The sequence below is a fragment of the Arvicanthis niloticus genome, chromosome 1, assembly GCF_011762505.2.
Source record: "Arvicanthis niloticus isolate mArvNil1 chromosome 1, mArvNil1.pat.X, whole genome shotgun sequence".
In the NCBI taxonomy this organism is placed as follows: Eukaryota; Metazoa; Chordata; class Mammalia; order Rodentia; family Muridae; genus Arvicanthis; species Arvicanthis niloticus.
This window is the reverse complement of record NC_047658.1, coordinates 57,680,338-57,824,516: the sequence shown is the minus strand read 5'-3', so window position 1 is coordinate 57,824,516 and position 144,179 is coordinate 57,680,338. Positions and strand designations below refer to the sequence as shown.

At 35.6% G+C, this 144,179-nt stretch overlaps 1 protein-coding gene and 1 non-coding gene across 2 annotated transcripts; both read left to right on the top strand.

Annotated features, from left to right (window-relative positions):
* Nucleotides 1-33,940: 33,940 nt before the first annotated feature.
* LOC117702066 (U6 spliceosomal RNA) lies at nucleotides 33,941-34,047 on the top strand. The gene has a single exon (XR_004605961.1). It is a non-coding gene; the product is annotated as a U6 spliceosomal RNA (small nuclear RNA).
* A 33,201-nt stretch (nucleotides 34,048-67,248) lies between these two features.
* On the top strand, nucleotides 67,249-132,741 carry Tyr (tyrosinase). The gene is made up of 5 exons (XM_034507907.2): nucleotides 67,249-68,160; nucleotides 76,806-77,022; nucleotides 86,791-86,938; nucleotides 129,081-129,262; nucleotides 132,434-132,741. Exons 1-5 carry the CDS (start codon nucleotides 67,342-67,344, stop codon nucleotides 132,658-132,660), a joined length of 1,593 nt encoding a protein of 530 aa, XP_034363798.1. The 5' UTR covers nucleotides 67,249-67,341; the 3' UTR covers nucleotides 132,661-132,741.
* Nucleotides 132,742-144,179: the final 11,438 nt, after the last annotated feature.

Below are 144,179 nucleotides of genomic sequence, written 5' to 3'. Positions count from 1 at the left end.
CAGATTATACAACAGAAACTATGTCTAGGATGTTACTGTTTTTCGGTTTTCATCTCTCAGTTCCTCCAGCTCTATGCCTGCCTGGACACTGCCATACTTCCCACCATGATGATAATAGACTGAACCTCAGAACCAGTAAACCAGTCCCAATCAAATGTCCTTTATATGAGTTGCCTTGGTCATGGTGCCTCTTCACAGCAGTAAAACCCCAACTAAGACAGAAGTTGGTACCAGGGGAATTGCTGTGATAGATCTGACCATCCTTCTGTTTGGATGAATATGGATTTGAAACTTTGGATTTAAAATAGTATAAAAGCAAAAAGGAGGAGGGGGATGGGATAGGGGAGCTCTAGGAAGAAGAAATAGGGAAAGGGGTAGCATTTGAAGTGTAAATAAATAAAATATCTAATAAATTTTTTAAAAATACAGTAGAATGTTTTAAGTGGGGCTTTATGGACTGTCCTAGTAGAAATATAGAAAACATTGAAGTTGAGGGTAATTTGAACTGAGGAAGTCTGGCTCTGGAGTTTTCAAAGGAGAAGAATATAAGTATGCAGCTTAGAGATAATTGTTGTGATGTTTTGGTGAAAAATGTTGCTGCTTTTTGCCCTTGTCTGAAATGTCTGCCTACGGCTAAGATAAAGAGCCTCTGATTAATTGCATTGACAAAAGAAGTCTCAGAAATGACCAGCATAGACTTTGTCCTCTGGTTTACTCTCATGAAGAGTAGTCTGATCATTCATAGCAAGCTTCAAGAGAAAAAATGCAAAATATATGGTTCAAGAAATAAAAGCACACTAGGAAGTGAAATGGAGATGAGAGCTCTACATCTTGTTCCAAAGACAAACAGAAGACTCTCTTCCTGGCAGCTAAGAGGAGGGTCTCTCAAATCACACTGCCACATTGACATACTTCCTCTAACAAGGCCACATTTGTGCCACTCCCTGGGCCAAGCATATTCAAACCAGCACACTCTCTCCACCTTTAATTATTATGAGGTGAGACATTATGGCAGTGTAATCGTTTAGCCAGACATGCCACACACCATTTTCCTGAACTTATTTACTTTGGGGCTAGTAAGCCACCTCAAAGTTTTTCAGTTGAAATCAATTCAATACTGAATTAATTCAAAATAACGCATGGAAAGTGAGTATAAATAATTCAAATAACAACAGCAGCATGAGGTATTTAACAGAATTCCTTCCAGGATTCATACAGAGTATAAAGGATTTGATCACAAATACAAATACAAGAATTCATGCATTAAATTTCTTTTACATTTTTAGATCAGTGTGATGGAGAGAAGATTCAACAGTTAAAAGTATCTCTTGCTCTCCTAAAGGACTGAAATTCAGTTCCCAGCACACATATCATGTGGATTATAATCATCTGAAATTCCTGTTCTAGGAGATATGACACCCTCTTTTGATATCCTCAAGAATACACACACACACACATACACACACACACACACACACACACTATATATATATATATATATATATATGTATGTGTATATATATATACATATATATATATATATATATATTCATACAGACACATATGCTTACCCACAAAAAAAAACCAAATATTATTTTCTTCAGTTGTTCATATGTCAAGTAACACTGCATATAAACTGATAATCATTTAAGCCATAACATATTCTCTGGTGAGCTATAAAGAAGATAACTGAGTAACTGAGTAAACAACATGCATTATTTGTGGCATACAGAATATGCACATTTATCTGACACAATCTTTCTAAGTCATCATATAGCAGTGTGTCAGAGAAGAAAATTTCTAAGAGGAGTCCAAGGAAAGTAAAACAAGCCAAATTCATTCTCACACAAAAAGGTTGAACATACCTAAGAGAGAACATACCTATAACAACTACATATTTTTCTCCTAGTTTTTAAGTCACTAAAATAATAACTCACAATTTGAAATGACAACTATGTGAAGCCTGTTGTCTTGAACTCCACCATACTCTGACATTAATTCTGAAACTGCTGAATGCAGTATCAAGATAAGTGACAGGACTTGAGATGAAATGACTGATGATATGGACATACTACTTTAGAACTAGACATGTTTCTGGAGAATTAAAATGTCACTGAAGTCAGAAGGACTTATAAGCTTGTGTAATGAAATCGTTGATCTGATAACTTTTTGTTCCTTTGTAAATAGTGCCTTCAAATGACATATTTTTGCCACAAAGATGAAATTTTGTGCTAACATGCACAACTTGCCAACTTTTCAGACATGACATGATGGATCAAATCTTTTCGCACCCCATGAAATTTATTTTGATTTCATCAACTGTGGTTCATCTTTCTATTTCAGGTTATTTCTCAACATACATTTATTCTATTACTAATATTTTTTGTTTACTTTATCTCTTGATAGCATGATAATTTTAAATTTCTAACCATGTTCAAAAGAAAGAGTTCCACTCATGTTTCACCTCTATTATGAGTGTAGCATCTTGTTTGATAAACAAGCCAATCAAGTAATGATTTCATTTCCTAGGCAGAGGAGATGGGGGTAAAAGCAATTGTAATTAGATTTAATTATCTGTCCGTACTCAGCACATCAAATGGCCAAACCACCACAGTCCACAAGGAGAAATAATGCTGGAAATGTTAATCATTTGGTTGACAATGGCTTTAGTTAATGAGGAAAGTTATAATTCTGTTCATGAGTAAAAATTCTTGAATGCAGAAAATAATTTAAGACTGGGGTCAGAATGTTTTTGTTTGTTTGTTTGTTTGTTGCTTGGATATTTGTAGGTTTGCAGTTTTTTTCACCTCTACTAGTAAACTTCCAGTCCACTTATTGAATACTCAGAAGCTTTTACATTATCTTCCTTTGCATCCACACTTCTAGCAAGCTGCCTTAATTTAGCACTTATGAGGGCTATGACTTCCAAATATCCTTGTTGTTCTGCTTGGTCACCACTTTCATAATAATCTTTTAGATCTTTAATTACAATAAATGTTCCATGTAGTCTTCCTCCTCTTCTGTTACAGTGTTTTTTAATCCTCTTCAAAACTACACCATAGAATTCTTTTCTACACCACTGAAACTTAGTACTTTCTAACGTTTTTCCTTCCTTTCTTTCTTCCTTCCTCCCTCCCTCCCTCCCTTCCTTCCTTCCTTCTTTTCTTCCTTCCTTCCTTCTTTCTTTAAAATCTGACATTAATTTTTATTTTATTTTATTTTATTTTTGGATTTCCATTCTGTGTAAAAGATTTCATTATGATGCTTGATCCAAGTATGTCATACTTAATCCTTATCTATTCCTTCTCCAGTGGTTCCCTTCCATTTCTCTACCTCTTTTTGCTGGTCTATTTCCTCCTCAGAAGCAATTGGTCATCTTCTTTCATGTCATTAGAATGTGAAACTATCATTTTTACACAGAACTAACAAAAAGAAAATTTTAATTTATGGTTTGTACAGTGTAGATTTTTATGGAAAAGTGAGACCCAAAACAGTTAGAGATTATATTTGTTTCTATAGCTGTTGTTCATGCAAAACTAGAAATTAAGATCATGCTTTTGAAATCCTAATTTATAATTCTGTCTATTATGATTCAAGTGCAAATTAAATTCTTAGAGTTTTAATTTGGGGTTGGTATATAATGGAAGAGAAGAGAGTATGTAGAAAATAGAAAGAATATAACAGGATGCCATAAGACTTATAGAAAGACTTGAAGCATCATCACGAATAAGACCAATTATTAGGTGTATTATTTATTTGATAAAATATGTAGGTGCCATGTATTTTGAATGATTAGACTTATTGGGCTATAACAGACATGGCTCTAAGCAGGAGCTTCCAGGAGACCAAACAACTATACAGTTGATATGATCAGTAGACAAAGAGTAGAGAAACAAGATTTATTTATATTTTTAATTATTATATTTTTAATTATCACTAGACACTGAGAAAGCATTTGACAAAATTCAACATCCCTTCATGTTAAAAGTCTTGGAAAGATCAGGAATTCAAGGCCCATATCTAAACATAGTAAAAGCAATATACAGCAAGCCAGTAGCCAACATCAAACTAAATGGAGAGAAACTTCAAGCAATCCCACTAAGATCAGGGACTAGGCAAGGCTGCCCACTCTCACCTAACCTATTCAATATAGTACTGGAAGTTTTAGCTAGAGCAATTAGACAACAAAAGGAAGTCAAAGGGATACAGATAAAAAAGGAAGAAGTTAAAATTTCACTATTTGCAGATGATATGATAGTATACTTAAGTGAACCTAAAACTTCTACCAGAGAACTCCTAAACCTGATAAACAACTTTAGCAATGTGGCTGGATATAAAATCAACTCAAACAAATCAGTAGCCTTCCTCTATTCAAAGGATAAACAGGCAGAGAAAGAAATTAGGGAAATGACACCCTTCACAATAGCCACAAATAATATAAATTATCTTGGAGTGAATCTAACCAAGCAAGTGAAAGATCTGTATGACAAGAACTTCAAGTCTCTGAAGAAAGAAATTGAAGAAGATCTCAGAAGATGGAAAGATCTCCCATGCTCCTGGATTGGCAGGATTAACTTAGTAAAAATGGCTATCCTGCCAAAAGCAATCTACAGATTCAATGCAATACCCATCAAAATTCCAAATCAATTCTTCATAGAGATAGAAAGAGCAATTTACAAATTCACTTGGAATAACAAAAAACCTAGGATAGCGAGAACTATTCTCAATAATAAAGGAACCTTTGGGGGAATCACCATTCCGGACCTCAAACGATACTACAGAGCAGTAGTGATAAAAAACTGCATGGTATTGGTACAGAGACAGACAGGATGATTAATGGAATAGAATTGAAGACCCAGAAATGAACCCGCACATCTATGGTCACTTGATCTTTGACAAGGGAGCTAAATCCATCCAGTGGAAAAAGGACAGCATTTTCAACAAGTGGTGCTGGCTCAACTGGAGGTCAACATGTAGAAGAATGCAAATTAATCCATTCTTATCCCCTTGCACAAAGCTCAACTCCAAGTGGATAAAGGACCTTCACATAAAGCCAGATACACTGAAACTAATAGAAGAGAAGTTGGGAAAGACCCTCGAATACCTAGGCACAGGGGAAAAGTTCCTGAACAGAACACCAATGGCTTATGCTCTAAGATCAAGAATCAACAAATGGGACCTCATCAAATTGCAAAGCTTCTGTAAGGCAAAGGACACTGTCAACATGACAAAACGGCAACCAACAGATTGGGAAAAGATCATTACCAATCCTACATCAGATAGGGGGCTAATATCAAATATTTACAAAGAACTCAAGAAATTAGACGCCAAACAACAAAATAACTCTATTAAAAAATGGGGTACAGAGCCAAACAAAGAATTCTCAACTGAGGAAGCTCGAATAGCTGAGAATAGCTGAGAAGCACCTTAAGAAATGCTCAACATCCTTAGTCATCAGGGAAATGCAAATCAAAACAACACTGAGATACCACCTCACACCAGTCAGAATGGCTAAGATCAAAAACTCAGGTGATAGTAGATGCTGGCAAGGATGTGAAGAAAGAGGAACACTCCTGCATTGTTGGTGGGGTTGCAAACTGGTACAACCACTTTGGAAGTCAGTCTGGCAGTTCCTCAGAAAATTGGATATAGCACTACCTGAGGACCCAGCTATACCACTCCTGGGCATATACCCAGAAAATGCCCCAACAAATAACAAAGATATATGCTCCACTATGTTCATAGCAGCCTTATTTATAATAGCCAGAAGCTGGAAAGAACCCAGATGCCCTTCAACAGAGGAATGGATACAAAAAATGTGGTACATTTACACAATGGAATATTACTCAGCTATTAAAAATAATGAATTTGGAAAATTCTTAGGTAAATGGATGGAACTAGAAAATATCATCCTGAGTGAGGTAACCCAATCACAAAAGAACACACATGGTATTTACTCACTGATAAGCGGAGATTAGCCCAAAAAGCTGAAACAACAAAGATTCAACTACCAGACGACATGAAGCTCATGAAGAAGAAAGAACAAGTGAGGATGCCTAGGTCTTTCTTAGAAGGAGTAACTAAATACCCAAGGGAGCAAATATGGAGACAAAGTGTGGGACAGAATCTGAAGGGGGGGGTTGTAGGGAGACCATTCCATCTGGGTATTCATTCCATGGGCAGTCACCAAAAATAGACGCTGATAGGGATGTCAGGATGGGAAAGCTGACAGCAGCCTGATAAGGCTGTCTCCTTAGAGGTCCCCCAGAGTCGGACATACCCAGAGATAGATACCCACAGCTATCCATTAATCTGATCAAAGGTTCCCAATGGAGGAGTTAGAGAGTAAATTGAAGGAACCGTAAGGGCTGGTGGTCCCGTGAGGAGAGCAGCAATACCAACCAGCCAGAGCTCCCCAGGGTCTAAACCACCAGCCTAGGAGCACATAGGGAGAGTCACATGACTCCAGCTGTATATGTAGGGGAGGATGGCCTTGTTGGGCATAGGTGGGAGACAAGATCATTGGTACCCTGAAGGCTGAGCACTGAGGGGGGGGGGGAATCTGAGGGCAGGGAGGGGAGCTGGGGGTAGGTGGGTAAACACCTTCATAGAGGCAGGAGGAGGGGGGATGGGATAAGGGGTTCCTGGGTGGTGGGGGAAATATGGTAAGGGGATAAAATTTGAAATGTAAATATTATATCCAATAAAAGAGGGGAAAAAATAGAAAAGCAGTTAGAACCAACATTCTTAATAAAATGTCAGCCCTCTTTAAAAAAAAATCTATCTTGATACTAAAATTTGTTTTGAGAATTGTATATTGCAGAATGATCAGCCTTGGTGTATCTACTCAACAAGCAAGCTGGGCAGACTTGCTCAAACCTCTGAGGTCCTGGAATTCCATCTGGAGGCAGCGAAGACACAGCATCAGAGGATTATCAATTTGCTTTTCCCCCCACTCCTCTTCTAATATCTCAACGCCCATAATTAGCTTGAAGAAGCTAATGAAGAGTCAGCGCCCCTATTCCCTGGGCTTGGGGACTAAGGTGGTAAATGTTGGGCTGTCTCTCTAGGGAAAAGTAGTGGTTTTGTCAGAATAGAGAGGATTAGCTAGGGTTTATTGCATAGCCATAACCTATTAGTAGAAATCTGTATAATTAATATCAAGATGAAGATATAAATTCTTAAATGGCACCAATTTACTTTGTTTACAAATTTTAAGGTTTTCATTGGCATGAGCTTCTTAGTGATATAAGAGTGAGATGAATATTGTTACTCTCATAGGCATTGTACCAGTATAACACAGTTAAGAATACAAAGCTTAGACCCAGTCCTTCTTTAACTTTTTTAACTGATTTGAGATGGTCAGCCTGTGAGTTAAGGGACTATAGCAAATTCATGACTTGGAGTTTATTATAAGGGTGTTCTCTATGTTTTATTTAGAAATAGCTGAGTGGAGTTAACAGGCAACAGTCCAGATTACCTTACATGGATAGCTGGTTTTCAAAACATCATAAATCCTTAGAATTGACATGACAAACATTTCAGTATTAATGTTCATTTTCATTAGAGACCTGTCTGCTCCGGACAGCTTCCTATATTGAATTCTAAGAAGAAATTGAGCATCCTTGGAGTTACTCCAGTTGTGGTGAGACAGCCACTAGGCAAGAATTGCCACTTCCCTTCTACAGACAAATTACTGTCCAGAAAAGGACACACTTGCAGAATAGTCGACTGATTATATCTGCCTAGACAGAGTAATCAGCCCTTAATAATTCTGCAGCACTAAGGTCTGTCAGATGATCCTGGGCCAGAAGGCAGAAGAACAGATGCTCCAACGTTTTGAAGTAGAGCGAGTGTCCAGGTGTTCAGAGGTCTCTATAAATTGGCTAAGTTTTAGAAACTATGATTTGTGCTTCCCACAATTATAGTTAACTCAGTCATTCTGGATTTCTGATGGGGTTGAAAACATATAGCTATTGACCTTAAGAGAAAAGATTTGAGTGGATGGTCATCAGCTGACATTCATCCTAAAACCAGGTTCAGAACTAAATGTTTTAGTTAGAATAAATGACAGAGGAGCTGGTTAGTTAACAAAAGGATGAACTGGGTATTAGGACTATCCTGTACCTCACTGGTACAAATTGGCATAATTATGCTCTAATTGTATTTTGAGAGAAAAGTTTCATTTTAACAGGAAGGGTGATGTGTAGGAGGAGCTAAGGTAGGAGGAGTACTGAGAGGAAGAAAAGGAGTAAGAAGAGGAGAAGAAAGAGAGGAGAAGCTAGGTCATGAAAGAGAGAAAGAGGGGGGAGACAGGGAGTCAGATGTTCAAGTATCTCCACCAGTCAAAGATAGTTGTTATATCTAGGTTGGTCAGTGGGTTACACCTCTGATTGAACAATTCCAAACTTATAAAGCCTATGATTAACATTATTTTTTAAATATGTATAAATGCAAAAAGGAAAAGGGGGCATGGGATAGGGGTTTCCTAAGGAGGGTGGGGGGGGAATGGGGAAAGGGGATGCCATCTGAAGTGTAAATAAAATATCTAATTAAAAAACGTTATTAAAAAATATTAAAATTAATAAGATTTATTTATATTTTATTATGATATTATGATTATGATGATTTGTAATATGATTATGATGATTATGGTGAATTATGATTCAGTTAGTTGCTACAGTTTTGGCATTTAAGTGTAATATGAAAAAACTATGGACTTAGCAAACATGAATTCCTGAGAAGGTTACCTGTATTAGTAGCGGTCATTAGTATAACACTGTACCCAGGAAACTCAACCTAAAAGAAAGAAAATCTCATTTTGGCTCACAGTTTCAGAAGATTCAGTTTATGGCCTATTAACTTCATTATACTGTGCCTATGGCAGAATACTGCCTCAGCACAGGCAGAATGCAGAGGGTTAAAGCTGCTTATTCATGGTATCTGGAAGGCAAAGCACAAAAAACAAGCAGGGTCCAGGGTAGCAGTGTCCTTAGTAAGGGATGTTTGCTATTACCTGACATCCATGTACTAGGCTCAGCCTCTGAAAGTACTACTAACCTCCAGCAGAACTTGACACCTCCTTAGGGGACAGAAAATATCCAGACTATTGTACTGTCATGTAACTGGAAGAAAGCAGTGCAATTGTACCTGTATAGCTATGCACATCCTTATTTGAAGATTTTTTTTTCCTTTATGAAATGCTCAGGAGAGCCTCTGAGCTACATAGAATTAGGTTATGGGGAAAAATAGAAACATTCACTCCTATTCATTACAGACAGACAAAAGTGATTCACTCTTTGTATCTTTACACTTAAACATTGCCTACCACAGGATTTTGCTCTTAACTTACTTTTTATGTCATTATTTTCATAGCTTTTTAGATTTTGGAAGACAATAACAACTGGACCTTTGATTCCAAACAATTTATGAAAGGGTTAGATGATTATACTCTAGTCATGAAAGAGGAAGAGGGTAGAACAGCTTTTCTTAGGTTGTTTTGTTTTGTTTATCTAATAAGCTTTGACACAAATATCACTGTTCAGTCAAGCAAATTTAGGATATCTCTGCTCTTATAAGTACACTGACAAAAAATCAGAAGTTTTGGAACAGTTATAACTAGCATAATTGGCAATTAGTTAAATTGGTTAAAGTGAAGAATGGTTTTGGGAGCAGCTTTTATACCACACAGGTGATTACAAGATACACTAAATTTCAATGATCACCATAGTAAGATAATGCAGCCCATTCTTCCATTAAAGTCACATTTCCAGTGACATAGAACAAAATATGTATAATATTGTTTAATGAGGATATGTTTCTAACAATGCAAAGGAAAGGTTGTCTACATATTTTTATTTAATAGGCAATATTTTTTACTTTGTTTTGTAGCCTTTATGCTTAAGTTGTTATTGTTGCATACACACATATAAGTATATAAATAAATCCTGCTGAATCAATTTGATGCTACATATATATGTGTGTGTGTGTGTGTGTGCATGTGTGTGTTGTGTGTGTGTGTTTATTGCTGACAGCCAAATGAGAGGGGACTATCAAACATTTTGATTGATGTTCTGTTACATTGTACATTCTAAAATGCATCATTTCAATAATGCTAATGTTTATATACTAATCCTCCTAGCCCTTTTAGATTTACAGCACACAAAGCTAAACCATTTCAACATCATATGAATTCCAATCCACAGTTTTCTGAAAATTAAGTATATTTAATAGAAATAGAACAATATCACTTACCCCTTTCCTTTCTTTCCTCCAGCTCCTCCCACATACCTTGCCTCTAAAACCATAGCATGACTCCTCCCTTCAAACTGGTAGCCATTTTGTCTTTAATTATTTCTGTTATATACATGTATGTGTGTATCTGTCTGCAGAAATATATAAATATAATCTGCAGAGCCCATGTTTTGTTGCATGTGTGTATACAGTTTCAGAATTAGCCATGTTGTGTTGGCTAACCAATAAGAGAAATCATCATTGGTCAACGCCAATTCTCTTTCTCCCAAAAGTCATTGGTTGCTTATAGTTCTTTGTCTTTTCATGGAACCTTGAGAAATTTCCACCCTTCTACATGTCCATTGAAATTGGCATTGTTCAGTGTTTGTCTGTGCAGTCATTTACAAAAAAGATTGTTTCAGAACAGACTTTTGGATACTTTGACTTTTACAATCTTTCTTTGTACTGTACCCCCTTTTTTTCTGTGATATTTCTTGAGCCGTAGATGCAGTAGCTGTGAAACAAATGTATCTAGCGGGCTGAGCTATGATTGGTTTATCTCTGTTTTATAAGCAGTTGTTTTTCTGATGATCTCCATTTGCTGTCAGGAGACATTTATTTGATAGAATGATGATAGCTACACTTATCTGTGAATATAAATAAAAGATTTAGTATGTAGTAAGGAATTATTCTGGTATAGTGATTCTTTTCTAATGCCCATGTCCTCACTAGTCCCAGGAAGCTGGCTAGATTTTCAGTATCAGGCATGATTTTCTTCCTGTTAAAGTTGGCCTTAAGCCCACTTAGACAGCTATTGGTTAGCACCAAAAAATGAGTGACACTTATTGGACTTCTATGCATATCTCATCATGTTTAAAATGTGTTGCTTCTGGTTGGGACTGTTAATTGTTTCTGTCCCATGGCAGCTTGCATTGTATTTTCAATAACATGGAAGCTAGAAAACAGGAAAGAGAATTTCTGGTCAGATTCATCTGGGAGCATCCAATTTGTATGTTATAAGAATATGCCTGAGCCACTACAGGTAACAAAAGTCTACATCAATATTTTTTGTGGTTTTAAGAATCAATTCAACTACCATGATCAACCATTTGAAAGGAGGATTCTAATACCAGGTACTAGGGGTTTTGTCAGGTTTCAATTCTTATAGGTCTGTGAGAAGTGTTGTCTGCCTTAACTTCAAGAAACACACACACACACACAAACCATGCATAATTTTGAGTAAATATAAAATAATATGATTCTTTAAGACTTTCTCAAACAACCTTAGTGTTATTTATCTCTTGTCTCCCTTCCATGACACCTTTTCCTTTTCCGATCCTTCATACTTTCTTTGGTTCTCTAGTTACTCCATATTGTATACTCATATCTGAGAATTTGGAGCAACAAGATTCAAATGAACTAACACATGTAGCATCTGGGTCTTGATTTCCTCACTCCTATAATTTTTTCCAGTTCCATCTATTTGCCTGTGAATTGAATTTTTTATTTGTTTTTACAACTGTATTGTTGTATAGTGTATGTTTATCATGATCCACTCATCCATTGAAAAATGTTTCGGCTATTGTGAAAAGGGCAGTAATAAAACTGATGAGCCTGGGGAGGCAGATGTTGAATGCTTTAGCATATGCCAATGGCTGATATAGCTGTGTCATATAATGGGGTTTGTGCTTTTGTTTTTTAGTATTTTGAGAATTTTCTATACTGGTTTCCAAAGCAACTATATCAGTTTGCATCCCTATCAACAGTATATGAGGTTTTCCCTACCCCACATCTTCTCCAGCATTTGTTGTTAATTATTTTGTTAATCTTTGCTATTGTAATTGTGGTATTATCATCCACATTTTTTAATTGATAAGGTTGAGACACACTTTTTTAGTATCTCCTAACCATTTTTATTACTCTATGTTCAGACTCTTAATCCATTTATTTAATTGAGTCACTGGTGTCCTTCACTATTCGTTTCATGAATTTGTTGCTTGTATGATCTGGATATTAGTCCTCTCAGATGTATAGCTAACAAAGAGTCTTTCCCATCCTGTGGATGACTTCTCCACTTGATTGATTGCTTCCTTATCTGTACAGAAGCTCTTTTACATACACTATTCAAAAGCACATGGAAATGTCTCTAAAATAGATTATATTTTGCCATACAAATACAGAAAAACAAAATAATACCCTTTATTCAATATTCAATAAAACTTAAAATTAACAGCAAACAAAAACTCAAATAACTGTATAAGATTATGAGAGTAAACAACTCATCACTGAATGATGAATAGATCAAAAAAGAAATCAAGAAACAAGTCAAAATAGTCCTATAATCAAATAAAATGAAAACATAGCACAAGAAAATCTCTAGGAAATATTTAAAACAGTTAAAAAGGAAGTTTTCAGAAATCAAAATGAGAAAAAAAAAAAACACAGCAAACTAAATCAATCCCAGTAGATAACAAGAAATAATATAAATCAAAATAGAAATTAATGAAATAGAAGCAAACAGTTCACAGATTCAATTAACCTAAGAGTTGTTTCTTTGAAAAGATAAAACATCAAAAAAATCATCAGTCCAACTAACAAAAAGAAAGAAATATATGACTCAAGCAAACACAATCAAGAATGAACAGGGAAACATTATAACAAACACCAAAGAAGTACAAAATAAGAAATGTTTAAATTGTAAAAATTGAAAAAGCTAAAATCTTTGCTAAGTTAGGAATTCTAAAATAAATGCATCAAATGCTTGTTTCATCCAAACTACCAACTACTCTTCTATACAAGGAGAGACCAACAATAAAGACACATCCATAACAAAAAAGAGATTGAAACAGTAACAAGAACATTTTATATTTTAAAATTCCAGGCCCAGATGGATTCATAACATAATTATATTATACCAGTTGTTCAAAAAACTACAGCCAATCCTTAAAGTCTTCAAAAAATAGAAAGAAAATATCACTTCCAAATTCATTTTATGAAGCCAGTAATACGCTAATACATAAACCAATAAACACACACACGTACATATGCACACACACACACTCATGCACACAAGCATGCAAGCACACAAGCACATGCACAAACACAAGCAGACCAATATTCCTGAAGAAGAAAACCTCAACTAATCTGAACCCTTGAGATCTCTCAGACAGTTTAAGCCAGCAACCAGGCAGCCTACATGAGCTTGTTCAAAGCCCTTACCACATATACAGCAGAGGACTGCCTGGTCTGGCAACATTGAGTGAAGAGGTACCTAGCCCTCAAGAGACTTGAGGCCCCCAAAAGTGGGGGACTTAGTGAGGGAAGTGGGGGGGGGAATATCCTCTTGAAGACAAGAGGGAAGAAGGTGGAATGAAGAACTATGGGTGGGCAGACCAGGAGGCTGGCAAGACTGAACTGTTAAAAGAAATAAAAGTAATAAAAACACTTACATATCAAATAGAAACTTATATCGGGAACATCATCCACTACAATCAAGTTGCCTTTATCCCAGAAATACACGTTGGGTCAACAACTTATGTAACTAATAAATATAATTCAATGTGCTCTCATGATAAAATTTTAGAAAAAGAATAACTGAAATAGCATACCCCAATATAATAAAAGTTATGTAGAATACACCTACTGTAAACATTAACCTAGATGGATAAACACTTGAAGTAATCCAATGAAAATTGAAAATGAGGGCCGCCATTTATCCATACTCCTTTTTCTGGCAATGCTAACTGGTACAATAAAATAAGAGAATGGAAGTAAATGGATACAATTAGAAAAAGAAGAAATCCAAATACCTTTTTTGCAGATGGTATGATATTATACTTAAGAGATCTCAAAAATCCTAATATAAAATTTTTAGAAATAATTAACAATTTCAGCAGAGAGACAATGATCAAACCAACTTAGAAGAGTCAGTAGCTTTTCTATATACCAATAACAAACAGATTAAGAGATCATGGGCACACTTAAACAACAGCATTAAAGACAATAAAACACCTTGGAATAAACACAAGGAAGGAGGCGAAAGAACTCTACAATGAAAATTTCAAATCTTTGAAGAAAAAGATTGAAAATGACATTAGAAGATTAAAAGACATCAATGTTCATGGATTTGTAGAATTAATATAGTGAAAGTTACTATCCTGCCAAACACAACTTACAGATTCAGTGCAATCTCAACCAAAATAACCACACATTGTTTATAAGACTGGAAGAAAAAAATCATACAATTCATGTTACACGAGAAACGACTCTAAATAGAAAAAAAAAAAAAAAAAAAAAAAAAAAAAAACCCTCAGCAAAATAACTGGAAAAATCGCTTTTCCAAATTTCAATTTATAACATAGAGCTATAGTAATAAAAACCAATATGGCACTGGCACCACAAGAGACATGCATACCAATAGAATAAAATAGAAGACCTAAATATGATTATTCACAATGGCTGTTTAATAAAAGACAAATAATTTACAATGAAGGAAAAATAGCATCTTCAGTAAATCGTTCTGGGAAAACTGGATCTCCCAATGAAAAATAACAAAATCAAACCCTTAACAAAAATTAGATATAATTGGATTAAAGAACTCAATTTGAACCTGAAACACTGTATCTGCTAGAAGAAAACACAGGCAGTACCCTACAAAATACAGATGGAAGATGGGATTTTCTGAGTAGGACTCCATTTACCCAGAAAGTTAAAATCAACAATTGACAATTGGGACTTAAAACAATCCCCCCCCCCCACAAAGAAGCCATCAATATAAAGGAAAATGACAAAAGGTATATGAGAACATTTGAGAACAATCTCAAAAATTAAAACCAAGCAAATAGATTTGTTTCAGGTATAACAATGTTCACTGGTAGATACAAGTATTTAAAATCAGGGCATTAACATGAGTTGATAATCTAAATAGACTTAATTTCAATACTATACTAAAAGAGACAAATTCAATTTCTCAACATTTGTTTCATACCCACAAAACTAAATTAAAAGAACATTGATGATCTCAAAAAACTAATTTATTTTGTGCAATGAAACCACGTTTCTTTTAAAAAGATGAACACTTTCCCAGGATATAGGGAATGACTGCAATAAACATCTATTACAGTTGAAGATTTTTCCTGAAACAACCAAATGGATAGTCAAATACAGCAACAACTCAAGTATTACTGAGAAAAATGCATGTCTACAGTATGTAGTGTTGCTATTTATTTTTGTTTTATATGTATGTATGCTGTCTCTGCATTCACATGTATGTACAATATGAGTATCTGGTGCCAAGGGTTCAGAAGAGGGCATCAGATCTCGTGATGCTGGAGTTATGGATGGCGGTAAGATGACTGAACTCATGTCTTCTGGGAGAGTAGCACATATTCTTATCCACTGAAACTTTTCTCCATTGATGAAATATGCTTTTTTGGTTTTGTGAGTTTTTTTCTGACTGACTCAAAATGACTATGTCCATTTTGAAAAGTCATGTCATCATGTCACAGCAAACTTTTCTTTTCTAACACCCTCCAGAGTCTGCCAATCAAATGAAAGCATATTTTTTAATTGTTTCCCCTTCCTCATACCAGCTATTCCCAGATTTTTTTTGCTGTTGTCTGGTTTCTTTTGACCTTTCATTTTATAAACTGAACTTATTTTAAGCAAAAAAAAAAAAAACTGTATAAAGCCCTAATTTCTTTTTTACCAAGCATGCCCATATTATCTTTTGTTAAGATGTACTTTTTACATTTAAGATTGTTACAGTGGAATAGTTTTCTCTCCGCCCTCATAGAATCCATCACTACTTTTCATAGTATATGACACTGTGGCCTTCCTCATGTAGTTGGACATTCCGTCATTATTAGATTCACCTACTCTTTCATATTCAATTATTTACAGAACAAAATGTACATCGATTCTTAAAGTCTTTTCTACACAATTTATTTGGAAAACAAAATGTTACTGAAAAGTGACAAATTAGAGTCAAAATATAAGGACTGTGGCAGGTTATATATTTACAGTATGACATGAAAGCTTTTATAAGAAGAGGTAGTGGTAATATACTGGACAAAATTAAGATGAAAGGGGCTTTGTGAAAATCATTGAAATTTTATTTAATCTATAGTAAACATTAATGGTTGCTGTTTATAAAATACCATTTTCTGAACAATGTGTTTGCACATATAATCTAACTAAATTATTGAATACATCAAGTATGAAAATTTAGTGCCATGCATATTAAGAACAATTCTACCCTTTAATGGAGAGTCATTGACAGTAATTTCAATGATTCTGCTCTGCTTACAACTGTTTGTCCTCTACCATTGACTCCATAATGAGTGCAGCAAAGATTAAAGCTCAAAGGGCCTTTGGGATTACCAGTTCAATGACTTTGACTTAACACAATAAGGACCTGGATTAGAGAGAGGCACATTAACAAGTCAGGTAATGAAGAGAGGGGCAGGAGGAAAATGTGATTATAGTATGGGACTCTAGACTCGTTCTACATTATTGTTCCATATTTCTTCTGTGATAACTCACTTCCTTTTACCTCTTTTTATTGCTCAGACTCTTACCTTGATTTTAGGAAAATCTCCTCTTTTTTCCCACGTATAAAACAGAATTGTTTTCTGCTATAGAAGATTAAGATAGTTGGCATTCCTTTATGCTTATTTAGTCATTTCAAGCAATTATCTTCTTCCTAAGAGACCTTGAGATTAAGCTGCCAGTAGTGACCTCATTAAAGTCCACAGTTCTAATAAGCTTCTCTGCAAATTGTTGAGAAGGCATTCTTGAGGTGGTATAGGGAAAAAAATATGGACTCAGAAGCAAACATAGCAAAGCTCATTTGTTCCAGTCCATGGTTTAGAGGTCAAGTGATTCGGGAAGAATTGCCAAAATACATTGGTGAAGAGAGGCCATACCAAGTTGTTATGCTTATTAAACTCTACCATGATACAGAGTTATTCAATGTTATAGTATGTTTATTGAATGTTTTATACAAATCAATTGTTTATTTTTTATTTAACTCCAGAAACCTACAGAAAGGGGAAATGGCTATATAAGTGGATGAAGTTTAAACATTTATTACTCATAATAATTGGCAGAGATGTTACTAAAAATATGACTGATTTTACTTGAAAAGTTGCCATTTTAAAGACATTTATCATCTAATGCTATAATATATTTACTACATATCTCTAGAATACTTAAGACAAAAATAACCAAAATATGAAAATAAGACTTAAGTCCTATTTCATGTTTTTTCCATATCAAACTCAGAAATTAATACTCAGATCTTATACTTTAAATAGTATTTTAAAATAAAGAAACATAAAGTCAGGAATATATGCTAAATAAGTTTTCCAAATTGGATAACTTTCAGGGTTGCCTTACTTTCTACAAGAATATGCCTGTATTTGATTACTGATTTATAACTTTGTTTATAGACTACAAAAGGTAAGGTTGCAAACATATTAAATATTTTGAGACATACTTATTTAAACAATAAAAAAACATTTTAAAATTTACTTACTATTTGTATCTGAAGATTTTTGTTTGTTTGTTTGTTTCTAAGGAACTTTAGTAAATGAGGTTTTAAGGTTGTTCCTAAGGTTCATTGAACAAGTTTTCAGGTTAATAAGGTCTCTAAAAATAAGTTGAAAGGGATCTAAGGAATTTTTTTATTTGGTTTGTTTTTGGTTTGGGATTTGGTTTTTGAACAGGGTTTCTTTGTCTAGCCCTGTGTGTACTAGAACTAGCACTGTATACAAGGTTGACTTCAAACTCAAAGAGATCTGCATACCTCTGCCTCCCCAGTGGTAGGATTAAAGATGTGAACCACCTCTTCCACAACTACCAGACAGGAATTCTTATTTTATATAATTTATTATGAAGTAAATTATGTGTTTACTGTAAACTTGATTAACCAATTGGTTTGCAGATTGTCTCTGAAAATGGATGAAAATTCTTCAGAGAGAGTTTGCTTCTGGATAATAAAAGACTTATATACAGTCATGAAGAAATGGTTGTCTTTCTAGACTCCTGTTCCTTTTAATGACCCTGAATCAATCTCCTGCCACGAGACTTGCATACTTAAGTATTATTGATTGCTAAAGTTACTTTTCTAAGGATTCTTTATGCATTACATGTTAAAAAATTTTTTAAACCTAAGGTATTTTGGGATATAATTTAGTAAAACATCTTTAATGGTATAAGTGATAACACTTAGTTTGGTGGCAAAAAAAACTTGTGTTAGTGAATTAAAGTCTGCTCAATACTGGGAAGCACATGCTCAACACACTTGACAATAGAAACTTAGCTAGCTACCTATGACTGGTAAGGCCATGGACTCTAAAGGAAAAACTAGTATTACCATTTTCCTAACCCAATATAGCTTTTAACTATTCTAAAAATTGATCATTATATCCTTAGATAAGTTTAGATTAACCCTTTTCAAAGAAGATTTTGTTTGTAGTAGATGAGGCTTACCAAAAAGATCCACAACTGGTCCAAATCCAGAGACTAGGTGAGCCTGTGGTGTTTAAGTACACTGCTTAGCCCACCTACACAACCTATATACTTGAATACTAATGAACAGGATGCAAAAAGTGGTATTGGGAAGATTGTAAGAGCCAGAGGGTATGAATACATATATGTGTATATTTATGTAAGAGTAATAATTAAAGAACAGTGTGTATGTATTTGTGTATAAAAATCTCAGAAAAAATATTTAAAATTATTTTGCCTTTGGAAATAATAATAATGAGTATTGTTCAAGAAAAAGATAATTCTAGGATACTAGCTAATTTTGCTATTAACTTAGAAATATAATTATATATTTTTCTTCTTTTTGACTGGATAAACATGTACAAATGTTCTTTAAATATTTACAGTCTATTTGACTCCCTAAAACAGTTATGATTTTAAACGTGTTTAACATATCCTCTTGTGAAAGTCACATTTTAGTATCACACTCAATTACATTTTAACCATGTAGACATTGATGGTGTTATTGCTGTTCTAGAAACAAACCCTTAAATTTCTGTTCCAACTTGGATCATATAACGGAAGATGAATCAGTTATTCTACAGAAAAAATATACATGTAACCATTTTGATGACATTTGTGTTTATTAGTAGTGTTTCCCTGCTACATATCATTGGGGAAGGGAAACGGTGTACTTATAAAATAAATCCCAAGCAGCCTCATAAAGAAATAGATAGATTCTGGAGACCAAATTCTCTCCATTTAATCTTCAGTTTTATCTTTGTGATTCTGTGGCATGAATTCAGCCAGGCTGAGTAATGCTGGCAAGCAGGGAGGGGATCAAGGTCATCCAAGGGATACTGACTTGGAAGGGTTTCAGCATGTGACCAAGTCCTTCCAGAGTGAATAATTATTAATAAAAAGAATGTTGACAAAAAATAAGTGAAAAAGACCTATAGCTATCTATTCTCTTGGATACCTGGGTCTTGAGGGAGATCTCTGGAAAAAGTCACTCAGCACATTTGGTCAAATGAATACCCTTATTCAAAAAAAATCAAAGGAATACAGATTTCTGGACACCTCCCAAGGAATCATGCATGAGAAGTAATGCAGATTGTCTGCCAAAATTGTCTCTGACTTCCAAACTTAAGCCATTTAGTTTTCCTAAATCCCATATCTTGAGAAGACACTGTCTGATTAGAAGATGTGCAAGTCGTGAATAGTAAGACAAAAGAGCCAATGAACCTACAAAGTTCATTGCAAAACAAACTCATGTCTTGTAACAAAGAAAACAAACAAACACACAAAATCATTTATTTCAGTGAGAAGGAAAGGCCACAGATGGACAGATTATATTTCTCTTACTTGAAAGCAGATTGGACCCTCAAAACTAGTTCAGTAGTAGAATGCACAATGTATGCTTCAAGAAAAGAAGCTATGCAAAACAGGTAGTGTGTTTTATTTCATCCTAGCAACAGTGGGGAAAGGATGAGCTAGCAAGGAGATACATAGAGTGAAGTGTCCACTGTGGATTTACTCTAGTTCTTTCAAGTGGATTTGTTTCCATTTAAAATAAATAAAATAAACTTTGAATGCACAGTAATTCACAATGTCACACTTTGTAACACAGGATATTAAATTTTCAGGACATAAGGTCTCATCACAGAGGTAGTTAATTAAAATGGGATGATTTGAGTGAACTTAAATACAAAGCATTTGTAGATGTTGCAGAAAGAAGACACGAGAATAGACACACATATGGGAAAATGGCATGTAAATATGAAGGTAGTGCTTGTAAACCTTAAGCAAATCCTTAGTTACAAGCTTCAGGTGGAATCAGCCCTGCCTGATTCACAGTTTTCATATCTAATACTCTGAGAAAACTTTCAGTTATTGGTGTTTGGTACTTTACTATGAAATTGTTAGAAAAATAATACTATGATTTGAGTTAGTTGGTAATCTATACATATGAAGAGACATAGATATATAAGGGATTTCCATAATAAAATGTATAAATAATATAGATAACATTATAAATAAGTGGTATATCTACAAATGTTAACTGAAATTCCTAGATTATTGGTTGAGAACATAAACTCATAATGCAATCATTAATCAAAAAACATTTAAAAATTAGTTTTAGTATTATTGTTAAGATTTATCCAATAGTCTTTCTTTCAGTTTTTATCAGTAGAGATGAGTGTTTTGATACTTAGCTTCAAATAGCAGGGTAAGCATATATCAAAGTCTGACCAATCTATTATTTTATGCACCTAGTATCTATGATTTGTGGGAATAAAATTGGTTCAAAGAATAAGCCTCCAGCACCTTCCAAGTATTTCTCTCTCATTAATTTGATTTAATTTGTTTGAGACACAGTCTCACTATGCTTCAAAGGATAATCTTAACCTCCTCGGCTAAAATGGGCTTCTGCCCCATCCACCCAAACAGCTGGGACTGCAGGCATATATTACACTTGTCTTGAAATTTATTTTAAATTATGTTTGCAACTTACTATCACATTGAAATAGACTTGACAAATACATTGTTTAAAATTGTTTTAATCCCAATGATTAAAAATGAATATACAGGAATACTAGATTTTTAAATTGAAATGTCTAGCTTTAAAAGACTCTTGACAAACAAGGAGACAAAATTGCATAAAGGCTTGATACCTGCCCAGCTCTAGTGCTTTTCACTTTACTCTAAATGTAAAGGTTTCTATGTCTTTTATTTTGGAACTATATGGTCTGCAGTGTGGGTAGAAACCCCTAATATATATTTAAAGTCAACAATGTGTTGTCTTTATTATTAGCCAGAGGATAATATTAACTACACCAGAGAAGATAAACTCATCTTTCAGACTTCCTAACTGGCTTCTCTTAACAACTTCTCTGATAAAATAATGTCCTAATGAGTTACATTTACTATAAGACATAGCTTTCCATTATAATAGGTCAACAAATGTTAGTTACTTGTAAAATTAGAAAACTTAACGCTATTTCATTGCACCTGTATAATGTGTCCCCCAGAGTAATTGATCTATTTTTCATCTAGCTTATAAATAGGTATATAGATGGATGTTAGGTATACTTCATTTTCTTAATTGGAAGCTGGATACCAAATTACTTATGAAAAATAACAAAGCATCAATACTAGCAGTAAAAGTACATGTATTATACGTTTTTTATCAAAACCATTCCAAAACTCTGAATAAACTATCCAGATAGGTGTCTTTGGATATAAAAATATCCGTTTTATAAAAATAATCACAATTCTTGTTTTTATATTAAAAAGAATACTGTGAGGAGTGCATGTAAAATTATTGCCCTTCACTTTAAATCTAGAATGTGAATACTCACATAGGGAAAGTAATATCTAACGTGCAAGCATCTTACTAGACTAATTGCTCCTTCAGGAACTGTATAAGATACTTAAGCATCATTTTTGTTTTGTTTTGTTTTTATATCACAGAACTCTTTAAAACAACAGTTCTCAACCTGTGGGTCATGACTATTTGGGGGTTACATATTAGATATCCTATATACCAGATATCTATATTACAATTTATGACAATAGCAAAGTTACAGGTATGAAGTAGCAGTGAAGCAATTTTATAGTTGGCCATCACCACAACATGAGGAACTGTAATAAAGAATTGTAGCAGTATGAAGGTTGAGAATCATTGCATTAAAAAAGGGTTAGTCAGAGTAGTACTAAGGGAATAGAAGATCTCCTCTTTGCATATCTCATACATGGTCATTAGGAATGAGAATTTCTTTCTAAGTTATAATTAATGAGATAGTCACAGAAAGCATAGAGTAATCTCCAGGTTTGACTTTAAAGGTAAGGCACCTCTACTTCGGCAGAAATAACAAATAGTAATGTGGGAAATATCAGTGAATGTCATAGAATGGTTGAAACAAATGATCAAAATAACCTTGCATTGTGAGCTCTTTCAGAAAGCATATGTACCATATAAGCTCAGAATTTTACTTAAAAAAGAAATGCTTATTATGTTATCATGCCTGAAGTACATTTTACTTGAATAAGGTTATCTACATCTCTTGTGTGGTGTTACAGGCCTTTTCTGTTAAAAAAGTAATGTCCGTGTGGTTTCCTTAAATCATAGGATATTCCTTTGTTAATTTATGCCCTTTGTCTAGTTGGGATTATGATTTCTGTGATGAAACACCATGAGGAAAAGGAAACAGAGGATGAAAGGATTTATTTTACTTATGATTCTATATCACTGTTCATCACTGAAACAAGGAGCAGGAATTCAAGCAAGGTAGGAACCTGGAAGCAAGAGTTACTGCAAAGGCCATGGAGGAGTCCTCCTCACTGGTTTGCTCTTTATGACTTGTTTAGCTCGCTTTCTTACAAAACCCAGGACCACCATCCCAAGTGACACCCTGTACAGTGTGTTGGATCCTCCTATATCAATCACTAATTAAGATGTCCTGCAGGCTAACAGCCCAATTGTCTAGGGACACTTTCTCAACTGAGATTCCCTCCTTGCAAATGGTTTGTATCAAGTTGACATAAAGCTAGCCATCACACACTTTGCAACCAATGTTAAGAATCATCGATATGGTGACTTCCTGACAAAGAGACACCTTGTTCATGGTTGTGTTTTTATATCAGTCAGGGGCAGAGCAGATGGCAGTTGTTAGTTCATCATAGCTTGATAACTGGCTTGGTGGCCAAAGTGCATTTATGCCTAAAAATTGTAAAAATAAAATTAAATAGAAACCAGGAAGAACAATATGAGACAAGGAAAACAAACAGAGATCTAAGGACCATTTTGCCACCCACAGATCTACCCTCCAGCTCCAGTGCACAGCACACGGAGGTGGGAATTAGACACCTGTTTGCTGACACACTATGTAGTATGGTTGGATAGATGATGTCACCACAGGAGCTGGCAGCTGCATGGCCAGCCTGCAGTGAGAGCCTCCACAAAGTGCAAGTATGTGGTGGTCATATGGGAAAGAAAGACAAGTGGAGCAGCTTGAGCATTATAGAGATGTAACTTGAGACTAGAGGACAGGTAGGAGTAGCCTGTTGTCAGTAGCCAGCCCTGTCACTTAAGGCCATGGTGAAGTCTCAATCCCAGCTATCACTGAGGGCCAAGTCTGGGTTTATGGATATGCGGTAGCAGGGGTCAATGTTGAGTCCAAAGATCATATTTCCACTAGAGAACATAGGGATGTCTCTTGTGGTGGCAGCTACCAGAGACCACATAAATGTCCAGGGGATGTGCATAACTGGCTCTGCCCCTCACAAGATGTGGTTCTCTGGAGAGCTGTCCCAATTTCTCACAAGTGGTATCATTCAAAGAAGTTGTCCTGTATCATACCCAGGCAGCACAGTTAACTGCCCCTGGTGGCAAGGACATGGTTGTGCTGGCCCCTAGTGCATGAGTCTGGGAGAGCTGACACTACCATTCATCTTCCATGGTGTGGCACAGGTTCAGAGATAATTCCTTGTCCCTCTCCCTCACCACCTGTTAGTCAGTAGAAGAGTCCCTGAAGTCATGAGCTCCTGAGAGTTAACACTGCCCATTACCTTGCCTGGGCAGCACAGCAGAGCTATGGAGTTAGATATGAATTAGTCCAGAGAGTGAGAGCAGGGGAGAGCTGGTCCTGCCACTCAGCTGCTATAAGGTAACATTTGGGAGAGAGAGATGCCCTCTTTCCCCTCACCCTTGGTCATCTGAGGCATCCAGAGAACTGACCCTAGGATCATGAGAGTGAATGAACTGGCCCTGTCCATTTTGGCTGCGACATTTGGGAGAGGGAGCCCTGGATCCTGCCTGGGAAACACAGTTATGCTGACCCTGGTTAAGGTGGACTGGGAGAATTGGCACTAAGGACAGAGCTTGAGAGCTGGCCTCTCCATTCTTCTGCCATGATTACCTTACTCTCTCACCCCTAAACACACTGCGGCAGTAGGTAGAACTGGCCTAGGAGTGCATGAGCTAGCTCTCCCTCTTGCTTGTAACTCATTGTGGTAGCACAGTATACCTGGCCCTAATGTAGCAGGGGATGATGGGGTGGAAAGAGGAGGGGCAGGGTGCCAGTGATCTGGCCCCGGTACTCCTCTGGACTTAGGTGCTGTTGAGTGCAGGGGATAATGCCCTTCCTCTTCTTGGCTCACCAACTGAAGTAGTAGGAGAGCTGTCTCTGCCTCCTCCCTAGCCATAGCACTTGAGAGAGTGGGACTCTGCACCTTGACTGGGCAGCACAGTGGTGTTGTTTCTTGATGTGTGGGTAGTGATGAGTCAGCCCAAGGGCATGAGAGCAGGAGAGTTGACTTTGCTTCTGGATGATGGTGACATTGGGTGGCCTACCTAGAGCACAGTTGAAGAGCTCTCTCTGGTGGTGTGGACAGGGGAGAGCCAGCAGGCTGACCACCAGGCCCAGATCCAGGGCTCTGCGTTGGCCCACCCCCAAAATCTACATTATTTTTTTCCCTTTTTTTTTAATTAGATATTTTATTTACACTTCAGATGCCATCCCCTTTCCCCATCCCCCCCCCCTTAGAAAACCCCTATCCCATGCCCCCTTTTCCTTTTTGCATTTATACATTTTTTTAAATAATGTTAATCATAAGCATTATAAGTTTGGAATTGTTCAATCAGAGGTGTAACCCACTGACCGACCTAGATATAACAACTATCTTTGACTGGTGGAGATACATGAATATCTGCCTCCCTGTCTCCCCCCTCTTTCTCTCTTTCATCACCTAGCTTCTTCCATCCTTCTTCTCCTCCTCTTCTTACTCCTTTTCTTCCTTTCAGTACTCCTCCTACCTTAGCTCCTCCTACACATCACCCTTCCTGTTAAAATGAAACTTTTCTCTCAAAATACAATTAGAGCATAATTAGGCCAATTTGTACCAGTGAGGTACAAGATAGTCCTAATACCCAGTCCATCATTTTGTTGACTAACCAGCACCTCTGTCATCTATCCTAACTAAAACATTTAGTTCTGAACCTGGCTTTAGGATGAATGTCAGCTGCTGACCATCCACTCAAATCTTTTCTCTTATGGTAAATAGCTCTAAGTTTTCAACCCCGTCAGAAATCCAGAATGATGAGTTAACTATAATTGTGGGAAGCACAAAGCATAGCTTTTAAAACTTAGCCAATTTATAGAGACCTCTGAACACCTGAAAAGCCCCTATACTACCAAATGTTGGAGCATCAAATCTTCAGCCTTCTGGCCCAGAATCATCTGACAGACCTTGGTGATGCAGGATTATTAAGGACTGATTACTCTGTCTAGGCAGATATAATCAGTCGACTATTCTGCATGTGTGTCCTTTTCTGGACAGTAATTTGTCTGTAGATGGAGAGAGGCAATTCTTGCCTAGTGGCTGTTACCACACAACTGGAGTAACTCCAAGGATGCTCAATTTCTTCTTAGAATCCATGATAGGAAGCTGTCAGGAGCAGACAGGTCTCTAATCAATATGAACATTAATATATAAATATTTGTAGCATCAGTTCTATGGACTTCTGATGTTTTGAAAACCAACTATCCATGTAAGGTAACCTGGGCTGTTTTCTGTTAACTCCTCTCAGCTATTTCTAAGTAAAATATGGAAAGCACCCTAACAATAAACTCAAAAATATGAATTTGCTATAGTCCCTTAACTCATAGGTTAAGCGTCCCAAATCAGTTAAAAAAGTTAAAAAAGGACTGGGTCTAGGCATTGTATTCCTAAATGTGTTATACAGGCACAATGCCCATGAGTGTATCAATATTCATCTAATTTTTATATTAATAAGAGGCTCGTACCAATGAAAACCTTAAATTTGAGATCAGAGTAAATTTTGTACCATTTAAGAATTTATAACTTCATCTTGATAATAATTATACAGATTTCTACCAGTAGGTTATGGCTATGCAGTAAGTCCTAGCTAATCCCCCCTGTTCCAACAAAACCACTACTTTTCCCTAGAAAGACAGACCATTATTAACCACATTAGTCCCCAAGCTCAGGGAATAGGGGCGCTGACTCTTCTTTAACTTCTTCAAGCTGATTAAGGGCCTTGAGATTTTAGAAGAGGGGTGGGGGGGAGAGTAAGTTGATAAGCCTCTGATGCTATGTCTTCACTGAATCCAGATGGAATTCCAGGACATCAGAAGTTTGGGCAGGTCTGCTCAGTATGCTTGATGAGTAGATACACCAAGGCTGTGTATTCTGCAATATACAATTCTCAGAACAAGTTTTAGTATCCAGAAAAAAAAAAATTCCCACCCCCAGGGGGCTGACATTTTTTTTAAAGATGTTGGTTCTGAAGACTTTTTTTTTTCCCTCTTCGTAAAATTGGTTGTAGTATTTACGTTTCAGATTTTATCCCCTTAGCCTACTTCCTCCCACCACCCAGAAACCTATCCCATCCCCCTCCTCATGCTTCTATGAGGTAGTGACCACACCTACCCCCCTCACTATCCCCTTCCCGCCCTCCCATCCCCCCCACTGTGTGTTCATTCATTCATTTTTCATTCATTTTTTTTATGGGACCAAGAAACTCCTCTCCCACCTATGTCTGACAGGGCCATCCTCCCCTACATATACCTCTGGAGTCTTGGGTCCCTCCCTATGTGTTCCCAGGCTGGTGGTTTAGACCCTGGGGGGCTCTGGTTGTTTGGTATTGTTGCTTTCTACCTGGGGTCAATAACCCTTTCTGCTCCTTCAGTCCTCTCACTAAGTTCTCCATTGGGAAACCCCTGATCATATCAGTGGTTAATTGTGAACATTGTCCTCTGAGTGTTTTAGTCTTTGGCTGACCTCTAAGGAGACAGCTATATCATGTTCCTCACATTATGCACTTCCAGCCATCCACAACAGTGTTTAGATTAGGTGGCTGTACATGGGGTGAATACCCAGGTGGAAAGGTCTCCTGATGGCCCCTCCTTCAGTTTCTGTTCCATGTTTTGTTTCCCTATTTGCTCCCTTGAGCATTTTTATTTCTCGTTCTAAGTAGAACTGAGGCATCCCCTCTTGGTCGTCCTTCTTCATGAGCTTCATGTGGTCTGTGGGTTGAGTCTTCGCTAATCCAAGCTTTTGGGCTAACATCCGTGGAGATATGTTTGTGTAACTATCTTCTTTTGGGGTTTTTGGAAGATTACTTTCTTGCTTTTTCTAGGTTGTAGTTTCCCTCCTTGTGTTGGAGTTTTCCACCAATTATTCTTTGAAGTGCTGGATTTGTGTTGAGGTACTGTGTAAATTTGGATTTGTCGTGGAATATTTTGGTTTCTCCATCAATAATGATTGACAGTTTTGCTGGGTATAGTAGTCTGGGCTGGCATTTGTGTTCTCTTAGGGTCTGTATGATATCGGTCCAGGATCTTCTGGCTTTTATGGTCTCTGGTGAGAAGTCTGGTGTAATTCTTATAGGTCTGCCTATATATGTTACTTTGCCTTTTTCCCTTACTGCTTTTAGTATTTTTTCTTTGTTTTGTACATTTGATGTTTTGACTATTATATGGCGGGAAGTATTTCTTTTCTGGTCTAAACTATTTGGAGTTCTGTAGGCTTCTTGTATATTTATGGACATCTCTTTCTTTAGGTTAGGGAAGTTTTCCTCTATAATTTTGTTGAGGATATTTACTGGTCCTTTTAGTTGGGAGTCTTCCCCCTCATCTATACCTATTTTCCTTAGGTTTGGCCTTCTCATTGTGTCTTGGATTTCTTGTATATTTTGGGTTAGTAGCTTTTTGTATTTTGCATTTTCTTTGACAGTTGTGTCAATGTTTTCCATGGTATCTTCTGCACATGAAATTCTCTCTTCCATCTCTTGAATTCTGTTGGTGATACTTGTGTCTATGACTCCTGATCTTTTTTTTAGGTTTTCTATCTCCAGGGTATTGTCCCTTTGTGATTTCTTTATTGTTTCTACTTCCATTTTTAGATCCTGCATAGTTCTGTTTAATTCCTTTTCCCGTTTGGTTGCATTTTCTTGAAATTCCTTAAGGGATTTTTGTGTTTCCTCTTTAAGGGTTTCTATCTGTCTACCAGTGCTCTCCTTAAGTTCTTTGAGAGTGTTATTTATGTCTTTCTTAAAGCCCTCTATCATCATCATGAGAAGTGATTTTAATTCTGATTCCTGCTTTTCTGGTGTGATGGGGTGTTCAGGGCTTGCTCTGATGGGGGAACTGGGTTCTGATGATGCCATGTAACTTTGGTTTCTGTTGATTACACTCTTGCTCTTGCCTTTTGCCATCTGGTTAACTCTAGTGCTGCCTGTACTTGCTGTCTCTGACTGAAGCCTGTCTTTCTAGTTATCTAGCTTGTGTCTGATCTCCTAGGGTTCCAGATGTCTCTGTGATCTTTTCCAGCTGCACTGATTACAGTGGTACCTCTAGGATGCCTCAGGATATGGTGCCTCCAAGGTAGTAGTCCAGCTAGGTGTCTGCTGTTCTGGGTGCAGTGTCTCCTCTAGAATATCTCAGGATATGTTGTCTGAAGCTCTGAGTTCATTTGTTCCTCTGTGGATCTGGATTGAGTGGACCTTCCAGTATGTCTCAGGTGGAATCCAGGGTCCACACAACAGCAGACCTGGCAGAGGTCTGATCTAGGCCTCAGATGTGAGAACTAGTTTCTAAGACACTGTCCAAGTTAGAGCACCTGGGATCCCAAGATCTGCTCAGTGCTCTGGCCCAGACCGGAAGGAACCAGTGTTCCAGGCCGGGAGTGACTTCCTGGGTCCTTTTGGTTCCCAGTTACTCCCTGTTGAGGGCGGGCCCTGCTGTCTGCTTACCTAGGATACTTCCTGAGTTCGAGCACCTGGGATCCCTGCTTCCTCTGGGTTCTTGGATGTTAAGGGCAGAGCTGCCAACCAAGGTCTGCTCAGTGCTCTGGCCCAGACTGGAAGGAACCCCAAAATCTACATTATTTACAAATGGTTGGGATGTGTGAAAGGATTTGTGAATAAGAATAATTTCTTGTGAAAAAAGATGAGTAAAATTCTGAAACATCTGGTCGAGGCTCAGGTGTTTTATCTTATAGTTGTCTACAATGATTTCCTTTAATTATACCACATTGGGAATCTAGAAGATAAAAAAATTGATGTAGTTGACTGGAGGGGAGGGAGGCAAAAACAACATGAAAGGAGCAAAAATAATTCTCCCTATTATTAAAAGACAAAAATAAAAGAATCAATTACTTTAATATTCCCCACTCCATCTTATTTATGAACAAGAACAGAAAAAAATAAGCACTTGATTAGAATGGGGCCATGAATGCAGTAACCCATCTAAAGGTACTTTAAGTATGAAAACTTGTTAAGGGAAGAAAGAAAAACATCTCTGTCAGTCATTCATTTATATCAAGAATAATTTTGACACCTCCTCAAACACAAAGGTTTCACGTGGTTCATTCCTTGACGTAACAGATTCAGGTTAGAACTTTGAGTACACTTCCATCAGTGTCAGTTGGTCACTGGAACTCCTGAAGTATTTTGAACAGGTTTGGAAAAAAAATGGAAAGGTTAACTGTAAACATGGGAATTTGTATTTATTTTTCGTGTTTGGAGTTATAGGACGTTTAAGTAGATGCTTCAAGGAGACAAATATTAGCAAAGAACTCATCAGCAGCACAAAGAGATTGCTCCTTTTCAGGGCATCTTTTAATAATCCAATTATTTCATCTATAAAGATAGAACCTTGCCTCTTCCTGTAAACCGTCAGAGGTGACCTGTGAAGATGGTTCACTACTCTCTTGATCCAGAAAATTGCACAAAATCATGCAAATCAAGTGGTTCAAAACTTCCTGTTCACTTTAAGAACACCTGGGGAAACTGCCCAGGCCATCAAAGGTATGCATATCCGCAAAGCTACCAAGTTTCTGAAGGATGTCACTTTAAAGAAGCAGTGTGTGCCATTCCATTGGTATAATGGTAGAGTCAGTAGGTGCGCCCAGGCCAAGCAGTGGGGCTAGAAAAAGCAGTGGTGGCCAAAAAAGAGTGCTGAAGTTTCGCTACACATACTTAAAAACGCAGAGCATAATGCTGAACTTAAGGGTTTAGACATAGATTCTCTAGTCATTGAACACATCCAGGTAAACAAGGCACCTATGATGCGCCTACGAACCTATAGAGTTCCTACGAACCTACGGCCAGATTAACCCACACATGAGCTCCCCCTGCTACATTGACATGATCTTCACTGAGAAGTAACAATTGTTCCAAAGCCAGAAGAGGAGGTTGCACAGAAGAAAAAAATATCCCAGAAGAAACTGAAGAAACAAAAACTCATGGTATGGAAATAAATTCAGCATAAAATAAATGCAGATAAAGTTAAAAAAAAAAAAAACACGTAGAACCTTAGTGGTTTAATCACCTAAATCACCAAAATCACCTTTTAATAGTACTGTATCAGAGGTTAAGATTCAACCCAGGAATTTGTGGAACATGTGAATTCAGGTCATGGGGCAAGCTGTTTTAGTGTTGTTCTTTATAGTAACATAAAGAAGCAGTAAGTTGTTAAGAAATGAGTCAAAATCCTTGATTAGCATGATTATAAGGCACGACTGAGAAAACTGTAATAAGAATAAATGCAATAAGATTTCATTTTCTGGTTTCCTCTTTTAAAGAGACCCATCAACATGGGCCACATTCACACTAAGTCTGAAGAAGGCAGTCAGGGTCATCATTGAGAAGTACTACACACACCTGGGTAATGACTTCCACGCCAACAAGCGCGTGTGCGAAGTGATCGCCATTATCACCAGCAAGAAACTTCGGAACAAGATAGCAGGCTAAGTCACACATCTGATGAAGTAGATTCAGAGAAGTCCTGTGACAGGTATCTCTATAAAGTTGTAGGAAGAAGAGAGAGAGGGGAGAGATAATTATGATCTTGAGGTGTCAGGAGATCATTGAGGTAGATCCTGACACCAAGGATATGCTGAAGCTTCTGGACTTTGGCAGTCTCTCTAACCTTCAGGTCACTCAGCCCACAGTTGGGATGAATTTCAAAACACCACGTGGAGCTGTTTAGTCTGTTATGCCATGTTTTCAATAAACCTGAAAACAAGAAAAAAAGTTTTCTCATTTTGTTTGTATAAAAATACTGGAAATTATATTGTTTTAGTTTCAATTAATCTAATTTCAAATAATCCCTATGAATCTACTAACTTTTGTAGAAAATAAACAAATATTTCTAAACCTTATATGAAAGAAAGTGGAAAATGATGAGAGTGGCTAGCAAATACTTGAAAAGAACACTAAAAATGTCAGGAAGTCAAAACTTCCTTTTACAGAGATAAAGTGATACAATATGACACTAGCATAGAAACACTGATACACTAAAGGTGACTCTTAAAGAATCTGATAAATGACTCACTTGACACTTTATTAGAACTCTGCAGAACATTAAAGAAAGTATTATTTTTAAAAGACTTTTAAAATGGTTGATAAATTATTTGAGAGTTTTTCACAATGCATTTTTACCTTTTCCTCCTCCTCCTCTCTTCCTCCTAGATACTCCTAACTCCAGAAACCCTCCTCAACTTTGTATTCTCATTTTTTAAGAATATATCAAGTTTAATTAGTGTTGCCTAAATACTATAAGGTGCATACATGGCCATACTACAGCATTTTGGATTTATAAGTGCCTAGCATGTTGTATCTACACTTAAAGGAAAATACCTTATCTTGGATTTATAAGTGCCTAGCATGTTGTATCTACACTTAAAGGAAAATACCTTTCTCTCTGCAAGGAGCTATCACTTACCAATAGCTACCCAGCTAGGGGTGGGATTTTATAATTCCCTAACATTTTCTTGCTTAGATTCTGTTTGTATTTTCCTTTTATAACAGTTTCCAGTTGCTGTGAATTCACATGTACAATACTAGGAAACAGTAATAGTTTTGTGGTCATCTACCATCTCTGAATTTTACAGTCTTTCTGATACCTCTACTACAATGGGCCTCAGAAACAGTAGAGGGTATATAGATGTGTATTTAAGGCTGAGTGACTCCACAGTCACTGTTTTGTGTACCTTGGCCATTTTTTGTTTCCATGTCAAATATCATCTATTGAAAAAGAATGCTTCATTTGGGCTATTGTTTAACCAGATAAGAGAAGAAAAATCATCCCCAATCCAAATTGTAAAGATGAAATACAAAACACTGAAACACCTACAAAATACTACAAAAGAGAAATGCTGTTGTTCTTATATAATTTTTATATAGCTACAGATATAAATTGTTGATATCATAATTCACAAATTGTAGTCCATTAATATTCATCCAGAAAATTATTCCATTTTGAGACAAAAAAAAGAACAGTGAAAAGATAATGATTTTTATATATGTATCAGGCAAATAAGATGCTTAGATGTTCAATGGAATCCATAAATCAAAAAAGTAAAACAGAAAACCCAGCAAGAAAAATTAGGCAAATTAATTCATTTTGAAGAAAAAATATCAAAATTATCAATAAACACAAAATGAAGTTTGAGTTCATAAATAAATAGTTTAAAGGCTGACAAGTTGAAGAGCACGTTGAGTCCCAGAACTCAGGAGTCAGAGGCAGTGTGGGCTAAATTGTGAAGCTGTAAGAATTCTCATGTGTTCCTTGTGCAGGCATAAGTGGGACTCTTATATAAGTGGGACTTATATAGACTCTTGATGGAGAAAATCTACTCTTATACAAACTTAGAGAAGAATTGAGACTTGTGATCAACACATTTTCATAATAACCAAATTAAGATTAAGAAAGACTCATTCATTTTCTAGGAAGGAGTTGATGTCAAGACTTCATGATAGAGATGGAGGAATAGCACTTGCTGCTCTTATAGAAGATTGTTGTTTGATTCCCAGAAGCCTTGTCAGTCAGTTCACAACAAGCTCTACTTCCAGCTTGAGCAAATCTGATGCCCTCTGCTTGCCTTGTGGGCATCCAAATTCATATGCTCACCCACATAGACACACAAATAAATAAAAATAAAGCAAAATGCATATTTGATTAAAAACAAAACTTTAAGAATATAATAATGAAAAAAGAAAACTTTGGTGTGTGTATGTTTAATTTATATACACTATAAAACTGTAATAACTAAAGGCATGAACATAAGAAAGACACCCAGAATCCTTAATGGTGATAGGATAGTAGTTTGATGGAATGAGGCATACCTTCCAACACTGTACTTGGTTGTTCTCAGTGGTGAATCTAATGTGTTGAAAACTCATCTATTCGTGCTCGCTTCGGCAGCACATATACTAAAATTGGAATGATACAGAAAAGATTAGCATGGCCCCTGCACAAGGATGACACGCAAATTTGTGGAGCGTTCCATATTTTTAAGCCAGAAGATCCTGGACCGACATCATACAGACCCTAAGAGAACACAAATGCCAGCCCAGACTACTATACCCAGCAAAACTGTTAATCATTATTGATGGAGAAACCAAAGTATTCCATGACAAATCCAAATTTACACAGTATCTCAACACAAATCTGGCACTTCAAAGGATAATGGATGGAAAACTCCAACACAAAGAGGGAAACTACAACCTAGAAAAAGCAAGAAAGTAATCTTTCAAAAACCGTAAAAGAAGGTAGCTACACAAACATATCTCCACTGCCAATAACAAAAATAACAGGAAACAACATTCATTTCTCCTTAATATCTCTTAATATCAATGGACTCAATTCTCCAATAAAAAGACATAGACTATCAGACTGGATATATAAGCAGGACCCAACATTTTGCTGCATTAAGGAAACGCACCTTTGTGAAAAAGACAGACACTACCTCAGAGTAAAAGGTTGGAAAACAATCTTCCAAGCAAATGGCCCCAAGAAACAAGCTGGAGTAGCAATTCTAGTATCAAATAAAATCGTTTTTCAACCAAAAGTAATCAAAAAAGATAAAGAAGGACACTTCATATTCATCAAAGGAAAAATGTACCAAGAGGAATTTGCAATTCTGAACATCTATGCTTCAAATGCAAGGGCACCCACATACATAAAAGAAGCTTTACTAAAGCTTAAAGCATACATTGCACCTCACACAATAATAGTGGGAGATTTCAACACCCCACTCTCAGCTATGGACAAATCATGGAAACAGAAACTAAATCGAGACACAACAAAACTAACAGAAGTTATGAACCAATTGGACTTAACTGACATCTATAAAACATTCCATCCTAAAACAAAAGAATACACCTTTTTCTCAGCAACTCATGATACCCTCTCCAAAATAGACCATATAATTGGTCACAAAACAGGCCTCAACAGATACAAAAAGATTGAAATAATCCCTTGTACCCTATCAGACCACCATGGAATAAGACTTGTCTTTGACTTGGACAAAAACAACAGAAAGCCCACATACACGTGGAAACTGAACAATGCTCTGCTCAATGATAACGTGGTCAAGGAGGAAATAAAGAAAGAAATTAAAGACTTTTTAAATTTAAATGAAAATGAGGACACATCATATCAAAATTTGTGGGACTCCATGAAAGCAGTACTAAGAGGAAAAATCATAGCTTTAAGTGCCCACAAAAAAGAAAATGGAAAGAACGTACATTAATAAATTGACAGCACACCTGAAAGCTTTAGAACAAAATGAAGCTAATATACCCAAGAGGAGTAGATGACAGGAAATAATCAAAATCAGGGCTGAAATCAACCAAGTTGAAACAAAAAGAACTATACAAAATATCAACAAAACCAGGAGCTGGTTCTTTGAGAAAACCAACAAGATAAACAAACCCTTAGCCAGACTAACCAAAGGACGCAGAGACAGTATCCAAATTAATAAAATCAGAACTGAAAAAGGAGACATAACAACAGAAACAGAGGAAATTAAAAAAAAAATCGTCAGATCCTACTACAAAGGCCTATACTCAACAAAATTGGAAAATCTGGATGAAATGGACATTTTTCTAGATAGATACCAAGTACCAAAATTAAACGAGGAGCAGATAAATCATCTAAACAGTTGCATAACCCGTAAAGAAATAGAAGCAATCATTAAAAACCTCCCCACCAAAAAATGTCCGGGACCAGATGGTTTTAGTGCAGAATTCTATCAGACCTTCCAGGAAGACTTAATACCAATTCTCTTCAAACTATTCCACAGAATAGAAACAGAAGGAACAATACCCAATTTGTTCTATGAAGCTACAGTTACGCTCATACCTAAGCCTCACAAAGACCCAACAAAGAAGGAGAACTACAGACCAATCTCTCTTTTTTTTAATTTTTTTGTTAGATATTTTATTTACACTTCAGATGCCATCCCCTTTCCCCACTCCCCCTTTAGAAAACCCTTATCCCATGCCCCCTTTTCCTTTTTGCACTTATACATTTTTTTTAAAAATGTTAATCATAGGCATTATAAGTTTGGTATTGCTCAATCACAGGTATAACCTACTACCCAACCTAGATATGTCAACTATCTTTGACTGGTGGAGATACATTAACATCTGCCTCCCTGTCTCCCCCCCCCTTTCTCTCTTTCATCACCTAGCTTCTCCTCTCCTTCTTCTCCTCCTCTTCTTACTTTCTCTTCCTCTCAGTACTCCTCCCACCTTAGCTCCTCCTACATATCACCCTTCCTGTTAAAATGAAACTTTTCTCTCAAAATACAATTAGAGCATAGTTATGCCAATTTGTACCCGTGAGGTACAAGATAGTCCTCATACCCAGTCCATCATTTTGTTGACTAACCAGAACCTCTGTCGTCTCTCCTAACTAAAACACTTAGTTCTGGACCTGGCTTTTTCCTTGGCTTTAGGATGAATGTCAGCTGAAGATCATCTACTAAAATCTTTTCTCTCAAGGTAAATAGCCAGAATTGGCTATGAGGCTATAAGTTTTCAACCCCGTCAGAAATCCAGAATGACTGAGTTAACTATAATTGTGGGAAGCACAAAGCATAGCTTCTAAAACTTATCCAATTTATAGAGACCTCTGAACACCTGGACACGCCCTCTACTACAAAACTTTGGAGCATCTGTTCTTCTGCCTTCTGGCCCAGGATCATCTGACAGACCTTAGTGCTGCAGAATTATTAAGGGCTGATTACTCTGTCTAGGCAGATATAATCAGTCGACTATTCTGCGAGTATGTCAATTTCTGGACAGTAATTTCAGACCAATCTCTCTTATGAATATCGATGCAAACCGAGTCCAACAACACATCAAAGCAATCATCCATCATGATCAAGTAGGCTTTATCTCAGGAATGCAGGGATGATTCAATATTCGGAAATCCATCAATGTAATCTACTACATAAATAAACTCAAAGAAAAAAACCACATGATCATCTCACTAGATGCTGAGAAAGCATTTGACAAAATACAACATCCCTCCATGTTAAAAGTCTTGGAAAGATTAGGAATTCAAGGTCCATACCTAAACATAGTAAAAGCAATATACAGCAAGCCAGTAGCCAACATCAAACTAAATGGAGAGAAACTTGAAGCAATCCCACTAAGATCAGGGACTAGAGAAGGCTGCCCACTCTCACACTACCTATTCAATATAATACTGGAAGTCCTAGCTAGAGTGATTAGACAACAACAGGAAGTCAAAGGGATACAAATAGGAAAGGAAGATGTCAAAATTTCACTATTTGCGGATGATATGATAGTATACTTAAGTGACCTTAAAACTTCCACCAGAGAACTCCTAAACCTGATAAACAACTTCAGTAAAGTGGCTGGATACAAAATCAACTCAAACAAATCAGTAGCCTTCCTATACTCAAAAGATAAACAGGCTGAGAAAGAAATTATGGAAATGACACCCTTCACAATAGTTACAAATAATATAAAATATCTTGGAGTGAATCTAACTAAGCAAGTGAAAAATCTGTATGACAAGAACTTCAAGTCTCTGAAGAAAGAAATCGAAGAAGATCTCAGAAGATGGAAAGATCTCCCATGCTCCTGAATTGGCAGGATTAATATAGTAAAAAATGGCTATCCTGCCAAAAGCAATCTATAGATTCAATGCAATCCCCATCAAAATTCCAAATCAATTCTTCATAGAGATAGAAAGAGCAATTTGCAAATTTATTTGGAACAACAAAAAAACCCAGGATAGCGAGAACTATTCTCAACAACAAAAGAACTTCTGGGGGAATCACCATCCCTGACCTCAACCTATACTATATATATATATATATATATATATATATATATATATATATATATATATATATAGTATATTGCCCTATATAGTATATTATAATATATATATAATATATATATATTATATTATACTATATAGGGCAATAGTAATAAAAACTGCACGGTATTGGTACAGAGACAGGCATGAAGATCAATGGAATAGAACTGAAGATCCAGAAATGAGCCCACATACCTATGGTCACTTGATCTTTGACAAAGGAGCTAAAACCATCCAGTGGAAAACGTACAGCATTTTTACCAAATGGTGCTCGTTCAACTGGAGGTCAACATGTAGAAGGATGCAAATCAATCCATTCATATCTCCTTGTACAAAGCTCAAATCCAAGTGGATAAAAGACCTTAACTTAAAACCAGATACACTGAAACTAATAGAAGAGGTGGGAAAGACCCTTGAATACCTAGGCACAGGGGAAAAGTTCCTGAACAGAACACCAGTGGCTTATGCTCTAAGATCAAGAATTGACAAATGAGACCTCATCAAATTGCAAAGCTTCTGTAAGGCAAAGGACATTGTTAATAAGACAAATCAGCAACCAACAGATTTGGAAAAGATCCTAACCAATCCTACATCCAATAGAGGGCTAATATCCAAGATATACAAAGAACTCAAGAAATTATACTCCAGACAACCATATAACCCTATCAAAAAATGGGGTACAGAGCTAAACAAAGAATTCTCAACAGAGGAAACTCGAATGGCTGAGAATCACCTTAAGAAATGCTCCACATCGTTAGTCATCAGGGAAATGCAAATCAAAACAACCCTGAGATACCACCTCACACTAATCAGAATGGCTAAGATCAAAAACTCAGATGATAGTAGAAAGAGGAACACTCCTCCATTGTTGGTGGCATTGCAAGCTGGTACAACCACTCTGGAAATCAGTTTGGCTGTTCCTCAGAAAACTGGACATAGCATTATCTGAGGACCCAGCTATAGCACTCCTGGGCATATACCCAGAAGATACTCCAACGTATAATAAAGACATATGTTCCACTATGTTCATAGCAGCCTTATTTATAATAGCCAGAAGCTGGAAAGAACCAAGATGTCCCTCAACAGAGGAATGGATACAAAAAATGTGGTACATCTACACAATGGAGTATTACTCAGCTATTAAAAATAATGAATTTGAGAAATTTTTAGGTAAATGGATGGATCTAGAAATTATCATCTTGAGTGAGTTAACCCAATCCCAAAAGAACACACAGTGTGTTTACTCACTGTTAAGTGGATGTTAGCACAAAAGCTAGGATTAGCGAAGACTGAACCCGCAGACCACATGAAGCTCATGAAGAAGGAAGACTAAGAGGGGATGTCTCAGTTCTACTTAGAATGAGTAACAAAAATGCTCAAGGGAGCAAATAGGGAAACAAAACATGGAACAGAAACTGAAGGAGGGGCCATCAGGAGACCATTCCACCTGGGTATTCATCCCATGTACAGCCACCTAAGCTGTACATCCACTGTTGTGGATGGCTGGAAATGCATAATCTGAGGAACATGATATAGTCATCTTTTTAGAGGTCTGCCAAAGACTAACACACTCAGAGGACGATGCTCACAGTTAACCACTGATATGATCAGGGGTTTCCAAATGGAGAACTTAGAGAGAGTACTGAAGGAGCAGAAAGGGTTTGTGACCCCAGGAGGAAAGCAACAATACCAAATAACCAGAGCCCCTCAGGGTCTAAACCACCAGCCTAGGAACACATAGGGAGGGACCCAAGACTCTAGAGGTATATGTAGGGGAGGATGGCCTTGTTGGGCATAGGTGGGAGAGGAATTTCTTGGTCCCATAAAAAAATGAACACAGAGTGGGGGAGGGAATGTGAGGGTGGGGAGGGGATAGTGGGGGGGTGTGGTCACTGCCTCATAGAAGCATGAGGAGGGGGATGGGATAGGAAGTTTCTGGGTGGTGGCAGGAAGTGGGGTAAGGGGATAAAATCTGAAATGTAAATATTACAACCAATTTTAAAAAGGAAAAAAAAAAAAGAAAAGTTGTTAGAACCAACATCTTTAAAAAAAAAAATGTCAGCCCACTAGGGGGAAAATTTTTTTTTCTTGATACTAAAACTTGTTCTGAGAATTGTATATTGCAGGATACACAGCCTTGGTGTATCTACTCATCAAGCATACTGAGCAGACCTGCCCAAACCTCCGATGTCCTGGAATTCCATCTGGATTCAGTGAAGACACAATGTCAGAGGCTTATCAACTTACTCTTTCCCCCACCCCTCTTCTAATATCTCAATGCCTGTAATCAGCTTGAAGAAGTTAAGAAGAGTCAGCACCCCTATTCCCTGGGCTTGGGGACTAATGTGGTTAATAATGGTCTGTCTTTCTAGGGGAAAGTAGTGGTTTTGTTGGAACAGGGAGGATTAGCTAGGACTTATTGCATAGCCATAACCTATTGGTAGAAATCTGTATAATTATTATCAAGATGAAGTTATAATTTCTTAAATGGTACAAAATTTATTTTGATTTCAAATTTAAGGTTTTCATTGGTAAGAGCCTTTTATTAATATAAAAGCGAGATGAATATTGATACTCTCATGGGCATTGTGCCTGTATAACACATTTAGGAATACAAGGCCTAGACCCAGTCCTTCTTTAACTTTTTTAACTGATTTGGGACGGTTAACCTATGAGTTAAGGGACTATAGCAAATTCATGGCTTTGAGTTTATTGTTAGGAGGTTTCCCATATTTTATTTAGAAATAGCTGAGAGGAGTGAACAGACAACAGTCCAGATTACCTTACATGGATAGTTGGTTTTCAAAACATCAGAAGTCCATAGAATCGACGCTACAATATTTATATATTAATGTCCATTCTGATTAGAGACCTGTCTAGTCTTGACAGCTCCCTGTCGTGGATTCTAAGAAGAAATTGAGCATCCTTGGAGTTATTCCAGTTGTGTGGTGACAGCCACTAGGCAAGAATTGCCTCTTTCCATCTACAGACAAATTACTGTCCAGAAAAGGACACACATGCAGAATAGTCGACTGATTATATCTGCCTAGACAGAGTAATCAGCCCTTAATAATCCTGCATCACTAAGGTCTGTCAGATGACTCTGGGCCAGTAGGCTGAAGATTTGATGCTCCAATGTTCAGTAGTATAGGGGCTTTTCAGGTGTTCAGCGGTCTCTATTAATTGGCTAAGTTTAGAATCTATGTTTAGTGCTTCCCAAAATTTCAGTTAACTCAGTCATTCTGGATTTCTGATGGGGTTGAAGACCTATAGTCTCATAGCCAATCCTGATTATTTACTTTGAGAGAAAAGATCTGAGTGGATGGTTTTCAGCTGACATTCATTCTAAAGCCAAAAAAAAAAAAAAAAAAAAAAAAAAAAAAAAAAAAAAAAAAAAAAAAAAAAAAAGCAAGGATCAAAAGTAAGTGTTTTAGTTAGAAGAGATGACAGAGGCTCTGGTTAGTCAACAAAATGTTGGACTGGATAGGACTATCTTGTACCTCACTGGTACAATTAGGAATAAGTATGCTCTAATTGTATTTTGAGAGAAAAGTTTTACTTTAACAGGAAGAGTGATATGTAGGAGGAGCTAAGTGGGAGGGAGTATTGAGAGGAAGAGATGGAGTAAGGAGAGAAGATGAAGGAGAGAAGCTAGGTGATGAGAGAGAGAAAGAGAGAGGGGGCATGGAGACAGATGTTCACAGGTCTCCACCAGTCAAAAATGGTTTTTATATCTAGGTTGGGTATTGGGTTATGCCTCTGATTGAGCATTACCAAACTTATAAATCCTTTGCTTAACATTTAAAAAAAATGTATAAAAGCAAAAAGGAAAAGGGGGAATGGGACAGGGGTTTTCTAGGGAGGGGAAATGGGGAAAGGGGATGGCATCTTAAATGTAAATAAAATATTAAAGAAAAAAAAGAAAAAAGAATTCTCATCTGAGGAATCTCAATTAGACAAGAAGCACTAAAGAAATGTTTAATATCCTAAGTCATCAGAAAAATGCAAATCAAAACAACCCTGAGAATACACATCACACAAGTCAGAATGGCTAAGATCAAAAATAGAATTGATATCTGATGCTAGTAAAGAAATGGAGAAAAAGGAACACTCCTCCATTGCTGGTGGGATTGCAAGCTGGTACAACCACTCTGGAAATCAGTCTGGCGGTTCCTCAGAAATTGGAAATAGTTCTACCTGAGGACACAACTATATGACTCCTGGGCATATACCCAAAAAATGCTCCAACATATAGCAAGAATGCATGCTCCAATAACATGCATTATTTATAATAGCCATTATTTATAATAATTATTTATAATGCCTTATTTATAATAGCCAGAAGTTGGAAACAAACCAGATGTCCCTCAATGGATACAGTAGGAATTAGGCATTGAGGAAGAAGACACTTGGGCTAGAGAACTCGGAAGAATTATTATTAGTTATTAGGAACTTGGCACTTGGAGGAAGAACAGAGAATTAGACATTAGACATTAGGCACTTAGCACTTGGAAGAAGTAACTTGGAACTTGGAGGCACTAGGGACTAGAAACTAGGGACTAGGAACTCAAGACTTGGGACTTGGACTAGGAAGAGAGACATAATTCCAGAATAATAATAATACATAACTGCTTCTACCTGGTCTGCTTGTTGTCTATTAAGGCATGTTCTCACTCACCATCATCTCCTTGCCTGTTCCTTATCTTATTAAAAACTGCTCCCAACATTCAGTGGTTTTACCTTACACTTGAATTTGGGTAACTGAAACACTTACTGGGGAATGTAAACATCTAGAAGGACATTGGGTGCTGCATCCTCAATCATGGGAGACTTGAAAGAGTTCTTTAATTTTTAATACCACTGGTACTTACTAGGGCTTGTCAGACTTCTTGAGGAAAATATTCTGTTCCCTAAAAGAAAAAGAACTAAAGCAAAGAAGCAAAAGACAGAAGGAAGAAGGGGAAGAGGGAAGAATGATCCTTAGAAGAAAGTCTAGGATGATCCTAGAAACAAAGTCTGAGCTGATGGTTGAGATTAGGTATTCATCTTGTCATGGGATGAACTTTCTATAGGTTCTTTGATGAGTTATATTAGTCACACCTTCAATTTGCTTTGTATCATTCAAAGGAGGAACTCAAAGAGTACATTTCTGTGCTTCGGGGGTCAGAATCTAACATCACACTCCATTTTAAGAGACTTATATGCATTCTGCTTTGCATTTGTCCTCAAAACTTGCTTTTTGGAATGTTTTTAAATTATTTTGCTAATTTCTGAGCTGTTCAAAATATCTGTTGCTCCCATTGAGGTCTTTCAGCCTGATAATCTGCATGACCCCCTTTGTATCTGGAACTATCAATTCCTGTACCCTCTGCCAGATCCATAGAATAACTACTATTTTTAGTTATGTGCTTAAGAATGTATTGATTTAGGAGTTCTATTATTATGCTGAAATTTAGTAAGAAGCTATAAATTCACTTGAATTAAATTCCAATGATAAATATAATAATAATAATAATAAATTTTCTTTTACTTACTCTGATAAACCTTTTTCATGTATTATTTTTCATTATTTTTCTAGTTCCTTCAGCTAAAATTTATTGAAAAATTTGGCATTGTATTAATAAATATTATTTTCTATTGTTTTTCTATTGAGTACTTGTTTGGTGTCATTCTCAAAGAAAGTAAACTAGACTCATCAAATTGTTTGTAGAGGTATTTCCCTGCCTTACAACTTGTTACAGATCAATATATAAGGTATATGTTCTTGAAATTTTTTATATGATGCAACTAACAAACCATCTGGATTTGTGGCTTATTCATATATATATATATATATATATATATATATATATATATTTGGTTTTGTTAATCCTTTCACAAGTATTCATGTCATTGGCTTCTTGTCAGACTAATTTTGTAAATTATATTTCTCTTTCTAAATGTAATTTTTGGTAGAATTTACTCTTTAATTTCATTTAATTTCCTTGTTTTTATGATTGTGTTTTTCCACTAAAGATGATTTATATCCTTTTATTTATGTGTATGAGTGTTTTGTCTCTGTGTATGTTTATGCATCATGTTCATGGAGGCGAGCAAAGGGCACCAGAACCTCTGGAACTAGAGTTATAGATGGTTGTGAACGGTCATGTGGGTGCTTGGAATGGGACCTGGGTCACACATAGGAAGAGGAAATTATCTTAACTAATGTTTCATATCTCCAGGTTTTGTTCCTGTGACTTTAACGTTTTTCTATTTTCAATTTTGGAGCAATGAGTAGATGGATAGAGTTTCATAAAATGATTAGGTTTCTGGTAAATGAATTAGTTCTTCTGTATATAAGTAATGCTGCTTTTATTCTTAACACTTTTAGTTTTAAGTCAATTTGTGATATATTTATATATTAAATTTGCATGTAAGAGTAATATTACATATATTTGTATTATATATAAATTATATAAATATATATAATACATATATATATATATATAGTTTCACTTCAGTTTTAAAATAAACAAAAGTTAGTATTAATCATTACTACCTTATAGCCTGTGAATTCATAGTTTTCTAAATAATTTATTGCCACTTTTAAAATCATGCAATTAAAGTAACTATAAATATATAGTTTTCTGTAAGATTTTCATGGCCATAAAGAAGGATGAAAACACACCAGAAACTGTGACATATGTTTGAAGCATGCTACTCCAGTTCTGCATGGAATTTTTAAAAGATAAATCTCAGAACTAAGGAAAGTGTATTGGGCTCCTTACTTTGAAATTGCCATTGGCTTTTTGTGAACAGTTAGACTGTGGTGTCATTGGTATACAATAAAGACAACAATATCTATACAATTTATTAAGTTTAATGTATATGGCCAATACTATTGCTAACATCTGATATGATACCCATCACCTCCCTGGTGCTTCGAAAGCTCTCTAGAACCTTGTTACCACACTCCATGTCATTCTTGGATCATTAACCTATGGAAAACCAATTCCAAATAGATGATGCTGCCAATTTCTGCTGTCATTTAGGCCCTGTGGACCAAAGCTGACATAGTCTTTATTTTTCTAGGCAATGTTAAAAACACTATTTTTCAGAAAGAACTGTGATTTCATGTTTTCAATGATAACCTTGTGATGAAAACAGACCAAATATTTTTGGTAGATGAGTCAATAAATACAAGGTTACACATGCATGTAGGGATATTATAAAACCTTTGAAAAAAGAAAAATTTCCATTTGTTACAAAGAAGGTCCCAGAGACTGCATCTTTTTTCTTTCTTTTTTTTTAAGTTTTGATCTTTTTAAAATTCCTTTACAATGAGCTAGCACGTTTAGTTTTTCTTTTATTGAAAACACTTTATTCTTAAAATCTACATTGTGACAGTATGTTCCAATTATATTTTGGACTTTTTGGTACTGTTCATAATTGTCTGTTTTTAAGAAGTAGAACTTGCTTTTCTGCATAGTTCTATTTTAAAATTAATATTTTCCTTTGCTTTTCTTGTTTTAGCATAATGCTCTTAAAATTTCATTTTATTAAGTTTGTTCTCAGATCACAGTTTTTCTTCATTGGGAACGTAGGATGTTTCTACTAAGGAGAACTTCAGTCATTTGTAGCCAGTGCCAACTCCCTAACTTTCTGAACTTATCAGTTTGTTCCTTTTGTCCAACTTTCCCCTGAAGGGCATCCTTGACATATTTATATCCAGATGAGCTTTTCCACACTTGCCTTTCTTTTTATATTAAATCAAGGCCATATACTCACTATACATACACATTAAGCTTTCGGTTATTATCTCTATGGTTACTAATGTGGGTCAGATTGAGACACTAACAAAATGCCTTTCCGTTTTCTATTAATTGCAAGAATCCAGAAAAGACAAATCTTCCTTCCTCCCTTCTTTCTTTACATGACATAAATCAAAGAAATATATTAAATTGTATTTTTAGGTTGTAAATTTATTTTTAAGAATGATATTAATTATGTGATCCGAATTTAGACTTCTTGATGGTTAGTGCTCTTAGGTTTTATTTTATAAAACTTCAAGTAGAATATTTTATATTTTATGTATATAATTTTAAGCTTATGGGTCATCCATATGCTTTCATTTTAGAAATATCTATTCGGGTCCCTTGTTTACTTTTTTAGTTATACTTATTCTGTTGTCAACTTTTTGATGTGGATTGTGTTGACACTGTAGATTGCTTTTGTTTGGGTGGTCATTTTTACCTTTAATTCTATCTATCCCTGATCATGGGAGATCTTTCCATCTTCTGCTATCTTCTTTGATTTCTTTCTTAACAGACATGCAGGTTTTTCTTTTATTTTATTTAATCTTTTTTTACAGTTCAGATTTTATCTCCATCTCAGTGCACCCTCTGACTGTACCACATTCCATATCTCCTTCCCCTGTCTCCACGAGGATGTCCCACCCACATCACCCCAGACCTCCCCACTCCCTGAGGAGTCTCTTGAGGGTTAAGTGCATCTTCTCTGACTGAGTCCAGACCAGCCAGTCCTCTGGTGTATATGTGTTGGGGGCCTCATATCAACTGGTGTATGCTGCCTGGTTGGTGGTCCAGTGTCTGGGAAATTTCAGGGGTCCAGGTTAATTGAGACTGCTAGTCCTCCTACAGGGTCGCCTTCCTCCTCAGCTTCTTCTAACTTGACCCTAATTCAACCACAGGGTTCAGCAGCTTCTGTCCATTGGTTAGTTGTAAATATCTGCATCTGACTCTTTCAGCTACTTGTTGGGTCTTTTGGAAGGCAGTCATGAATTTTTTATCTTTCAGATTTTTGCTTGCTTAGTTAGAGTTACCCGAAGATATTTGTTATTATTTGTGGCTATTGTGAAGGGTTTTGTTACCTGATTTTTTTTCTCAGACTATTTATTATTTTTATATAGGATGACTGCTGGTTTTTCCAATTCAGCTTGTATCCAGCTACTTTGCTGAGGGTGTTTATCAGCTGTAGGAATTCTCTGGTAGAATTTTTGGGGTGGTTTATATATCCTCTCATATCAACTGCAATAGAGATACTTTGACTTTTTCCTTTCCAATTTGTTTCCTCTTGGTCCTCTTTTAGATTTCTTATTGCTTTAAGACTTCAATTCCTATGTAGATACGAATAGAATAGCCTGCCTTGTCTTATTCTTAATTTTAGCAGAATTGCTTTGAGTTTCTCTCCATTTAATTTGATATTGGCCATAGGCTTACTGTAAATTGCCTTTATTTTGTTTTAGTATGCCCCCTTTATCCCTGAACTCTCCATGACTCTTATCATGAAGCTGTGTTGCATCATTTCAAAGGCTTTTTGAGCATCTAATGAAATGAGTATGTGTTTTTTTTTTCCTTTCAGTTTGTTTATATGGTAGATTACATTGAAAGATTTTCATATTTTGAACAGTCACTGCATTTCTGAGACAAAGCCTAATTGATCATGGTGGATGGTCTTTTTGATGTGGTCTTTAATTCAGTTAGCAAATAATTTATTGAGTATTTTTGTATCAATGTTCACGAGAGAAATTTGTCTAAAATTCTCTTTATTTGTTGAATCTTGGTTTGGGTATCAAGATGATTGTGGCCTTATAAAATGCATTTAGCAATATTCCTTCAGTTTCTGATTTTTGGAATGCTTTAAGGTGTTGGTATTAAGTCTTCTATGAAATTCTGGAAGAATTCTGTCTTAAAACTGTCCGGCTTTGGACTTTTTTTTTTTTTAATCTAATTTTCATTTAATTTTGGTAAGTGATATCTATTAAGAAAATTGTCATTTCTTTTCTAGGTTTGTGGAGTACAGGTTTTGAACATATGAGCTAATGATTTTCTGTATTCCTTGGTGTCTGCTGTTATGTTTCCCTTTGGTTTCTGGTTTTGTTGATCAGAATAGTCTTTCTGTGTCTTTTAATTAGTTTTTCTGTCTTGGTAATTTCTCAAAGTCATTTGCAGGGAGTTGTTCAGTTTTTATGAGTTTGTAGGCTTTCTGTTGTTTTTGTTGTTGAATTTCACCCTTACTCCATGGTTGTGGGATAAGATACAAAGCATCATTTCACCTTTTTTGTATCAGTTGAGGCTTATTTTGTGAACAACTATATGGTCAGTTTTGGAGAAGGTTCCAGGAGGTGCTGAGAAGAAGGTGCATTCTTATCGGTTTGGGCGAAATGCTCTAAAAATATATATTAGGTGTGTTAGCTCCATTAACTCTCAGTTTAGTTTTTGTCTAGATGACATGTCCTTTGATGAGAACAGAATATTGAAGTTGTACTATTAATGTATGAGGTTCAATTTGTGATTTAGTAATGTTTCTTTTCCAAATGTGTTACCCTTGCTTTTTATGGGGCATAGATGTTTAGAACTGAAGTGTCATCATAATTAACTTTTCCTTTGACGAGTATAAAATGTTCTCCATCTCTATTGACTAATTTTCATGTGAAGTTTATTTTGTCAGATATTAGAATGGCTACAACATCTTTCTTCTTGAGTGCATCTGCTTGGAAAGTCTTTTTTCAACCCTTAACTGGGAGTTAATATCTATCTTGATGTTGAGGTCTATTTCTTGTATGCAGCAAAAGGACTGATCCTCTTTTTGCATCCATTCTGTTAGTCTGTGTATTTTTATTGGGTAATTGAGTCCATTTACATTGAGTAATATTAGTGATCAATGACTGTTAATTTCTGTTATTTTGTCGTTGGTGGTGGTAGTAGAAGTAGTAGTAGTGTGTTTGTGTTTGATTTTTCTCTGTATCATGATTGTCTTTATGCAAAACTGTTATACATATAACAAAATCTTTTTTCATTAGTACACTAGTGTTTGTGTTTAAATGATATGCAGACTAATTTTTAGCAACTGTGTTATTACAGACTTTCTGGACTAAAAGACTTATTAATCCTCTGTTAGATTTAGATTTTGGGTAACTTTTTTATACACATATGCTTTATAATGGATTCAGAAATTCGAATCCCATCAAAAGGACAATATACATATTATATGGAAGAAAATATTTGGAAATTTTATAGTTACTAAACAAGGCAATGCTGGCCTAAAGCTTTGAATTAATGATCAGGAGTAAGAGTTTGGATGTAGTAATGTGTTATCACATTTCTCTCTGAAATGTTCTTTCTCTAAATATTTATTTATAACAATCACATTCATTTGCTTATCTGGACCATCAAACCTAAACATGAGCTACAAAGTATATGAATTTTCACCCATGTATAATTCCATATGGTGCTATTTTTTTCATTGCTCTTGTCCTTTGTTCTAAATTCAACAAGTTACTTGGAATCCTGGCAGTAATTTGTAATTTCCGTACATATCCTTTTTCTTGTCTTGATATTTGACCACATTTTTCCTTCTTTCATATTCATTTATTTACACTACTCTTCTTTCATGGTTGAGAAGAGCCATTATCTGACATCAGTGGGAGGGGAGGCCCTTGGTCCTGTGGAGGTTTAATGTTCCAGTCTAGGTGGATGCTGTAGGAATAAGGTAGGAAAGGATGGGTGGGTGGGGGAGCACCCTCATAGAGGCAAAGGGGAGGGAGGTTGTAAGGTGGTGGGCTTGTGGAGGGATAACTGAGAAACGGAGTATCATTTGAGATGTAAACAAATGGAATAATTAATAAAAAATAAAAAAAGAAGAGCCATTATCTACCTTCAGGCAGTCATTTCTAACAATCTTGTCTCTTAGGCTTATTTATAGAGGGAATGAGTTATGTCTCCACAATGCCCCAATATTTATTTGCATATAAGTTTCAATATATAGATCTGGTAATAAACCAGTGAGTGTTCATTGGAGCTATCAGTTACTATTCCATACACTTTCACACTTTCTGAATCTCATTTATGTTTGAAAATTCAAGATTAGAATAACTATGTAATGGAGGTTACAAAGATGAATTATGTGGCATTTGTGGTAAGAAGCATTTCGTAGGTTGCCAAATTCATTGCATCCATCCTTGAAATGTTTTGGGTCTTGTGATCTTGACTGTCAATAACTGCATTAAAAGATTCCTTCATTCCCTGACTTGAGCTTGACTTTACTCACAGCTAGAAAATTAGGGGCAGAAGGGGGGTGAAGTCAAAGGTCCCCAACTTCCTCTTTGCCATATGGCCAGAAAGTTGCTTATATTCTTCTCTAAGGTCATGGTTACTGCCAGCTGACTTTGTCAAGACACTGATGTCTGTGTTCCAGAAGTTGTTCTCTATTCTTTTCATTATCCACTTTCCTTTTTCTTAAACTCCACCCCCAAAATTGTAAATAGCTTCTTTCTTAAACTCTATTCAAAGAATCAGCTTGAGTGTGTCAGCTGCTTCCTGCTGGGGTCCTGGCTGACCACACTATTATTAACAATATGTACCTAATAAAGAGTCCTGAATTTGCCACACCACTACCTTTTTATATTCCCATCCAGACTGTGAGTTTCTTCAAAGCTGGGATGTGGCTTGTTTGTTTTTCTGTTATCTTGTGCTGTCACACTCAATGCTTGGGAAAATAAAAGCACAAAATAAGCATTTCTTTGATCTACTAAATAAAGATAGAATGCACATTATTCTGACTCCTTAAATGTAAATGGTGCTTCATATTCATCTAAAGCCTTAAGTACAATAATGCATGGTGGGTAGTAAGAAAGTGTCTGCAGTATGGATACAAATTTGTTCCATAAGAATTGAAGTATAAGATTATCAAATAGAATGTTTCAGGAAAATTTAAACTAGTGAACAAGTCAAGGTAAATATCCTTTAAAATCAGCTTAGACTAGACATGTTGAGTTGAGATTCTAGGAGAGGAAGGCAGTTATTACTTGAGGAATGTGTTCATAAACTAATGCTTTGTTTTGGAATCTATATAGAGTAAGTATTTATAAATAAAGTAAGCCAAGAAGAAAGAAGTAAATAGATTATTCAGGCAAACATTTTATTTCAAATAGCATTTTCATAGAACATTTTAGGGCATCTGTTTAGAGAGGAATTGATTACTGTACTGTCACTGAGATTCATGTTTATCTTGTTTATATAGGAGCTCTTTTTTAAAAATGTATTTTATGGTACTGTCTTTTATTGAATGTTATAATATCTCATCCAATTCAGATATCACTGAGGGTTGGAAAGCAGCATGAGCAACTCAGTGAAAGATGGTGCATGAAAGATGGTGCATTTCCAATGTCCAACCAAAAATTGTAGATTCTGATGAAAGCTGATTCTGTGATGAGAGAGAGAGAGAGAGAGAGAGAGAGAGAGAGAGAGAGAGAGAATGAATCAGACTTGGAAAATGGCTCCACAGCTACAAATACTTGCTGTCAAGCTTGATGGTTTGAATTCAGTCCCTAAGATGTTTATGGGGGGCAGGGGGGAGAACTGAATTCTGCAAGTTGTTCTTTGACCTCTACAGACATGTGGCTTGTACACATTCACTGACACACATATTCATGCAAAATAAATTAAAAATTTAATGGAATAAAAATTTTCAAATGCAAAAATAAAGAGAATAAGCTTATGAATATATTTAATTTTCTTTAGCTATGAAAATATAATGTCTTTTTATTGAATTGTTTTATTTATTTACATTCCAAAAGTTGCTTCTCTTTCTGGGCCCTCCTCCTTGAGAGTTCTTCACTCCATACCCCATCTCACCCTTGGGCCTCTGAAAGGGTGCTCCTCCACCTGCACACATAACCTCCACCAGCAACCCTCTTCCTTGGGGCATCACATTTCCAGAGGATTAAGTGCATCCTCTTCCTCTGAGGCCAGACAAGGCAGTAGTCTGTCATACATGTGCCCAGGGTCACAGACCAGCCTATGTATGCTCCTTTGTTTTTGGCTTGGTCTCTGGTAGCTCTGAAGGTCTGGGTTAGTTGACACTGTTTTTCTTCCTATGGGGTTGCGATCTCCCTCAGCTCCTTCAGTTCTTCCCCTAACTCTTCCATATGGGTCCTAACCTCAATCCAATGGATGGCTATAAATATCTGCATTTGTCTCAGTCAGCTGCTGGTAGAGCCTCTCAGAGGACAGCTATGCCACACGCCTGTCTGTAAGCACAATATGGCATCAGTTATAGTCTCAGGATTTGGTGTGCACACCAGTCACTGGGTGGCCTTTTTTTCAGTCTCTGTTCTGTTTTTTCCCTGCATTTCCTTAGACAGGAACAATTCTGAGTTAAAAATTTTGAAGATGGGTGGGTGGTGCCCTGCCTCAACTGGGGGCCATGTCTATCTACTGGAGATAGTCTTTTCAGGTTCCATCTCTCCACTGTTCAGCATTTCTGCTAATGATATTCTGCCCACTGAGTCCTTGGTGCCTCTCACATCCCAGGTTTCTGGAACTTTCTAGAGGTCCCACTACTGCCTTACCCCCCCCACACACTGCTGCATATTTAGATTCATTCTCCCTGCCCTCTAGTCTTCTCTTCTCTTCCCACACATACCAGATCCTGCCACTCTTTTTCCCCTCCTCCCTGTCCTATCCCACAGAGAATCCTCCATCTGCCTCCCATGATTATTTTGTTCCCCCTTCTAAGTAGGTTTGAAGTATCTCTACTTGGGCCATCCTTCTTGTTTAGCTTCTTATGATCTGTTAGTTGTATCATGGATACTCTGAACATTTTGGCTAATATCCACTTATCAGTAGGTATATATTATGCATATCCTTTTTGGTCTGGGTTACCTTATTCAGGATGATATTTTCTAGTTCCCTCCATTTGCCTGCAAAATTAATGATTTCCTGAATTTTTAAGTATGCCATTGTGTAAATGAATCACATTTTCTCTAACCATTCTTTGGTTGAGGTACATCTAGGTTGTTTCCAGCTTTTGGCTATTACAAATAAGGCTTCTATGAACACCATAGAGCACATATACTTGTGGAATGGGGGAGCATTTTTTGCATATATTCCCAGGAGTGGTATAGCAGGGTCTTCAGGTGGAACTTTTTTCAATTCTCTGAGAAACCACCAGATTGATTTCTTCACAGATATGTAAAGAGCAATTCTCAACTTCATATGGAAAAGCAGAGGACTCAGGATAGTAAAAACAGTTCTCAACAGTAAAGGAACTTCTGGGGGACTCACAATCCCTGAACTCCAGTTGCACTATAGAGCAATAGTGATAACAAAATGAATTGTATTGATACAGAGACTGACAGATTGAGCAATAGAATCAAATTGAAGATGCAGAAGTAAACCTACACTCCTCTGGACTCTTGATCTTTGACAAAGAAACCAAAACCATACAGTTCAGGAGGGTGTAAAAGAAAGCATTTTTAACAAATGTTGTTTGTCTAACTGGCAGTCTGCTTGTGGAAGAATACAAATTGGTCCATATTTACCTTCTTGTACAAAGCTCAAGTCCAAGTGAATCAAGGACCTCCACATAAAACCAGATACACTGAATCTAATAGAAGAGAAACTGGGAAAGAGCCTTGAATACATTGGCACAGGGAAAAATTTCCTGAACAGAACACCAATGACTCAGGCTCGAAGGTCAGAAATTGACAAATGAGATCTCATGAAACTAAAAAAGGAGTCTATAAGGCAAAAGACACTGTCAATAAGACAAAATGGCAACCTCCAAACTGAAAAAACATCTTCACTAACTCTACATCTGATAGAGGGCTCATATCCAAAATATACAAAGAACTCGAGAAAATAATCCATTTAAAAAATGGTGTACATTTTCATCATAGGAGTTGAATTTTCCAGAGTTTATACTTATGATATATTTAGTCCTCAAATATTAGAATTAGATATATAGAAAAATTAAAGAGAAACAAATTTGTCTTTTGTAGTTTTTAATATGTATTGAAAATTAAATGGATATTTTCCTGGAAAAATGGTATAAAGTATTAAACACATAATTCTCAAAAGAGGATTCTGGGATGGCAGAGGAGCATGTAAAGAAATGTCAAAGATCTTTAATTATCAGAGGAATGCAAATCAAAATGACCCTGAGATTTCACCTTACGCCAATCAGAATGGCTAAGATCAAACACTCAAGCAACAATACGTGTGGAGGTGAAGAATTGGGAACATTCCTCCATTGCTGCTGGGGTTGCAAACTGGTATAATTTTTAACAATCTGTAGAAGTTGACAAAGCAAGTATCATCACTTATATTTTACAGATGTGAAAACTTACAATTGTGCTATTTGCTGAAAGTCACACACAAGAGAATAGTACATAAATAAATAAACAATTTGAAGTAACTTCTAAGCTACCAAGATAGCTACTCTAAAGGAGAACAGTCAGGTTTTTACTCAAATTTATTGTTGGCTCATTTCCAAAACCTTTCCTCATTTGTTTCTTTGTTTATTTGTTTGCATAGAATTTATTGAGTCCAAAACCAAGTTGAACATAACACTAGAAAAGACCACAATGAGATAGGCAAGGAGAACATTGTTTTTAATTTGACTGCATGAGCCCACTGCCAACGTGTTTTGGACTCCTGTAAAAGGTTTTCCAGGACAATATAATGACTCCAAAATAGAAAAAAAACCCAAGCATGTCTTTATAAAATTATGCATTCATTTTCCAATACAATGAACAAAACTCAATTATATTACTTTTATCATTTTTGTGAGTCTCTTGTTGACAATTAAATTTTGACTAACATTCCAATTAAAGTATTAGATAAAAAGATTAAATATTTCCATGACCCATTTTTAAATGGAGAAAAGAAATAATGAAGATGAAAAATGTCAAAGAAGTCTCCTCCCACATCTTCCATTCAAGTAATAATAATAATATTTAAACTAGAGCAATGTACAGCAGGACATCATGTTTTGAGCTCAAGTAAGAGGAATTGTTATATTTCCAACCAATAATAACAATGTAGAAATTTATATAACATTTCTTATAGTATCTACAGAGTTTAATAGTATTTAACTGGAAGCTTTCTCAATGCTAAATAGCTTTTATAAGCTGGAAAGTGCAACACAGGGTACTATGAGAGAAAAGACATTAATGGTCTTACACAGATGCTAACCTTTTGAACAACAATGACAACCTGACACTCAATATATGTGACCTGATCCAATAGTGGCACAACTGTTACAGCGAAAACCATGCACTCTTTTCTTGGTTTCAGGCCAGGTCCACCTGATACAATGTGGGTTTTTTACTGTGAACCCAGTTAAAAACTCATAACTGAAGAAGACTGAGGTCTTAGGGGGAACCTAATACTATTGGTTAGCTAGATTCATATAGCACAAAGCTGCTTTCTAAATACTTAGGTTTATGCCCTAAGATATATGCTACTTACATTCTTAATAAAAAAAAACTGAAATTGTTAAAGAATAAATTTATTATAATATTTTCAATGTTTCTTTACAGTCCAAATGTTTTATAAATTAGGTCTGAATGTCTATTTATTATCTAGATTTCTGATAAAAATAAAAGTCCGGATAAAGTCCTGAGAAGTTTGTGTAGCTTGTAGGAGTCATCCTATAATTTTAACCCTCCTTACTTCCTCCTAGTTATTAACTCTATGATATATCTTAAGTTGTAATTTAGTTTTTGTAAAGTATATTTTACTTTAAGACCTAGTGTGTGTGTGTGTGTATATACATACTATATATTCAGACCTAATTTATAAAACATTTGGACTGTTGAGAACATACTCAAATACTCAATGATGGCTTTCAAAACAGTTATAAAACTTTTTGTACAAAGCCAAGTTTGAAACATAAGAATGAATGCAACAAGATATAATAAGCAAATAAAACTATCATTATTATAAACAATAATGAAATTTCATAAAAATTAAATATATAGCTATTGTATTGTTGTTGAAAATAAAACTTCACCTTCCGGTCTGGGCCAGAACACTGAGCAGATCTTGGGTGGCAGCTCTGCCCCCAACATCCAAGAACCCAGAGAAAGCAGGGATCCCAGGCACTCGAACTCAGGCAGTATCCTAGGTAAGCAGACAGCAGGGCCCGCCCTAAACAGGGAGTAACTGGGAATCAAAAGGACCCAGGAAGTTATTCCTGGCCCGGAACACTGGTTCCTTCCTGTCTGGGCCAGAGCACTGAGCAGATCTTGGGTGGCAGCTCTGCCACCAACATCCAAGAACCCAGAGGAAGCAGGGATCCCAGGCACTCGAACTCAGGCAGTATCCTAGGTAAGCAGACAGCAGGGCCCGCCCTAAACAGGGAGTAACTGGGAACCAAAAGGACCCAGGAAGTTATTCCTGGCCCAGAACACTGGTTCCTTCCGGTCTGGGCCAGAGCACTGTTGGGTGGCAGCTCTGTCCCCAACCTCCAAGAACCCAGAGGAAGCAGGGATCCCAGGCGCTCTAACTTGGACAGTGTCTTAGAAACTAGTTCTCACATCTGAGGCCTAGATCAGAACTCTGCCAGGTCTGCTGTTGTGTGGACCCCGGATTCCACCTGAGACATACTGGAAGTTCCACTCAATCCAGATCCACAGAGGAACAAATGAACTCAGAGCTTCAGACAACATATCCTGAGATATTCTAGAGGAGACACTGCACCCAGAACAGCAGACACCTAGCTGGACTACTACCTTGGAGGCACCATATCCTGAGGCATCCTAGAGGTACCACTGTAATCAGTGCAGCTGGAAAAGATCACAGAGACATCTGGACCCCTAGGAGATCAGACACAAGCTAGATAACTAGAAAGACAGGCTTCAGTCAGAGACAGCAAGTACAGGCAGCACTAGAGTTAACCAGATGGCAAAAGGCAAGAGCAAGAATATAATCAACAGAAACCAAAGTTACATGGCATCATCAGAACCCAGCTCCCCCATCAGAGCAAGCCCTGAACACCCCATCACATCAGAAAAGCAGGAATCAAAATCACTTCTCATGATGATGATAGAGGGCTTTAAGAAAGACATAAATAACACCCTCAAAGAACTTAAGGAGAGCACTGGTAGACAGATAGAAACCCTTAAAGAGGAAACACAAAAATCCCTTAAGGAATTTCAAGAAAATGCAACCAAACGGGAAAAAGGAATTAAACAGAACCATGCAGGATCTAAAAATGGAAGTAGAAACAATAAAGAAATCACAAAGGGACAATACCCTGGAGATAGAAAACCTAAAAAAAAAGATCAGGAGTCATAGACACAAGTATCACCAACAGAATACAAGAGATGGAAGAGAGAATCTCATGTGCAGAAGATACCATGGAAAACATTGACACAACTGTCAAAGAAAATGCAAAATACAAAAAGCTACTAACCCAAAATATACAAGAAATCCAAGACACAATGAGAAGGCCAAACCTAAGGATAATAGGTATAGATGAGGGGAAAGACTCCCAACTAAAAGGACCAGTAAATATCCTCAACAAAATTATAGAGGAAAACTTCCCTAACCTAAAGAAAGAGATGTCCATAAATATACAAGAAGCTTACAGAACTCCAAATAGTTTAGACCAGAAAAGAAATACTTCCCGCCATATAATAGTCAAAACATCAAATGAACAAAACAAAGAAAAAATACTAAAAGCAGTAAGGGAAAAAGGCAAAGTAACATATATAGGCAGACCTATAAGAATTACACCAGACTTCTCACCAGAGACCATAAAAGCCAGAAGATCCTGGACCAATATCATACAGACCCTAAGAGAACACAAATGCCAGCCCAGACTACTATACCCAGCAAAACTGTCAATCATTATTGATGGAGAAACCAAAATATTCCATGACAAATCCAAATTTACACAGTATCTCAACACAAATCCAGCACTTCAAAGAATAATTGGTGGAAAACTCCAACACAAGGAGGGAAACTACAACCTAGAAAAAGCAAGAAAGTAATCTTCCCAAAACCCCAAAAGAAACCCAACCCCAACACAAACATATCTCCACGGATGTTAGCCCAAAAGCTTGGATTAGCGAAGACTCAACCCACAGACCACATGAAGCTCATGAAGAAGGAAGACCAAGAGGGGATGCCTCAGTTCTACTTAGAACGAGAAATAAAAATGCTCAAGGGAGCAAATAGGGAAACAAAACATGGAACAGAAACTGAAGGAGGGGCCATCAGGAGACCTTTCCACCTGGGTATTCACCCCATGTACAGCCACCTAATCTGAACACTGTTGTGGATGGCTGGAAGTGCATAATGTGAGGAACATGATATAGCTGTCTCCTTAGAGGTCAGCCAAAGACTAAAACACTCAGAGGACAATGTTCACAATTAACCACTGATATGATCAAGGGTTTCCCAATGGAGAACTTAGTGAGAGGACTGAAGGAGCAGAAAGGGTTATTGACCCCAGGTGGTAAGCAACAATACCAAACAACCAGAGCCCCCCAGGGTCTAAACCACCAGCCTGGGAACACATAGGGAGGGACCCAAGACTCCAGAGGTATATGTAGGGGAGGATGGCCCTGTCAGACATAGGTGGGAGAGGAGTTTCTTGGTCCCATAAAAAAAATGAATGAAAAATGAATGAATGAACACACAGTGGGGGGGGGGATGGGAGGGCGGGGAGGGGATAGTGAGGGGGGTAGGTGTGGTCACTACCTCATAGAAGCATGAGGAGGGGGATGGGATAAGTTTCTGGGTGGTGGGAGGAAGTAGGCTAAGGGGATAAAATCTGAAACGTAAATACTACAACCAATTTTACGAAGCGGGGAAAAAAAAAAGTCTTCAGAACCAACATTTTAAAAAAAAAATGTCAGCCCCCTGGGGGTGGGAAATTTTTTTTTTCTTGATACTAAAACTTGTTCTGAGAATTGTATATTGCAGAATACACAGCCTTGGTGTATCTACTCATCAAGCATACTGAGCAGACCTGCCCAAACCTCTGATGTCCTGGAATTCCATCTGGATTCAGTGAAGACACAGCATCAGAGGCTTATCAACTTACTCTCCCCCCCACCCCTCTTCTAAAATCTCAAGGCCCTTAATCAGCTTGAAGAAGTTAAAGAAGAGTCAGAGCCCCTATTCCCTGAGCTTGGGGACTAATGTGGTTAATAATGGTCTGTCTTTCTAGGGACAAGTAGTGGTTTTGTTGGAACAGGGGGGATTAGCTAGGACTTACTGCATAGCCATAACCTACTGGTAGAAATCTGTATAATTATTATCAAGATGAAGTTATAAATTCTTAAATGGTACAAAATTTACTCTGATCTCAAATTTAAGGTTTTCATTGGTACGAGCCTCTTATTAATATAAAAATGAGATGAATATTGATACACTCATGGGCATTGTGCCTGTATAACACATTTAGGAATACAATGCCTAGACCCAGCCCTTTTTTAACTTTTTTAACTGATTTGGGACGCTTAACCTATGAGTTAAGGGACTATAGCAAATTCATATTTTTGAGTTTATTGTTAGGGTGCTTTCCATATTTTACTTAGAAATAGCTGAGAGGAGTTAACAGAAAACAGTCTAGGTTACCTTACTTGGATAGTTGGTTTTCAAAACATCAGAAGTCCATAGAACTGATGCTACAAATATTTATATATTAATGTTCATATTGATTAGAGACCTGTCTGCTCCTGACAGCTTCCTGTCATGGATTCTAAGAAGAAATTGAGCATCCTTGGAGTTACTCCAGTTGTGTGGTAACAGCCACTAGGCAAGAATTGCCTCTCTCCATCTACAGACAAATTACTGTCCAGAAAAGGACACACATGCAGAATAGTCGACTGATTATATCTGCCTAGACAGAGTAATCAGTCCTTAATAATCCTGCATCACCAAGGTCTGTCAGATGATTCTGGGCCAGAAGGCTGAAGATTTGATGCTCCAACGTTCGGTAGTATAGGGGCTTTTCAGGTGTTCAGAGGTCTCTATAAATTGGCTAAGTTTTAAAAGCTATGCTTTGTGCTTCCCACAATTATAGTTAACTCAGTCATTCTGGATTTCTGACGGGGTTGAAAACTTATAGCTATTTACTGTAAGAGAAAAGATTTGAGTGGATGGTCGTCAGGTGACATTCATCCTAAAGCCAGGTTCAGAACTAAATGTTTTAGTTAGGATAGATGATGGAGGTGCTGGTTAGTCAACAAAATGATGGACTGGGTATTAGGACTATCTTGTACCTCACTGGTACAAATTGGCATAATTATGCTCTAATTGTATTTTGAGAGGAAAGTTTCATTTTAACAGGAAGGGTGATGTGTACGAGGAGCTAAGGTAGGAGGAGTACTGAGAGGAAGAAAAGGAGTAAGAAGAGGAGGAGAAGAAGGATAGGAGAAGCTAGGTGGTGAAAGAGAGAAAGAGGGGGGAGACAGGGAGGCAGATATTCATGTATCTCCACCAGTCAAAGATAGTTGTTATAGCTAGGTCGGTCAGTGGGTTACACCTCTGATTGAACAATTCCAAACTTAAAACGCTTATGATAAACATTATTTTAAAAAAATGTATAAATGCAAAAAGGAAAAGGGGGCATGGGATAGGAGTTTTCTAAGGGGGGGGGAATGGGGAAAGGGGATGGCATCTGAAGTGTAAATAAAATATCTAATAAAAAAAAAGAAAATAAAACTTCAACAACATAGTTAACTTGCTCTTAAAAATTATCATCAATTGCCTTGAAAACAATGAGAATTGATATGTACCATACAGGAATATTTTGAGAATTAAATTTTTAAAATTTTGTATGTCTTTGCCCAAAGGAGATATCAATATTCTTAATAGCAATGCATAGAAATGATTGTTGAATAATACTCAGTATTATAATAATTTATTATATTATTATAATAATACTAGTACGTTTTCTCTTCTGAGTAGACTGTTGTGGAGGAGTTTCTATGACATGTTTCTTGTTCTTTTGGGTCAATTTCTTCTTATTATGAGACTTCTATGCATATTTTTGCTAGGTTCTGTCTACCTGAAGTTATAGTCAAAATTCTGATCGTACTCATGTTTTTTTCTCCATTTCTAGCATACCTGAGTATAAAATAACCACAAGAGGCCATCCATGGTACTGGGAAGAAGAGAGTTGGTTTTGTTTACAGATGTGAGCCATGGTAGGTCCACTATGCTGCAGGGTATGGCCTCATATTCAAGAGTATTTGGGAAACAAAAATTAGACTTAATAAGTTTAAAGTTAAAAAATAGAGCAAGAATTTGGGAATACATTTGTTGGGGTGGATCTTGAAGGAGCTGGTGTAGGGAAGGTGGTAAATATCATGAAAATATATTGCATAAAATTTTCAAATTATTTAATAAAAATATTTCTTTTTAGAACAATTTTTAGTCTAAACTGTAAAAGTTTGTTAAATAAATATATAAAAACTATGGAAATCCATTGTATTTATTTTCTTCTATGTTATATTTGAAAAATTTTAAAACTTTAAAATAAAGGAAACAAAACAAATTTGTACATCCATTCAACTAGTTGTTATGCATCTACTGAACACTTAGCAAAACACTGAATATCAACTTTCTAATGTGAATCCACATGTTTTTATACTCAGAGGACTCAAGTTTTGTAAGAAGCATAAGGTATACCAAGAGTCGTACTTAGAAGGGAAACAAAATAATCAGTACAGGAAATATAACGAGGGAGGGATCTGGGACTGAGAGAGGACTGAGAGGGAAAAGGGAGTCAGAGGCAGTGTGGGAGGAGACAGCAGAGAAGTACAGAGGGTCAGGAAATTGAATAGAGGTGTGTAGCAGTGGGGGATGGAGAACAGAGGGTAGCCAGTAGACAGTCCCAGATGCCAGGGACCCAAGAAACTCCCAGGACCCAACCGGGAAGATATTAGCTGAAATACGCAGCAAAGAAGAGAGAGAACCTGGAGAGACCATATCCAGAGTTTAGGCAAGGCCCCAGGTTGAGGGATGGGGCCACCCACCCATCTCAAAAATATTAATCCAGAATTGCTCCTGTCAAAACAAAATGCAGGGACAAAGAGTAGAGCAGAGAAACGGCCATCCAGAGACTGCCCCACCTTGGGATTCATCCCATCTGCAGATACCAAAATCAGATGTTATTGCTGATGCCAAGAAACACTTGTTGACAGGAGCCTGATATAGCTGTCCCCTGAAAGTCTGTGCCAGATCCTGACCAATACTGATGCTAATGCTTGCAGCCAACCATAGGACTGATCATTGTGACCCCGATGGAGGAGTTAGGGGAAAGACTGAGGAGCTGAAAGGGTTACTAAACCCAAGGGAAGAACAAAAATATCAATCAACCAGACACCTCCCCTCCCCCCAAGCTCCCAGTGACTAAACCACTAACCAAAGAATACACATGGAAGGTCCCATGGCTCCAGCTGCAGACATAGCAAAGGATTGCCTTATCTGGTTTTGATGGGAGGAGAGGATCTTGGTCCTGTGGAGGCTCAATGTCCCAGGTTAGAGGAATGCAAGAGGCAGCAGCGTGTGGGTGGGTGGGTGGGGGAGCACCCTCATGGAAGCAGGCAGGATGAGGAATGAGATGGGGATTGGCGGAGGGGAAACCAGGAAGGGGGATAATATTTGAAATGTAAATAAATTAAATAACCAATAAAAAACAATAAATAAAAAGTTTAAAAAAATTTTAGTGAGTAAAGAAAAACTAAGAAAACAAAGAGCATAGAGAAGCATTCCACAGCCTGTAGATTCTCACATGACCTCCTGCAGCAATGGCACTGAATATTATCGCATCAATAGAAATCACAAAATTGAAAATGGAAGAATTCATTTTAAGGAGAAAGAGAATGAGATAAGGTCTGAGTCCTGAGAAAGCACGACATGTCAGTTCAATTGCAAGATCTCCTCTCTAAGAAAGGAAGGTTTTAGTTGGAAGATAGAGCAACAGAGACTGGTAGAGAAGGGTCCAATTATAGAATCTAAGTATATCTAACAAAATATCTATCATCTATCTTTTTGTACTGAAAAAAAAGGGCTTCTTGGTAATGAGAACTCAATAATGATGGACATCACGAGCACCCAGGATTCAGTCATTAATACAAACAGTGACTGTTCATGATATACTTAAATTTATGTCAGAGCTTATTTTGAGTGTCTGGCAGGTATTAGGTCATTTAAAGTGATAAAGAACCTCACATCAGGGTTGGTATCCTAATGTTGTGATAAATAGAAGGGTTTAAACAAATCCAAATTATATTCTTACTCTCTTCCCCAATTTTTATTCCCCTCCCAAATCAGTAACTCTAAATTTTAACTACAGATTTAGGATATCTGACTTCAACACATCAAATTTAGAATTGATGATTTTTTAATATTTTTTACCACTTAAAATCTATAAGGTTTTAAGAACTGTAGGAGCTACATATTTGTGGAATAAATTAGTGTGTCTAAACTCCAACTATAGAGAATTAATCTTTATAAACTTTTTCCTTTAGTTGTATCTAGGCATACAAGTAAGCAAAACTATAGTGGTAGTTAACATTTGTGTCTAAAATTGCCAGATGGCTCAGCAGAAAAAGGCACTTACTCTCAAGCCTAAAGATGGTAGTTTAATCAACAAAACCACATGCTGAAGAAAAGAATTGACTCTTAAAAGATGTCTTCTAATTTCCACTGAGGCATTGGGCACACATTTTTCATGTACATACATACAGGCACACTGGCACACAGAGATACACACACACACATGTGCACACAAATACACACATGCCCAAACTAATTACTAATTATAATAAAAAATACATATCACACCCAATGATAATTCACTTCAATGCTAATAAATATAGTATGTGGAATCATTATTATTAAATGTAAGACAATGACAAAATTAGAAAGCCAAACATTCTTGCAATCTTTAACAAAATAATATATATTAGAAGCACTATTCTTGAAAATAATAAAACTACAAATTTTTGATAGAAAATTACATGACAGAATAATCTGAAGTCACTTCAGGCTACTGATCAATTTTTAAAAAAGGCAAAAGTAAAACCAAAAGCTAGCATCCTCAAGTATCTTGAAATAATGAGTATAGTCCTAGTTTTGTTTCCTGTTGGGATTAAAAAATTCTGTGATGAAAGCAACTTAAAAAACGGTTTATACTGGCTAACAGTTCCCCCATTATGCTAGGGAAGTCAGAAAAGGATGGGACTGAAGCACCTACCACATCTACAATTAGAATGTACAGAGGAAAAAAATGCATGCTCCTGTTCAATTTGCTTTCTCCATTTTATGAAGTCCAGAATCTCATGTCTAGGAAATGATCCCATCACAATTGAGATGTGTCTCCCCAACACCAGTCATAATCAAGCAAATGCCCACTGCATGCCCAGAGGACCATCTCCCAAGTGATTCTAGATTATACCAAGTTGACAAAAAAAAAAAACAAAAAACAAACAAACAAACAAACAAACAAACAAAAAAACCAATCACAAGTGCATGCTGACAAGAGCCTGATATACCTGTCTCTTGAGAGGCTCTGCCAGAGCTTGACATATACAGAGGCAGATGCTCCCGGCTAACCATTGATGTGATCATGGGGTCCCCATGGAGGATGTAGAGAGAAGACTGAAGGAGATGAAGGGGTTTGTGGCCCCATGGGAAGAACAACAATACCAACCAACCAGAGCTCCCAGGGTCTAAACTGCCAACCTGGGAGCACACATGGAGGGACCCATGGCTCCAGCTGTACATGCAGTGGAGGATGGCCTTGTCAGGCATTGGTGGGAGTGGAGGTCTTTGGTCCTGTCAAGGCTGGATGCCCCAGTGTGGAGGAATTCAAGGGTTGGGAAGAGGAAGTGGGTAAGTGGGTGGGTGGGTGGGGGCACACCCTCATAGAAGCAGTGGGAGGGTTGGATAGGGTGTTTCTGAGGGAGGGGGAATGGGGAAAGGAGATAACATCTGAAATGTAAATAAATAAAATATCCAATAAAAAAAGAAACAATCACAGAATAAGCAAAATAAAACCCACAAGTAGGGAAAAAAAAGACTTTCTTAATAAGATTCAGGGAGACTGAGACAGATCAATAATGTAGTCATAGGGAGACAGAGGCAGAGAGTTCAAGAACTCATGCCCAGGTTGACAACATAGCTGGTTCATGACAATCCTGAGCATTTTTTCATCTCTGAAATCTTTACTCTGAACCAGTCAACATCCATACATTCCCTTGTTTACTTCAACACTCTCCTAAGAGCTATTTCTCTTCTCATTCTAATTCCCTGCTCATAGCGCATCTCAGCAGCTTATATATAAAAATGTTTTAAATTCCCATGAGATCACATTCAAACTGCGACAGACAACCCTTTTATGTATCCATATGCATTCCTTACATCTCATTTCTATTGCTCTGTGGCTACAGGAGCTTTAGCGGTCTTTAGAATTCTTGGGAGTGTTATGCCACTTTTACTTGAAGCTTTAATTTAAGAAATCATTCTATAAAAGTTTACACAACTGCTCTTCTACTCTTACTTCTATGACTCCTTTAGACATCTCTTGAAATATTTTTTTCTCCTAGAAAACTCTCCTCACCTTCCTTGAAAATTAATAGACCACATTTCCTCCCTTAGAAACTCCTTTATAGAAACTTCAAATTTTTACTTAATTCAGGAAAACTTATTTAAACATACCTAGCTATAAATATTAAAATTAAATTGTGATAAAAAGACATTTTTGACAGTTGTGGAAACGTTCCTATTATATTTGCCATAACATTCCAGTTTTATCCTCAGAAAGTGCCCAAGAGATAATCAGTAAATACTTGCAGTGGACTAGATGAGTTCCCAGCTATCGCTAATATAGATTGCATTAAGTCTGTCTTAGGGTAGACAGTTGTCAGCCAGGATTGGATAGGGCATTTTCAAATTCTATAGCTTGAAGATACCTACCGAATGTGCATCTAGAGACAAAGAAAAAAATCTGTGTAAATGAATACTTACACATAGAAACGAGGACTGGTAATAAGATTATCATATAAATAAGCTAGAAGAGTCAGTAGACAGCATCACAGAAAAATAAAGAGAACTGCCCATTTAAGAGAATCAGTCCTGTGAAGAAAATGAAGACAGCAAAACTGCATTCCAGTCATTTCTATAAGGAGGCTCTACAGATTTTGAAAATGAGCATGGGAAAGCAAATGAAATGTCCTTAGAAAGCACGGTAAGAATGTTCTAAGCAATTTTCCTAAGATGCCTGATAATGGAACAAGTGAAAGAAAAAGTTGTTAATTAAGTTAAACAGGAGAAGCTGAATTCCACCTGCAGCTAGATGGGAAAGAGTTACAAAAGGGCACGTGTAGCTACAAGTAACACATAACAAAAACTCCCCAGGGGAAAGAGGTCCTGTGTTAAATCTCTTTTTGGCTCTAAGAGAAGAAAAGCAAAAAGTACTAAGCCTCCTGAATGAAATCATGTGAGAGCTTCCTTATCCTGGAGAGAGACAAAATCTCCATGGAAACTTCTCTTTCCTGCACCCACACACTGCTCTTTCTACCTGCAAAGGCTGCCTTGAATCTCAAGAGAATTCTACAGAGCAGTCAACGCTTTTTAAATACTGAAACAAACCCTAGGGAAGAAAAGAAGCAGAGCAGGCTGACATTCCAGCATCATCAGGAAAGCAAGGGTTTTCCAAGATTTCCTCAGCCCCATTGTTCAGAAAAAAATGGTTTCCTTAAACCTTCACTTCCTTTCCTTTACACTATACATTCAGAGAACCACACAGCTTTTAGGACGAAGCAGCATAAAAAAGACACCTTCAAAGTGACAGGTTTTTCTTGACCATTCTCATTATTCTTTGCTCATGGAGCAGTGCTATGCAAACCACTCAGTAAGACCATTACTAACTTCCAGATTTTATGGGCAAAACAATAAAAGAGAGATAGAGTGAGAATGAAGGAGAGGGAGAGAGAGAGAGAGAGAGAGAGAGAGAGAGAGAGAGAGAGAGAGAGAGAGAGAGAGAGAGAGAGTGTGTTTCCTAAAGTAGAAAGCTTCATTCATTGAAGCAGTTCATCACAATAACAAAGTAAAATATCTTTGGAATAGTCATCAAAATAATCAACACATCAAGATAATCAAGGAAAAGTTTGATGCAACTATTTTAGACTGATTACTCTTATAAAATAAATAAGCTCAACAGCAGTCAGATATAAGCACTATTCTATGGGTTCTGAAGAAAATCTTTTTGCAAAATGAGTTCTATGAATGTTGCTGTCTACTTACAGTCTGAATACAACAGGCTTGTTTTCAGAATCCAGTTTTTTTTTTTTTTTTTTTTTTTTTTTTTTTTTTATACATAGGAGATGATCTATTCTTGATACTACTTCTCATTTGCAAATTCCAATTATTATTAATTTTATATTGATTAAAATAACATATCTTTCTTCCACTTAAATACCTCACTGTGGGCTATGTAAAACTCCAAGAAAAGTTAGTCATGTGCTTTGCTGAAGATAAAAGCTTTGTGAGAAAAGGGCTGAGTATTTGATGTAGGAAGGGGGAGTGGTTATATAGGTCTTAGCCAAGACATGTGATAGTCACTGTAGGGGCTGCTGGAAAAGAAGTCTGTGACACTCATTAACCTATTTGAGCAGATCTTGTACGATCTAAAGGAGAAAATGTTCTTGGCTGTTTTGTATTGCCTTCTGTGGAGTTTCCAGATCTCTGATGGCCATTTTCCTCGAGCCTGTGCCTCCTCTAAGAACTTGTTGGCAAAAGAATGCTGCCCACCATGGATGGGTGATGGGAGTCCCTGCGGCCAGCTTTCAGGCAGAGGTTCCTGCCAGGACATCCTTCTGTCCAATGCACCATCTGGACCTCAGTTCCCCTTCAAAGGGGTGGATGACCGTGAGTCCTGGCCCTCTGTGTTTTATAATAGGACCTGCCAGTGCTCTGGCAACTTCATGGGTTTCAACTGTGGAAACTGTAAGTTTGGATTTGGGGGCCCAAATTGTACAAAGAAGCAACTCTTAATTAGAAGAAACATTTTTGATTTGAGTGTCGCAGAAAAGAATAAGTTCTTTTCTTACCTTACTTTAGCAAAGCATACTATCAGCTCAGTCTATGTCATCCCCACAGGCACCTATGGCCAAATGAACAATGGGTCAACACCCATGTTTAATGACATCAACATCTATGACCTCTTTGTATGGATGCATTACTATGTGTCAAGGGACACATTGCTTGGGGGCTCTGAAATCTGGAGGGACATTGATTTTGCCCATGAAGCACCAGCGTTTCTGCCTTGGCATAGACTTTTCTTGCTATTGTGGGAACAAGAAATGCGGGAGCTAACCAGGGATGAGAATTTCACCATTCCATACTGGGATTGGAGAGATGCAGAAAACTGTGACATTTGCACAGATGAGTACCTGGGAGGACGTCACCCTGAAAATCCTAACTTACTCAGCCCAGCATCCTTCTTCTCCTCCTGGCAGGTAAGACGCAGTACATATTTAGAGTTGCTAGGAATTCAGCAGCCACATCTTCATGCAGGTCTCTGTGAACACTTCTGCTAATGTCTCAGGGCAGAAAAAGGTACCTCACTAACAGATGTTGATGCTTCCTGATTTTTTTCTGAAAACACTTCAAAATTGCAATTAAGAAGATATCTGTGCTCTTATTTGTCTTAAAATATAACAGCTTAGTTAGCTTTCTAAGCTGCTGTAAACAAAGACTGCTTGGTCCACCACTGTATTGTTAGCACCTCTGATGGTATAGGGCATAAATAGTAACTCAGAGTTAATTAGGAATGGATGCATAACCGGATCATCTTGGTACATGTTTCTGAATAATAAAATCAATATTAACAGTAAAATCTATAAGTATAATACTTTAACATACAAATCTCTGGCTGTAGCCCAGATCTATTAGTCAGGATCTTCAAGGGAGAGATAATTCACTAAGTATCTTTGATGACCTTTATTGCATGATTGCCTGATAAACAATGATTGCATAAAAAATTTTCAGTTGTTTAAATTGTAAAAGTTGCTGACTCTCAAATAGTTAAGTAATGAAGAGTTAGTCTGTTGAGTTTTCAAATATGTGAATGCCTATTAAAAGAATTTATTGTGTGATTAATATAAACAGATTTCTATTTTAAAGTCATAAGATACTACATAATTTGTTTAAACTGAGTTTTTAAAAGCACTGTTCGTAAATAGCAAAGGTGATATTTGTTAATGACTAGAAGGGATGTCTGGCTAACTTCTTTCATTTTTAGGGAGAAGACTGCCCTTTTGTAAGGATACAGCTCTCTCTAACTTTTTTCTCTAGAATGAAGAAGAAATTAGCCTTCTTCCTACGTTAAAAATGTTTGAAAATGTTTAAAAAAATAGAATGAAGCAATTGTTATTTTGAGATTAAATTTTCTTTTCTTGTATTATTTTTTCTCTCATTCTGGAATGGAGGCAAAAGATAAGAAAGAAATATATGTTAATTTTTTTCCTTTAAATAAACACAAGTATGAAAGATGCTTTTCTTCCTATCTTCTAAAGTTTTCTATTGCGACTATTCTGATTACCAGTTCAGACTCGATAGGAAGAATATAGGCTACCCCACACTTGCAATTGTGAAATCCAAATGTCCTCTATCTCTGCTGCTCGCACACTTCCAAAATGGAAACTTTTAAAGGGCCACTATAAACTACAGTTGCTAATCCCTGGTGCTAATTGTGACAAGTCTTTACTAAACCTCGTGAGTGCTTTATATCATGGAGCTGCACTGAAAAGTAACATTGCTGTGTATTTTCAGCCATTCTACCTTAAATTATGAATTGCAACACTCTTGTCTAGCTTCTTACTTCTCTGCTTTAAGTTCTGTCAGGTTGGAATAGAGAATTCTCTTAGTTACAATATTTTGATTTGCTATATAGCTTTTATTAATGCAGAAAGACTGAAGGATTATCAAAATTATCAAAAGTTGCAATATATCTACTGAGCTCAGTAGAAAGATATAAATTAATATTTACATGGGGTGTCTACAACTAGATGATATCCAGATTTAAAATTTTAAAATCATGTTTTGGGTATTTAACTCACGTTTTTTTCTCTATCTCCTTTGGATCATGCTCAATTATATAACATTCTTTAAAAAAATTAATACAAGTTTAATCCACAACAGACCTGTTTGGCCTAGAAAGTCTTGAGTTGTAACTGCTAAAATATTGCCTACAAACATGTATCACATTGTGAGGCTATGGAGGAAAAGGACTTTTTATGTAAAGTTAGAAAGTGGCGGGGAAAAATAATTGATAAAAGGCAAGCAAAAATTAAAAAAAAATAATTAACAAAACAACAAAAAGCTTTGCAAACAAACAACCTTATTTTTAAATGAGGTCAAATGAATAAAGTTTGCTCTCTCTACTTAATTTGTGCACTGTCCAGGGATAAACAGTTGCAGACATGACAAATAAGCTAATTCTGATTGTCTATGTTTTCTTTATTAGCATAATCTTTTTAAAAGTCCTTCTAAAATGAAGACTTTTTTTCTCCTCCTCATTTTCCATTGGGGAATGTTGGAGCGTATGAAAAAAGGGATATTGTCAAAACAGATGATATGTCTAAAGGGATGTGTCTTTATGAAACCCCACTCAGTGAATATGTGCTGAAGAAAAAGAACATATGCCATTTCAAAAGAAAATTAAATAATGACTTGCAGAAATGAAGCAAAGCAATTAGAATTGTTCTGACCTGGAAAGAGGGTTCAGCATTTAAGAGCACTGGTTTTTCTTTCAGAAAACATTGGTTCAATTCCCAGCACTCAGATGGCATTTTACACTCACTTGTAACTCCAGTTCCAAGGGGTCTGATAGCCGCTTTTGACCACTCTGAGAACTAGGCACACACATGGTGTACAGACATACATGCAGACAAAAGACACTCATAGACATTAAATAATAAATTAATAAATGAACTAATAAATAATACATGTTTACAGTGCTTTAATTCAATTACTGTCAATATTATGATAATCTACAATTTTCGTTATTGTTCTGTAGTTGATTGAACATCAATCATCCAACTACATGCTGGAAACACAGAATCAATTAGTCTATTGTAAATCTTCAGTGTCTGTGCTCTTTGTCTATTTGAGGAAGAGGTTTCACACTGTAACCCTAGACTGACTTAGAACTTACTCTACAACCTAGGCTGTGCTCCAAATCTCAGCAATTCTCCTGCCTTCAGCCTCCCAAGGGTGTTTGTACTTTTAAGTCTCTTAATGTGGTTCTAATGTGCAGCCAGCACTGAGATGCACAGATTTAATTAATATGGAGATTGTTTAGTTATCTCTTTACTTTCCTTTATGAAAATAGAGTTTCTGTAATGAACACACCATTAATTTGAATGCTTTTGTCTAAATTAAACATTTAAATTAAAAACTAGACTGTTTTGTGTTAGATGAGATCAAATAGCTTCCAAGTTAAAATGAGCTCATTAATACCCTCCAAATGAGCTAGGCTGTAGCCCATTTCATACAGGCTTCTACTCCTGCTCAACTTCAGATATCTTTTTACTTGATAAAAGGAGATGTTAGAGCTTTGATGGTACTTACCCACGCTAAGCTGAAAGATCTTTTGTGATATCTCATGGAGTGCTCACATTTTATAAATGATAGGTCTGAAACAGCAAGAGAAATTGTTTAAAGTAACCAGCAGAGGACAGAACCCAAGTCACTAAGTCTTTCATTTGCATTTATGTAAGCTGTGTTGACTTAGGCTTAAAGAGGTCTAGAAACTAATTTATGTATTCATAATTTGCCAGGTGGTTACTTTTACTTCTTTATGTTCTTGACTGGTTGACCCAGGTGTGATTCCCAGAACCCACAGGATAGCTTACAACTATTTGTAATGACAGTCCCAGGAGATCTGACATATTCTGTCCAAGGCACACTCATGCCACGGAGTTTCATTAATGAAAACACCATTCACATATAACAAAATAACATGAACCAGATAGCCTGGGGAAGACGGTATTTCTATTTATGTCAGATAGAACTAATTTCCTCCTCTTTGATCTACACTTTGTGGAGATTTATTGCATAACTTCATTAATACTTCAGAACATATGAATGGTTTATTAAACTTATTTCTGTCTACCACTAACAGATTTTCCAAGGTAAAAACTACTTATGAATACATTTGTAGCCATATATAAAGGACCATGATATACTCACAGAATGAGCTTCATAAATACATGCTAAGTTAAACAAAAATAAAATAAATTTAAATCTTATCCTAGGTGGATTTCTGAGGCCTCAGCCTATATTTTACAGCACTGGATCCTTGATGTAGAAGATACAACAATGCCCACAGATAGCTCTTGCTTGAACAATACATTTTGTACAGTTCTTGCTTGTTTACATAAGTGAAAGAGAGAGAGAGAGAGAGAGAGAGAGAGAGAGAGAGAGAGAGAGAATGTGTACATGAAAATTTATGGTATGAATCATAATACATCTAAACATTATGTGAGTTATTATTTGACATGCTTTTTCTGACAGAGGATAAGATATAAAGTCATGTAATTAATGTTAATTGTTTTAGAAAGGTTTAATATGCAATCAGTCTTTTCTTAGCTTGTTATTTATTCATATGTTTGATTATTCTCAAAAATATTTTTCAAGTAGAAGTATTAAAATAGTCCATAGTTTTTTGTTTGTTTGTTTGTTTTGGTTTTGGTTTGCTTTGCTTTGTTTGGAAGGTACTGGATGACATTTAAGTACAAAATACCTGTGTTCAACACTATTAGATATGTTGGTTATGCAATCAACAGAGAACCTAACCTAAGAAGAAAAGGTGTGTCAAAGGAAACTGTCATGATAGATCAGGGTGGGGAGGAAAACATTTCTAATGATAGATATGAGTGAACTGCAGCCAGGGAATTCACTCATTAGGTGGAAAGCATATCACATGGAAGCCACAGGGATTAAAAAAAACAAAGTCACATTTCAGCAGAAAGTCATGGGTTTAGGTAACCATGACAACTGCTCTATGAAATAACAGCTTCTCATTTTTCTGTATAAAAAAAAAAAAGATTTTGTGGAATGTCATATGGTTTAGGTTTCTTTGTTTTTGTTTGTTTGTTTATTTTTCAGAAAAAAAAAAAAAAACCCTTCAAATGCCATAATAAAATATGTGCCTGAAGGCTTTTAAGAGGTGGTAGTTTACTGCTACTTCCTAAATTTAATAGAACACTATCATGCTTCACCTTCAGTACTAAGACATCTTTTTCTTCTGTCCATTTCTTCATTTTTTTGTTTGCATATTTGACTATGCTACGCCTAGCATATGCTACAGATCATTTGTTGTTAGAAGGAGAAACAACCACTTTCACCAGAAGACCTAGCCTCACTCCAATTTCTGCCTTTTGCCAAACACTACTAAACAAGTTATTTTGAATTTTGCAACAACAAAAACCTGTTATTATCATATATGATTGTTTTGTTTGCTAATGAGAGAACTAAATGGAGTACAAAATAATGTACCATACTAGAAAAGCCATTATCTTTTGCCAAACGTAATCATGAATTAGTGTTACTTTTCTAACATACCTATAAGACCAACAGGAAGTTATTTAAATATTTAGAGATATTTTCGTTTCTAAAAGATAAAATGGCTTAATACAATATTACTACAAAAAAATTGTAAAGAAATCAGTTCATGGAAAATTGTTTGTTTAGTCGTGTTTGCCATAGAGTTTCGAGTTCCATGTGTGAGAATTGTTCTAAATGATACATCAGTAGCAGTTATGTTAGACTATTTGATCCCGAATAAATTGTGTTTATGCTCTTTACTTAGAGACAGAAAGCCCTGATAGAGAATATGGGTAACCTGCTTGAGACTAGGGATTTAATAGAATCTATATTAGAAACTATATTTCTGATTATATTCTCTAGGACTGTAATGACAATGCTAACCATTCCTCTATCCTTGCCCCTTGCACTGAATTAAACATAAAGACAACAATTTGGAGCTAATTTTTTTTTACTTTATTTCCACAACCTGTTAACATTATGTATTACTAATGCCTCCATCAACTGAACACTTAGTCAAATGGCAACTGGAATTTCAGCAAAAGAAAAAAAATGGTTTCATCCAACCTCTCTAACGTAACTGAACCTGGTGCAGTGTCTTTTCTGCCAAGAGATCTTTTGAAAGTCTCTTGGGGACTATTAGTCAAAGAGGAATGAAAGTTACTTTCTCCATGGCCCTGACATGGTATCCAGACAATTGACAATACAATTACCATCCAACTTGTCACATTCATAGCAGAAGCTGGACTAGTTTTATAAAAACCATTCACAAGTTATTAATATGGAAAAATTAATTAAGTAGATAAATCTTTAGAATCAGAAATTCTGTATTTATGAATTTGCAAATTTCTTCATGTGTAAAGAAATAAATATTGTAAGGAAGAGAGCTGTTTAAAAAGTTTATTTATGTTTCACATATACTTTACACATACACTTCGCAGACAGTTTTATACAATCTTAGCATACTTTTCCCTGCTTTTATACAAAATAGCATATTTTCCCCTGCTTCTGTTAAGTGAAATGTGAAATTTTCACTTATAGAAATCAAGACATTTTACGGTTTCAACATTCTGAGTTTTGAATTTTTGGATTGGGATTCTGAATCTACAAAAGCAGCATGATTTGAATAGATTTCTAGGACTATTTCTGTTCTTAGACCTTTTTGAATCAGTCATATAACTTTTTTTGGTTTGTTTGTTTGTTTGTTTGTTTGCTTGATTGATGAAGTTCTTTCTTGGTCTTGAAGAATATGCAGAATCTTGGACCTTGGGATGTGAATATATCTGTATTTAGGCAAGGGCAGAAACATGGAGGACAGAGAAACATGAGCAGCATGCAGAGGGAAAAGGCAGTATAGCCTTAGCAGCAGGATCATACAGGAAGAAAGCATGTGGCGAACACAGGCCAGGTTAAAAACATGTTTTGGTAGGAGAATGTAAAACAATGTTTGAAAGAGTCAATGTGAAAAGAACAAAGGAGGGCACCATATAAAATGATACCTACTGCTTTTGGGCTTTAGCTGCAGACTGCTCGGTGTGAAAGTAAAGAGAAAGTAAAGAATCTTCTGTTGTACGTAATATATTTGTGATTTATAAAAACTGTGTTGGAATTTTAAGTCATAAACAGATGTATGTGTTTAGAATATGAGAATTTCCATGAGTATAATTTGTGGGTAGGTCATGAAACTCACTCATAAATATAGCCAAAGACTATAAAGAGAATGAAAGAAAGAAAGAAAGAATATATAAACCTGAGTTCATCAAGCCCACCTTCAGGGCTGGGCTGTTTAGAGAATTTTGTCAGTTTTACCAAACATAGATACAGATTGTCATGTTGGTTTTCTAATAGTGAACTTTTTTGATTGCTAATTGATATGGGAATGGCCAGTCACATCTTTGTGCATATATCCATATAGCCATTAAAGTGTACAATGCTAGAAACAGGCCTAAGTTTTGAAAAATAATCAGCTTGTTATTTTTGTCTTGAAATTCTGAACAATTTTAGCCATGAATTGTGTTTCATAGTGAAGCCATAGGGACATGGCAGTTAACTATAGTAGAAGCTTCACAAATTAATTCTAGCTCAAATATTCATATAAAGTACTCATTTTCATTACAATTTAATGTGTAACACATAGGAAAGCTAAGTCATTAGATCTATGACTAGAACACCACCCTGGGTTTGACATTCCAACCTTTGTCCTGCAAACTCCACTGCATCCTCTGACAGTGCTAAGACTGGTGATTCATCCCACTTCATGCTTTTTGGTTTTGTCATAACAGATCCACTTTTAATGTCTCCCTTGATATACAGCATAGTCTTCCTTTTAGAGTATTTCAAAACATAGCAGTTTCCCTGATTCCTATGTTACTCTCTGGCAAATCATTCTCACTATCATTTTTTTAAATCCCAATTCTTCACATTTTATGGGAAATATTTTAAGGAGTTATGCTTTAAGATATGTCATGTGGTAATATTCTCCATATTAATAAGTAAACTGAGGATCAGAGAGGGTAAGTGGCAGTTTGAAGATAAAGGACCATGCTTTCAATACAAACCAAGTTTTTCAGCTCCAACTTTATTGTACTCTGTGCAGTTATTTGTTTATTTACTTTTATTGGCATGTGCATTATATGTATGTGACATGCACTATGTGGACACACGTGTGTGTGTTTACGTGTTTACTTGTTAGTAAGTATATACATATCTGCAGATGTACTTGCACATATACATGTTTGTGTATGCCTGTGAAGAACATGGGTTGATGTTGAGTGTCTTTCTCACTCACCATGGTACACATTAAAGCATGGTCTCTGACTGCAGCAACACTTAGTAATATGGTTAGTCTGGCTAGCCAACTTGCTCAGGCAATTTTGTGTTTGCGTTTTGCAACCACGAAGATACTAACAGGAATCTACTACTCACATTCAGGAATTAAGAGAGTGCTGGCTATCTGATTTTCAGTTCTTAGATTTGCATTGCAAGTATTTTACCCACTGAGCCATTGGCCTTTTTTGTCTCTATGCATTTATAACTCCTGCTAAAGGAGTTCAGCAGCTAATGTTTTTACAGCACTTCTATGTTAATATAAACAGCAGATTTCCAGTTCTTCATCTAGTTTGCATGTTTTTGGAAGTCAAGATGCAATAGTGTGAAATAAAACTTGATTATTTGAACAGAGGTGCTCTTATAATATGAAATTTGTACTTGGAAGGGGAAAAGGAAGAAAAGAAAACAAACTGGACTAAGAGGTGACTTTGTAGTGTATCTGGGAGGGAGAGTCACTAATGACAAGTTACCCAACATCACATAAAAGAAATATGGCTCCATTTTATGAATTACAACTCTTAATAGCACAAGGTATAGTTGGGTCCTTTCAGAACACAAGTTAGACTAGTAAAAGCCAGGTACAATAACAATAAATGCCTAGCGTTGTAGCCAAAGTTCACTTTCATCTCACTGCAAGAATCCCAAATGGTAATAACGATGTGCAATTTCAACATCTCTCTCTTGTCTCAGATGTAACTCATTTAACATAAATTGTTTTTCACAGATCATTTGTAGCAGATCTGAAGAGTATAATAGCCGTCAGGTTTTATGTGATGGAACACCTGAGGGACCATTATTACGCAATCCTGGAAACCACGACAAATCCAAAACCCCCAGGCTCCCGTCTTCAGCAGATGTGGAATTTTGTCTGAGTTTGACCCAGTATGAATCTGGACCAATGGATAAAACTGCCAATTTCAGCTTTAGAAACACACTGGAAGGTAATATCTTTGTGTTCATTAGTTTTAATTTTTTCTTATTATTTATCATTTCTTTTCAGAAATTCTGGGCTCAGAGATTTTACAATGTAGTATTTTGTGAGTTTTACAATGCTATGCTTTGACTATACCCATGGTGATAGTAAACGTAGCCAGCATAGAATATCTCACTATACTCCAAAAGTTTAGTGATACAAAAGTGTACTGCACCCACTATGGAAACAATAGGGAAAACCAGCAGTTTTCTACAAAATCAAAATAAAACAAAACAAAAATCCAAAACAACAACATCAAATCCAGTTCTTATCTCAATGAAGAAAAAAATTTCTCAAATGCCAAAAGTGAGTGACCATAGCCAGAGAATGCCGATTCAGTTTTTCCAACAGTATTTTCTAACATGGTAAGAGTTCTTTGAAGCTTTATAGAAACAGAACAAAAAAATCTAGGTCAAGAAATATTACAAGTACATCAAAGAAAATATCAGATAGGTAGGTTACAGAAAAGCTGTGGGCCCTAAGCTTATAGGCATCCTACGTTATCTGATCCCAATCTTAGCCTTTTCATTGTTCAATAGTAGACTATATATAAAATATTTATTTACTCAATGAAAAGTATGTTAGGTTACTTACAAAGCAATAAATGACTATTTACCCAACATCTACACTTCATCAGAGATAGTTTCTCACATTTTTATTTTATTCCCAAATTCAGCATATGCTCACATTTTCCTTTTAATACCAGTTTATTTAGGTGCAATCAAAATGAACCCTTTCATATGCCCATTACATTGAATTTGTTTAGATTTAGGGAAACAAATCTATCAACACACAAGTTTTAAGAGGCAAAATTAGAAAGAAAGAAAGAAAGAAAGAAAGAAAGAAAGAAAGAAAGAAAGAAAGAAGGAAGGAAGGAAGGAAGGAAGGAAGGAAGGAAGGAATAGGCAACCCTCAAGCTCTAGATTCCACATGAGCAAACATTGGGTATAACTTCTAGCAAAGCTTACAGAAATTACCACCAGATATTATTAAAAGTTCTTCACAATCTGTTATGTAGAAAATCTTCATATCTTTCATAGAATGAATTTTTTTAACTTTTCTCTTTGATTTTTAGCATGTTGTATCCTGACTTTTGTTCTTCTACTTATGGGGTGCATTTACTGTTTCTTCTGAAAGGTCAGCAAAAGTAGCCTGACTATGGTATCTGTTCCCCAGTAGGAATGACTTGTCTGGCCTTAGTGGGAGATGATGTGCCTAATCCTCCAGAGATATGAATGACTATCATAGGGGATACGAAAGGGTACTCCACCCTCTCAAAAGAGAGTAGAGTGGGATATGGAGGAAAGACTTTGTAAGGGGAAAACCAGGAAACAAGATAAATAAATAAATAAATAAATAAATATTACAAGTGGTGATAGTTCTAGGGAAGAAGGAGAGGAATGAGGTTAAAATGTTTACTTTTTGGCCCAAAATTTGGCATTGCTAGGGGTAACCACTGAGTAGTTGGTAAAAAAAAATTGTTAAGTGATTGAGAAACATCCTGGATGACCATTGCCTGGGTCTATAGTGTAAATCAGAAAAGAAGTGAGAGAAACAGCACACTTCGGTTATTTAGCTTTGGAAATTGTCACAGTTAAACCACAACAAAGAAACTTTACAAAAGTGTGCAGCCCTGGCTAACATTTTTCCTTTTCTTCTTTCATTCCAAGACATAATTCTAAAGATTTATACTAATAAGTAATGTAAGAAAAGAAAGCCACCTTGAAGATAGACTTTGGTGACTGATTTTTTAAGATAAAAGTTACATTTTTTCTCTTACAGCAATAAAATGATGCTTTTAAAAAGTGATAGCTATGTGCAGAGCACGCTGTCAACCCCTGTGTATGAGGTTGTTTCAAACTTTACAAACATCTTCTATAGATGACATCATTATGCTCAGCTGAAAAAGGGATGACAGATTCAGAAACACCAAATAATGCGGCTATGCTTGTTCACTGACTAATTGGTAGCCCCAAACCTCTACTTATTTTGCTGAAGGACATCCATCCCATTGTATTCTGATGACCAATATAGTTCTTGAATTGGCTGAGAATAGACAATATTGTAAATAAAATATCAGATACAGTGGTTTGTAGGGGCTGTCTGTAGAGTTCCAGGTTCTTGTATCCCTAAACAGGAAATTGGATAAGGATTCATGGTTAAAAGCAGAAGCTCAGTTTATTAGAAGAGAAAGGCTTGCTTTATCAGAAGTGGTCCTAAGTAAAGCAAAAGCTTGGGAGCTCAACAGCAATGCTATACAATGATCACGCTTCATGGGCTCTCTGGCCTACTTGCATAGCATTCATTGGCTGTTTTGCAGCATGTTTTAACCATTACACAAAGGCTTTTGGGCTATGGTGCCAGGCCTTGCTCTTGGCCCAGAGTTTTTTCTCCCATGCTAATTGAGAGCTATTGTGAAAACACTTCTAGCTTTCACTGTCTTCCTTGATCCTTTGTCTTGCATATGAACTATGGAAATGTGTGCAGTCATAACAAAAATTTAAATCTTTACACTTGCAGGAAAATGGATGAAAATGGAAATCTTTAAGTGAAATAAGTCAGCTCCTAAAGACAAAACTAACAATTTTCCTCATACATCAGACTTATATTTAAAATCATATGTTTGAGTATATTTACAAATACATGTATTTATCGCTGTATCAGAGAAAACAAAGCTATCAGCTTTAAAAGTATAGTGAAGGAGCAGAACAAAGACTACCCACATACCTAAAACTCAGTATACATTTTACAAAAGTAAATAAATAGTTTGTTTATTCAAAAAAAGAATCATAGAGAATAAAATACTTTCAAGAGATTTTTTATGGGAATTAAGAATAAGTATTGAATATAACACAGATGTTTTTCTCTTATAGTTAACAAATAGATCATGATGAAATAATCATACACAAAGGGAATGAAAAAATTTTAACTAGTGCTTCTATTGTTTAGAAAAGATTCCCAACCAAAGGTTGTTTTGTGACAAGAACCTTGAAAAGTTTATCTAAATAAGGACTCATCACAGGAGGGCCTTCCCTATCCTGATGTATAATTTGAAAAGAGGGCTTCAGCTTTCATCACAATGAACATAACTATTAAGAAAAACATAATGAGCAGAAAATTTATTTCCCATTGTAATTTTTACACAAATCATAGCTTCACATAGCTAAGAGAAATAAGAGAGTATAATAAAGATCAGAGCTTCGATGCCTGGCATGTAATTGAATCAAGTTCTAACTCTGACACAGCTAAAAGATCTAGAACAAAGCACTTAAATTTGAGTTTTCATTTTATCACCTGAAACCTCCTTGAACAGTATCATCTTTCCAGACTTTCTATGAGGAGTCAGTTCCATAAAAGCATACAGAAACATATTATAGTACAAACTGTATAGAAAGACAAAGTACAATAATAGCAGTATCTTTTACTGTAGTGTGGTTTATAAAAAAAAGAAAGAAAGAAAGTGTTAAATTGGAGAAGGAACATATCTTGGGAATAGAGTCCTGGCCTAGCATATGAGGTGCTAGTTTCAATTCCTCAAAAAGTATAAATTGTATTTAAGGGTAAAATTCTAACATTGACATTTTAAAGGTATAAATCACATGATATATCACAATGTTTCCCAAATTTCAGTTTTATTTGAATAATTAATCTACCTATATCATAATAGGAGAATATTTAATGCTATTTGGGAACTGAATCACTACTGACAGAGCAAGTTTGTAGTCTGAACTTTGCAGATTCATCCACCTTTGCTTTTTGAGACTGGCCATTTGCCAAGATTGGGATATGGTTCACTGTCTTAGTTACTTCTCTATTGCTATGATGATATCACTACTAGAACAGCTTAGAGGAGACAGAGTTTGCTGGGGCTTACAGTTATGAAAGACAGGTCCATAGTCTTCATAGCATGGAACATGACAACAGACAGGTACACATGGAATTTAGTAGCAGGTGAGAGCTTACATTCTTATTCATAACCATGAGGCAGAAAAGGAAGAGAGAGAGAGAGAGAGAGAGAGAGAGAGAGAGAGAGAAGAGAGAAGAGAGAAGAGAGAGAGAGATAGAGGCAGAGACAGAGACCACCTCACTGTGACACACAGCATTTCACAAAGCCTTACTTCCTAATTCTTTTAAAACATTTTTACCAATTTATGACTAAGCATTTAAATATATGAGCCTAAGGGAGACATTCTCATTCAAACCAAAGAAATCACCTTGTTAAAAAAAGTATTCAATATTTCATATATGAGCAGTTCTTGAGCAACACTCATTTGTCTCTGTATAAAGCCACCTGTGCCAAGGACACAGGGTTTTAAATTCTAAAGATAAAGAATTGTCTTGGGCAAAGTGTTGTGTAATGGTTGATTCTCCCATCTTCTGTTAAAAATAATTATCATTATCATTAGTAAATTATCAGAGTATTAACACAATATATTATCTATGTCAAATGAACTAGGCACCATTAATTCAACCAAAATTGAAGAACAGGAAGGAGAAGAAAAGATAAATAAAAATTTACTTAAAGAGATCTTTTCTATTTTTGTTATTGCATTTTTGTAATTGATTGTTGTATACTGCAATATGTCTGTGGTTCTATAGGCACAGAAAATTAATCTTTAAAAGTATATAAATAACCATTATAAACTTTTAAAACATTAAAAACTAAAAACATTTAACAATTTAAAATAAGTTTCAGAAAAAATTAAATAAATACATTGTCCATTACCTCCGCAGTAAAAGATTGCATTATAAATATACTGCCAGTTTTACACAGTTATGTGAACATTGTGTATTGATAACATGCCTATCGGATAAACAGATGTACACACAAGCACTAGTGTTATCAAATTTCTAAGAAACTAGTCTACGACTTATGATCATTCAAAACTACAATTTAGAGAACTATACTGAATCACTTACATGAGTTTATCGATATTATCATGACTTACAATAACCAGAATTAGAAAAAAAAAACACAACCAAATCTTGAATATGCATCAAAGTCATGGCCAGCACTTGGTTCCATGCTTGACAAGCTCCATTCCTTTTTTATTGTGTCTTTCTCAGTGAGGTTCAGAGCACTATACTACACCTGTCAGCTCCTTGATTTGTTTTTTACAATTGGACAGTTGTATTAAATCAAATTAAAAATATTTCTATAGCAGAAGAAATGGCTCAGTGGACAACATACTTACTGTACACGTATTAGAAACTAATGCTTGTTTAACCCACAAAAGACAGAAGTCTTAATACCAGCAGACCCATGATGCTAGGAAACTCATGGCCATATCCCTTCCATACACAGTTTCAAACAAAATACCTTGTCTTAAACGAGTTGTAGGGGAAGGCCCAGCATTCCAACTGGTCCTCTGATTTCTACTAGGATGCATACACACACACACACACACACACACACACACAGGAGAGATAGATAGATAGATAGATAGATAGATAGATAGATAGATAGATAGATAGAGAGTATTTTTAAAAGAAGTTCCAATAAATAAAAATAAAAATTAATTCCATTTATGGTTTTAAGATTACATCATCTTTGAAAAAATACTAGTCATTAGATTGCTTCCAAAATATCTAAAGACTCACTTATAAAAAACATTTTTTGATCTACATCTTATATCCCAGCTATAACTGATACTAATTGTGACAATAAATACAATCTTCCCAATCATTGTGTCATTTGGAGACTGCGATGCTGTAATCCTTTGCCAAGTCTCTTGTTAGGAGAGTAAATTATGAGAGCAGTTAATCAAAGTGTCTAAGAGGCACCTAGCTCCTCACAGGCACTAAGATGAGTTTGCTGTTTTCTGTCTTTCTTCATTTCTATTTCTAAACCATTTTGAATGACTAATATAATTTAAATATTCACATCAGTTTGAATAAAACCAAAAAATTAAATATGCTTCTTTCTAGTGAAAATGTAGTCACTTTTTATTTCACACCTCAAAACTGAGCAGATTTAACCATGTAAATTCAATATCATCTATGATTCCACATCTTGGAAATAAAGTTTAATCAAACAAGAAAATATACAAGAAAATGCCTTTGCATTGCCTGCCATATAGTAGCTTATTTTCAAGAAAATGCGTATTGGTTACTTGTAAAAAATTATGTCACAACATCAGTTTTCACAGTGAGATTTTAAAGGCAGAATAAATATTGGTTCTTTTTTAATGTCAAAATATAAAAGAGGAAAAGTTCATGTGAAGAAAATAACATGATCAGAAGTAAGTATTTTGAAGTGTAAGTTTAGGTTTAGAAAACAAAGAACAATTTAGTCACATTCAGTAAATTTCAACCCTGATTGCACATTAGAATCACTTAGGGGCTTTTAAGACTATAAGTGACTAAGTTCAATTCTAACACAATTAAATCCAAATCTCCAGGTATCAGAGATAAACATCAATATCTAAAACAAATAACCCAAATCTCTCTAGAGGAGAATTGGGGGAGAAATAAAAGAGGAAAGAATATGGATTGACAAATTGAAACTCCCTATTGTCATTCATCTGAAATTCTTCTTAAATCTACCTTAGGAATGATGCACACGAACTTAAAGAGATAGCTCTCAATATTTGGAGCGATTGTTGCTGCTCTTTGCAAAGAACTTTGAGTTATGTTGGCATCTGAGGTTGCTAACATGGTCCTTAATGACTTGTTGGATGGTCTATCCATGGGAAATTTGAGAACAAGCAAGTGCAATATCATCCGAACAGCCTGTACCTTCCTGTAGCTGTTTTTAAATGTGGCAAGTCTACAAACTAATTTCAAGAACACACCACAGAAAGATGTCTGAAGTGCGTTGGGCAGTTCATATGTAACATCTTAGGTTTTATGGAGAAGACTATCTTTGTTATTCTCAATCTCTATTGGATAGATATATATTTTTAAATAGAGAAACATTTGAAACTCTGACTTTTCTTATAAAAATCAAAGTAAATTATTTGATCTCACTTTTGAGTCATTTCTGATCGCTTTGAAGAAACCCAACTTTCTATTTGGAAAAGATCATAGGTTTCAAGACAACTAAAGTTATGTTTGAGGTTTTTTGTTCTTCAAATGCTAGTTTGAATTAGATGTATTACATTAATTCTTTAAACTGCTGTTTCCTCATTATTAAAACTGGGATTAACAACAACAATATTGACAAATGTCAAGTAATCCTGTTATTCAAATGAGATTATGTACATGAATGATATTTGAATGCCTGACTTTATGAAAGTATTGGGATTTTTCTTTTAGGAAAAAGTAAAATGCAACAAGAAACGAACCTGACTGAGTAATCATTTCTATTTTATAAAGATAATTTCAATAACCACAATCTCCCCTTGTATTTTCAAATGAGCTATAAAGAAGTAAAATATAAAATAATTTATTTCCACATTACTATCATTTAAATCTCTAATGATATTTCCCTTGGCAGATACCACATTAGAAAAATTTAATGGTCCCATATAGCTTTTGATGAGAAAACTACCTTTCTTATTGCCCACCTCTGTTGGATACACACAGAAAAGGCATGCTTGTGGTTAGTAGCTTCGAAAATGGGCACTCATTTATCTACTAAATCTGGTGACAGAGAGTGCTGTTATTATTACCCAGGAAACTACCACTAGTATCAGATTGATGCTAGATACTTTCATACTAGCTATCAGAATTAATCTTTAGATCCTAAGAAATGTGTTTAGCTATTTTATATTATATCAATGACAAAAAGTGAAGCAAAAAATAGTTACCTAAATTGACAAATACTGTACTTCTTTCTTGTAAATAACCTAGAAGTTAAGGCCAGGTTTGCTAAACTTTTAACAGCAGGATCTTGAAACAGGGCTAGCTAGACACAGTGCTTTAGGCTCTCAGAAGAATCTAAAGCACAAAGAGATTGAAGGGAAATTTGTCAGTCATTATTCTACTATACTGTTATTCTATTATAATTGTCTAAAACACATCTAGCTTAGTGGTTACTGAATGTTTTCCGACACTACTGTACTTCACAATCCCTTTGTATAATTATTTTGCAAAAACTATCATTTTGTTTCTACTTTTATTATAGCATTTTCAAGGGGAGGTGAAAACTATGATTTCAAAGACAAAGATATGACAAACATTGGAGCAAAAGTTGACAAGTAAAAATTATTTATACTTATGGTATATATTTTAATACTGGCAGATATATTATACAATAACTAATCCAAATTAAACATCATGTCTGCTATCTTATATACTTACTATTCTTTAGTGTAACTGTTTGCAGTCTATTTTCTTAGCAATTTCAAACTGTACTATGTACTATCATGAACAGTAATGTCATGATAACTGTTGATCTCCTTGTCTTATTCTTTCCTTCCAACATAAATTTTATTTGACTAGTATAGCCCTAAACTTCATCAACCCAAAAGAATTTCTTCTGTAGAATTTATAACATTTACCTTAATAATTCTGTATTGTAATAATCTTTAGCAAACACATAAAAGAAATTATAAAATACTAAGACATATGAGTCTATTTGGATATTTAGATATGAATGTGAATATTAAATCCTTAAGGTAGCTAACTTTAAAAACTACAGTATCTTTAAATTTTATACTATTTGCAATATCTTTGAATTATTCCTCAATCTTTATTTATATCTCTGGTAAAAATAAGTAGGTTACACTTAAAAACTTTGTAAGACCATACATGAAATGAAGTTACTAAAGCTTTCATTTGATGCTATGATTATGATTAAAACTAAAACTTAAAGCCTAATTCCTATATAGATGATATTCCTCAGTGATGTACAGTATGTTGCTACATAGGAAGACAGTAAACTATTGCTTAAGAAAGCTTAAACTCTGTAATTAAATAGGCTTCTCTTCCAATCTCTGTTTCTATACATAAACATATGCAGTTCCTTAGTGTGCTAAGCCCTTTATTTTAAATCTATGATAATGCAAAGAACTAATCTGTATGATGATTCTGAATTATATAAAATCAATAATGTCAAGTTCTTAGAAAAATACACTCCTAATACTTATAGATAAAAAAGACAGTAGAGAGTATTATATTGTTCTTATATTATATTGTTCTTGTGAATTTACAGAGAGATGAGGACTTGATTTTGCCTTTGAAATTAGTTTTAATTATCTGTGTAATGAATGTTCTACAAAAATAAAGACATTATGATCTGATTGACCCTAGAACAATTACAGATTAATGAGTATAAGTTTGATCATAAATTTTGTGCTTCTTCTAGAACCAGGATCCAAAATTTAACTATTTGTTAGAGCCAGAAGACTAGAGTGAATGCTGATTATTGCAAAGGGTCTTGGGACTTTTCAGTATTGCATACAAAAACTCCTCTTAGGGTTCTTCTTGATACGTTGTTGATATATTCTGGATATCTTTATACTATTAGAATGAATGCTGATTATTGCAAAGGTTCTTGGGACTTTGTAGTATTCGAAGGACTTAACAGAGATGTACCATTAGGGAGTCCATGTTGGCCCAGCCTATCTCACCACTAACTACCACACAGTGTACCCAACCTAATACTTTTCAGTTTTGAAGAGATCTGAATGAATATTCAGAATCCAGATATCAAATGAGTTTTCTTATTGATTTTGTTTACTTAAAATCAGGATTTTCTCTGTAGTTGTAGATGAAATGAGATGATATAATCATTTAGATTTTCAATCATTTAGGAAAACTAATTTTTTAAAATTTCCCTTTCTGTCAACAGGATTTGCCAGTCCACTCACAGGGATAGCAGATTCTTCACAAAGTAGCATGCACAATGCTTTGCATATCTTTATGAATGGAACAATGTCCCAAGTACAGGGATCGGCTAATGATCCCATTTTTCTTCTTCATCATGCTTTTGTGGACAGGTTGGTTGACATTTCCTCATAAATTGTGTGTTTATTGCACTTAAATGTAATATTAATGTGTGTTTCAAATGTGACTTTAATTATCATACCAAACCTTATAAATTATGGCAGTTTGCTATTTTGAGAGAACCTAAGCTAAAACTAAATGTTCAAATGACTTATTAAAGTAATAGTCACTGAAGAGAAACCAGTAAGGTGTAGGTTATGATAAGGAAAAAATAGAAAATCTCAAGTTGAGCAACAATATAAGCTCATGTGTCAAATACAGCTATATCTTGGAACAGTTTAGGGTATCCTTTATTTGATATTAGATTAGGACTAATGAATAAAATTTAAATCTAATACTGGAGAGTAAATAGCTGGAGGTTGACTTTACACAGACAATGCAGAACTCCCAAGCACTAGTTTGATTCATCATAGGCTATAAGGCTATATGGATCTAGTACTGAATTTGAAAGCTTGCAGTCATTTATGGTTAAGAGTAAAAACATGAATATAGGGAATCTACTGTGTATGTAAGAATGAAAAAAGTGACAGTTTTCATGGAAGAGATGAAGACACATTATTATTTTATAGGGATTTGCATGGTTTAAAACTAATATTTTTTATACTATTTTTAAAGCAAACTGACATATGGATGTGAGAGGACTTAGGTAAAGGGGTTAGTCATTTAGACCTTAGAGAATCAGCTGTAATATATCCTGATATTTAATGTTTCAGCATTTTCATAGAAATAACAATGTGCTGGGAATGGTAACTACCATCATGGATCACTGGATGCAAAGGTTTTTTTTTTTTTTGATATTCAGAATTCATCAATGAACATCATTGGGAGTTTAGATAAATCATGGAAATATTCTGAGTTTTCCTTTTCTTATCTTTAAATATGTTTTTTGGGAGAAGTTATTAAGAATACAGAGGTTATTAAAAAACAAGCAAGCTATGAAATTAACTAAACAGATGTGTGTGAACAGTAGGCAGCACATATAAGTTACGACTGATTAGATGATATACAGCCTCTGGGGTACATATATAATGGAAATATTATAATAATATCACTTTGGTCATAATGCTGAGTGGTAGAAGTAAGAGTACTTAATGATTGTTGAGACCCAAGCTGCCCGGTCTGCAGGTCAAGGTTCAGCAAGAGAGAGAGTGAGGACGGACTAGAAGAATGGAGACCAGACAGAGTGTGATTCAATCCCATTTATTCTTCAGTCTCTCTTCTCTCCAAGTTCCTAGTTCCTAGTCCCTAGTTCCTAGTACCAAGTCTCAGGTCCTAATTCCAGTCCTAAGTTGCTAGTCTCTTTCCCAGTTCCAAGTTACTTCTTCCAAGTGTCTAGTCCAAGTGTCTAGTGTCTAATAATTTCTTCTGTCTGCCTCTCGCCTTTTGTTTGTCTCACTTCTAAGCCATGCCTTTAAGTCACACCCTTAGGTCTTATCTCTAAATCACACTTTTAAGTCTCACACACCCAAGGAAAAATCCTGGGTATCTAAAACAAGATATTATCAGAGTGTGCTCAGCTGTTGTATGCTATTGTAAACAAGTCTCTTGTCAGGGTATATGGCTCAAGATGGCTGCAGGGATGATAGCTGCCTTCTGTCGGCTCCCCACAAATGATATTGTATATTAATGAGCTATAATATTCTTATTATCTAGCAATTTGAATAACTGTTTTTCAACAGTGCATTAAAAGTTTGAATTTTAAAGATGATACCAAAAATGGTACTATAAAGAAACAGAGTATGTTATTGAGGTGTTAGAGATTTCTTGCAAACTTATTTAGTATTATCAGGTAAAAATATTTTAGTATATCTCCTTAATTTTATATATTCTGTAATGTATATTCAAGAAATAATTAGAATGAGTTGGTTATTCACTATACTCTCTTCATACTGAGGTTGTTAATAAGCATGGAACAATGGTCTGTACCAATATTTAGAAGTCAAGGATTATTTTACGTACATTCCTCTCTATACAATTCTCTTCATTTTCCATGGAGCTTATTGAATTACTTTATGTATTTAGAAATTTGTGTTATTCTCTTTCTTATAGAACTCAATTCATTGTATCATAATAATCAAAGTACTAGTTTATTTAAACACATCTTGAGTCATTAGTTCAAGTTTTATTTTATCAGTTGTGACTTGTTTACTCAGTACTCAGTATGACAACATATAATGTGTAGTTGAGGGAATACATGAAGAACTGCAATGTGCAACTAAAATATGCTAATTTCAAAATTGAGTAAAGAACTTGCTGAATGTATTTCCTATTGTCCTTTCACAAAATAAATTGTAGTGAGCTCTTACATGCTAACAGAAGTTTAGAGAACATTAAAATAATGCCAATGCATCTACAATTGATGAGCTTTACACAGTGAATTATATTATAAAATGAGGAGTGGAGGCTAATGATAGTTATTACTTCAACTGCATATGTGTCTTAATATGTATGAATCTGCCTATTAATAAAGTAGAGGCAAGCATAAATAAATATTAGTGAACTATCTCTGTTTTTGAGGATAGACACAATTTTATTAGCTTTTTCAATTTGTTAATATTTAGAAATGGATAAATATACTTGTTCAATAATACCAATAATAGAATCAATTCTGAAAACTCAAAGTGAATGGAGATGGGCATTTGTTTCCCTATAACTCTTAAAATGTATTTGAAATGTTTGCTTATTTGCTACTTGTTTTTATTAGTGATTTCTGGTGAGATATTTATTTTGTAGCCTTCTCTTCATAGGTTGGTTTAATGAGGACTCTTCCTAGCAATTCAACTCAAAGTGCTGCTTAGTATTTTTATATATTACATAATATCTCTCAAGTCTTGGCTTCTGGAATGTCTTCCCATCTTGGCACAGCATGCCATGGTGGTGAGAGTTATAGATGCAATGATCCTATCAATTTTGTATATTAGCTGGTCTTCAAATTCTTTCATGGAAATTGTCTGTGTTAAGGCTTACAAATCCATGCTTTACTTTGATGTGATTTACTTTGGTAAAAATGTTTCCATTTTCAACCTTTGAGAAAATGATGACTTCTTCTGGAAATAATGGATTGTTGGTGGGTAGCACAGATCGTAGATAAATGTTTGGGAGTGGAAAGGAGTTTTATCAACATTGTTTTGACATTGTTTTGCTGTTCAATTTACAACACAAAGCTTTGTATGATCAAATGCAAACACAGTTCTGCACACATACGTACAATTATCTGTACATCTATAAGTGCCTTTTATATTCTATATATGCCATATTGGACTTGAGCAGGCAGCACTGACTACATATTTCTCATCTCCATCTGTTTCCATCCAAGCTATAGAATGTAAATTAAGTAACATACAGTAAAATGAATCTCCTTTGGTAATTGTGAGTTAATAGGTAAGGACATTTGGGAGTGAAGAAAAGAATACAATTGAGGTGAAGACCAAGAGGCATCCTCTTTAGCCTATGAGCTCACAACACTAAAATTGTGACCATCACAAAGGAAATATCCACTAATTATGTAATATACTTATGACTATATATTTCTTGAAATATAAATACAATTTTAATTGGTGGCATTTGAGAGGAAAAATGTTCAGCCTATAGCTAACAAAACCTATATAGAAGTTTTCAGTTAGAGAAGGTTCATTTTAGCCCCAATTATTATAAAATCTACTGAAGTACAAAAAGGACAAGTAACATTTATAGGAAACTAGATGTATACTGAATTCTTTGTATGCTGCATAAATAAACTCATTTCATATCTACAGATTCTGCCATCATATCAGTTAAGTCCCATGTCATTACATTATAGATAAAAAAACACAATTAAAGAGTTTAAGTAACCTGCTATAAGTCTGTTTCATAAAATACTTAATAGAAGGTATATGTACTAATAGACAAGGAGAGAATAGTCTTTCACCAGTGGAAAACCTGGAATTATCAATACAGTGCTTGTTTTAATGGTAACCAAGTAATGTGTTTGCTACAGAAAACACTATCCAAGCAGAATGGACTACAAAACCTTGGCAATCTGAAACCAGAATGACCAAGATGGGCCTGTTGCCAGTTCTTATTCAAAGTTTAGACCAGTCATCTTAACTGATTCTCAAATCCTAGTCTGATGTCATTGTAAGATGGTGGAGGCAGACTGGCTGAGGAACCAAATTTGCTGAGGAAAATGAACAGGATAGTATGTTCACCAGTAGCAGTTCATGCTTAAAACACTAATTCCTAAATATTAAAAAATATTGTGCAGTAGAAAATCATTAGCAATGGAGTCTGAACCCTTGGGAAACTTCTGGCAATGCTCAGTGAACCTTATGTGAGATTGGAAAGGCTGGTAGACTTCTCTGGACCTATGTCTCCTCACATATAAGATGACATTAATGAAACTTCTTCAGTATAATGTATCTCAATTTTAAAAAAATATAGCACAGTATACAAAGTCCAACTCAGGAAGATATTTAAAAGTGGCTAGATAGTCTGTATTTGCTATTTTCTCAGTGCTCTCCAGGACTGTTAACACTACTTCAGCAAGTCTATGAAGCCTGACTTTTGAGGGTAGGAAAATCCTGGCTAAGTGCAAACATGAACTAATGCATTCTAGGAATAGTGATCCTGCCTTGATCCTCAGCTATAGATAAATATCTCTCCTGCAGTGATTTCTTGGATGTATTGCCAAAGAAGCTTTCCTTCTACTCTATTCACCAAGTGTCCCCTAGGTTAACTTACTAAGTAAGAAGTCTGCCCAAACCATATGCCCTCAAATCAGATGCTGCACCAAATTGTCAGCACAGTAGTCCAAGCAGAAGGGTGGCAGCAAGACAGGTCCGTGGGCTTTCAGGAATGAACAGCAGATTGTTTCCTGACTGGTGACTGGAGGCCAAAGCTTCCTCACAAAGGTAGAAATATCAGGCTTATGGAAGGAGGTCATCTCAGAAATCAGAGATATGTCTTCAAGTCTGTACTTTGCATCAGATGGGATGTCAGAGAGAAACCTGCTCTATGTGTGTTTCTTTTATTATTGGCCTATACTCTGGTTTAAAATGCTTACTTGTTTTCTGAATCAGAATTTATTCCCTATAACAAATTGCCATTGTACCATTATAATCATATTCGACTGTATTTCCCCAGCTGCTTTTCCTGTTAGATTTAGCTCTTAAAACAGTTTGTCGTTGTTAGATTGATCTATGTGTGTCTCTTTCAGTAAATCTTGAGCTCTCTGCTGACAGGGTCTATATATTGATCACCTCTGGCATCTAATACTGTCCTAGAAGCAATCCACTAAGACTTCCTAAAGTGTCATGTAATTGATAATTTTGAGCAGTCAGCCACTATGGGTTATCAATAACATTTTGTTGTGAGATAAAATATTCACTCAAGGACATTGAATTGTACTCTATCTAGTGATAAAGAAATCAGTTGCTATGACAAGTAACCTTAAACATGTCCTATAAGACAGAAAATCTCTCAGCTCTTTGTAAGATCAATGTGATTTAGAATTGGGAGAATTACAATATTGTTAACCTAAATATGTCACTGGCAACAGTAGAAAGAAAAATAGGTCTTTATTATTAAATCTAAAAATAGGTCTTCACTAATAAATCTGAAAAATAATCTTAAAATCATGTGCCAAACTCTTTTAAGGCAGAAGGAAGGTAACACTCCCACAGAGAGTTTTGTGTTAAACTAAGAAGGAATGCATACTATCAGTTCCCAGGAGGTAGAACAAACTATTTAACATCACACACACACACACACACACACACACACACACACACACACACACACACAGAGAGAGAGAGAGAGACAGAGACAGAGACAGAGAGAGAGTCAGAGAGAGACAGAGAGAGAGAGAGAGAGAAACCAGAAAAATATCTAATTGTGGAAGCTGTAGTCTGTCATAGCATGTCCCACAGTATATCCTTCTGCCCACATATCTTTACTTGCATATGTTCATTGCAATGAGTCATTGGTCTGGGTCAATGTCTTTGCCTTCTTTGATAGCATCAATATTGGATCTTCACCAGGACTCCTGTTGTTGCCCTGGGTCATAGAGATTCTGAAGCTTTGGATCAGCAGGACTGGCCCTTTGACTGGTCCTGATGATTGACAGATCATACAGATTTGGGGATGTGCAAACTCAGAACCCTGGATCTGAATCTGGTTAGTTGCTGAGGTAGTCAGCATTCTGGCTTTCCCTTATCTGTGCTATAAGGGCAAACTCTCCAGCTCTGCTTTGACTTGGCCACCCAGTGCTGCCATTGGCAGGAGGCAAGATAAGCTTTCCTGCTTTTATGCCCTTAGTGTCTGCTCATCCACACCCAGCTACCAGGGCCATCTCCATTGTGCTGTCTGGAATAGGCACGAGGCCTACTGTCCCAAGTACTGCTTCTGTGAAAGGTGGGGCCAGTTCAAGAGCACCACAGCCAATAAATGGTAGCGACAATTCTGCTCAGCCCCTGGATAACCACATGGTCCCTGGTGGCTGTTTTAGCTAACTGTTTTTATATGTTCCATTTTGTAATTAGTGGACTCTGTTGCTTTCAAGTCAGTGGTAAGACAATGGATGATAGTGGGAATGTGTGATATAAATAACTCACTGTGCTCAGGACTAGGAAGTGAATGTGAAAAATACAAAGGTATTGGGGTCCCCTATTACCCTTCAAGGGTATGATATTTATGACCTAAGTACCTCCTGTGAGGACCTCCTTTTTTTTTTCTCTCTCTCTTTTTTCCCTTGGCTAAGAGTCTATTTCCATTTTGAAATTTTATTTAACTTTTTTATTTATTTTCATTAATTTCTTTATTCACTCACTTTATATCCTGATCACAGCCCCCTACAAGTGTCCCCTCACATAACCCCTCCCTAACCCCACCCCCTTCTCCTCTGAGAAGGGAAACCATCTCCCATACCAACCCACCCTGGCACATCAAGTCACTGCAGGACTAGGCACATTCTCTTCCACTGAGGTTAGACAAGACTGCTCAGTCAAACAGGATCCGAAGGCAAGAAACAGACTCAGGGACAGCCCCCACTCTGGATATTGGGGAACTCACATGAAGACTAATCTGTACATCTGCTTTATGTGTGTAGGGTGCCTAAGTCCAACCCACGTATGCTCTTTGGTTGGTGGATCAGTTTCTGGGATCTCCCAAGAGAAGGACCTCTTTCTTAAAGGTTCCACAATTTTTCAACAATGTCATTGGCTGGGTACCAATTCTTTAATGTTATTGGACTACTCTAATAATATCCAGGTATTGACAAAATTGAAATAATTCTGTTAAGATATTTCAAGTTACTTTGCTTGCTGACACAAATAGATTGTGCCATGCATGGGAGAACCTGAAGTGACTTATCCTGCAGCTGTGATCTCTAGGAAGTGTCTATAGGTTTTGCCATCCACTGCTGCTGTATCTGCTGCATTTAGCTTATGTGTAAATGGGAGCTGGTTCCTCACCCTCGGCCTTTCTGCCCTTGGGAGAAACCCCAACTTTTATGTGTTGCCTTTAAATTTAGTAGCCGCTTTTTTAAAACTTTTTTTAAAATTTTTAAAATTTTTTTATTAGCAAATTATAATTTTTACTTTTTAATACAATGGGTTATAAACAAAAATAATGCAGGATATGGCGAAGGGGATGACACAGGAGCATAGGTGTTCTGGGGAGTACAGATATCTTTTAGAACAGGGTCAGCTGGGTAAAGGTTCAGGGGACAGGTCACTATGACTTTGCCTATGATTCACTTGTCCTTATCTAAATTGGTACTATCTGCCAAGGCTGCCTATTTACAAGGTCTATGACTACTCAGGCTGTTTTAAAGAGACACTTTCCATACTCCCTCTGTCTGTCGGTTACTGCTCCTTAGCTAGGAATTGCCTATCCAATTGCCTCCTCTTGTGCTGTTCTGGGAAGCTTTGTTCTGATTGATTGATTGGTTGATTGATTTAAAGAGAAAAGACATTTTGTGTTGCTTAGCCTGACTCTCCCCATGCCCCAAGTTATCCCCCTCCACTCTTTTTTTCTGGGGCCCTTTTAGGTTGTAAGCTTGGGTTTTAACTGTCATAAATCAAGTGTTATTTTGTTGTAAGAAATCATGTCATCTCAATCCAGGGATTCAACCCCACCTTTGACCATTTGGTTCCAGGATAAAACACACACAATCTTTATTTTTACAATAAGCCTTAATCAGCACTAGTGCTTGTCAGAGATCAACCCTCTATGCTATTAAAATCTATTTCATATAGATAACCTAGAGTTATTACTTACTATGTTTCATCTGGACTGCTCTTAACTCCAATTGGCTGGTCCTCAGGTCCATTCTTTCTTGATTTCTAAACTATTGTCTCTTCCTCCTCCTCCTCTTCCTCCTCCTCCTTCTCTTCCTCTTCCTCCTCCTCCTCTTCCTCCTCCTCTTCCCCCTCCTCTTCCTCCTCCTCTTCCTCCTCCTCCTCTTCCCCTCCTCTTCCTCCTCTTCCACCTTCTTCTCCCTGTCCTCTTGGTCTCCTCCAACCGCCAGACTGGGAACACCAAGAATCACCTATTTCAATTCGGCCCATCTATAGGCTGTAGACATTTTTATTTACCAATCAAAAATAACTTGGAACAAGATCACATAGCATACTTGGATCTATGTGCAGACTCTCTCATCTATGGGACAACAAGGTCTTGGGGACCACACTTGGCATTATAATACATAGCAAAAGACTAAACCTCAACAAGAGTTCAGAAAGAACTAGGAAGGGATAAGCTTATTCAAGCAAGTAAGCCTACAAGATGACAATTACATCAGATGAATAAAAGTTACTTTTACATATCAATAAATGATTCATTTGGTGATATTGCAATTAGATATCAAACAATCCCCACATTTAATTGGATCATGGCTTGTGGTACTCAAAAGTTAGAATACATTTGAAAATCTATATAATATTTAGCACATAGACAATGCTTAAAACCATAAACAGTTTAAATTACACAGGGACTTAGTACAATAGGAGAAATGGTCCAAACACTTTAACCTATATCACTATTTAAGAGAATGAGCAGATACAGATTAGGGAGCTGAAGGATCAATAGGGAACAAAGGAGGAAAACCAGCATATGAAGTCCTAAGATCCATTTAAGAACATGAGAAACAAAACAAAACAAACAGCACCACCACCACCACCACCACCACCACTACCAACATCATCAACAACAAGAAGAAACAAAGAAAGGATATCAACAAATATATCTACTGATCTAAAAAGAGATATTAAATATTGTTACTGGGCCTGGTAGTGACCAGTGCAGTTGCAGATTTTGTAGCTGCTTTGAATACTGGAAGTTTCAGAACAATTTTTGCAAAGATTTCTAATGAGAAGTGGGACAGAGAAAATGGGATAAGGTATATAAGAAGCTTTTAGGAAGTTAAGTGGTGTAAAGAGATAGAGGGAAGTGAGAAAACTACCTCAACATGTTGATTGACTGTCTTAGTTACTGTTCTATTGCTCTGAAAAGACACCACTGTAACTCTTATAATAGAAAGCATTTAACTTGGGGCTCATGGTCCCAGAGGACAATGGAGTTCATGACCATCATGGCAGGAAGCGGATGGGCCAAGGCAAAAGAGCAGTAGTAGAAAGCTGTACAAAATCTTCACCAGAAAACAGGGCCTGGGGCTGGCATGGACTTTTGAAATCTCAAAGCCTTTTTCCAGTGATACACCTCCTCCAACAAGGCTGCATCTTTTGCAAATAGTTCCACAACTTGGTAACTAAACACTTAAATACATAAGCCTATGGGAGGTTGTTCTTATTCAAATAATCACATTAATGTTTGAGGTGTGAAGGCAAGAAACCAGTGAAACCCTCCAGTGAAACATGACTGACTTTTGCACTTGTAGAAAGAAAAGATGGAGAAGAGATGCATATATGTGTGCAAATGTAGTGGTGAAGAGGTGAGGTATTTTGATTGTGTTTTAGTGTTATCTCTTGTGTTTTTACTGTTCCATTCAATGAAATTGGTTGGTGCTCATCACTTTTAAATTTGTTGGCTACTCAGGAGGATAAGAAAGAAAACAAGAATTTATAAAAGGTTTTAGGAATTTCTATCTTTATGTAATTCAATACATTAGTAGGTTGTTGAATTTAAGAAATATGCTGGTGAGACCAATGAGAAAGTTCTAAACATAGTACAGTTCTTTACAACCTGTTTGATGCCATGCAGTCAATATATATATATATATATATATATATATATATATATATATATACCACCCATTATCATCCTTTAAATGTACTGATTATGACTTTTAAGATTTGTAAATTTACACTCAGAAGCTGGTAGTCAGCTGTCAAGATTTTAGTTGATCTTTGTATTATTTGGAAGTACCATCTCCTAGGTCTGCCATTAAATCAGTTCTGACTTCAAGGATAATAAAATTAGAAATATAGCCTCCCAAAAGGTGAATTCAGATTTTTATTGCCATAGACTAGTACCACAGCCTAGTGGCTTAACCACAGACATTTATATTAATATAGTTTCAAGAGTAAATGCCCTAAATCAATGTCAAGAGAATTGAATTCTCCTGAGGATTTCTGTCCTTGGCTTGGACATAGTCATTCTTTTCCTGTGTACTGATGTAGAATACTTTATGTATGCATCTGTGTCCTGTATCTATTTCGTCTCCAGATACTGGTCATATCTGATTGTAGCTTCCACTAATGATTTACTTAACTTAATTGCTAGTCTCTGACTTTGTCTTTAAATCCAGTAACACCATGAGGTTCTGGGGATTAGTAGTTCAATATATTATTGATTTGGGTGTGGGGGTCCATTTAATGTCATACAAATAATTAAACTGTAGACTGAAGGAAGATAGATTTACTAATGTGATAGCAAAAGTAAGAAGAAAAATAAGTTTGAGAACATATTTTTTAGTTCCAAATAGCAGGTCACTGGTGTTAAAATTTATGTGAATTTTGCCAATGAAATGGTAAAAAAAAATCACTAGAAGGGAAGAATGTTGGTCTACTTTAAAATTCAAATTATGAAAAATTACATGGCTTCAACTTGAAAGCTATTTTTAAAAGAAAAAATTTCCAAATTGTTCCTAAATAAAAAATAAAGCCAATAATAATTATGAAAGTACAAAATATCCACAGGAAATGCTAATTTTTCATTTTATTTATAATTTTTTAATTTCATGAATTTATTTTATTAATATTATTCTGATGCCTTGTGTGTTTCTGAAAGTATCAAAACAAAATTTCATCATGTACTTTTGGCAAAACAGAAGAAAGTAGGAATGCATAATGTAAATGTTATTTCCATTTTAGCAGCAAGCCAAGATACATCTATGGAGTACAAACTGTCACATAATCTAGAATAACAAAGGGCACAGAGATGTTGGATGTGGACAAAAACATATTACTCTGCTCAGTAAGTCAGAGAGAAATGTCAGTTTTCTTTAACCGCATCTTTATTCATCAGGAGAACAATGTTTATACTTAACAAAAGAGTAAGATTTGTTTAAATGTGATTTTTCTCACAAGAAAAAAGAATAAAAAGAAGAAAGAGACAGTAGAACTCCCTTAATCTTAAAGAGAACAAAGACAAGCAACAGAACAAAATTCAAGATTGATGTTACCATGCTTCCCTTAAGAAACCAGAAGTAAAATGTTTTGGGGAATAGATACAAAGCCATTAGAGCCCTTGTTCACTCCACTGAACTGTGAGCAAACAACTCTGTATAAACACACAGTATAAAGGGACCCAGCAGATAGCCAAGCATCCTGAAAATGCACCTGTTGTCCAGTTCCATACCCTTACTTAGTATGTCCTCTCTTATTGTTATTTTTGGATTGCAAATGTCTTATTTCTCATGTGCTATAAGGAAGAGAAGCTATTTCACTTGTTTTGAGAAAATGTCTTTTATAATTTTAAATCTACCGTTTGTGTAATTATAAAGTAGATAAGGCTCTCTGTTCTAGAAAGATACTAAATTATCAGATATTCCACTTCTAGCTGAGGAGACACTGGCAACTGACAGCTGGGTGAGAGAAAGTCAGTTTTTATTAAGGGTGTGGTCCCTGGTAAGTTGACCACTCTCTCATGATAGGCCACAAATCCAAGAATCTATGGGCACCTAAACTGGACATAATATGCTTTAAAAAAAATAGATGTGACACAAAGTTGTGTGGCTCTGAAAGAAGTGAAGTTTGGCATAGTGGGAGAAGGAACATGGATACAATCAAAGGACTAAAAGAAAATGAGTACCGAACAATGAAAATAAATTAGAAAAAAATGGTTTAAAATGACACAAATCTGAGATGTCAAGTTCTCTTTAACATATAGAACTTGAATAAATGTAACAATAAAGATTATGTTACATTTTAAACACACGTGGAGCTGTCTCTCAAAACACTATGCTCAGGCACATTCTGTACAGAAAAAAAAAATTGAAAGTATCATTACATTTAAAATTAGGCCTATTCCCATCCTTGACTATCGGGGTTTTAGTTTGTGTAATTTAATGGCTAGATTTCAACAGAAATAAAAGTCTTGGTTCCATGGCTAAGACTAAAATTCCTTTGTAAATGTAGGGTTCCTGTAAATCTGTAAACTCAAAATCCAATACATTAACGAAGCTGTGTGTTTTCCAAACCTGATAGATGTTTAATACTTTGAAGAACTTAAAACCTTGAATTTGCACATCATCTAATTTTCTGATTTGCAATTAAACATAGAACTAGAAAGCAAGTTGAAACAGGTCTCAGAAACTAAGTTTCTGGGACAAATATGCTTGCATTTATAAGACATGATATAAAAAGGGACTGCTAAGACAGAAAAGTAGAAAAAGTGCCAGGCACAAGGGCAGTACAAGGAATTTAAAACAGATTCAGAGGGAAGGAATCATTTTTGGATCTTTACCATTGTTTTGTCATTTATTATCAGCACCTAAACTACAATAATTTATTTTAAATGATAAAAACACAAGATATTGGAGAAATCAATACTGAGTATCAAAGTCCACACATGATTAAGTGATTGGGTGAAGGATTTAATCAGAATTTCTGACCATCACTACAAAGGTTTTTATTCTGCATGTTGTTTGTCATACAGTAAACAAATCAATTAGGCCTCCAACTTCAGAATAAGCATCAAGATTTCATTTCAGTTGTCTGTGTTAGAATTTTTCTGAGAAAAATTAAAATAATAAAAGATAATTTATTGTAAATAGTACAAAGCCAGAAATTCAAAGCATAAGTACCACCAAGACTAACAGTCCTTAAACATCTCTGTTTCTGTTTATTTACATACCAATGTCAGATCCTTCCTTCCTTCTTTTTTTTTGTTTCTTTTGTTTGTCTTTTTGTTTGTTTGTTTTTTATTTTTTGAGACAGGGTTTCTCTGTGTAGCCCTGGCTGTCCTAGAACTCACTCTGTAGACTAGGCTGGCCTCCAACTCAGAAATCCACCTACCTCTGCCTCCCAACTGCTGGGATTAAAGGCATGCGCCACCACCGCCCGGCCTCCTTCCTTCTTTCATTCCTTCCTTCCATCCTTCTTTTCTTCCTTCTTTCCTACTTTTCCATTTCTTTCTCCTTTCTTCCCTCCTCCCTCCTCTCTCTCTTTCCTTTCTTCCTTCCTTCTTTCCATTCATTGAAGCTGCCTTAATCTTTTTCAATGCAGACTTTATGTGTAAGCATTATATGCAGGTAGCCAAGTTTGTCAGTTTGAAATATAGTTTCTTAAGAACAATTTTTTATATCTGTCTTATAATGGTATTTATTTGATTCTTAAGGGTTTTTTGCATAACACATTTCCTTTTACACTGAGTCCTACCACACATTGATATTAAATATGTAGGCTGCACAAAATTGATGTTCTTAGTCTTATTTTCCTATTTTGAAGAAGTGTTCATATTCCCACTTTTGTCAGATTATAAAACAGTGGTCAAATATATTTTATTTTTAATCCTTTAGTGTATATGCATCGTTATGTGACACCTAATAATCATTTTTGATTGTACGACTATTTTTTTTACTGTGACCAACTTTCTTTCTCTCTTTCTTTCTTTCTTTCTTTCTTTCTTTCTTTCTTTCTTTTGTATTTAATTTTAATTCTATTTATTTTGCATCCTGACTCCAGTTTCCCCTCCTTCCTCTCCTTCTAGTTCCTCCTCTCCCCAATCTACTCATCTTGTATTTCTCCTCAGAAAAGGGCCTCCATGCTTGTCAATTCATGGCAATTCTCCAGCCGTAGCATTTCAAGCTGAAGCAACACTAAGCATCTTCTCTTGCGACCTAGTAGGGAGAAAGGCAGGCTATGACCCAGTTAACTGGAATTTATCGGTACCCTTGATTTTTATTATAAGCTATAGCTTAAGGTTTTTTTCTCCATTGTTTTTAACCTTCATTTTCAGAACTCTTTATGTTTTTGCATCTTTCTTTACATTGAAACTTTCTTTACTTATATGTCCCTTAATAAAGAGTAAACCACTTGCTTCAGTTCTTTGCCCTTAAACATTATTTAAATATTATAAATTTCTTTCTATGTGCTGTTCTAGCTTCTACACACACACACACACACACACACACACACACACACACACACGGCTGGAGAGATAGCTCAGAGGTTAGGAACACTGACTGCTTTTCTGGAGGAGTAATGAGTTCAATTTCCAGCAACAATATGATGGTTCACAACCATCTGTAATGATATCGAATGCCCTCTTCTGTTGTGTCCTGAACAGAGTGACAGTGTACTTACATATATAAAATAAGAGAATGAATATTTAAAATTTACATTTAATTACATTTAAATTTACATTTGGATTAATTGAATTACACGTTAGCTCCATTGCTAAATAAAGACTTCTTTCCACAGTTAGAGCTTCCAGAAAAGATTTTTTTAAATTATGTGATCCTTTATATTACTGGTCGAATCAACATTAATGTTTATTTAGCTAAACATGATCTGACTATACAAGTCTGACTGACTTGGAATTAGTTGTGTAAATCAGCCTTGCTCTGAACTCACAGAGATCAATCTGTCTCTGCCATTGAGGTGCTGGAATTAAACATATGAAACACCATGTGCAGCTCATGTGGGATCCTAAACTTTTATATAATCAGATAATTTTAGTTCCAGTATTCAGAACACCCAGTAACTACTCACAAAGTTGGGAATATGTAGAACATCTTGAAGTTTATTTATTCTTTTCTTTTTTTTCCTTCATTCCTTCATGCTTTCCTTCCTTCGTGCCTCTCTCTCTTGCCCTCACCCCCTCCTCTGCCCCTTCTCCTCCCCCTCCCCTCTCTAGGATTTCACTATTTAACCTAGGTTGTCCTCCAATGTTAGGTATTTTTGCTTCAGCCTTTTGAGTTTGGGAATTACAAGTGTTTGCTACCACAACTGTCTCTGCTTTATCTCCTCTGGAAAAAAAAAAGACATTTTCTTTTTTTCTTTTATTTTTCAATTCTGGTAAAATATTCTTGAAATGATCTTAAGAATCAAAATGTACATGTAGGGTGTGGGGGTTGAGGAGACTTTAAACAGACTTACAGCCATCATTTAATTTTTAACAAATAAAATATAATAAAACAAAAACCATCATATTAAAGTTAACCAAGGTGAACCAACAGAAGAAAAAGAGCCTTAACAGCAGGCACAAGGATCAGAGACACACTCATTCACACACTCAGGAGTTCGTTAAAAATACCAATTGAAAGATATAATATGTATGCAGAGGACCTGGTACAGATCTATGTGGCCTTATGTTTTCTGCTTCAATCATCCTGAGTTCATATGAGCTTTGCTCAATTGATTTAGAGGGCCATGTTTTCTTGGTGTCCACCATCCCATCTGGCTCTTATACTTTCTCTGTGTCCTCTTCTACCAGCTTTCCAGAGTCCTGAGGCAAGGGATTTGATGGAGATATGCCATTTAAAGCCTTGTATTCCAAGGTCTCCATGTCTCTCTCTGTAGTGTCAGGCTGTGTTTGGCTATGATTCTCTCACTGCTATATTCAGCTGAATTTTCCTTCTATTGATCATTCTTCATTTATTATACTTTTTAATTTTGTTTCTCAATCATTTTTTTTTCTTCTCTGCAATTTTGAAATTTTACTGTGTTGCATTACCTTTCCTTGGTTTTAGGAAAAAAAATTGAAGACTATATCTTCAAGAATCCAATTATTTCTTTTATTTTCTCATCTCTTCTTCCTTTACATTTCTTCTCCATCCATCTTCTTCTCTTCCATGATTTGCCTTTCATCCTTCCTTCTTTCCTTCTTTCCTCCCTCCCTTCTTTCTTTCTTTCACCCTTTACTCTTCCTCTTCTTACACAGTCTTTTTCTCTTATTGCTTCTTCTTCTTTCTCCCCTTCTCCCTCCTTTCTTAGTTCCCCATGTCTTTTTAATTCCAATAATACAATAGTAAATGAAGCCTTAATTTTAACCATATAAAAATCTTCAGTTTCCATAATTTCTTCCTTCCTTTGGTGTGACATATCTTCTAATATTTCTATTAAATATATTATTCATCTCTGATATGATAATATTTTTTCTTTAGTTGTTTTGTATGATTATTTCATAGTTCCTATATGTACAGCTAAAATTTTCTTCTAATCATATATGTGTTTCTATGTCTTTCATCATCATAGTTATTTGTTTAAAAATACTTTCAGAAGCCTATCTTATAATATCAATATGTGGGTTTTCTCAGTCACTGACTTTTATTTAATTTTAGTGTTTGCTTGTGTTGTTGTTATTTTGTTTTTTAAATATTTTGATAAGATGGTATGTATATGTGTGTTATAGTGTAATTATTTTGTAGTATTTTATAAGTAATATATAACTGACAGACATAAATATAAAAGAATAATCAATATTTAGGTAAATAACATTTATTTCCAGAGACGAAAACATATATCTTCCTTATTATGATATTACAGTACAATATTTAATTAATTTTCTCCAACAATTTGTATACTACTCAGTTTATGGTTATCACTGATAAATCCTTCCAATTATGATTTAACATTATCTTTTGAGGAATTTATCATTTGGATTGCTGGAGCATTATAATGGCTTGGCTATACCCAAAATTTTAAGCAGGTTATATATAACATGGAAAAAAATTATACCTGCACCCTTCTTGTATTGCACTGCTAATTCAGAAATGAAGGAGGCTTTCATTTCTGTGTTAGCATTAGGTTTATGCTGCCTTTGAGCATTTAAACCTCAGGGTTAGGAACTCTTAGGACTTCTACCACTGTTTCAGTGGTAATAATCTTTGCTGTTTAGTACAGTGACTAGAAAGCTAATGGTATTTCAATTCTTCTTATAAGCAGTACTGAATGTGTTTTGCCTAAGAGCTTGAATGCATGTTCTGCCTCCTCTTTATCAGAAGAAAGCTTTAGTTTTTGTCAATGTTAGATTTTGGAATTGAACATGAGTGCCGCTCAGACCAGTATAAACTGCTTTGACCTCATGTCACTATAACATGGAGTCTGTGGATAAAGTCCCAGACTTCTTACAAAGACACAGATATTCTTTCCAGTAAAAAGGCAGGGGCCCTTTTATAATTCCTAGCAGCTGATGTCTTTGCTTTATATTATAGAAAGAACCAATCTTATACCTATGCTTCATCAGTTGCCTATTAATAACCTGTGCTACTGCTGCCAAGAGAATATTGGCTTCTGCAGACATGCCTGACTCTTCTTCAGATAAGAAAAGGTCAGCACATCTTCCCACTGCTTCCTAATCTTTCTCATGGGCAACCAGTAATTGTCTAAAGAAAAGCAATGCTAAGTAGTTATGTGCTTTTCTCAGGATTGCTGTCTTCGGAATTCTAACTACTCCATAGCTTCCAGTCTAACTGAGTAGGTGACATTTAAATCATTTATATATAAAATAAATTATTTCCTTGTTCAGCTCATATTTATGTAGTCATAAAAGTTATGGGTATATCTTCTAACAAAATCACAAAGCACAAACATACAGCAAACACTCTGACTCTTATCCTGAGTCTTATAATTTTTCTGCCTTTTCTTCTATAATTATCCCTGAGGATAGCAACAACTGGCGTTCCCAAATGGACAGGCAGGGTGGGGAATCTCAGAGCGCTCAATTGTACATATAGAACTACAGGCAATTAATGAATGCTCAGAGCAAGAGAAATAGTCTTCTCTAGGGTGGAGCACATTGATTCGTTCTCCAAAACCAAATGGTCAGCCAGGAAAACATATCTACAAGCAACATTATACAGACTGAACAAGTTATACTTACGTTATAAAAATGTGTGGATGTGTGTGCATATGTGTAAGAGTGTATGTGTGCATGTATGTATATGTTTATTTAACAAAAATTAATGAAAAAAGCCATGAATTTTAAATAAGGCAAGATTTGATGGGAAACCAGGGAAGGAAAAAAGGTGTAAATATAATCTCACAAATAAAAAATTAATTTGAAGAAATGAGTGATGTTGATCTAATTAAAACAATTTATGGAAACTTTATTTGTACCACAACACAATTTCACACTACTAGGTTACATAAAGAACATAAAAGTATTTTTTGTTTTAGTTATCTAGTGTTTTTTCCAGCTTTGCGTAGCTTGAGAGAGTTCGTGTATTCTATTCAACATCTGTCTTGTTTTTATTTTAAAATCCAAAAGAATAGATAATCTACTTCCAAAATGTCACATATTCCTTGCTGTACAGATCAATTGGTGAGGATTACCATGTGAAAAACTCACACACAGTGATACTGAAGTAGCATATGTGGGAGTCTGAGCATCTGTGATTCAATGAGTTTGAGGATGAAGTGTATTCATGCCTACAATTGGTAAGCCTGGAGGAATTACAACCACAAAGTACAAACATGAATTAATTCTAAGAATGCAAATAGTCCTTGATATATTATGCTTTGAACTCATTTTCTACACAAATAATTTTTTACAAGCTTAATACTAATTTGAAGTTACAAATCAGGTGCCCTATAGTATTTGAATCAAACCAAGCATAACTTGTCTAGTCTCAATATCTTCTTAAGAAGATTGACACTTTGTACACCTTTTACTCTGAAAAAGAAAATGCCATGCAGGAAAATTTCATAAAGTACACTCTTACCACCAATATGACTCCAAATAACAGATTTCATTTTAAATCAACTCCTCTTGGCTGTCATTTAGAAATAGTGTCAGGAATCTGTATTTCTCTTGATTCAGGATGCAAAACCACTGGGATAAATGTTAGGAATAGTTTTACATCAAAACAGCATGACTTATATACTGAACACTACAGAAATAGTATTGAAATGAATTTAATAAATCTCTGAAATTAATAAGTATCTCTTGCTCAGAGATTAGAAGATACTTGCTGTTAAAGTGATAAGATTCTCTAAAATTATTTGCTTTTTGTGGTATCACAGTTAAATGAGCGGAAGTGATGTAGTCACATGACACAGACACTTAAGGTTCTTAATGTTTATAAGGTTTTCTTGAATAATGTTTTGTTACTTTTAAAAATGTCATTAGACAATGTCCAAAGCTAACTGATAGCTTTAACCCATAATTCTTCCATTTTTTCCATTTTTTTTCTGCAAAACAACACATTGGCTGACATACTTCTACTATTTCCAGAAATAGAAATAAAGGACACTTACCTTCAATTCTGTTATCAAGAACATAATAATGTACACATATATAAAACTGTGTTTTTTATGATTGATTGTCCACTTGCATGGGAATTGCTTGGAAATTGTGATGAACCAAAGGTAAATATTTATCATCTTCTCAGTAAATTACAACATTCCTTCAAGCCCCAATATTCTGAGATATGTCAAATATGTTATACATGTAAGAATTATCCTTCTGAAGTAAATTGATTTTTGATAGTGTCATTTTCTTTCCATTGTTCTAAGGAAGATGTATTTTTTCTTCCCAATTAAATGATACTAATGTGCTAAATGCAAGTTTGATTGTTTTCAAGTTTCATTCATATATATCAGTTTTATCTCAGACTCATTATATAATAAATCCACTGGAATATTTTCACAATTCTTGACTCCTTATATCTATTCTTTCTTTACAACTAGAGAGCATCAGTGTTCAAATTTTTTAAAATTTGATTTTATACCATTTTTATTGGATATTTTATTTATTTACATTTCAGATATCATTCTCTTTCCCCATTTCCCTTCTCACCCCCTCCTTCTTTTTCCTTTTATACAATTTTAATTACATGCATGTATGAAGGTCAGTCCTAGGTTGAGGGTCTACCAATACAATAAATGCAAATAGTCAAGGAATAAGCAAAACAATAAACACAGATAGTCAAAGAACAAGCAAGGCATTAAACCCAATTACGTGAACACTCCTGTGATCACTGTTTCTAAGGGCTTACCAGGATTACCAAAATATCCGAGCCCACTTCCCTGTCCTAGCTGTGACATAATGGGCAGGAATAAAAGTATTGCCAGGACAAAAATGGTTAGCATGATCAAGTTATATATGCCATTCTTGAAGCTTGACCAAAATGGAAATACTGACCTCAGGCCATGGATAAGTTTATCAGCAGTATCTGCAGCATCAAAGCTCAGCAGAGCAGCATTCTTTAACTTCATAATCTCACTATGCAAAGCTAAAACATCCAGAGAGATGTTAGAATTATGTCAAATACCCTGTAACTGTCTTTAAACTTGTTTCTAATGGCCATGGATAAGTTTATCAGCAGTATCTGCAGCATCAAAGCTCAGCAGAGCAGCATTCTTTAACTTCATAATCTCACTATGCAAAGCTAAAACATCCAGAGAGATGTTAGAATTATGTCAAATACCCTGTAACTGTCTTTAAACTTGTTTCTAATTATAATGACTATCATTGTAAATTTTAGAAGTAGCACAAATTCATTGGTATTTTGTATGACACTTGAGATGGCTTACTCTTAAACTCTGAACCTCCTTTCAATAATTTGAATAGGATAAAGAACATCAATCCATTGTTCCAAAGGCCTATCTAAATCCTCTTGTGTACGGAACACATTAGTAACTTTTTTTGCTAAATGATTAACAAAAGTAGCTGTCTTAACTTCTTGTGTCAAAACAATTGCAGAAGCTGGTGCTAGCAATTAATGTAATTAAAGCTGTTATACCAGCAATAATAAAGACCACTACCCTCTTGCTTCTGCTTAAAGCCTGACTCACTTCTTCCAGTACTTGCAAGCTTTATTCAGAATACCAAGGACCTGGAATACTCAGGGCACTAAAATAAAAGCTGGTTCATAGATCTCCATAACAGACATGCCAAGTTTCAACACACACAATTAGATAGTGTACAATCAAGATAACTAAAATTAAATACTATAGAAGAAAGAAAAGTAATTTTAACATGACAATTAAAAGAGCCTTAACATTTGCACTAATACTGGTTTGAAATCTACATCCTGTTCCAACTTTATCTCTTGCTAACATAACATCATAGAGAACTTCCAAGTATATTTCCGAAAATGTCTAGAACCAGCCTTCCAAATAAATACCGTTATTTCAATACTGGAGTGATTTCTAGATCAGTCCATGATTGAGTCCAAATAACTGGTCACATTTAAGAAAAGTACAAGAATCATTATAACTACTATTTTTGATTCTCTGTTCCACAGGTCTAAAAACTTGAGGCAAGGCAGCTTGTTCCATCTAGGATATAGGCGAGTAAATATGGGTCGGGAACATATGCCCAATACAGCTTCCCAGTCACCATTGACAGGGCACTTGGCTAGCTCACAGGTCAGCATCATTCTTTGTTCCAGCATCAGCATGTCTCACCAATCACTCTGAGAGCCACCATGCTCCTTCGGGATCCTGCAGAAAAAACACAAACATGCCTTCTTCCCCATATTAAATACCTGATAGGAATCATGCCCTATGCCAGTATAAGTGGATCCTTCCGTTTCACTTAGGCATAAGTATGCCTAGTTATAGGGTGCTATAGACACTCAGCATGAAGTTCTTTGGCAGTCAATTAAAAAATAAAATAAAATAAAGAGAACATAATTTGAATAAATTTGTGTCCTATGGGGATATACCTCCCCCTTTTTTATTTTATGAAGATATTGTTTTAAAGTTCCATGGGCCTAATGAAGAAGTTTTAAAGCTAGGGCGAGTTGATAATAAATGAAATTATTATTTCTAAATGACAGAACACATAAGCAGCTAGAACTTACTTTAGACAGGAAGATCATGCCTGTAACCTTTCTAGAGGTTGTCAGATGGATTCAAGGAGGGCTTCGCAAATAACTGTCATGTTGATTTTATCTTTCACAATTCCCCTCCCCCCTAACCCCCTTGGTTGTAGGCGAAATATTTCTCCATAGTTCCCTTTTTCTTAACGTTACTTAATTGGGCTCTTTAAGTTTCATAAATTGACCTATGGTGGTTATGACTAACCACTTAAAGGAAAATAGGCAAAAATTACTAGCAACTTGAGACACTTATGAAGATTTCATAATTCCCTTCGGCTCATGTCTCTGCCTCGTCTCCAGATGATCCCCGTTGACTTTCTTGGTATTCTACCCACGGATTCATTATTTATTTTCACTAATCTTCACTTACATAAAGATCATTCCTTGACACAATAAATAGAATTCTTTTCCTCATTGTTATATCCAAGGAGAGTAAAAGGTTTTCCCCCTTTGTTTAATATGTCAATTTACATATTTTAGACTCCTAATTAGGTGACACACAAATCAACAAGTTGTTTCTGAGGAATAACTTTAGTTTTCAATTACTGCAATTGAAAGAGAAGATTAAATGAGTAGAAGAGGGAAGAGAATTTATGTATAGATGAAGAACTTTACTAAAGGAAAATATTGACAGGTGAAAAGATACAGAGAGCAAAACACAGAAAATAATGTGGTTTTCAGCCTTTCATCTGTGTTTTTGAGTTTGTCTTTCCAGTGGTAAGAACGATTTGTTGTGATTTAAATGTCAACCTACTGCCTGAATAAATTCATGTTCTGAAGAATGCTTTATATTACCTGTTTTATTCATTACAGTAAATTAAACACACTTTTCATTGAAATTCCAATGATAATAGTATTACTACTGTATAAATTATTTGTGTATTTGTACACCATATGCTTTTATAGTTATTTACTATAAATATTCTGAGGCATGCATGGAACATTTGCTGTTAGGTGGAAAAAAACATTTTAGTTTACAGTGAATTTTCTCTGTACAGATGTCATTCCTAGTGTTGAAACATCTGTAAACTTCTTTACTGTTTTTATTTGTTTGTTTGTTTGTTTTTTTGTTTTTTGTTATATCTTCATGCATTACTTATAACTACTATTACACTTAGTATAGGCTCTTGGTACTAATCCATGCCATATGAACCATATCTCAAGCCCTAAAAATCAAATTCTGCATAACATCTTTAAATAAATCTCTCATGAAATCAATTTTTTCACACCATCCCTTTGATCTACCACTACCATTCATCTGGATGAATGGTACAAAATTAATTCAAGGTCATCTGGCAAATATTCATAATTTTTTCTGTTTTAATTCATGTCACTATTCCTGCTCTAGTTTTTAATATGAATAAACAAAATTAAAGTGTTTGTTTTGTTTTTATTTTTCAACCATGAGGTGAAAATTGGGGATTTGAAGAAAGGAAAGAAAATAGATTAACTGGCATGTGGCCTGCTAGTGATCTAAAAGGATAAATGACACTTTTGGTAAATTTTATTGACAAAAATTTAGAACTACAAAGAAAATACAGCATATACTGACAATGTATGCAATAGGAGGACCAATGACTATGGAATTGTTGCCTTTATGCAACGCCAACTACCAGTATCTTCTGTCTCTTAGTAGGTTATTTGATGGAGGGCTGATTGCATAAATTCTTCAGAATCCCATAAAGACATGCTATTTACTTGTGAGGCAGTAAAGGTTAAATTTTATATATGAAATATCATATGTACAGTGGTCTGTAGTAAATAGTTACCAACACAAACAAGGAGTCCACCATTATGATGAACTTTCCTATTGTAATCCTGAGTGTTGGGAGAGGGCTTAATACAATCTACCATAATTGGAAAAGCGAGGAAGCTAATGATGTATAGAAAATTGGTATAGTAATGGGACACTCTGACATTCTTTGTAGAAGTGTAAGTGTTATGAAAGTGGCTCTTCTTTAACTTCCATTGTTTAGAGAGAAGAAAAAAAGGATGTATATATATCCTCAGTGTATATACAAAAAAATAATATTTCTAATCCTCAGGTTGTTCAAGTCATAGATATGTGATTTTGGATAAGATTATCTAATTATGTTTATTTTCACATAGATACATTGGCTTTGTTTATTATTGGTCCTATCATATACTATAATAGATAATTCAACATAAAAATATATATAATGCATCTAATCAATATAACCATAATTACAAATTTAAAATTTTCACACTTTCTCTTTATTCACCCAAGGCTTTCCAAAGTCTGACTCATTCTCACCTTTCTGGGCTCACTTCTCATTGGCCCTGTATTATTTAAGATTTCTTTCCATACTTAGCTACTTTTACTTTCCAGTTATTATGCCCCAACTTCCTGTGAGGATGTAACTGAAATGCAGTTAGTTGGTTTTGCATAATTTTTCTAACTGATTTAAGTCTTCTCTTCTGAGAAACCCCCTTTGTCTTCACCTTTGCTTCTGTTGGAATCTCACAGTTTTTATCTACATGCCTCTAATAGCAACACTATCATTTGGATTTTCGTGTGTGCCTTTATCACTACACAAAATGAAGTCTGTAAAACTACAGACCATTGTAACTACTCTTGGAATTTGACATATAATGGGTACATGATGGGAAATGTGTTGAAAACTTAAATAGTGAAGACCTTAATGAGAGAGATAAGGTAAGCTTCATTACTATGATTTTAGATATTGGAAGACTGAGGTTTTAAAAACAAATAACATTTTCTACTGAGAGACAAATGTACAGCTAATCTCCTACCTGTATTCAGCACAGTCTGGGGTGGAGGGGCTAGCTTTTTATGAACCCATTTGATAGATTTCCACTGATTAACTGTGCTTCATGTGTATAGTCTAATTAGTTTGACTTGAATTTAGTTTCTATTTACCATAAAATCTTTAGATTTAATTGTGCATTGTAACTATCTTTCCTTCCAAATTTTCCACAGTGTGGTGACAGCCACCTATATATATGCTTAGTTATCTATGGAAAGGAAAATTAGATCATCACTGGTTTTGGTTTTTTGACCTTCATTCTTACTTCTCCTTTCAATTCTTATGCTAAGTTTCCACAAACTCTTTCATTACTTTAAGTGATATAAATCTCATCTTAATTCCTTACCATGCCCCTTGTATTGCTTTGTACTTTCTTTAACTATGCTAAACAGTTTTATATTAGGTACTTGAAATGGTGATCAGTTGACATTGGGCTCAGTTAAATTTCACAGTTTCTTTATCGAATTTTATTTAAAATTACTCATGTCTGACAATATATCCTCTTAAAATGTAAATTTCTATTAAAAGAATTTTTTTTTGAGTATTTTCTGAATACTCCCCCAAGAGGTTCCATAATTATTAAAGAACACTGGGAATTAGAACTAAGGAGACACTGTAATTTCCCTTGCAAAGGCTCATGCCTCCCCACCCTGCCTCTGTAGTCTCCATTCAAATAGACTATTTAGTAAAATATCACTCCTCCTTATCCCACAAACTTGGTTCTTCACACACTTCTGTACCAGCTAAATATGACTGCCATTCCATTGCCTAAACACATTCTGTAAAAGTTCATACTGTCACAGTACTATTTAGACTTAGTTGCTTCCTTGCAAGTATCTGTTATAGCATATATACTGGCATATATATTCTCTTTTCGTTCTGAGCTTTGTGGTCCTGGGCTTCTTGAGCTGCCGTCTGCTTTGACTGCCTTTTCTCTTTCTGTTACATGACAAGACATGGCAAGTCAGTCACTTCTTGAAAGTATGTTCAAATGTCACTCAAAGGTCCTCTTACCTCATACATCCCTCCCCAAGCAGAATCTATCTGTCCTTTCACTGTTCTCTAAATGTATAAAACATTCTGACTATTGTTTGCCATTCATGATACCCTGTGTTGAATTGTTAGCCCACCTTCAGCTTCTTGGAAGATAAGGGCAATTCTTCACTGGATTTTGTATTTCTATCACCAGGCATCAAGCTGGCCACATTGCTACTGGTGAGGTTTAGTGAATGGTTCAGTCAGGAAGTCTTTAAAATTACCAGCATATCTCAGATTTTTTTCTTTTCTTAATTCTGAACATCAATTAGTAATTCATAAAATAGTTATTTTATACCTTACATTCACTTTAAGAATTTAGAAACATTGTGGTTTTCCAATAAAATGCATATTTTCTGTAAATTTTCTTTAAATCTTATGGGTAAGTATGAATGATTCTAATGCCCATCTGGTTTGTGAGCAAGCACTATGTAAATATATTGAATAGAATAATTAGTGAGGTGTTTCATTGCTTTATTTGAATTCTGTACATATGATATTAAACGAAGGCCTGAGAAGTAATAGTGAATAAATTTTCAGTATTAAACACATATTTAAAAAAACCTGTAGCAATGTAATAATCAAGGAGAAAGAAATGATTCTTATTGAAGTTCTCGTAGAAGTGGTATTTGACCTAAGCCTTGGTGGAGCAAAAGATACAGTAGAAAAACATAAATATTATAAAGTCCTGGGGAAGAAAACCTCTAAATCAAATTATAATGCTAATACCAATATCAATAACAGTAATCTTTTGTACTAGGAATTACTCTTTTTGCTTACTTTCAGTCCTGGAGGCTAGAAATCTGATGAAAGAAACAACAAGGCTGTTCCTTCTAAGGTCATTTTTGTGATGAAAGATATCTTGACAGTTTTCCCTGTCTCTATCTGAGTCTAAATCTTCTTTCTCCTGATACTTATTCAGTCTCTGCTGGGGTGTCAATCATTTTTTTAAGACCTCATTTTCTAATGTAGTCACCAAGGTACTAAGAGTTCCTTCACCATTTTAATTTTGTTGCTGAAAAGGTTCATCCAATACTGTTACCTGCTTTACTGAAATGAAACTAGCATCATCACAGGTTAAATAGGTTACCCATATTTCTAGAGTTATTATTACAATACTCTGAACCTAAATTTTCAGCTTCAGACCTTCAGAATTTCTTTATAACCATCTACAAAATGCTCACACTGCAAAATTTTATTTTGTATGTATGTATGTATTTGTGTGTGTGTGTGTGTGTGTGTGTGTGTGTGTGTGCGCGTGTGTTTTAATGCTGTGCTCCTATATGTTGAGGTTAGAGGCTGACACTGGGCATGTTCTTCTATCACTTTTCATCTTAGTTTCTGAGAAAAGGTCTCAATAAACCTGGAGAGTAAAGCTTAGCAAAACTAGCTGAACAGCTAGTCTTAGAAAAGGGTCTCAGAAGTTGACATAAATATATATAAGCCTGAAACAAAAGGTCTGTCTTATTTCCCAATGTGTTCAGGCCGGTTGGACAATCAAGTGAAATCCTTAGACCCTGCGGAGAGGACTGAGATGCATAAGAAAATAAAAAGGCACAGCACTTAAGAAGTCTGATCAAGCTGGCAAAATTTTTATTGTTCACACCAGTTAAATAATCTAAAAACAGGATATGGGGAGGGGTAGGAAAGGAAAGAGGGCTTTGCAGGTGGAGGAAGCTAGCTGCAGCTGTGGGGTCTACCTAAGTTATTCTCACAAAGCCTTTCCATTACTAGGGATTCTAAAAACATCTATCTAGCAGGATGTTGTCTAAATCTAGAGATCAGGAGGAAGGGTTACTAAGGTGGGTTGCTATGAGGCCTTGTTTGAAGTTCTGAGAACTGACAAGTGAATCATGGAAGGTAAGCAGAAAGAAGAATAGTAGATAGGAAAGCCAAAGCTGAATGTTTGCCAAGAGTAAGGCCTTGCCATGGCTTCCCACACCAATTCTCTTCTTAACAAGCATAAATGACGTGACAATTTACAAATATAATTTATATTACACTCTTCTTCGGAATGGTAGCTGGGGATCTAGACTCACTTTATCATAGTTGCCTAGCAGGTAATAGACTGACTGATTCATCCTGAAGCTTATCTTCAAATTTTTACTCCATTAAAAAATATTTTGTAGCTTTTTTTATCCTATATTTTAATTACATTTCCTATGTTACCTCCTTTCCCCATTTCCCCTCTGCCCAGGAACTCCCATTCCCAACCCTCTCCTCCTTCTTCTATGAGGATGTGCTGCCACCCACACACCCACTCCCACCACCCCACCCTCGAATTCTCCCACACTGGGCATCCAGCTTACATGGGACCAAAGATCTCCTCTCCCACCTATGCCCAACAAGGCCATCCTCCCCTACATATACAGCTCGAGCCATAGGTCCCTCCCTATGCTCTCCCAGGCTGATGGTTTGGACCCTGGGAAGCTCTGGTTGGTTGGTATTGTTGCTCTCCTCATGGGGCCACAAAACCTATTGGTTCCTTCAGTCTTCTCTCTAACTCCTCCATTGGGAACTCCATGATCAGTACAATGATTAGCTGTGAGCATCCACCTTTCTATATAGCAGGCTCTGGCAGACCTCTAAGGAGACAGCTATATCAGGCTCCTGTAAGCATGCACTTCCTGGCATCCACATTAGTTTTGCCTTTGGTGACTGCACATGGGATGGATACCCAGGTGGAACAGCCTCCAGATTGCCCCTCCTTCAGTTTTTATCCCACACTTTGTCTCCATATTTGCTCCCATGAGTATTTTGTTACTCCTTCTAAGAAAGACCAAAGTGCCCACATTTTGATCTTCCTTCTTCCTGAGCTTAATGTGGTCTGTGAGTTGTATCTTGGGTATTGCGAGCTTTTGGGCTAATACTCAATTATCAGTGAATGAAGTGAATACCATGTTTGTACTTTTATGATTGGTTTACCTCACTCAGGATATTTTCTAGTTCCATTCATTTGCATAAGAATTTCTAGAATTCGTTGTTTTTAATAGCTGAGTAATAATCCATTGTGTAAATGTACCACATTTTTTGTCTTCATTCCTCTGTTGAAGGATATCTTGGTTCTTTCCAGCTTCTGGCTATTATAAATAAGGCTGCTATGAACATAGTGGAGGATATGTCCTTGTTATATGTTGGAGCATCTTCTGGGTATATACCCATGAGTGGTATAGCTGGGTCTTCAGATAATGCTATGTCCAATTTTCTGAGAAACTGCCAGACTGATTTCCAGAGTGGTTGTACCAGCTTATAATCCACCAACAATGGAGGAGTGTTCCTCTTTCTCCACATCCTCGCCAGCATCTGCTATCACCTGAGTTTTTGATCTTAGCCATTCTGGTGTGAGATAGAACCTCATGGATGTTTTGATTTGCATTTCCCTTTTGACTAAGGATGTTGAACTTTTCTTTAGGTGATTCTTGGCTATTTGAGTTTCCTCAGTTGAGAATTCTTTGTTTAGCTTTGTACCCCATTTTTAATAGGGATATATGTTTTTGTGGAGTCTAATTTCTTGAGTTTTTTTTATATATTGGATACTAGCATTCTGGTGGATTTAGTATTGGTAAAGATCTTTTCCCAATCTGTTGGTTGCTGTTTTGTCGTATTGACAGTGTCCTTTGCCTTACAGAAGCTTTGCAATTTTATGAGTTCCCATTTGTCACTTCTTGATCTTAGAGAATAAGCCATTGGTGTTCTGTTCAAGATCTTTTCCCCTGTGCCCAAGTATTCGAGGTTCTTCCCCACCTTCTCTTCTATTAGGTTCAGTGTATCTGGTTTTATGTGAAGGTCTTTTATCCATTTGGACTTGAGCATTGTGCAAAAAGATACAATGTATTGATTTGCATTCTTCTACATGCTGACCTCCAGTTGAACCAGCACCATTTGTTGGAAATGCTGTCCTTTTTTCACTGGACAGTTTTAGCTCCTTTGTCAAAGATCAAGTGACCATAGGTGTTTGGGTTCATTTCTGGGTTTTCAATTCTATTCCATTCATCTTCCTGCCTGTCTCTGTACCGATACCATGCAGATTTTATCACTATTGCTCTGTAGTACAGCTTGAGGTCAGGGATGGTGATTTCTCCAGAAGTTCTTTTATTGTTGAGAATAGTTCTCGCTATCCTGAGTTTCTTGTTATTCCAAATGAATTTGAGTATTTCTCTTTCTAACTCTGTGAAGAATTGAGTTGGGATTTTAATATGGCTTGCGTTGAATCTGTAGATTGCTTTCTGCAAGATGGCCATTTTTACTATATTAATCCTGCCAATTCCTGAGCATGGGAGGTCTATCCATCTTCTGATATTTTCTTTGGTTTCTTTCTTCAGAGACTTGAAGTTCTTGTCACAGATCTTTCACTTGCTTGGTTAGATTCACTCCAAGATATTTTATATTATTCTGGCTATTGTGAAGGGTTTCATTTTCTCTAACGCGCGCCTCCCGTGTCGCCCCACGCCCGTGGACGAGAAACACAAGAGACAGTATTTGGGTAGTTACTGCAAAACGAGGACTTTAATCTGTAACACACAGGAGGAAAACGCGGAAGGAAGCTGAAGGGCTGAGACGCGGAAGGGGCCTAGCTTAAAATACACCCTAGAGTGACGTATTCACTTCTGATTGGCTGTTCGCTCACCAACTAATATTATGCCTCGGGATTGGCAGTGACTTTGGCGGGCTCTCTGCCTTTGCATCTGCGCAGTTAATTGTTTACTGCTGGGAAAACATGAGGCCAGCGCCATCTTGGAAATGCAAACGTATAACCACTGCTAACAGCGGCTTCCTACAATTTTCCTATTTTCTTTCTCAGCCTGTTTATCCTTTGAGTAGAGGAAGTCTACTGATTTTTTTGTGTGTGTGTGTTGATTTTATATCCAGCCACATTGCTGAACTTGTTTATCAGGTTTAGAAGTTCTCTGGTTGAAGGTTTGTAGTCACTTAAGTATACTATCATATCATCTGCAGATAGTGATATTGTGACTTGTTTCCTTCCAATTTATATCCCTTTGACCTCCTTTTGTTGTCTAACTGCCCTTCCTAGGACTTCCATCACTATATTAAATAGGTAGGGAGAGAGTGGGCAGCCTTGTCTAATCCCATATTTTAGAGGGATTGCTTCAAGTTTCTCTCCATTTAGTTTGATTTTGGCTACTGGCTTGCTGTATATTGCTTTTTACTATGTTTTGGTATAGGCCTTGAATTCCTGATTGTTCCAAGACTTTTACCATGAAGGGATGTTGAATTTTGTCGAATGCTTTCTCAGAATCTAGTAAGATGATCATGTCAGTTTTTTCTTTGAGTTTGTTTATATAGCAAGCTACATTGATGGATTTTCAAATATTGAACTATCCAGGAATAAAGCCTACTTGATCATGATAGGCGATTCTTTTGATGTGTTCGTGGATTCAGTTTGTGAGAATTTTATTGAGTATTTTTACATTGATATTTATAAGGGAAATTGGTCTTTCTTTTTTGGGTCTTTTTGTGGTTTAGGTATGAGCATAATTATGGCTTCATAGAACAAATTGAGTAGTGTTCTTTCTATTTTGTAGTTTCTGTTTCTATTTTGTGGAATAGTTTGAAGAGAATGGGTATTAGCTCTTTCTAGAAGGTCTGATAAATTCTGTACTAAAATCATCTGGTCCTTGGCTTTTTTGGTGGGGAGACTTTTAATGACTTCTGCTTTAAAACATTTCATCCTAAAACAAAAGAACACAACTTTTTCTCAGCACCTCATTGTACCTTCTCCAAAATAGAACATGTAATTGGTCAAAAACAGGCCTCAACAGATACAAAAAGATTGAAACAATCCCTTACATCCTTACAGATCACCACAGACTAAGGCTGGTCCTCAATAACAACAAAAACAATGAAAACCCACATACACGTGGAAACTGAAAAACACTCTACTCAATGATGACTTAGTCAAGGAAGAAATAAAGAAAGAAAATAAAGACTTTATAGAATGTAATGAAAATGAAGGCTCGTCATACCAAAACTTATGGGATACAATGAAAGCAGTGCTAAGAGGAAAACTCATAGCTCTAAGTGTCTACAAAAAGAAACTGGAGAGAGCAAACACTGGCAACTTGATAGCACACATGAGAACTCTAGAACAATAAGAAGCAAATACACCCAAGAGGAGTAGATGGCAGGAAATAATCAAACTCAGGGCTGAAATCAACTAAGTAAAAACAAAAAGAACTATACAAAGTATCAACAGTACAGGAGCTGGTTCTTTGAGAAAATCAACAAGACAGACAAACCCTTAACCAGACTAACCAGAGGGCACAGAGAGCATATCCAAATTAATAAAATTATACCTGAAAAGGGGCACATACAACAGAAACTGAGGAAAATAAAAAAAAAATCAGATCCTACTACAAAAGCCTATACTCAACAAAACTGGAAAATCTGGATAAAGTGGACAATTTTCTAGACTGTAGTCTTCTAAATAATTAATTTTCTGGGGACCCGAGAAGCTACCCAACCTCCAGTAGGTGGCCCCACACCCATGCACATACAAGCAAAACTAAATGGACTCAGTAGGTATGAGATTGGGAAGAGAGTAGGGAGGAAGGGAGGGAGAAAGGAAGAGGAAGAGGGAAGGAGGGAGGGAGGGAGGGAGAAAGGGAGAGAGAGAGGGAAGGAGGGAGGAAGGGAGGGAGAAAGGGAGAGGGAGAGGGACAAGGACAGGGACAAAGACAGGAAAAGAAAGAGAGATAGATCAGGACATTGGGAAACAAAAGCAAAAGCAGGATGAGGAGTAATTAGAATAGAGAGAATGAAAGTTAGATTCTTTCATATAACGTATATGTACATATAAGCATTAGATTGTTTCTAATCATTGATAAAGGTACAGAATAAAATATTGTTTGAAAAAACATCCTTCATCTTGTCCATAGTATATCAACTATAGCCCCAGATCCAAAATGTAGTATATTTATTTCAAAAATATTAATACTGGCCCTTTTATGAAGTGAAACAGGTAGTTTCTGCTATGTAAAAGAATAGCCACAACTAATCTGTTTGGGTGCCTAATTGAATGTCTAGGGTTCATTGCATGTCTAGCTCACTGTTTTCTCACTACCTTTTGACTTTTTATTAAACACACTTTACAGCCAAGGAAACTAAAGCTGGGAAAATAGTTTGTTGTTTTTCACACATATATAACACACACACTCACACAAATTTGATACAAAAGTCCATATTTCTCACTTCTCTCTGTGTTCACAAACCACAGAGCACATATTTTCTTCTCATCTGTTTATTCTGTAAAGCATTCTTTCTTTTAATAGACCGTATTGTTATTATTTCCTTATCTCCTTCCAGTCACACCTACCTGTTGTGGTTATGGACTGTTGAGAAAACACTCAGCACTTGCTAGTCACTTCACGAACACTCACAGGCCTCCTTACAAAGGAATTTTAAGCTACTCATTAGAAAATCCCATATCAGTATCGATCTCTGCAACCCACCTCTCTCTACTGAATTCTGGATCCCCATGGTACAAGTAGGAAAATTGAGTTTCAATTATGAACATTCACACAGACAGATAGAACACACACACATCTTTAGACTTTCAATATCAGCATTTCATAATTATGAATTCATCTCTTTTCTGGAATATATTTTATGATTAAAAGTCCATCTCTTATATAAAGATAAATGACTGAAGATGTTTACTTTAGACTTTTAAACAACACACAAATAAAAAACGTTTTCTACCTCTTGGAGCAAAACACTAAAGTTTTAAATGTTTGCTTCAATTCTTAAGTGCTAAGCAATTTCCTGCACATTACCAGAAAAGTATTAAACTTAGGTACAGCTGTACATCACAAAATCAAATATAAAATCCCATATAATTTTAGCACATTCCAATTGAGTACATAATAGCCAACATTGCACATCATTTCTACATTCAATTTCAAAATTCCATAGATATTTCTTTATGTTTAATGAAGAATTCATGCTAAGATATTAACACCTGAATTTCATCCACTGGTTTTCTAGAGTTCAATTTCTTTGAGAGTGAAATTCTTTTGCCTAGAAGCATGAGCCATAATTTGTAAAGTTGTATGTAACATCTCACCATTCAGTTGTGATTTCTTGCTTCTTGCACCTCTCCTTTCTTCTTAGACATAGATTTCCTCTCTGATATTTTTTTAAACCTTACCCTTATTTGTGTGTCAGTTTTTTAAAATATGATTCAGTCCATTATTGTGTAAAAATAGACTACTTGAGACTGGTTGATTAAATAACAGATGTGTTTCTTACAGTTCTTACAGCTGTGGGTTGAGGGACTTTTCTTGAATTGACATCCAATGGGAAGAGATACAGTGGTAAAATAACACAAGCGAACAACAATTAAGAGAGGAACAATTTTTTTCATAACAAACAGTGACCTAAAGAAATTATCTCACTCCAAACACAACAACATTAATCCATTTATGAGGGTAGAACTCTGGTGATCTAGTCTCTGGTTATTGAGCTTTGACATTCAATACATCCAGATTGAGGGTCAAAATTCAATATAACTCTGGGGAATGCATTCAAACCATAGCATCATCCTTCATTTCATCATCCACAAAATAACCTGTATAATCTGTCAGAATGCTTATTTGTCAATGCCCTCATTCACCACTGCAAATTTGAAGAGCTACTTCCTAATGTTCATAGAAGAAAAACATGCAAAAGTCTGTCACACAACTTTTGCTACACTTCATGGCTGAAGCTCAGGTTTTTTCCTCCAATATTATCTAGAAATAGTCCCTCCTTGACCCTTATGAACAAGAATGTCACACACTTAGTGCCTGTGATTTGCTGTGTACCTGTTCCTCTTCATAATTTCCCCTGGATACTCATTCTTCAACTCTGAGCTTGAATATACCATCAAATTTTTTTTTTAAAGTTTGCACACTTAGAAAATCCTATAACTATGAATCAGGATTTCTTTCTATAGAGTTCTTTTGTAGATTTTTCCAGTGTATAATTACAAAAGTGTTTCTAAAATTACTCTTTAGAATTTTTAGATCTATCACTATACTGATACGCAACACAGGGCAGAGAATTTCACTAATGCTTTGACCAAAAAAAAAAAAAATGTATTATAAATACTCAAAACTTAAAAAGTACTCATCTATCTTTAAATAAATGAATTCTAAGAATATAATGTCTTATATGTGTATATACAACATTTTGTTAGATTTTGTTGTTACTGGTGGATGTTCTATAACAAATTGATTCTTAAATACTAAACTCTTTTAAGGCCCTTCTGCTAATTTTGTTCCATAAACCTGTGTTTTGTTTTTAAAGTAGTTTCACTAATTAGATAAGATACTAGGTTTTGGCATGCATCATAACTGTTTATTGTACCAATAACATCTTACAAGAGTATGGATCTATTGTCGCAGTTAGAAACCCAACACTGATTAATTACATAGGCAAAGTTCATATTAGAAGTATCCTACGTTACTCTTGTACCAGTGGCCTGACTAAGATCCTATATTACCACTATTCACCAAGCTTTCCTATTCTAGGCTTATGACAGTTTTCTTACTTTCATTTATCGATCTTGACATATTGGAGTTCTACTCAGGAGTCTTGTATAATGTCACTCAACAGAACTTGATTCCTATTGGATGCAAGATTTGTATTGTAAGAATGTTTCAGAATCAAAGCACCATTTGCTTCATCTCATATCAAGGACATATAATGAGCTTACCACTGTTAATATTAACATATATTGTCAGGTAGAGGTGGGTTTTGACAGGTTTCTCAAACTGTTAAATTTCTCTACTAGCTAATAATGCACATCAGAAAGAAGTCCTTATATATTACCTGCAAACAGAAAACAAAGGGTATTTGAGAGTATATGACATCACAAATTGCCCCTACTAATACCTCATTTATTTTATAGTTTGAATTATAAACCAATACTTCTTAATATTTTAATTTAGAGTGCTCTATATTTAGCAATTGGGAACAATTTCAATTTGCTCCTTGTCCTAAAATCAATCTCTCTCTCTCTTTCCCTGCCACTCCCTCTCTCTCTTTACATTAGGGTTTGAGAAGTTTCTACTAAATTATCTTTAAGTTTGTTAATTCATTCATCTATATTAAGTATACTGATCAACTTATGGATATCTTTCATTTATATTGTAGATTTTTTATTTTTGATGTTTTCTTGGGTTCTTTAATAGAGTTTGTACATCTGCTTACATATTTCATCTTGTGAGTTTTTTACATTTCTTTTAGAACTCAGCATATTATTAATATAGTCTGTAACTCTATGTTTGATAACCGGAAAGTATACATGATATTTGAAATTTTGATAATAGCTTTGTGTCTTCAGACAAATTTTCTTACTTTGGATATTTTGTAAGATTCAATTGTAGTAGTTGAGGTAAATACAATGTTAGTTTGAAGATTTATGTTATTTTTTTTAACATCCATTAATCTTTAATTGATTTATTGTAGTGATGGATGGCATAAGTTTCAAATTTCCCTAGAACCATTGATAAGTTTCATTTGGTTTTGGACCTCTCTGTATACCTTTCTTAGGGACATATATCTTTTTCCTCAGAATATTGCAGTTCCTTTAGGTGTAATCTCTGGTTTTAACACTATACCTTTGTTGGTGTGACGTTACAATCTGAGAGCCAGAAAGTCATATAACATATTTGAAGCTTTTGTAACTTTTGGAATATCAGTTTCTGGGTACAATGGCTTCAAGTGTGAGTCTCTAAACACTTTTAATCCTATAGATTCTCTCTTCCCTTGCTTCAGCACTACAAAAAAAAAAAATTCTGGAGGCTTTGAGCCCTTTGGTTTCCCATACCCTCAGCAATGAATAAGACAAGAACAGAAGATAAATTGAGAGAAACACATTTCTCCAGTTAAAACACATTTTGGATGTTGCCTAAATTGGAAGAGGTTCTCAACATATTTTACAATAATTGCTTGCATGGACAGAGTTTGTATCTTCATCCTGAAAACCTTGTAGAATTTCTAGAGGTAAAGTCATAACGTATGTTGTAATAGCCATGAGACTGCTACCCTAGAGATTTGTTACTATTACCCAAGTCTAGCATAAATCTTCAGTGTTTCCTGAAATATTTAGGTGTTCTTATTTTATGAATCCAGTTTCATTGGCTCTTAATAGATAGATTTAGACATATTCTTTAGGGTACATATATATCTACTGCTTTAGCATCAGAAATTTGTCCTGAAACCGCGATTTTTCTTATGGGTTCAAGAGAAATTGCTCATTTTTCACTTTATTTATTTTTTTTTATTATTGAATAGACAATAGCAACCTAGGACTTTATATTAGACTTGAAACCTAATAGTCCATGTTAAGTTTATCTTTAAAACATTTCACTCCATCTCTCTATGGTCACTTTTTCTGATTCTTCAATACCTCTCTTCCTATTTCTCAGACTCTCAGAAATCTGTCCGGACTCAGCACATATGAGGTTTTTTTTTTTTTTTTTTTTTTTTTTTTTTTTTTTTTTTTTTTTTAAATAAGATTTTCCCCCAAACTGTCACCAGGAATATACAGTTTACCATTAGTATTTCAATAAAAGCCATACTCTAGACACAGTTTCATGAAATTAGCTGAAGATGAAAACTACCACTGAAGATTTTAATTAAGACTAATGTCTTCATTTTCACAAGTTGATAAAATAGTAAGCAAATTGATGATCTCCTCCATTAAATCTGTAGCTAAGGATTGATGCCCCTTGTCCTATTAAGGTAAGTACCTTGTTTTTATTTCATGGTAGAAACAAGATTATTTATAAATTAAATTATAATAGTCATTTTTCTTAGATGAAATCAAGTACAAATATTTCTTTCAGCCTCTGCATATTGACCTGTTCCTATATCTTACATCAAAATGTAAGAGGATTTGGGAAAGGACCAATTGTCAAAAACTCTGCATATACCTAAAATATATATTTATTAGTTGAAAACATAAGGCTTTAACTAATAAAATATCCCACATATACACACACATAAATATTTATGAATTAACAGTATAATATTCATATGTTTCAAGTATATATGGAATATTATACATACACATCTTAAAACCAAATATAAAGTAATTACATGTCATCTTTTCATGTTTTGACTTGTTTGTAATATTTAAATTGTCTGTGATTAACAAGTAAGGCTTTTTTGAAGATAAAAGTACAAGCTAATATTTTTAAAAAAAATCATAGAATTACAAATCTTACAAAGACTTATTGTCTATAAACCAGTTCTAATCTTTTTCAATTGAAAAAGCTGGGAACCAAAGAAAATCAACCCTTTAGAAGCCTCTTTTTTTCCTAATTCTGCTTACCAGAAGAATAGCAATATTAGACACCTGGCTCCATACATATGGCCTTCATATTTCTGTCATAGAACATTTCATTTTCCTTGCCAGCTATAAATTTCTCCTAGTGTACTGATAATAAGATGAAAGATAATCGGCAAAAGAGATCAGGAAAAATGTTACTATTAGCAAGTGGTGTGTGATGCCATTTTAATCTACATAGTATCTTTGTGCCAAAAAAGTTATTTCTATTTTGAATTAAAAGAAATTGACATGCAGTATATGCTTAATATATATTTAATAATAAGCCAAAATTAGAAAAATGTTGGTATTCATGGTAGATATTTTCATGTTTTATGTTTACATTTACTTACAGGTAAAATATATTGACTAGACTAGTGACTGAAATCCAGCTCTCAAGTGACAGAATTGCTTTATACTAAAGAAAATGTTATTGTGTGTGTGGTTTTTTTTTTACTTTTTTTGTTCTGTTTGGTATAATTTAAACTGTAGTTTTTAAAAATTCATTCAAGTTTTAACAGTCTCCATTTTATATAACTTGCTCTCTACAATGTACTACCTTCTGACTTTCTAACTTATAATTTAAAATTTAAAATTAGCAATGACATTTATTTATTTGGACCTTCATAAATGATGTATTTATAAAAAGATAAAGAAATATAGGATATGCTCTATGGATGAGTATGGTGAGGTATGGGGGAAGGGGATGTCTCAGAGGGGCCCATGCAGAGCATGAGCATCCCCCTGAGGGACCAGCCACATGAAGGTATAGTATAGAATAGAGTTTATTCAGGGAATGGGGAGGGAAAGAGTTAAGAGGGTATTAGAGGCAGAGAGAGGGAGTAGAGAAGTAGAGGAGAAAAATAGAGGGCAGCCATGAGCATGTGGAAAGAAATGGGGAGGAGAAGCGCCCCAGAGGCCAAGAGAGAAGCAAAGGCAAGAGAGCAAGAGAGAAAGGAGAGGGCAAGCAGCCCCTTTAATAGTGGGCCAGGCCTACTTGCTATTGCTTGGTAACTGTGGGGCAGGGGGAGCATACCTGACTGTTGCCACATAACTGTGGGGATGGAGTTTAGACAGAATGCTAACCATAAATATTTCTAACATTGGATTTTTTGGATCTGTTGAATTGTAAGGATTCCATTGTCTTCAGTAAATTGAGAATTTTTAATCATGAGAGATTCAAACCTAAAGGTAGTGCTCAAGGAAACTTCATCAACTCCAAGTTTCTTGTTCTTCTGTTAATCAGTCTTGTAACACAGACTGATATCTTTGCCATGCTTTTAAGAACTTTCTATAAATTCTCTTACTGTTTGAGAACTCACTTTTCCAAATCTTCTGGTGCATTTAGGGTTTTTTTTTTAGCACTAGTTTTTATTGTGTCTAACAGAAACTAACATTGACTAATTTTTAATAGGAAAGTTCCAAAAGGAATTTAGCTATCTTAGAGAAGTATTGTGAGACAAACTCAGGGGCAGATCAGATCAGAACAATAGGGGTAAACTGAGCAAACATGCTAGAGAACAGATTAGTGTGGAATAGATTCCTTTTATGGTACATCTATCTTTTGCCAAGGACCAGCCTCAGCTTTGAGGGAGATTTTGAGAGAAGGGAACAACTCAAAATCAATATTGTGGGCCCAAGCTGGTAACCTAGGTTCTGCTTGAGACAGGTTTCCAGATTGTTTTCTTTCTGCTTTGTTTTCTCTGGAGATCCCCAGAAGGCTAGCTCTCTTCTCTGCTTTAGGCAGCTCACCAAGCACTTCTCTCTATTTCTCTGGTACAGCTCATGACTTACAGATCAAAAGCCTAGTCGTTTATTTTACATATCAATCTAGTCATTTACTCCAGGTTCCCTTTTGATTATCATATGAACCAGCACCCAATGACACCGCCCTGCACGCACATTTTTTTCTTTAACATTGCAAAAGAATTCAGAGATCTACCTGTCTTTTTTAAGAACAAATGATAAACTAGCTTGGTGAGACCCTGTTCTGAAATTACCATTTCTACCATGCCTGGGCCTGGACCTAAATTCCCTCTGTCTCAGAATGACCTTGAGCTCAGGAATCTGTCTGCCTTTGTTAGCATAAGCCAAAACCTTAGCAGGGTGGGATCTCCTCCCTAAATCTCTTTATTTCCCTTCAGAACTAAATGTTTTAGTTAGAATAGATGACAGAGGAGCTGGTTAGTCAACAAAATGATGGACTGGGTATTAGGACTATCCTGTACCTCACTGGTACAAATTGGCATAATTATGCTCTAATTGTATTTTGAGAGAAAAGTTTCATTTTAACAGGAAGGGTGATGTGTAGGAGGAGCTAAGGTAGGAGGAGTACTGAGAGGAAGAAAAGGAGTAAGAAGAGGAGAAGAAGAAGGGGAGGAGAAGCTAGGTGATGAAAGAGAGAAAAAGGGGGGAGACAGGGAGGCAGATATTCATGTATCTCCACCAGTCAAAGATAATTGTTATATCTAGGTTGGTCTGATTGAACAATTCCAAACTTATAAAGCCTATGATTAACATTATTTTAAAAAAATGTATAAATGCAAAAAGGAAAAGGGGGCATGGGATAGGGGTTTTCTAAGGGGGGGGGGAATGGGGAAAGGGGATGGCATCTAAAGTGTAAATAAAATATCTAATAAAAAAAAGGAAAAAAAAATTGCCTCAGAGTGCAGCAGATTTTGTTCTTTTAGATTCAGAAACTGCCCCTCCCCCATTCAATTCATATTGTATCCTTATATGTTGCATAGCTGAGAGTATATATTTTAAACTCATGTTTTAGAGTTCCCTCCCACAACTTTAAGGGCTGTCCTGAAGATTTTAATGCTTATCATTTTGGTGAAAAATTAGCCACAATTTCATCTGCCAGACTTGTGCTGTCTCTGGTTATCATGGAGTCTTTAATGTTAACAGAGAGGTTGTTCCTTGAAGGGGGAATGTGAAAGTATGTACATTATTATACAAACAAGCCTCATGCCACAGCAGCAACTGATGCTCACGGAGGCCCATGCCTGCTGGCCCTGTTCCAGGGGCAGGAAGCATGTCATTCCATCTCTACCAAGTCCATGCCTGACCTGGCAATCATTGCTGCCCATTCAAAGTCAATGCTATTCCAAAGACTGCCATTGCTCACTGTTAGGATGAATTTCTACTGTCCTTGTTGGTGTGTGTGTTTGTGTGTCTGTGTGTGTGTGTGTGTGTGTGTGTTTCACTATTTCCTATTCCTATGATGATTTTGTCTTATTGCCTGAATAGTAATCATGTGGTCACATAAAAGCTTTATGGGAACCTGGAAATGGGCTGTTTCATTTTATATCATTAAAGTTAGGCTCTGCCTCAGAAATATGATCTTTCCCAACCATAAGACAAAGATTGAAATAACTGATAGTCACATACAACAACAAACAAAAGGTGATTAATTTCTATTCCTTTGTCAATTTAGTTTCATATGTTTTTTCTTTTGACTCTCCTTGCATTTTAAAGTTATGTTTAATTTATGATTATGATTAAATTTCATGAAATCAAATGTTGAGTTTTGAAAACTATACTATCTATAAAAATTTAATTTTCATAAGGAAAAATTCGAAGTTATACTCCCACTTATTTCCGATGAGTGACCTTCTTCAGCACATGAAATGGAACTTGCTAAAGTTTGAAGATAGTCAGCATTTGAGCAAGTCTTGTGATATCAATAATTGTCTTTTAAGAACTTAAAATTTAGATCTTATAAATAAAATGTCCCTGTGTCTGAGTAACTCTTTCCTCTTTAGTATTTTTGAACAATGGCTCCGAAGACACCGCCCTCTTCTGGAAGTTTATCCGGAAGCCAATGCACCTATTGGCCATAACAGAGAATCTTATATGGTTCCTTTCATACCACTCTATAGAAATGGTGATTTCTTCATTTCATCCAAGGATCTGGGATATGACTACAGCTACCTACAAGAGTCAGGTAAGGTTCAGTTGCTGCCACATGAACTATGGATTCTAATGTGGGTAACCTCTTTTGGGGTAGTAAAAAAAATCCATTGTATATTCAATTTTTTCCAAACTTTTTAAGAAACTATATTATGCCAATTTATAATCATGTGAAATAGAACTGTACTTCAAGGATTTTGAAATTTATATCTATTTCACCTACTATAGGACATTTATATAGCTAAATTATTAAAGAATATAGGACTGGGAAGCTTTTGAGCCATAATTCTGTCAGATTTTTTATGACCTAGGAATATTATTTCAATTCTGTGAATCACATTTTATTCATTATATATTTAGATAGGAGTAACTCACTGGATTGTTCTGAATCTGGTTAAAGAATTCAGTCTGTGCAGGATGATATAGAGTTAACAGTTTGTGATCTTCTACTGTGAGATTCTTGGTAGAATTATCAATACAACAATGGAAACTTTCAAAACTAACTAATAATGCACTTCATAATACTTCTTTAATGGTAATTATTATGCCTTTGGCTAAATAATGTAAAGCCTTAAGACTGGAAGTACCCATGGGCTTTGGTCTTCCCAGTCAGAACTACATTAATATATTCTTGATGAGGAAGGAATAGGTAGTAATGGAAGCCTGGTCCATGCAGGAACTTCCTACTATGCTCATCTATCTATTTGTTGCAATGACAAATGATGGAGAAACACAAGTTAAAGAAGTGATTTTCTCCTGGTTTCAGAGGTTTAAGCTCATGGTCAACAACAAATTTAATTGGTTTGAGCTTGAGGCAAGATAGAAATATCATCATGTTTGTAGTTTATAGTAGGGACAAAGAGGGAGTCATATTCATGATGTATCCTTTAAAGGCAAGCTCCCAGTAATTTAATTGCTCCAATTAGGCCCCTCTTCCTACTTTCCATCACATCCAAATTAGTGCATCATATTGGAAATCCATCATCTGATTAATCAAGTGATGTAGCCAGAATCCTCCTGAGACAACTTGTCAAACCTATCAGCTGGCAGCTAAGTCCTTTAAACATCTGTTTTGGGGTGTGTAGGTGTGTGTGTGAACCCTTAATATTTAAACCATAACTATATACATTTTAGTATATTATTCACTAGATGGGTATTATTTTCCATAAGAGGGGTAACAATATCAGTGTAATAGAATTGAAGTCACTTCTTTAATGTTAAATAGCAATACATGGAGGAAGCAGGTTTTGACAGTTCCCTTAGCACATTATGCTTTCACTATAGTATACAAAGGCTTCTATATAAAGGTTAGAAGAATTCAATGTGAAGTTACAAATGGTTAAATGAGTGAAGCATTAATAAATTCATTAGATAAGGAAAAAAGAACAAATGTGTGAACCTCACTAACTCCTAACATTTAGTTCCGGTGAAATGACTAAAGCAGTTTGGATCTCAGTAAGCACCAAATCCAATTTGGAATTCTGTCTTAGTTAGGGTTTTACTGCTGTGAACAGATACTATGACCAAGGCAACTCTTATAAAGGACAACATTTAATTAGATCTGGCTTACAGGTTCAGAGGTTTAGTCCATTATCATCAAGGTGGGAGTAAGGCATCATCCAGACAGGCATGGGACTAGAGGAACTGAGAGTTCCACCTTTTGTTCCAAAGGCTGCTAGGAGAAGACTGACTCCCAGACAGCCATGACAAGAGTCTTAAAGCCCACTCTCACACCTACTCCAAGGCCACACCTCCGAATAGTGCCACTCCCTGGGCCATGCATATTCAAACCACTACAAAGTCCAACAGACTGCAAGGAAGTACAAAGAGGGAACAGGAAACTTTTCCAAGGAAGCTGATAAGGAAGCAGTAATTCATATGTAATTTGGTAGGCAACAGATAGAAAAGAGGGGAAAACATTCTAACTAGAAAGAATAAGACTAAAAAGCAAAGATGGCCACTGTATTTATAGAATACTGAATTTTTCTACTGAGTGTTTTGAACAAAGAAAATAACATTGAAGACTGAGATATTTTGTAAAAGTTAGCCCAAATTGTATGCTTGTCATGACTGGGGCATTTTCTAGGTGTAATCCATGAACCAGTTTATTTCTCACTACATTTTTAGGACAAAACACATAGAAATTGGCAAATAAGTTATATTGAGTGAAGAAAAAGGAGATTATAGCACTCTTTTGAACCTTTTTATCCTGTGAAGCAAATAAATTATAGTACAATTCAATGATATATTTAACAATAATAAAAGAAGGGCCAGACACAAGGGGAAGTCCATGTTTTTGTTATGATAGAATGATAAGATATGAAACATCATGGTAAATATTTCTCAGTGCAATATGATAAATACATAGACTTGAGGCTCCAAACAGATATCTAGGCCTTAGATTAAAAAAAAAAAAACCTAATAGAAGGTAGAATATAGATTTTCTAAGTATGTTAAAATAAACAATATTAATTTGAAATGCTTTATTGATTTACTATGCTTTTTACAGCTATGAAATTTAGCATTTAACTTTAGAGAAAGTTGATTTTAAAACAAATAATAGAAATTGCCTATTTTCTATCTTATGAAACATTCTTCATTATTGTTTCTTTGTGCATTCAAAGTACTTAAAATTCATCTCTATTCACTGCTAAACTTCAAGATTTCTAAAAAATATTAAATTTTTAAAATAATTCATTTCATGAGGTTCATTATTCATCACTCAAGTATTCATGTTGATAATTCCATAAGTATTTTGTTGTAGAGGGCAGCTAACATCTGAATTTGTCAAACATTTTCTCTTGTAATCAGAATTAGTGAATTTTCTTTTTTTCCTATGGAGAAAACAGCCTGAGAAAGAAGAGGTTAACTTTCCCTAAGCTTTTCTATTTATTAAGCAAAATAGCTGGCATTCAAAGCCAAGCATCTTTCTTTCTTTCTTTTTTTTTTTTTTTTTTTTTTTTTTGGTTTTTCGAGACAGGGTTTCTCTGTGTAGTCCTGGCTGTCCTGGAACTCACTTTGTAGACCAGGCTGGCCTCGAACTCAGGAATCTGCCTGCCTCTGCCTCCCAAGTGCTGGGATTAAAGGCGTGCGCCACCACCGCCCGGCTAAAGCCAAGCATCTTAACTCATAAATAGCATGCTAAAATTCTGCTGACAGTGCTGCTGATATCCATGAAAACAGCATTATTTTTTTTCTATTTCAGACACAGGCTTTTACAGAAACTACATTGAGCCCTACTTGGAACAAGCCAGTCGTATCTGGCCATGGCTTCTTGGGGCAGCACTGGTGGGAGCTGTTATTGCTGCAGGTCTGGCTGGGCTTAGCAGTAGGCTATGCCATCCGAAGAAGAAGCAACCCCAGGAGGAAAGGCAACCACTCCTCATGGACAAGGACGACTACCACAGCTTGCTGTATCAGAGCCATCTATGAACATCCTAGAAAACAGAGTGGGACTAAAAGGTCTGACCTCGCTCGAACTATTTGTTGGTGTTTCTACCATTTTAAATGAATATTAAACATAGAGCATAGATGTTTGTCTCACTGGTTTTTACTCAGAGCCATGGTTTTTCCCAAGCCCTAGTTTCTAAGGAAAGACTGGAATTTGCTAAAAAATAATTTACTTGTATCTAAATAAAATTTCTCTTACAACTAATTGGGCTGGTTTTTATGAATGCATCTTGATTATTTAAAATAAAATCATAATAAAACTATAACAATTGATGCCTATGAACTTGAGGCACATTTTTGTCTTTCTTACTTCACTGTGAATTTCCAAGAAAATGTCCCCCCCCTTTCTCTGTCTCTGTCTCTGTCTCTGTCTCTGTCTCTCTCTCTCTCTCTCTCTCTCTCTCTCTCTCTCTCTCTCTCTCTCTCTCTGTGTGTGTGTGTGTGTGTGTGTGTGTGTGTGTGTGTGTGTGCGCACGTGTGTGTTAACTGATTCAGAAAATTTTGAAAATCGTGGATAGATAGAAATACTCACTTATTTATGAACTTCTTTCATTAATGATTAGGAAAGATGAATAATTATTAAGTCAGCAACAGAGGAGAACATTTGCAAGCTTTCATTAGTTGTCATATTTAAGCTATCTAATCTACATTCTGTGACTGGTGGAAAAAATCGGGCAACACATGGGAATGTACTACCTAAGAGAATATTGGCCTCTTGGAGGAGTGGACTACTACTAGAGATTATTACCTGAAGTTTTCCGATAGCTAGAAAAAAAAAATCAAAACAGATGACTACAGTAACATCTAAAGCTTCGAATCAGTGTGACCGTAATCTGAAATGATCAAGTCAAGGGCCAAAGGAATGGGAACAGTGATGTGAAAAACCATCGGAATCAAATTCTGGTGTGACCGTGTCAGAGGCACATCCAGTCCCATGGCACATTGGTATTGCTCATCTTTGAGACCTTCGCACCTGTATGACTCACCAAAAATTGCTGCGAATGTAAATTTTTAGTGAAAAGTAAATTTTTACTTTAGTGATAGTAAACTTTTAGTTTTAGTTTTTAGTTTAGTAAAATTTTAGAAAGCAAATTTTTTGTTTTGTAAACTAATTTTTTTTCTAGTACTGGACACCAAGCCAGGGCCTTGTATATGCTATGTAAGCATTTTCTTGCACTCTTCTACCTTAGCATTTATATGTAAATCCATCCAAGAAATGTTCATTACAACTGACAGGTGCCTTTATAAATTCAGTTTTTTCTTTTGTCACAATATAATTTCCTTTTTTGCCACTGCATTCCATCATAGAATACTGTTTTTTTTTCTCTAGAGGCTCAAGGTATTTGTAGCAGTCACACCTTTGATAAAAGTTACCTTTGATTCTATATTGATTCTCACTATGGCCACAAAATTATATTATAAATATTTCAATATATCTGAAAGTTTCATTAAATTCTCATCAGCCTTGTATATTTTAGCTTTGCTTACTGTGTAGCTTATATAAACTGCTTTATTTATTTTCTGAAATTGTCCTGTTGCTACATTATTTTGTTAAGAAATAGATAAGTGGCATCCTTTTTCTTCCTTTCTTCCCCCTCTAGGTTATATGTTTTAAAAATTAATTTTTGTATTCTTTTTTAAATCAAATCACACATGTGATTCTCTATCTGTAGATATTAATCTGAGATGAATACAAGGAATTTTAACCAGTGTTTCTACAAGGTTGACAACAAGCATAAGTCATTGATGTTCAATAGCCTTTCAACGTTTATATAAGCTTTCATTTATGAGAACAGTTTGGCAGTTCATAAAATAGAATGTAAATTAAAAACTAGCTATTAACACCATCAAAACCTTAGAATTATCCAGCTGTTGCAAACTACGTATGAACAACTTTAATATCTTTAATGTTCTATTTAAGTTTTATATACCTCAAATTCACTATTTTGGGGCCTTTTTAAAAGATAGCAACATTCTAGGATAGAGTGGAAAGAGATTCCTTAGCCTCAAACCCCTAACTGATGCACTATTGGCAGAGATAGCTTATGTTGGAGGGAGACTTGGTTTTCATTACAAGTCCTGGTAGAATCATCATGCTCTAGTAAAAGGATCCAATCTCTGTAGCGTATGTACACCATAAATTATAGTCAGTGAGTTATTAAATTAAAAAAAGGAAAAAGACATGAAGCTAAAGAGGCAGTGAGGTAGTGGTGGATCTGGGGAGAGTCACATGGAGAAGTGGAGGGTAGATATACATTGTATCAAATTTTCAAAAAATATTTATTAAATATAATTGAGTGAACAGCATATGGGTTAAAATAAAAGATTATGTAGAACTGTCTTCAGTCACTAGATCCGACTGAATGTAAATTTATTTTTAGCCATTTGCACTAGTAGATTCAAGACGTACCTTAATTGTTTGGTTTTCATATTTGGGCTCACCATTAAATATGCCTCCTAAAAAGTATCTTAAAAATTCATAGTAATTACCTTCATTTTTCTTTTTCCTAATTTAAAATGTATGCATTGTCTTTTGATAAACATCTCTGTGTCTTGCTTGTCCCATAGATAAATAAAACAATATGAGACAATAATATGTTGAGTAAATGTGAATATTTAGTGAAATATATAGTTCTTGATAAATTAGTTTTACTAAAATTATTTTTGCTTTCTTAGTGAATTTTACAAAATTAAAAATAAATGTACAGAAATACAAAATATTATTTTCTAAATTAGTGATCTATATGTTGCATAGACTGGTTCCTATTGCTGGATTTTGTTGGCTCTCCAGTAACAGAGAGAAGTCTGGATTACAGGCATATATGCTGTACTAGAATGAAAGTGGACTGTTCTAATGAGAGATACTTTCAAATCACATGGAAAAAGCATTTCTATTATGTTAGGTCAATAATCCTAACTTCAAAGGCATTTTATAATGGATGCTGAGTTAACTATCTGATGCTGAAGTTATACTAAAATTAATGTGGTGGTCATGGAACAACAAAACAAAGTTAAAAATCTAGTTTAATTTAAACATCTAGTATTATTTTTTCATTAACTAGATAACAAATGTTGAGGTGTTTAAAAAGAAATATTTAGCAATATATACAATAATTGATTAATTTTAGTTTAGATTTTAAAATATTTTGTTCTTTCTGAATGACAGCTACTTTATGATGTCTCATAAGGAAAATCAGTAGTAGCTTTTGCAGAGTATATATCCCCCAAAATCTAAATCAATACACATTACAGTTTTCAGAACATTTATTTATTACAGGAATACTCACAATAGCTAGGTTGTGGAGACACCCCAGATGTCCATCAACAAACAAATGGGTAGAGAAACCATGGCATATATACATGTTGGAGATTTGTTCAGCCATAAAGAAAAATTAAATTGCATCATCTGCAAGAAAACTGATGTATTTATAGTTCATGGTGATGAATGCAATAGGTCACACTAAGAAAAATCACATTTTCTTAATGCATTTGTGCTATATTATATATACATATAAGTGTTTACTCTAACATTTTCAGGAGAAACTACTTAATTTAAAAAAAAAAAGGGTCCTAGAATAAGGAGGAAAAGAGAATATTGTGGGTAGTTTGGGTGGCATCGGTATGAGGAGAGGACATGTTATACATGTATAAAAATGTTACAATGAACACATTATAACATTTATAATATGTACAACAAATATATAGCAATATATTGTACAATGAATATATGCCAATGATAAAAGAAAAAACTCCAAGTAGTTATAAAGAAAGAATGTAATGAGCATCAACTTAGCTAGCAGAAATTTTGCTAGAATTTGGGGCTATCAAAATGATTAAGACCCATGAACCATATGCTACACTGAAAAATGCAAATGGAGGTCATAGGAAAGTAGGTAATTACTTATGAAATTATGGTGGAAATGTAATTACTCTAGAGTAATATTCTAAAGCACAGTTTAACAAGTAAGGTCATAAAATAAAATAATAATTACCTATCTCCATTCTAATGCATAATTTTTTAGATTATATTAATTTCTTCTTTAACAATTATAATAGGACCCTTTTATCATTTATATACTGGACACACGTCTAAGCACTACTTTATATAATTTCTGCTTGTCATATGAACACTGAGTATAGATATATCATTTTATTTTAATGATGAAGAAGCTTGAATAACAAAGACATTCTAAGAAGTCAAAAAACTCTATTATACTGACGGAATTACAACATTTAATTTATGCCTCCATGACTTTAATCTTTATTTCTTATGCAAAGCCATATTGTTTCCATGACTTCCACACACATCTTTAATTACTTTACTATAATTATCATCATTACTAATAACACTGGGATTTATTTTGTGTGACAGAAGATCTGACATATGTTTGCACATACATCATTATTCCATGGGTAGTGGAAGTTATTAAGCTGAGGGTATGTTCAGTGGATAAGACACTTGATGTGCTAGTAAAAAGAAACAATTTAGATTTCAATATCTATATATAAAATATGACCATGGTTACATGCTCACCTGTAACTCTGTGTGTGCAGGAAGTATGATAGAGATATAAATAAAATCACTTGAGTTTCTATCTGCTTAGCTTCAGCATCAGTGAGAAGCTCTGTCTCCAGTGAATAGGTAGAAATTGAGAAAGAAGGATACTGGAAATTCTTCCTTTGCTTGAATACATACATAGATAGATACATACATACATACCCACACACAGACAGAAAGAGACAGAGACAGACAGAGATGAAGACAGCAGAGATAGAGACAGGGATGGAGAAAATGAAAGTACAAATGGAAATAATTTAATTGTACAAGCTTTTGTAGTTCAAATTGGTAGAAACGGATTTTTACATTAGCTATTATAATTTTAAATTCAAAGTTTGTCTCAGCATGCAAAAATAACTACATTGTACAGTATGTCCTGGCATTCTATAGATCCATAAGAACACTAATTCAAGAAAAATAATACAGATAGAAAGAATTATAGATAGAAAGATATTATCCTGCTTCATATTAACAGTAATCTGAAAGTTCCTGGGTAAACAGCCACATTGAAACTATAACTATCATGTCAGCTGTCGTTCTAAAACTGTTCTTGGTAGAGTGATTCTACTGTGTAGGGGTAAGTAGTTAATATGTTTTTAGCTCCCTCCCTGCAGGTCATCATGATTCTAGCCACCTACCAGAGTCCTCTGGATTTGCAAATGAAACACACACACACACACACACACACACACACACACACCAGATTAATTTTGATAAGGCTTGAATATCTCAATGCCTGGCCACTTCCAATCCTCCCTGTGTCTAGCATAAACTTCTTTCTGGTATTCTTTAGTTAACACTTTCTAAATCTATGTTTTATCTTTGCTGTCCCAGACCAAAGTAAGTGACTGGCCCCTGGGCCCATTTTCCTAACATTTACATGTTGGCTGGTCTTAATTCTGAACTCTCTGCTTCCTTGTCATGGGTTGGTCTGTCCTCTGCCCCTTTCATAGTAGGATTCCTTCTTCTTCCTGAATTTTTTGCCCAGAAATCCTAAAAGTCCCACCTCTTTCATCATGCCCAGCCATTGGCTGTGGGCTCTTTATTGATTAATCAAAAACCAGTTGGGGACAGGGACCTTCAGTGTTTTGACATGGATATTCCTATGTGATTTGGGAGCTGAAATACCCAACAAAGGGGAAAGAGAACATGTAGCGACCATATCCAGAGGTTAGGTACAGCCCCCAGTTGAGGGATGGGGCCACCCATCTATCTCAAAAATTTTAACCCAGAACTGTTCTTGTCTAAAGAAAATATTGGGACAAAAAGTAGAGCAGAGACTGAAGGAAAGGCCATCCAGAAACTGCCCCACTGGATATTCATCCCGTCTCATCTGTAGACACCAAACCCAGACACTATTACTGATGTCAAGAAGTACCTGATACAGCTGTCTCCTGAGAGGCTCTGCCAGAGCCTGACCAAAACTGATGCGGAGGTTCACAGCCAACCATCTGACTAAGCACAGGAACCCCAATGGAGGAGTTAGGGGAAGGACTGAAGGAGCTGAAGGGGCTTGCAATCCCATAGGAAGAACAACAATATCAACCAATCAGACAACCCAGAGCTCCCAGTGACTATACCACCAACCAAAGAGTACACATGTAGGGTCCCATGGCTTTAGCTGCAGATGTAGCAGAGGATGGCCTTATCTGGCATCAATGGGAGGGGAGGCCCTTGGTCCTGTGAAGGCTCACTGCCCCAGTGTAGGGGAATGCTAGGGCAGTGAGGAGGGAATGGGTGGGTGGGTGGGGACATCCTCATAGAAGCAGGGGGAAGGGAGATGGGATAGGGAGTTTGCATTGGGGAAATGTGGAAGGAGGATAATATTTGAAATGTAAATAAATAAAACAACCAATTTAAAACAAACAAACAACAACAAAAAGACAAAGTATTAGAACCAATCCCCAACACTTCTGCATTGGTCTCTAAGAGACATCACAATATAATTTAAAATAGATGACAGAATGCATTGTCTTGTGTATAGCCAGTCCTCTGAGGTAAGGTAAGTATTGGGAGAAAGATGGAATGTGATGGGCTGGAGAACATGGTAAGACAACTAAAAAAAGAACTAAACTTTTGGAACAGTTAACCATACCATCACAGACCACATTGATCATGATCCCTGGTATTAAATACTCCTTTAAATACTCCAGTTCCAGGCACATTTCTTACCACCATTGGTTGCTAATGGAGACACCCATAACCAGTAAAAGTGCCAAGAATATGTGACAGTAAAGTGGTCAGTCCTAAACAGGATCTATCTCACTTCTTCTGATGTATAAGCAAGATCGGAAGAAAAGTGTGTGAAACGAATGTAGGAGCTAGAGGACATAGAAGTATACAGCAAAAATAGTTTTTCATTTCAACTATTACATACATGAAGTCACCGAAGCTATGGTTGCTTGTACAAGAGCTGTACATAGATGTGTAGACAGTTCATCACTGGTGAGAGTGGCTTATGAAACTCTTTTTTTTCTGAGGGCCGGATTAATGGCTGTTACAGGAAGGAGTGTCATTTTCTTCAGTGGTATTGTCATTGATAAGGGGCTCCTCTTCCATCTCCCACCCATGCTTGTTTAAGCAACTTTAATTATACTAAGTTGGTCACACACAAAAGGAAGGAATAAAAGTAAGAGAAGCACTTGTTGGGAGTAAAATGGCTTTAGCAGGAGTGGAAGAAGCATGAGAGTAGAAAAGGAGGGATGGTAATGATTAAAATCATTTACATTTATCAATGAAACTGTCAAATAACAAAAAAAAATCAAATAAAAAAAAGCTGTCTTCATGGCATTGGAGGAAAATAGCTAACATTTTTTTAAGTGTGACTTGTACTGTTGATCAACAGTTCAATGTTATTAAATTAAATCATATATTTAAATTTTTATTATATTTATATATGCAAACATACTGTGGGTGTATGTGTTGGCATTCTTATGACATGATTTGTATGTATCAGTCAAAGGACTATTTGGAGAAATTGGCTCTTTCCTCTAATCTTATTGGGTGTTGGTGTCAGACATAGCCACAATGCTCTTAGCCATAGCCATTGAGGTATTGTTCTAGCCTTTAAATATTATATATAATATGTATATATATACTGTGTGTCTGTGTCTCTGTGTGTCTGTGTGTCTGTGTGTGTGTCTGTCTATGTGTCTGTGTGTGTCTGTGTGTGTCTGTGTGTGTGTGTTTATCTAGAAAAACAAATATCAGAGGTTAGCTGGGAAAAATTTCATCAGATGCTCAGAAGAGCTTAACAAGATTCAATGGTTTAGGTTTTACTAATTCAAACTGTATAGCACAACTTCATATAATGCAACTACCAAGAATGATAGTTGACATTTGTTGGCATCTACCTTTCTCCTCCTCCTCCTCCTCCTCCTCCTCCTCCTCCTCCTCCTCCTCCTCCTCCTCCTCCTCCTCCTCCTCCTCCTCTTCTTCTTCTTCTTCTTCCTCCTCTTCTTTTTCCTCCTCCTCTTCTTCTTCCTCCTCCTCCTTCTCTTCCTCCTCTTCTTCCTCCTCCTCCTCCTTTCCTCCTTCCTTTTTGTCCTCTTTCTGCTCCAAATTCTTCCTCTTCCTATCTCTCTTTCTCCCTCCACTTCTCACCCCCTCTTCATCCATTCCTTTTTTCTTTTCTATCACTTTCTTTTCTTTTTTTGTTTTTTTTTTTTATTTTTCATTTTTTGTACCTAGGTCTAGCAATACAGTCAAGTGAATCTCCTGCCTCAGGCCTACAAAAATTGGGATTGCAAAAGCCACTATGCCTGTTTTATGTAAATAAATTGTACCTCATAGATAAATATTCCATCACTTTGTTCCTTTTGGGAAATGGAATGAGCACAGAGGTACCTTGTCTTTGAAAGATCGTGTGTACTGATCATATATCAAGCATGTCACATCTAACCTGTATGGCAAGTTAAAATCTAGTAGAGTAATAAAACACACAGAGCATGCATAAATCCAAGGATATAAGCAGGTACATATAAAGTGTGGCATATGTCCTAGGTTCCTAGGAAAGATAACTTACAAGTTTGACATGAGCCACAGCCTACATTGTGTTTGAGAACTTTTAAAGAAGACAGTTGACTTTGACTGAAAAGAGATGTCATGGTGCAGTTTTAACAACACTTTACTAGGCTGTAGCTGTGTCTCCTGAATCTTCATTTGCTCTTACTTGTTCAATTATGTTTCCTGTTAGTAGCAAATGGAATTAGTGAGTTGGGGTTATTTGACTTCAAATTTTAAGTCTTACAAAGCCCACATTGTGATCCATTACTAGATGCCGGGAGCCAGGCCCAGGAAATTACCTGCTGTTTTAGAAAGTCTAGTCAGTACAAGGTTAAGAAAGGACGCTCACAGGTCTCAGGTCCCAGGAACCTAAAGAATGTCTGGCATTTCCTTGGAGCTGATTATGACAGTGGGATGGTCTAGGGTGATAAGATTATGACAGTGGGAAGGTTTAGGGCGATAAGGATTCCATAGTAGCATAGCCCTAAGCAATGACCCTCGCCCAAACTTCCCGGTTTGCTGTGTCTTTATAACCTGCCCCCAAAATTAAAGTTTCAGAGCTTGATCAGAACCTCAGACTTGCTCTCATTCTTTGTGTCTCTTGTCCTTTCATTCGTTTGCCCCTTCCCTAAGGTCTCATCGAATCCCCGCGGGCCGGGGCAACTAGATTCTTTACTCTAACCTGTTTTAGAAGACTAAAGTCAGGAACTGTTCTGTATTTTACCCTCATCCCCAAATATTCTATTAGGACATTTTAAAAGGACCAAATGATTGAGCTATTAATACCATAATTAAAAAAAAAAACAGACGCACAGGGAAGTAATCAATTTTATATCGGAATTTGTTTACAAATTTTTCACCTAATGTTTGTCACAATAAAAGAATTTTTAATTTCAGAAATTACTTTGTCAAGATGAATGTAAATAACTTTGAAATCTGTTATAATTAGTCATTGCTCTAAGAAAAAAAAACACCTTCCATACACCACTTGTGTGTTTTTCTCTACTTCTATTGTGACCATTCCTACCTCCCTGAAGGACATATACTCACCAGAAAGCTGTACACAGATCCCTGCCACCCACAAACACACAGACAACTTAATTTTTTTAAAATTATCTTTAGTGCATTAAAGTGAGCCCAATGAAACTAACTTTCTCATGTTTTCAAATGTTGAGACTTTGTTAATATATTACTCTCAACAGAGTCATCAATAGAGAATAGAAAAACTCATTTTGAGATAATTAATCTTCAGTACTGAGATATGGATCAAAAGCTCCTTGATTTTTACACACACACACACACACACACACATCACAAAGCCATTTTTCCAATTATCTTCTGTGTTCCTTCTACTGGGCACTTTTACAACACTAATGCATGTACTCATGACCCCATTTTGACACAAAGCAGATAATGTGGATTAAGAACTTATGCACATAGCTGATGATCTTGTCTTCTAAATGCATTTGGGCTTGACCCACTGAAATGCTTATTACAGACTGTATGACAGCGTTGTGAAAAGAAGGGTAAGGCATCATTTTAAGGAAGCAGGTTCTTGGAAATTAAATGACTTGAAGGATTGCTTCATGGTAGAAATTGATTTGAAAACTTTCAGAACTGTATAATGAAATCACCTCCTTAAACCCTAACATCCTGTCATCACTATTAAATGTTCTGCAAATTGGAACACAGCAGATTCTAATTTAAATCAAGAATAAATTTTAAAGGAAAAAATAAAGAATAATTCTGTAAGGTAAAGAACTTTTATTTAGGCATTTGAATAATGTAAAGTCTTATTCTGAAGCTAACTCTTTTCATTCTGCTTAAAGTCATCATCTTATTCCAACTTTGTGCACAATATGAGGTTTATTTTAGATCTACTGGTCATCATATTCATGAATACTAAAGTATTTTTCTCATTCAGCTAAAGGTGAATTACAGATTCTTTTGAAATTCACAGCCAACACAGAAAAAAAAAAAAAAACAGAATTATTTATAGAGAAAATTCTGGCCTTCAACTTACTGATAGGTAAATCAATTTTCAGATGATAGCGGGCAAACTGATGAAAATACCTCATTTCCCATCTATCCAAATGTCAAACAAACCGGCAGATACTCTATTCTTCTTCATTGTGTAGAAAGCACACATTTGAAACATTAAGGTTGTGGTGAGCTGGAACAGGAGTGATTACCAGAATGTAAGTTGGGCTGTCTATTAACATTTAGGCAAGCTAAAACTGACAACGATCAAATGTAAAATTACACGTAGATTTTATAATAAATAGATTACATATTTTTGTTTTTTTCTTGGCCTAAAATATACTTAGGTTTGACTTTCTAAATTTCATAAATATTTAGTGTCTTAGGTTTTTGAAACAAATATAAGAATTGAGCATATAAAATAAAATCACCTCAAAATAAATAAAACTAAAATCTCAGACTCAGCACATAAAGGTTATAGATGAGAGTTTACAGTTCCCAATTACTTATCCTATAGAAATGAAAATATCAGTGTTAAGGAGGAAAGCATAACCATTCAGAAAGCGGCTCAAATGAACACTTATTTTGGTTGTATGCCTAGCCTACATATATGTGTGTGTGTGTGTGTCTGAGCCACCTCTTTAGCTCTCAGAAGAACATTTATTCAATAGTAATTTCTTACCTTCTTTACATTTACAACTATTCTGATTGTTTGGTTTTTCTTTGAGGTGGAAAACACTAAAACAAACAAACAATAATACCAAAAAAAAAAAAAAAAAAAAAAAAAAAAAAAAAAAAAAAAAACCAACCCAAAATCAAAAAAAGAAAAAAAAAAACAAAACAAAAAAAAACCTAACCTTTGTTAGAAATTCTGGGTGATTTCCCACCTAAAATACAAAATTAGTTGACAATTGAAGGAGTTCGAATTTTTTTCCAGACTTAGTTTGCTTTCTAGAGC

Bases quoted from the DNA above. Each gene is read 5' to 3' on its own strand.
- Tyr (XM_034507907.2), top strand. From the start codon at position 67,342: ATGTTCTTGGCTGTTTTGTATTGCCTTCTGTGGAGTTTCCAGATCTCT. The intron at 77,023-86,790 runs GTAATATCTTTG...TTCTGTCAACAG, and splicing joins CTTTAGAAACACACTGGAAG to GATTTGCCAGTCCACTCACA. The intron at 129,263-132,433 runs GTAAGGTTCAGT...TTTCTATTTCAG, and splicing joins CAGCTACCTACAAGAGTCAG to ACACAGGCTTTTACAGAAAC.